Consider the following 144,179-nt stretch of genomic DNA (forward strand, 5'->3'; position numbering starts at 1 on the left):
GAGTTTGAACATTTCCATGTCTATTAATTCTATTCAGTGAAAAATTACTGTGCCTATTATGTTCCAGGCATTATTCTACACCCGGAGAAAAGAGCATTCTTTGTCCTTTTTTATATTGGTTCTAATTTTTTTTCTGGTCATTTTAAGAGATCATTGTAGATCTAGATATTAACCCCTTGTCAATTTAGACAACACAAGAATCTTCCCCCAGTCTGGATCTATCCGGTGACTTTGTCAATGGCATCCTTCATTGACCAGATAGCATTATTTTAATGAAGTCAAAACATTTTTTTGATTTAAGAGCCAATGTCATATTGACAGTTCCCTGGATTTTTGTTCTGTTAGCTTTGTAGTATTATCGTTTACACTGAGGCCTTTATCTCATCAGGAGTCCACATTTTATGTGGTATAAAGTAGTAATCTAGTCCTATTTTTCTCTAGCTAATGAGCTAGTTTTTCCAACATAGATCTCCCTTTCATGAAGTTTTCATCATTTAGCATAACCAATCTCAGTCTCAAGTCTATTCTGGAACTAAGATGAGTCAGGGTTTGCAAACAGCTTCAGTTAGAAAATGTCTCTGTGAAACCCGACACTAGGCAGCTCCAATGTGACTGCTTTGCAGAGACGTTTAACTTGTGGTTAATGTTCTGTGGAGGCCCAGGAGCCAGAGGTTTGACAGCGATAGACAGGTGCTGGTGGCGATAAGTACATGCCCCTAAGGAAGAAGAGGGCTTGTAGAGAGAGGAATTATAAATCAGGAACCCGTCTGAAAGTCACCGTAAATGTTGGAACACTCCCAGAAGGGTTCTCTGGTGTCACACATCCAAATGTGCACACTCACTTCTAAAATTTATGCTTTGAAATTTGAACATGGTGTCAGAGTCGTCAGGATTCAGGGTAGCTAGAGTTTCAGAGCATGGGTCCTGCAGTCAGAATACCAGGTTGAAATCCCAGCTTGGGCACTGATCAGCTGTCCGACCTTGGGCGGACTACTTCTCTCCCGCATTGCACGAGCTAATGCCCAGTGCGAGCATGGATTAGGTATTCAATAAACAAAACAATAACAAGAAGGCCTGTTAGATGATAGTCTTGACATTCCGGGGAATGTCAAGCTCTTGAACAAGCTCTGACCCTCAGTGGATTTATGATCTAAAGTGGGGATGAGAAAAGTTACACAAATAATTATTCCGTAAGAGAAAAATCTGGTGGGATCCAATTGGGGCTTGTTAGGAATAATAAATGACACTCTGATCACTCAGGAAATCCCAGGGGCTCTAGGAGCTCTGTGCCAGGAACAAAGGGACGAAGACCAACGAAGACCAAATATCTTTCTTATTCTACCACCCCTTGAAGAAGTGACAGGACTCAAGGGGGGAGAAGTCTCCCTACAGGCAATGGCTTTGTTCTGCCTTCTCTGCTTTTCTTAAAACGTCAGCTGGATTTCCCTCCTCCCACTCCGCTTATAACCTCACTCCCTGCCTCCTCTGTATGGCAAAATGTTTCCTATTTTCATCCTTTTCTTTTTGCATGCCCATCTCCTCTCCTTCCTCAATCCGAGGCCAACTTTCCCACTGGTGTTCTTCCCCCTCTAGGCCTCTACCCTCACGGAATTCCCAGGAGATCTTTCCTACCTTTCTCACGTCTTCAGGCTCCGTCTCCACTGGCTCTTTCCTGCTTCCAAACGTGCTAAGGTCTCTCTTGGTTTGCAGGAGCTGCCCTTCAGCCTTGGTGTGTTCTTAAGCCACCCTTCAATGTGTCTCCCAGCTTTTGCCCCCACATTTCTCAAGGGAGAGCTGACCCAGCGCTGGACTTCTCAGCCTTCACAACATTTGCACCTCAGCCTTCTGGAATCCAGCTCCTGCCACACAACAGCGTGGAGCCGCCAATGGCCTCCCATATGCTGAATCCAGCCATTTTGTCCTCAGTCCTCTATCCTCTTAAGCTCTGCTAAGTGACACCTCCATTCCCTGCTCCCCTCATCTTCTTGAGCTGCTTTCCTTCCCTGGTCTTGGCTCCCTCTTTCCTGCCCCTTCCTTCCCACCCTCTTTCACCTCCCTCGCCCTGCAAACAAAGCTGCTTTTCATTGTTTTATTCTCATCCCTCTACACCAGAATTAAGCAATTGTTTCTTGATTAAGATTAAAGGGGCCTGTAATCCTAGCACTCTGGGAGGCCAAGGTGGGTGGATTGTTTGAGCTCAGGAGTTTGAGACCAGCCTGAGCAAGAGCAAGACCCCATCTCTACTAAAAAAAAAAAAAAAAAGAAAGAAAGAAAGAAATTATCTGGACAACTAAAAATATATGGAAAAAATTAGCCAGGCATGGTGGCGCATTCCTATAGTCCCAGCTGCTTGGGAGGCTGAGGCAGGAGTATTGTTTGAGCCCAGGAGTTTGAGGTTGCTGTGAGCTAGGCTGACGCCGTGTGGCACTCTAGCCCGGGCAACAGAGTGAGACTCTGTCTCAAAAAAAAAAAAAAAAAAAAGGTTAAAAGCAAAAAAATATGTAAATATAATAAATTTGAAAATATTTATCTCTGTTTATAGTTTATTAACTTGAATAATATCAATTAGAAAATGAGCACTACATTATGGCCCCTAAAATATAACATCGAGACATACTGCAACGTAAGTAGCACCATGGGACAACTTTCTACTCTTTCTTTTTGCAGTCGTGCCAAGGGCTGAAGTTAGGCTCACCCTTCATTCTCCTTGGAAACATTGATCTCTACCACAGATGCAAGTGCCACCTCTTCCTGAGGAATTGCCAACATCTCCAGCGCCGACCTTCACACTATAGAAACCCAGTTCCAACTCCCTGCTTGTGCCTCCAGTTTAACACATACCAGCAATACTCATCATCTTCCCCCGTCCCCACCAAATCTCCTTGCCTTTTGTGTTCCCCGACGTCATTTTCCTAGGCACTCAGAGGTTTTTATATAGAGTGATAAACATGGGTGTCATCAGTGCAGTAAGAATGTTTTTAGAATATGTAGCTATAAACTTTTAATAAAATGGCAGTGAGTGGAGCAATTTAAAACAAATCAGCAAAACAAAAATTGACAAGTTGACATTTAAGTTTGGAAAAGCCAAAAGGAAGGCCAAATATTGTTCTTTAAAACTGTTGCATGATAAATCTGGTACAATGTAAAAAGAATTCTGATGGGTTGGGAAGAATTATGCAATTTTTTGGTGATATTATTAATAAATGAAGCAATTGACAATAACAAGAAACTTTTATTAAGAGCCTTCTAGATATCAGAGATGAATAGTGGGGCTTATATTCCAAGAGTTTACAAATTCTCTTGGATTTCATCCATTAGCACGTTGATAAAAAAAAATAACTATGACCAATGAAGTGGCAACTGCAGTTATCAGTGAGGAGATAAAAAGAAAATGTTCAAGCATTTTTGTGTTATTTATAAAAATCACTCTATTGGCTTTACAGTTTTTCATTCAAGGACACCCTATGACATCAAGTTTTACCTTGACAAAAGGAGACAGAATAATTTTGTATTTTTCTATAAAATTCTGACTATTAGAAAATTAGATCTATAATAGTCTTGCAGTGTAAGAGTCAATTGGTAAGACACAGTCTATAAATAGGATGTTATTTTATACAGTGATATTTATTTTCTTAAAAATATAGTTTTACTACCACTTTTTGTTATTTTCATACCCATCTCCAGATTCATCTTAAGACTGCCTGAATTGGTTGTTGGTAGTTTTAAACTTCAGAAGTCTTTAAAAAGTCCACCATTGACTCTCCAATTAGTTTCAGACATAAAACTTATTTGACAAACAGGTAATATCTAGATTATGCTAAAAAAATGAACATGGAATCTATGTAAGGAAAATGACAATAATGCTTCAGAGTGAGAATAGGTGGGGCTTTAATTCATTCATTCAACTTGTACCTGGGTGCCCACTCTGGGTATGTTAGAGGTGCTGGGAATTCAGCAGAGAACAAAGAACAGTGCTCTTGTGTCATTTACACTCCAAAGGAAGAAAAAAGAAATTAAACAACCGCATGGATTATAGAGTATATTAGAAGTGATGCCCCGAGTGCTACTCAGAACAAGGGAGCAGGGGAAGGGACAGGGAGTAGGGAGTTGTCATTAACATCAGGATTGTCAGGGAAGGGCTCACGAGGCAGATGACATTTGTACGAAGACCTGAAGAAGATGAGGGCGAGAGGATATCTGCAGGAAGGATGACTCTGGACACTAGTGTGGCTGCAGGGGATAGGTGGAGATGAGCTCAGAGAGATCATGGGGATAGAACCTGTAGAGTCTTAAAGGTTTTTGCCATGAGATCTAGAGCAATTGGAAACTCTCAAGCAGAGGACTGACATGATTGGAGTGTTTTAACAGGAGCACTTTGACTGCTGGTTTGAAAGTAGCCTGTAGGAACTTGTTTTATTTTGTTTTGTTTTAGAGCAATGGGAAGGATGTGGTTGCCACTTCCTGAGATGGAGAAGGGGACGCGGGTAGCAGGTTTGGGGAGGCAGATGTGGAGTTCAGATCTGGGTGAGCCGGGTTTGAGATACGTATTAGGCACCCAGGAGGCGACGCCCAGTAGGCAGTCCTTCTCTTCCCCTCCCCCCCCCCTTTGTGGCTGTACCTGGTATGACCTGCACCAGCCGTGAGTCAGCCCTCCAGTCACTCCACTGGTTTAGGGGCTGCTGCCCACTCCGAGCAAGGGGCATATCTGAATCATTTGTCCTACCAGAGGGAGCCGTTTTAGTCATTACTCCAAGGGGAGTAGTTGCCAGCTGTGGCCTTTCGTAGTTGGATGTGGCAGTGCGTGGCCAAGGGACAGGTTCGCGCTTCGGACAGAAACGTAGGGATCATCAGCTTGAAGTTGTGTGTAAAGCCACCAGATCAGCAGAAGTATGAATTTTTTTTAAAAAATGCGTATAATTATTAGATCACAGGGTGGTGGTTTTGTGAGGATCAAATGAAATACATACATAACAAAAGTCTGGAACACAGACAGCCCTTAATAAAGGGTTGCTATTTTTATTAATAAACTCATCTGTAGGAGCTCGTCCCTGGACAACATCCAGTTCAGACATGTGGGCGTGCATTTTGTAGCAACCATACACCCCAAAAAGAGGTCGAGAAAGAAGCAACGACTGCATGTGCTTGAGATTTGGCATCTATAGGTAGATGGGTCCTCAGTCCAATCCTTCCGTTTTACTTTATCTCAAGGGTCTCGCTCTGCCACCCGAGTGCAGTGGCATCATCATAGCTCACAGGAACCTCAAACTCCTCGGCTCAAGCGATCCTCCTGCCTCAGCCTCCCGAGTAGCTGGGACAACAGGCGCGCACCACCAATGCCCGGCTAATTTTTCTATTTTTTGTAGAGACGGAGGTCTCGCTCCTGCTCAGGCTGGTCTCGAACCCCTGACCTCGAGCGATCCTCCCCCCCTCGGCCTCCCAGGGTGCTAGGATTGCAGGCGTGAGCCACCGCGCCCGGCGCAGCGGGGGCTCGGGGAGGTGGATCGCAGCTGCCACGAGGTCTCCGGGTTTCCCGCACCGCGCTCGCGGCCCCCGCGCCCACCCCGCCCCGCCGCAACGCGCCACCTCTCCGGCCGGAGCCCCACGCGCGTCCCCGGCGCACTGCGGCCTCTGCCGCCTCTCGGTTCCTGGAAGCCCTGGGCCCCCGCGGGCCGCGCCGCCGCCGGCGTCAGCGGGGAGGAGGCGCCGAGGTGCCGGCGCGGCCCGGGCGGGCGGGAGAGCGCAGGGCCGGGGGCGGCGCCCGGCTGCACTGGGGCTCTTTCCGCGCGCGGGACCCACGTGGAACGCGGCCCCGCACCCGGGCCGGGGCGACCGGCGGGGGCGGGGACGGACAGCGCGGCGACAGCGGGGCGGGGCTGGGAAAGTTGAGCGCTCGTCGCGGGGGCCGGGCCGCGCCGGGGCCCGCGGCGGGGACCGTAAAAGGACGGGGCGGGCGGGGGTGGGTGTGGCTGTGCCCCTGAGAGCCGAGTCCGGGCCTCGAGCCCAGTCGTCTCCCGCGGCCGCGGCCTCTCTCAGCCATGGGCGCCGTCTGGTCCGCCCTGCTGGTTGGAGGGGGTCTGGCAGGAGCGCTTTTCGTTTGGCTGCTGCGGGGCGAGCCCGGGGACACCGGGCAGGACGGGGACGCGGCGCAGAAGGACGCCCCTCCTGGGGAGGCTGCGGCTCCGGTAGGCGATCAGAGTGGCGGCGGCGGACTGAGCCCGGGACCTTCCAGGCAGGAGCCCGTCACCAAACCAGGTATTCTCCCTCGCCCTGTCTCGAGGGCAGATGTGCCCGGGCTTTGAAGCTCATCGAGGAAGGGAGGACAGAAGCCCAGCTGGAGCTTTCCCAGCGGCCCAGCCCCACGGAGGAGCGTCCCCACTGGGGGCCGGCCCCTCCCCGCGCCCCTGCTTTGCCCAGGCGGGTGGCGACGTTGCCCTCCAAGGAGGTCCGGAGCTGCCCTGGCCGGCCCGGGGCCGCGCCCTGCCGAGCCTCTGCCCTGAGCGCCTGCCGGTGGGACTTGCCCCTGTCCCCTCCGGCGGGGACGGGCTCCTGCGCCTGGCGCAGTGCGGGCGGCTGCAGCGGCAGCGCCCCTTCCCCGGCCTTGGGAAAGGAGGGCTTGTTGGGTTTAGGGGAAGCCCACCACCCTCTTCAGTCTCTGACCGAGCAGGGACATTTTCTCCGTCCCAGTCCCGTAGTCTCACATCCTCCCATTCCACACCCCACGGAAGAGCTGGGTTTGGGAACACCCGGCTCCGCCCGCTATCCAGACGCTTCGATCGGGCAGGCAAAGTTCAGGCTGGACTCTGGCCGTGAAGGCCGCGGCCGAAGCCCTGTGGCCGTGCACTGGCCGCGCCTTTCAGAACCATCGGCCTCCCGCACGCCCCAGAACGGCGCAGGGTGGTCTGCTCCCTGGGAAGGGACTGCTTAATAGGGGTACTTAGCAGTGGACCCCACTCAGATGAGTAAACTTTACATCTAGGTTTAAATCTCTGCATTTTAGAGGCTGTTTGCTAGGCAGAGAGCAAGCACTGCCAGAAGACCTTGCCTTGCACCGCCCTCCCTTGGCAAGCTGCGGGCCTGGACTGCAGCCTCATGGCGAAAGTGACATCTGTGAACTTTATTTTTAGTAGAGTGGTGTTCACGTGTAGCCACATGAAAATCCGCCCTGGTCCTTTTTGGAATTGGTTTGGGATGAATGCAGAACTCATTTATCTTTTTTTTTTTTTTTTTTTCCTGAAGGCCAGTCTCATGTTTTAGGTTGAAAAATTGGGAATACAGAGTAATAGTTTTTCACATTTTACTTCCAACCCCACCATTAAAAAGAGACAAAATGAGACAAGACTGTCCTCCTCCATCCCCCTCATAAAACCTCAATCTGTGCTGATTGTGTGATTTTGATCTTATAGTGAGCTATTTGGACTACTAATGAGGTGGCCAAGAAGGAAACTGAGTCTTTGGGGGACTTGGATTGTGTGTTTTTAAGAACATTAAAACAAAAACAAAAACTGTGTTCAATGAGAGGGGTTGCAAAAAGCCCCATGTTTGGTTGGAGAGGTTCCTGATGCATATGGGATTGGCAAGGAGAAACCAGTCCTCTGCCCCCCAACTCTTGCCAAGTGATGCGCTACTGTCCTTTGTATTCCCCCATAGTGACAGCTTCTGCTCATCTGCCCACAGATCTGCGAGAGCCAATCGCTGCCCTGCTCACATTTCCTGGGAGTACAAGTGTACCCTTCTGGTTTGTAAGGCAGCCATGCTGCCCTTTGCCCCATAGGCTGGAGTGCAGTGGTGTCATCATAGCTGACCACAACCTGGACCTCCTGGGCTCAAGAAATCCTCCTGCCTCAGCCTCCTGAGTAGCTGGGACCACAGACACACACCACCCATGCTCATCTAATTTTTCATAGAGATGGGGTCTCACTTGCCTAGGCTGGTCTCAAAACTCCTGGCCTCAAGCAATCCTCCCACCTGGGCTTCCCAAAGTGGTGGGATTACAGGCGTGAGCCACCGCCCCCAGCCTGGATGACATTTTTTGATGATAGGAAGGAACCAAGCAACTTGACTTGGTTGCATGCCAGTACGGCCTGGACTGTGGGAGACCAGGGACCATGACAGGTTATACTTTTGCCTCTACAACACTGATACTCCTGGATGTGTGTGCCTTTTATTATAAGATATACGTGTATATTCCTAGTGCACAGTGTTGAGAACATACTAGGTAATTAAGTAGTACTTGATTTTAATAGGGACTTTGTGAACTGCCGATGGATTAGTAGTAAAGCCTTCAATACTATTAATAAATCTATTTTCTCAGTGTAACTTACTTTTTCTTACACGAACTGCCTAACACTATTACATTTTTCCTTTCGTTTCTTAGAGCATCTTCGAGAAAGCAACGGACGTTTGATTTCTGAGACCAAAGATCTTGGTAACCCACAGGAAGAAGCATGGAAACTGAAGAATCCTTCTGGAGAAGTCTGTGGCAGGTCAAGAGAGCATGTTCCTTCTGGACAGTTTCCAGACACGAAACGTCTAGCTACCTCTGAGAATGGTAACTCCAGGAGATACTCTGAATCTTCAAGGAATGAAAGCCTTCAGTCTCCTACGGAAGAATGGGGGTTCCGCAAAGGACGAGAGACATCTGCTAACGCAGCTAATTGTCTTGCAGACAAGTTGCCTTCTAGCAACTTGCTCATGGACAGAGATAAAGAAGTGAGCCTTGCCCAACTGGACAGTCAGGACCTGGCTAACCATGAGGACTGGGAAAAGGTGTCTAGGCACTCATCTTGGGGGGATATTGGTTCGGGTGGCAGTCTTGAGGCCTCAGTGTTAAGCCTAAGCCAGGAAATGGACTATGGGAGAGGCACTGTTGTGGAAGCAAGAGGTCGGGAAGCTCATGGGAAAACAGAAAGGGTGGCAGCAATGTCATCAGAGACTCCGCAAGTTAGTGTCAGGTTCCAGGTCCATTATATTACAAGCACTGACAGGCAGTTCATGGCAGTAATTGGAGACCACGAGAGTCTTGGGAGATGGAACACTTATATCCCACTCCATTACAACAAGAATGGGTTCTGGTCTCATTCTGTTTTCCTGCCAGCAGATACAGTGGTGGAGTGGAAATTTGTGTTGGTAGAGAACGGGAAAGTTACCCGCTGGGAAGAATGCAGCAATAGATTCCTGGAGACTGGCCATGAGGATAAAGTGGTTCACAAGTGGTGGGGGGTTCATTGATTTGGTTTGCAAAGTACTGGAGAGGCTGTAGCAGAATGTGGAGGAGGCAAAGGTTGTGGAGCACACGGAATCACTTAAAATAAAGGCAGTGTGGCTCCAAATTTAGCAATCAGCGTTGTTTCAAAGCCAGTGGCTTTTGTCTAATGTGCAGAAATATATATATATATATATATATGCAGATAATGGTTCCAGTGAGCATGGACTTTTTCCCTTGTGGCATTGATTGGTGGGTTTATGCTGATCCATCACTGCTTTAGGGCTTGATCCTCTCGGGCAGTGACTAGGCTTCACACTGGGGTCATGGAGCACAGAAGCTAACCAGCTACACACGGTTCAAGCTTGAGCTTTTAGGTGATCCTTAGACCAAGGTGGCAAAATAAGCCTCATTCAAAATAGCTGATTTCCTATTGGTGCCGTGTAAGAAATGCTCTTTACGACATGTATTATACACTTTATGTTTCAGAATCGTTAACACCATATGAAACTGTGATCAGAAAATACCTGGTCACTAGATGTGATTAGTAAGGATATGAGGTAATGCTCTAAGACTCCCCAGTGGGTTTTTTGTTTGCTTTTACCTGCCAGATATGGTTTTGGAGGTAGCAAGTATGTCTTTTTCTGAATATTCTAAGGCTGGTGTAGAAACAAGGGGCCTAAGCAGAGCCAGTCATCATGGAAATTGGTCCTGGGAGCAGCCCACGAGGAAGGGAACATGAATGGGGTTAGAGTGTGGACTGGGTGAGGTGGCCTGAACGACATCTCCTAGAGGACCAGGAGGCACAGGTACAGCTGACAGCAGGAAGGGGACACTCACCCTTTACCCATGGGAGCCTCTGTAGGGCCACCCCCTCCCACTTGCCCTCCCCGCTCCCAGCAAATCTGGACTGTTCTGTAGCTGTCGTCTCTGTCACCTCTTCCCTCTGCTTTCATACCAGTAGCTGTCCTGGGTAACAAATTTATACAGGACAGTGATATACAAGTATATCTTTGCTCTGAGAAGAAATAAACATTTAAACTTTAAGTTATTATAACTGAACTCATATTAATAAAACCTGTTTTAATACCTTTATTAAATGTCTGAATTATTTGTCTAAATATTAGTATCATAATAGCCTAGAAGTAAAATAAAATACAAATATTTTCCTCCACTAACAATAGACACATAGAGAAAAGCAAACATCAAAAGCCACAGAAGACTTATGAAGAGTCCATTTTTCTCCTCCTTTTGGAGAAAAAGTTTAGAATATTTCTTGTAAAACTATACGCTTTACCTTTGTTTGGAGGGAAGGTCAGCATGCCTGTCCTTGAAAATGAATTCTTATGTTAAAATAACTTACAATAAGTGTAATATCTATTGGTGAAACAATGGTTAATCCCGGTAACGGATGATCTTTGCTGAAAGGAACTAACCCAACTGAAAATGGCATTAGAAAGTGCTTAAAAGAACTGTTTGACAGTTTGGGGCTCACAGCACTTCTATGTTACATTTTATATACTGCTTACCATGATTGCACAGAATGCCCAAGGTAAAGCAATTTAAATAAAAATCTCTTTAGAATTTGATCACTAGCCATTTTATCATTACCTGATGAAATAAAAATTAATCTTTCAGTAAAGCCAATTGACTTAAGATAAAATATTAACTTTATATTTTAAAAAATCATTACTTAAAATTGGATGTGCTTAGAGTGTTAAACATTGTCGTTGAAAGCAGAAACAGGAGGATTTTCTTGTGGGAACACATATGCCCTAGTCGGTTTACTGTCTGCACAGGTGGGGGCTCTTTCTAGCTGTGGTGACAGACACCACCCACGTGCCTGTTTCTTGCTCGCACAATAGCATCGGGTGTTTCTGGCAGGAGGGCAGCTCTCCTTGTGGAGATTCAGTCACCCAGGCTTCCTTCTGCCCCGGGGCTCTGCCATGTGTGCAAAAAGAGCAACTTCTCTAAAAGTTTTGACTTGGGGCCCCAGCATTTGGTTATCTGACTGCTTGCACTGATATTGACACAACCAACAGTGAGTTCAGGGTCACAAAAGGATCCCGTCAGTATGCTGAAGTCCATCCTGTTCTTGGTTATTACACCACACCTTGCACTTCCATATCAAAGTAGTTTTTCCCCCTAGCATTTTTTCAAGCTGGAAAAAAAAAAAAAAGATTCTATTGTCTCAGGGCCAGTAACAATAATAAAAAACACACAATTATTCCAATACACTGGAATTTGCATAAATTATACCTTATAGTTAATTGCCTTATAAAGTTATAATATATGAATACTTTATAGATATTAAGTATTATAATTTATGAATAGTTACAATCTAGCTAGTAGATGTTTGAAGTTTTACTGTGAGAGCACTGAAGAATAGTTTATTTCAAAATAGAATTTACAGGACAGGGTATCATTTATTAAATTTTCACATAAAAAGAAAAAAGTACCCAGGGTACTAATTATAAGTAACACCACAATTAACTGGGTATCATCTCTCTAAAGAATAGGCAAGCAATGAATCATTTTAGTAACATTTTTTCCTGGTCTTTCACTTTCTGTATCCTCTTTTCTTGATTTCTGATCATTGAAGACATTGCTGAAAATGTTGATAAAACAAAGTTAGAACAGCAAAATCAGTCAGATTTTAAATGCTGTTAGGTGCTTCTTAAAAGATTAGTTTGTTAGTAGAAAATAAGATACATTCTGTGCTCAAGAAGTTCTTAAAAATTGTGATGTAGCATATTTTTGAAAAAGGTTGTCATGGAATAGATCTAAGGGTAAATCTTTACTCATTCAGTTGTTTTAAATGAACATAATTATTATAAAAGTAGTACATACTAATTGTAAATAATTCAAACACCTCAGAAGGATACAAAGAACGATTATGTTCAGTCTTTGTCTCTGTTCCCTCCATCTGCTGGAATCTCCCACCTCCTCAGAGGTCATTACTTTGAATATAAGTGGTTTGGTGACACACTGACACACACACACACACACACACACACACACACACACGCACACACGCTTTCTCCACACAGATAGAAATATGTGGTATAAGTTGTTCCGTAGATAGTTTTCATTTAACAAAGTGTCAACATCTTTTCAGTTCAGCTCATATTTTGCTATGACTGCGCAGTATTTCATTATATGAACATACCAAAAATGTTAGTAAATAAATAAAAAAGGTTACTTTCTTATTTTTCTTTATAAACAATGCTATAGTAAATACTTTTGTATACAGACTTTTGTGCATTTGTACAATCATGTCTTGTAGAATAAATTGCCAGAAGTGGAATTTCTTGGTCAAAGGTATGTGCATTTTAAGTTTTGATAATGCTCCCAAACTCCTCTCTACAAATATTTGTTCCCTTCTAGGCGACATCCCATACAGACATTGCACCAATAAAAAGGTCTTTTTAAATTTATTACACAAATACATCTTCCATGTATATTATTACATGGTGACATAAATCAAATAAACTCAGAAATATATTAAAGTGTGAACAAAAATAGGGCCAATAAGATAATGCATTTTTCTTTAAAAAAAAAAACTCACAATAAACTTACACTCAAATGTTTTTACTGATGTTTTATATACAAAGGGATCTGGGGTTATCAAAGGGATTTGGAATTTTCTCTAACAACAATTTACTAACCTTAGTGTATTAAAAAATATGTGGATTTTGGAGGCAGAAACTGCAGGGATCAAATCCCAGCTCTACTTCTCATTGTGTGACTTAGAATTTATTGACTGATTGTGCTCTTGAAAATGAGTTTCCTCATTTTCCAATGACATAATAATACTACCCACTTGTCAGTGCTGTGAGGATCACATGAAAAACATGTAAGTGAAGATCTGAGTATAGGGCCTGGCACATATTAATAAGGTTAAATTTAGTTTATAAATATTTGTCCATAGAAAAATATTTATTTTCCTCCATCCAGCAATTTATATTCTCTAGGAACAGAAAGATGGAATAAGAATAATAGATATACTCCAAAATTAATTTCTCTCTGCCAAAGGCTCCTGGATTCATAAAGTTGTGTCAGGAAAGCATGAAACATGATAGCTCCCCCATATCCACGGTACTTAGAACATACGGCCAAAAAGCTGCCCATCACCTGCAGGTTATCATAGTTTCTTATTCAAAGAGCTTTAGCGTTTTTAGAAGTGGCGTATCTTTTTATTTTGTGACTCATTGGGTGACATAGTCTCATTGGGTGACGTAGTGCTATGCTAATTATTCCTGTGTAAGGCTAAATACCATTCTTTTACTTTCTGGCTACTGACTGCAATCCTGTCTTGTTTGCAGACCTAATAGGGACAAGAAAGACAGTGTGTGAGAAAGTCCCATGGGAACAACCACTCAAAACGTGTCCTCCTGCGGGCTGTCAGCAGGCTTATCATCCCTATTAGATATCGGGATAGAGCAGGGTGGCCCGCCCACAGTCACATTAATCAATCAATCCAGGGCGAGTCCCGGCCTAAGACCTCATATTTGGACTAGGGTTTCTGAACTGCTCATTCAATATCCTTTCAGTGGGTCTACCGACAGGAGGCTTGACCTGAAGGGAAGGCGGGCATTCTTATGAGTGAGAAAGACTTCTCCAAAAATGGACACTATACCTTGGTTCTTCATCTGTAAATCTTCCACCAGAGTTTGCAAGCTTTCCAGTCTGTTCTGAAGCTTCCTGCATGTTTTTCCTGTTGTTTCTATTGGCGGAGACTCTGAATCTATTAGAAAATTGCTTAGATGTGACATTAAAAGTTTATTCAATATTTCTTTTCAGAAACCTTCCAATAACAGGCTATACAACTTTTCCTTTAAAATAAAGGAAACTTTTTTTTCACGTGGGGGGTTTCACGGTAGACAAATTCTAAAAGAGCTGTAACATTCAAACTTTAAAACACTATTTTAAACTGAGAAAAAAATGGTTTATCTCAACATTAAAATACCAGCTTATATGATTTTGTTTCAAACCAATCAGATTTACTATTGCTTAACTGCATGGTATGGGTCAGAAGACTACTTTGAGTTTAATAATACAATCTGAATTATAAATGACAGCTTTTGATGCCAAACCTGAGTAGTTCCATTCACTTAGGGTTTGGAGGAGCACGATCTAACACAGACACGGGCACCATTTTTGAATGTGTGTGAGGCCAGTCCCTGTGCAGGTTGCTGCCACCTGGATGGGGATGGTCTTTCATGATGGGAGAAGGGGCAATATGGACGCTGCTCCAGCCACAGTGGACCTGGAACAGATGTGGCAGTAGCAACTACAGAGGGCCTGGAGGCATGCAAGCATGTAAGCTATTCTCTAGTAAGTATGCTAAGTCTTTTTTTTTTTGAGACATAGTCTCACTCTGTTGCCCGGGCTAGAGTGCTGTGGCGTCAGCCTAGCTCACAGCAACCTCAAACTCCTGGGCTCAAGTGATCCTCCTGCCTCAGCCTCCCGAGTAGCTGGGACTACAGGCATGCGCCACCATGCCCAGCTAATTTTTTGTTTCTATCTTTAGTTGACTGGCTAATTTTTTTTTTTTCTATTTTTGGTAGAGACAGGGTCTTGCTCTTGCTCAGGCTGGTCTCAAACTCCTGACCTCAAGAGATCCTCCTGCCTCGGTCTCCCAGAGTGCTAGGATTACAGGCATGAGCCACTGCGCCAGCCAGTATACTAAGTTTTATCAACCTCTAAAAACACCTGATGGTTAATCTGAAGATTTAAAATTTGATCTTAGCCCTTGACTAGCTGTATAATCTTGAGAATATTTTTGATGGTTCATTTTCCTATCAAAAACATCCTTTTCAATACAGAAATCAGTATTAAAGGCAATTATCTAGAAATTATTTTAGTTTAAGGGGATAACAAAGTTTCTTAGACAGATTTTCAACATAAATAACATAAAATATGTAATGTTTGATGAGAATCTGACAATAAGGAGGCAATAAAGAAAATGCCATGCCATTGTGTAACATAATAATGAGGTGACAAGCGGCACTGTTTTACTCCTGCAATAATCACAGCTCTCATAGGTAAATAATACTTTATAAATTTTTAAAAATACTAAATAAACAGCTTAGAAACATATGAGATGAAAGAGGATACAAGTGCAGAAAGATAGTAAAAAAGAAAATGTACTAACCTGTGTGATCAGGTATTTTTTTTTTCCAGGATCTAGAAATATGTAAGGCATAGTATGCCTTTTTAAAAAGGATTTGTTCTGTAAAATTTGGATTCAATCAAAAGCTGCACTCAAGGATCCAGAAAGCCACATGTGGCCCCAGAGCCGCAGGTTCCCCACCCCTGAAAGGACTAAGAGCTGACTTGACAATGATGCGAGTTGGCCTATTTTATTCCTTACAAAAGAGGATGATGTCATCGAGCGCAGCGGCTGTTTGGTCGTTACCATACGTGCGGAGAAACATTTCAAGTTCAATTCAACATACACATATTTAACACCCACTTATTTACCAGGCCTTCTCTTATTCTAAATCAAACCATTTTCCCCATCTCTTACCAAATAACAAGTGAACTTAAAATTTTAAAAATGAGAAAATTTTGACAAATCTTTATAGTAGACGCTTGCACTTACAAAGACAGAAACTGAATGTCTTATTGACATTTTAAGAATGTCAATAAGAAAGAAAAGTCACTCACATTTAAAACATTCAAAATCTTATAATGAAATAGAGGACAAAGTCTATTATTCATGTCAGAGAAAAACAGAGATAATATTTACATATAATATTTATATACTTTTACTAAGGTTTGCATGTGTATACATACAGCTGTTCTATTTAAATAAGACCCACTTAAGTTACACAGCATCAACTAGAGCTTGCATATAAGAACTGCATGCAAAATCATATTAATTCTGAGTAAAAAGACCTTGCAATTCAGCAGAGTAAGAAATTAATTAATCCCATCCATGATATCAGATTATTCTTACCTTTAACAGACTCAGTTGAATGAATAGGTTTGGCGCATCTATACTGTGATGGGGAACCTACTGACTCTTCAACTGAACTAGTCAGGAGTGAATGCACTGGAGATTTCTTAGGAGAAGAATTGAATGAACGACAAGGTGAGTTTTTCACAGATGGACTTGCTAAAATTTTCCAACAACAAAAGTAAAAGGACAGAATTAATTAAAAATAGTCCACTGCATCTCTCAAAAAAGTTAAACTTCTATAAGAAAATGTTCCCAATTATGGGAGGGAGAGGGGATATTCTGGTAAATATCCAAGATTTTGGCTAGAACTAAAAAGGTTATCCACTGAAAAGGGCTATGCTTTAAGAAGAAGGGCGAACAGGAACCACACCTGCCCTTGTGGATCTGAGGTCTAGCTTCAAATCCACAATGTATGAGGAAAGGTAAAAGCACTCATTTATATTAATTTAATAAGGCAAGGATATATGTTGTATTATCCTGGGTAATCATTAAAACGATAGTACAAAACATATAAATGAAGTAAACTTGAAGGAATTGTTTAACTTCATATAAATATTCTTTTCTTCAAAGGGTTAGTTCCTAAAAGATTTCTCCTAAGCCAAAGATTATTAAAAAACTAAGAATTTGCATTTATTGAAGAATATTGTGAGCTTTTTATTTATTTTAGAGATGGAGTCTCTCTCTGTCACCCAGGCTGGAGTGCAGTGGCAGGATCATAGGTCACTGTAGCCTCAAACTCCTGGGCTCAAGAGATTCTCCTGCCTCAGCCTCTGGGACTACAGGCGTGTGCCATGATGGCCAGCTAATTTTTCTATATATATTTTTAGCTGTCCATATAATTTCTTTCTATTTTTAGTAGAGATGGGGTCCCGCTCTTGTTCAGGTTGGGCTAATTTCTTTTTCATTTTTTTCAGAGATGAGGTCTTGCTATGTTGCTCAGGCTGGATAATTTTGATTATAGGTATACCAATCATACATCATTAAACAATGGGGCTATGTTCTGAGAAATGCATTGTCAGGCAATTTTGTTATTGTATGAACATCATACAGTATACTTACACAAATCTAAATGGTATAGCCTCCCACACACCGAGGCTACAAACCTGTATGGCATGTTACTATACTGAATACTGTAGGTAATTGCAACACAATGGTATTTGTGTATCTAAACATAGAAAAGGTAATGTGTTGCAGTATGACGTTATGATACCTATGACATCACTAGGCAACACGAAATTTTCAGCTCCATTATAATCTTATGGGACCACTGTCATATATGTGGTCCGTCATTGTCCAAAGGGGTATTAAGCAGCACATGACTGTATATTGACACTCTTCTATAAAAGAAGAAAAAATTCGGAAGCATCTTTCTCCTATCTCTTTTCATGTTGCCTCGATTCTTTCTATTTATATTATTTATTGTCCAGATTTATAAACACATTTTTGTTGAATAATCATCATTTTCAGTTTCATTCTTTCTCATTGATTCTGTTCTCTTCCATTATGTGTCTGTTAGTTTGCCTTTGCCTTCCAAATCTAACATATTTTCTATAATTATTTTTTCTTCCTATTTTTAAAAATTCTTTCTGTGTAATTTTCTCTATGGCTATCATTTCAGTCATACCTATTTTATTCTTCATTCTAAAAGGCTTTTTCCTGTGATATTTTTATTTTTCTCTTCTACTGCTAGTCTGAGTTATGCCAGTTTGTTTTTCAACAGATTCTGTTGTCTTTCAATCTCTTCCTTCAAGAGCTTGTTTTTATAGAGAGTATCTTGTCTATAATTCCTTAGAAATTACATGAAGAACCACATGTCTTGACTCCTCTCCTTTTCTTTCATCCATTCAATAAATACTTATTAAACACCTGCTACGTGCCAGGAAAGTTCTAGGTACCTGGAATCTATCAGGGAACCAAACAGTTAAAGACATCTGCCCTTGTGCAACTTTTGTGTCACAGGGGGTGACACACAATGAACAACACAAATTAGTAAGTTACCTAATATGTTGGAAGATGATAAGTGTAATTTGAAAAAAGAAGAGGGTAAGGGGGACTGGAAGTGTGGGAAAGTTGATTTTTAAATAAGGTGGTGAGAGTTAAGTCTCATTGGGAAAGGGACATTTGAGCAAAGGCTTTAGAGGAGGTGGGGGGTTAGCAACTTGGAAGGAGCAGTGGGTATAAAAGCACTGACATGGAAGCTCCCTGGCATTTTCAAGGAATAGTACAAGGATGCATAAAGCAGAATGGGTGAAAAAGAGAAAAGCAGGAAATGAGACCAGAGCGTTAATGGGGACTTAAAGGCAACCGTAATGACTTTGACTTTGGCGCTCATGGAAAGGGGGTGCCACTGCAGGGTTTTAAGCAGACCTCATTTCTGTGCTTTTGTTGAAAACTCACCTGTAGGTGAGAATGCAAAGCAACTAGATGGATCTTCCAGGTCTCCTGCGTGTAGTGTGACTGGGTCTCTGGAAGCAAAGGAATAGTGATGCAAGCATCCATCTCACAAACATAGCCTAAGATTTACGGACAGAAGCAAACTAACACAGGCAAGCCTGATGGCTTAAAATATTAATATAAAGTCAAGATGGCAATGATAACCCTGAACTGCAGAAATCCTACAATAGAATATTTTAGGAGGGAGAGTCAAAGTTGTATTATCTTTTTGCTTTCAGTACCTATGAACATTGGAGAATGAAAATATAATAATAAATAATCTTGGTTAGAAAATTCATTTTTGTGTAATAATCGTTATAAAACCCAAAACACTTTTCTCATGGATTCTAAGAGATGCAATCTTAATGAATCATTGAAAAATGAAGAAACCAAAGAAAAAACAACAACAACAAAATCCTCTTAGCATTACTAGTATCAGTTTATAAAACTATAAGACTTAATGAAATCAGTAAGTTGAAATAAACCACATAGCGCTCTGTGAGTTGGGTACCAGTATGAGAATATTATGTCAGCAGTTCTCAAGTTCCCTTTCAGGGGGCTTATGAAGTCAAAACTATTTTCATTATAATAATAAGATGTTATTTGGTTTTTAACTCAGTCTCTCACAAGTGTACAGTGGAGCTCCCCAGAGGCTACATGACACCTGATATCATATGATTAAATATATAAACAGGTATGAGAATCCAGTTGTCTTCTATTAAGCCAGTCATGAAATTTTAAAACAATGCCTTCTCAATGACTGGGTTCCTTTCCAAGTAGCTCAGTGTGGGTGTGCAGAGGCAGCACACAGTAGTAGTCACAAGCTCAGGAGACAGCTAGACCTGAGTTCAAATCTGGACTCTATTGTTCCCAAGCTGTATGACCCTGGCAAGTTGCTTAAGCAATCTGAGTCTTCATTTCTAGCCTATATACAGGAAAATAATTTCTTCCTCATAGATTACATTATTACTATTTTTTTGAGACAGGGTCTTACTCTGTTGCTCTGGCTAGAGTGTAGTGGCATCATCATAGTTCACTGCAACCTCCAACTCTTGGGCTCAAGCGATTCTCCTACCTCAGCCTCCCAAGTAGCTGAGACTAAGGCACATGCCATCACACCTGACTAATTTTTTTCTATTTTGGTAGAGACAGGGTCTTGCTCTTGCTTACGCTGGTCTCAAACTCCTGACCTCAAGCAATCCTCCCACCTCAGCCTCCCGGAGTGCTAGGATTACAGGCATGAGCCACCGCACCCGGCCCCTACTTCCATATTCTTAAGAAATAAAGAGGGCTCAGATATCTCTATTTTTATAGGTGGTGAAAACAGAAAAGATAAAAATAAATTTTTCCAGGCAGTCAGTCAATAAATAGCCCTTATGAGTATAAGCAACTTGAGGACAGGGCCCAGGTCTATCTTGCTCCTTGCTATATTCTAAGGGCCTAGCACAATGCGTAGCACATTAAGGACAATTAAAGATTGTTTGAATTAACGAATGAATAGTAGTAAAAGGGAAATTTTGAAAATTGGGGGCCGGTATGACAATTTCTTACCTACTAAAAGTTTCGCTTGATTTGCTGCCTTCAGTGGAGTCCCTTAATGAGTTATTGCTTCTGTTGGCAGAGGATGGGAGCAATTAAAGACTACATAATGTTATTTTCTTACCAATGTAACAAAGGTCTGTCAGGGAAACTATTTTTTTTTTGCTTTGTTTATTTTTTAAAAATTTTATTCTCTAGGGTGGAACGGTATCATCTGACGGATGGATAGACCGTAAATATTAACTAAATGATAAAATAAAATTGTTCCTCTGAACATTACTTTCAGACAGATACAAATTCAAAAGTGAGATTAGGGCACTGGCTCTTCCAGGTGAAGGAAATAGTATGGAGAAAAGCTTGAAGACACAAAGAAATGAACTCTTGGGAATCAGGAGTAGCCTGGTTTGATTAGAGCATGATACTGGAGTGAAAGCAGAGTGGTGACAAACCAGGGAGACTCCACAGTGTCAGACTGAGGTACCAGGCACTTAATGCAGCAGGCAGTGAGGGGCTACTGAAGACTTTCAAGTGTCTTATAAGAACAACAAATTAATATTAGCCTGTTTTTCTTTTTTGGCTAAAGTCAATTTTTAGAAGTTTGATTTGATTTGGAAGTTGTCTTATTTGAGGTTATGGATTTCATTTCTTTAATGATTTCATTTAAAAATTCAGCTGTTCAATTATTCATGAAAATAGAATTATTTTTAATAAGGTTCTGATAATTCTAAATTAAGATTGTTATCATTTCCTTCTGGACTACCCTTTTCCCAAAAGTTATACAAGCCATTGTAAATATGTATATATATGTTATAGAAAAAGTCTTCCATTTTTATCATGGCATACCATATAAAAATAGGTTCATATGGGTAAACATCAGAAAAATTTAAAAGTAAAAAAATGTCTATTAAGTTGATTTCTAGAAAGTAAATTACTTTAGTATATTTTATTAAAATCCTTTTTAGAGTCAGTTAAACAATAGAACAGCTTTCCTTCAAGGAACCCAATATGCCCATGAAGTGCCACGTAAACTGTCCAAACAGACTTCCCAAATTACCAGGTCACATATAAAATTCTTAGACAATTAATATGATTCAGAATTTCCGATTCTTTTTACCTCTGGCATATGTCTGATCTCAGGCTTGATTCAGTAATGCAATCTCTTACTCGATCATCTCTGTGTAGATGAAAAACTCTCAGTTAATTATATAAAGAACAACTTCTAGATTCCATGTCTTTTTAGAATAATCAATTGCTTACATGTATTAATATTTAATTTTTTTTAAGCTGTAACTGTATTTTTTAGACTTCTAAGCAAATTTTGCAAAGGGCTGCCTCTGGAGTTCATCAACTCAGAAATGCTTTCCTCCCATGGACTCTTAAAAGCTTTAGGCTGAGTTTAGACTTTAGTGACAAGGTCATTGTAGGATTACAGCAAATTAACATAAACTATCTAAAGGCAGGGACCAAATATATTCATGTTTGATACAGTCCAATAGAGTTCAAGCCCATCATCAGTGGCTGGAAAGACGGAACCTGATCAGGGAAGCCCTGGTCCCTCGGAGTGATTGGTGCTGAGGGCCAGGGCTCTAACTTCCCCTCTGGCTTTGCCTCTCTGCTTCATCAGGGAGGCACATGAACCTATGCCTAAGTTTGCCCATCTGTCAAATGAGGTTACTAATACTGCCTGGCTTACAAGGCATATTACAGTTATGGTAAAAATGAAAGTGCTCTGAAAATGAAAATATTCCTTGATGGAGAGGTCAGTGGAACATTTCTGACATTACGTGATTCAGATGCAATGTTATGCTAGGTAACTGGGCTGTTACTAATATTTTACTACTTTTATCAATATTAATAACAATTAGATAAACCCAGCTAATATTTTGGTACCTCAAGTTAATATATACTAATTGGACATTCTTAAAGAACTAGAGGTCTTTTTTTTGTTTTTGTTTTTGTTTTGAGACAGAGTCTCGCTCTGTCACCCCAGCTGTAGTGCAGTGGCATCATCAATCACAGCTCCCTGCAACCTCAAACTCCTGGGCTCAAGCGATCCTCCTGCCTCAGCCTCCCAAGTAGCTGAGACTACAGCCACATGCCACCACATCTGGCTAATTTTTTTTATTTTTAGTAGAGAGGATCTCGCTCTCGTTCAGGCTGGTCTCAAACTCCTGACCTCAAGCAATCCTCCTGCCTCGGCCTCCCAGAGTGCTAGGATTATAAGCATAAGCCACCATGCCCAGCCTAGAGATTGTTTATATATAGGTATTATTTCAGACAGTATTATTTTTAGATATTTGTCATATAATCAGAAAATGAATATTATAATGGGTTACATTAAAAATATATATACTATACCATACCATATTAAAACGCTTTAAGATAAGCTAATCTGAATGATAACACACAATACAATTAAAAAACACTATTTTAAAATAATATGAGAACCTCACTGATTTTTGCAGCTATGTACAGGGAAGGGCTGGGGATCTGGCTGAATCCTTTCTGCATCTGACCTTTTATTAATCTGATGTAAGTCAGTGGCATGAATACCTAGAGAACCAAGGTCTTTCCTATTAGCTTATACCTGGAGTGTTATGTAATTCTCAGGGTTCTAGTTTTAGCTCCACCATTGAACTGTGTGGCTACAGAAAGTCAATCTTTCAAGATTTGTATTTTTCTCATTTATAAAATGGGATAAACAAATTTTACCCTGCCTTATCTCAAATGGTTGTCGAGACATTTAAGTAAAAGTATGGATGCAAAATTTGTTAGCAATTATAAATGACTATACAAATGTAACTTTGGGTAACACCTTGCACTGACTACTTTCTGAACAGAACGACTATACTATTTTCTCTTGATGTCCACTCCTCCATTTTCATATTGCTTTCCCTGGTAAATTCAGATATTCTTTCAAGTTATTTAAACCTCACCCTCCCAGAGAGTCACTCGTGGACAACTCAGTGGCAAACCACTGATGAGATTAGCTTTCCCACTCTGAGTGCACGCGGTCTTACACAGCCACACACAGGGGTCCCAGCGACGGCGTTCTCCTGTCCTCCTCCGTCTTGCCCAGAGGCACGGCCGGCTCCTCATTGATTACGCTTCTCAACTCTTGCAGAAGCTGTTTCAAGTCCCGTGTTGGGTCTTCCTTCAGTGCGTTAGCTTTCATAGAGTGCTGGATTAAAACAATTTGCAAAACAAAGACGCTTTGTTTTTCAGATTCCTATACTATTTACTATTACAGAATTAATTCAACTTGTAAATAGAGATTATGGAAGAGCAAGAGGAGGGAAAAAATTCACTCATAATCTTATTACACAGAGATAATCAATAATAATGAATCAATAATGAATAGTGTACTACATCTAATTGATATATATACGTGTGTATACATTCTACATGTATATACACATACATATATGAGATCAAACTACACACATTGAATTTTAAACTTTTTTATTTTAAAATTTTAACAATGTAGTATAAACATCCTTACCATGTCATTAAATATTGTCAATTATGTCAGGGCAAAATAATTTCAATGCTTTGTTTATGGCTAAACCAATTTTATAAAGCTACAGAACTTTAGAAGTAAGGAACTCTTTAGAGAAGAGTTAATCTATCCCTCATATTTTACTGATCAGTAAAGAGACATCCAAGATTTTCAAACTGTGTTAGTCGGTATTTGGAGGTAATATAAGATGTGCAGATTTATAGTGTTCTCCAATGCATATTTATATAATAAGAAGGACAGACATTCCCAATGAGCACATCAAGAGGGGAAACCAAAGGACAGTCAGAAGTTGCCCTGGTGGAGCAGGGGGACTCAGTGTATCCTTGAGCTATATTCTAGCCCAAGATGTCCATCCCAGGTAGAGTTACATTTGTCACACAGATTGGCTGCTGAGGGATGAATACTGCAGATTTTTTGTTCCTTGGGTTTTACTTTTCTAGGGTCCATGCTAATGAAGAGCTGATGTTACTGGCATACCTTTTTCCTGTCCCCACTAATAAATCACCTATAGTGTCCAGCTGAAGATATCAAGAGTTCTGACTAACTAAATGTGTGGTAAGTATGGTCTTTTCAGTTTACTGACGGTCATCTTACCTGGAAATTGTCATGATGAGTCAGTCTAATGTTTAATAACTTAGACTTCATTAAATTATTAAATTTGACTCCATTCATTTAGAAAATACAAAGATGAGAACCAGTATCTTAATTATTATTAAGATATTATTATTAAGTTATTATTATTAAAAACATTTGTCTCTAAGAAGATTTTACCAAACACGGGCTTTGTCTCGTCCTAGTCCTGGTACATATAATACCCAATGTGGAATGAAACCTCATAAAATTGATAAAAAAAATCTTATCCTATTATAATCTTCAGTCACCTTAGTCCTAACCTGGACTGCATATCTTCATATCTTCTGCCCACTAGAAAGTTTATTTAATAAGCGTTGGCAATTATTGTTAAAATTTTAAGCCTTTGACATTTATCATAAATGTCCAGGGGAAGATGCCCTTCATTGTAGTCAATACTGGGTAGAAAAACTTGGAACTGTAATGTCCCATATTACCTTTTTAAAATATGATAAATTTTAAAATCCAAGACCCATTTGACCCCCAAGGATTTTGAGTGAGGGATTGTGGACTGGCATTATGTTCCCTTGACTATGTCCATCTCCTCTGCTTAACTGACATCTGTGAGGATGGGTGTCATGTCCTAAACACATCTGTGTCCCCAGATCCCAGTGCAGTATCTGGTGTATGATCATATGCAGCAAAGTCTGTGGGATAAGTTGAATTTATGAATTCTTCATAACTCTATTTTTAAAAAGCAGATTGAATTTTAGAATTTTAAGGTAAAGTTCAGGTTACCATAACAGACTGAACATATGCATGTGATTTTGCTCCCTCCTGAAAACCCATTAGAACTTCTGGAAGAGGAATTAAAAAAAAAAAAAGGACAAACCCACAATGTTGAGAAAAACAGGATGGGAAACCACAGCCACGGAAGAGAAGGACGGTGGTAACAGATTTGGCAGGCCTGGGAAAGCCGAGTGCAAGGCGGTCGTGGGAAGGCTGCACAGTAAAGTGGTTTGCACAGTAGACTCTGCCAAAGACAGAGGCAGCACAGGTCCCTCTGCGAGTGAAGGCGGTGCGGGCGATGCTAAAATAAGGACTGGTCAGGGAGCTATTTAGGAAGCACTTAGGTCCCTAGATCCCCTCTCCCACCTCACACCCCGACTCCTCCACGGAAGAAGTTTGGAAAGTTATTTTCAGGAGAGAGCAAAACAGAGCTTCTGTGGATTGGGGGATGCCAGGCACGGTTGAGGACATAGGTATTGCACAGAAAGTTGGGGATAAAGGAGCCAGATATATTTGAATGCCAAATACGGAAATACCACACCCACACTGCTCCAGGCCTGGCCCCTCAGCTTGTTTTATAAGAACGCTGGCAACCAAACTCTCACCTCCAGGGAGGGGGCTTGAAGACTAGCTTAAAGGAAAGACTTAACAACATTGGCACACTGGATTTTCCAACAAATAGCCACTCAAACCACCCTGATGTGAAACTCCAAGTAGATAGCCCCTCACATGCTCAGAGCTTCCAATTAACTTTAGTGTTGCATTGAGAGTATAGCCACTATGGAGAACAGTACGGAGGCTTCTCAAAAAACTACAAATAGAACTGACATATGGTCCAGCAATCCTATTACTGGGCATTTATCCCAAGAAAAAGAAATCAGTATCTTGAAGAAATATTTGCATCCCTATGTTTATTGCAGCACTATTCACAACAGCCAAGATACGGAATCAACCTAAGTGTCCCACAACAGATGAACAGATAAAGCAAATGTGGTATATACACACCCTGGGATACTATTCAGCCATAAGAAATGAAATCTTGTCATTTGTGGCAACATGAACGGAACTGGAGGACGTTATGTTAAGTGAAATAAGCCAGGAATAGAAAGTCAAATGCATGTTCTCACTCATAGGCAAAAGCTAAAAAGAGTTTATCTCATAGAACTAAAAGGTAGAACAGAGGATACTAGAGACTGGGAAGGGTAGGGGGAAGAAGGGTATAGGCGGAGATTTGTTAAAGGATATGAAATTACAGCCAGATAAGAGGAATAAGATTTAGTGTTCTATGGAACTGTAGGATGACTAGTTAACAATAATATATCACTTAGCTTCAAATAGCTAGAAGGGGGATACTGAATGTTCCAAACACGAAGGAATGATAAATGTTTGAGATGACAGATATAGTAATTACCTGGATCTGATCATTATATATTGTATTATCAAAACATGACTATGTATCCCATAAATTTGTACAATTATTGTCTGTCAATTAAAAAAATAAAATGTTTTATTATGATATAAAATAAAATTCCATCAAATTTGAGGAAAAAGCATGTTAAGTATAAACCAAGATGTCCTTCAATAGGTGAATGGATAAACTAATGATGGTACATCCATGCTATGAAATATCATTCAGCAATAAAAAAAAATCAGTTATTAAACCATGAAAAGACATGGAGGAAACTTAAATGTATATTGCTAATGAAAGAAGCCAACCTGAAGAGACTACAAACTGTGTGATTCTAACTCTAAGACATTATGGAAAAGGCAAAACTATGGCGACAGTAAAAAGATCAGTGGTTGACAGTGGTTCAGGGGAAGAGATGAAATGGTGGGACACGGGATTTTCACAGTGGTGAAGCTAATCTGTATGACACAGTAATGTTGGATATATGTCATTAGGCATTTTTAAAACTCATAAAATGTACAAGACAGAGTGAACCCTAATATAAACTATGGACTTTAGTTAATAATAATGTATCGATATTGGCTCATCAATTACAACAAATGTACCACACTAATGCAAACTGGAGGGGGTGATAGGAAAGGGAGTCTATGGGAGCTCTCTATATTTTCCAATCAAATTTTCTGTAAACCTAAAACTGCTCTTAAAAAATTAAGTCTATTAACTTAAAAAAAAATTGTAGACTTGGAAGCAAAAACAATAAAAAAAGTCATATCAATTTATGTGTTTATTAGCAGGGCATGATATCAAGAACACCCATTATACTGCACCTGTTTCATTATCATTTAATAACTTTATATGTAAAATTGGTAGTTCATTTTCACTTCAATATGTAGTTATTCTTATTTGTTTACAAACAAGTTTGAACATATTTCATGTTTATTGGCTATTTGCATTTTTTATTTGTGAATTTTGTAACCACATCTTTAGTACACTTTTCTTTTAGAGTATATGCCAACTTCATCGGGATATATAAGAACTCTACATAGTATAGATATTAACTCTTTATTGAAAATATATTTCTGGTTGTAGTTTCCTTTTGGTTTTATTTATGGTGGTTTTGTGATTTAAGTAGTTTTATTTAGTCAAAATTACCAATCTTTCTGTTTAATGTTTGTATATCTTAGAATCATTTTGTTAATTCATTTTTAATATTTTATTACTTTAATTCATATGGAATGCATTTTAATGTATAACATGAGCAAAGTACACTTTTTAAAACTAGAAAATAGCTAGGAAATAAACAATTCTAAAATACTGTTTACATATAACTCTTACCAGGCTGGTAAAGAACTAACTAAACACAAGCTCTTCCTGAAGTTACTGGAGCCCAGCAAAAGATCTTGCTCTCCCTCACCCCAATCCTTTGACCCTTAGAATAATCATTAAGGCTATTTCTAAAGGACATATATTTGCAGGGTAAAACTTCTACAAGCTTTTGGTTTTAGGGGAAGAATATAAGCTTATATCTTAAGTTGTTAAACTTAAGGTTTATATTGTGGTTTCTGTAGTTCCTATTACATTTTGACTCAAATAATTTTATGTTAGATTTGTTTCTAAAATTACTCTTAAATTATATCTCTAATGTAACTTCATCTTCTCCAAATGTTTTCTCTAATGGCCTTGAGTCTTATGAGTTATGATGTAAGATAAATAATGCCTAGGGAGGGTGTATACTTCCAAACCCATTCTATCTACATTCTCCAAAGATAGAAGATAAACGAAAAAGCTAAAAATAACAGCTTGATCTCATTCAGTTTGAATTAGACTATTCTATTTTGAGATGTCTGCCCAAATTCAGCTCTTAGACTTGTATTCTTTTTAGAAGATTGTAATAAAATGGAATATAAATATACTATTTGTATAGTATTATGTATTAGAAATAGATACATAGGACATAGGACAAAAGTTATGAAGTGTTGCTAAAAATCTTGCCTACATCATGAATCCTTCATAGGTAAAGATCAAGCAGAGCAAGTACAAGTTATACAACCAAAATAAATTAAATGATCTTGGAAATATTTTGTTTTTATATGCTAAAATGGCCTTAAATATAAATTAAATATACCATCAACTCGCCTGTGGCATTTGAAGTGATACTTACTTGAGTCATCTGAGCATTTGCTTTGTAATCTGGAAATCCTTGTTATGGAAATACCCAAAGAATTGGACATGAGCCTATTAAATCATTTAATTTAACAATTATTGCTAACATTAATCCCATTGAATATTTCATTTTTTGTTTTTCCCAGAGAAAACACCAAATAGGAAAGAAAATATTTTCATTTAGCTGGACTCCATTGGATTTATAGGAAAATGTATAAATCTAAAATCTAGTCATTGAAAATGCCAAAACTATAGATATATTATTTTTTAGTGTAATTCTTTCCAATTTAAAAGTACTTAGATATTATGTCATTTGCACCATGGATGGTAAGACTGGTTACTTACATGAGACAGGAAGCTGGCTGTGGACTGGGAAGATGGCACGTTAGAATGAGAACGGGTGACAGATGCTGGCTGGAGAAGGCGTGGCTTCACTGCCGGATTTGAGGTATATCCAGGGCCCTTAAGTTCCTGAAAGACAATAAAGAGGTGAGCAAAATCATCGCCAACCTACAACCGCAAAGAATTGTGAGATCAAAATGTATTTGGTTTCAAAGGCAAAATCCATTATTGAGACTTTAAAATATATATGTAACTTTAAAATTGGTGTCTGAAAACAGGAAGATATTTCAGTGGGAAATCTATTTTTAAAAAACATGTTTTCGTCACAGAGATTATATCACTTTTGCTATCCCCCAACCAAGCCAAAAATACTCGCACTTTGGGTTTTTGTACTCTCTCGACTGCTGTGCATGGAAAACTCTTCCTTTGGGTATCTCCAAGGCAGGTACTTGTGAAACTTGTTTGTTTCACTTGCTTACTGTACACTAAGAATAAAGCGTGGTGCTTCAGTTTGTTACTTTACATGAAAAGAATAGGTATAGTATGTAACAATGTTTGTATAGATCTTATCATTGCTAGTAATCAGATGATATTGAAATATATTTGAATATATCTGAGGTATATGAAGAAAATATATAAGCCCATCGAAGAAAGGCATTATTTTTGCTTAAACTATTTATGATGACCTTACTTTTACATCCAAAGTGTGCTGAAGTTTCAGGCGCACAGATTCTTGCTCCTGACGCTGTATTATGTCTTGACATTCTGCAAACTGCAAAGATGCCTATAATCAAGCAACCATAAGTGGTTTATCCTCTATTCTTTGTGCACTTTTACTTTATTAACCTATGAAGGCAGAGCTGCCATATCTTCAGCTAAACTTCCCCCCTTTTACTGCACTATATTATAATTATCTATTTATCCGTTTTATTCAGTAAACTGTGATCAACTGGAGGCCATGTCTGCATCCTCCGTACCCCTAGCACATACACAGGATTTAGTATGTGAAGGGCACTCAAAAGAATGAATGAACTAAGTATGGAATGAGCAGTGTTAGCAAAATATAAAACTTTATATAAAAATAATCACAACTGAAATTCATTGAGTCAATAAACCATGTTTTAAGAAACAAAAGTAGCAGGAGTGGGATCACAAATTGCTTATTTAACCGCAAAGGCTCTGATTTCTTAGCACTCAAGGATTGGTTTTGGTACAATTTTAGGCTTCCAGAGTTTCTAGGTGACAAGAAGAGAGATTTATCTCTCTATAAATAAATAGCAATGACAAATAGAGTGTCATTGATCCTTCTCATTCTTTAAATTGTGTTTTCTACCTACATTTTCTGGACCCTACAAACTGTCAGACATTAGCTTTACTTTACCATTTATTGACATTATTAAGAAACTATATTCTACCTAGAGCCCAAGACATTTTTCCTGAGTTAGGTGCTCAGGAAGGCATTTTTACTTATTCAGGCCACTAAGGATGTCAGGAGCATCTTACATCTTGTATCTTCCTGCTCCTGTGACTGTGTTAGTCTGAAAAAGATAATTAAGCAAAACGTATGCATTATGACTATGCACACTTCTTGTGCCTTCTGTATAAGATATAGTTTTTCTTTGTGCTAGGTGATTAGGGTATAATACAAATTGACAAATTCAGTTCATATCAACACAGAGGTTTTTTTCGTAACAATTCTATTTAGTGGATACCTATTTAGTTGATACCTATTTAGTTGATAATGATGTATTTAGTTAATAACTAACCTTATCCAGAGCAACTTCCATGTTAGCAACCTTTTCTTTTAAACGGCATTCCTGAGACCTCAGAACGTCCAGTTCCCCAGACATCTTGTTTTTTTCTGTTACAACAGTACTCAATTCCTGGCTGAGTTTATTCTTCTCTTCTTTCAGAAAATGTTTCTCCTACAATTACAGAAAAGAAAATATCAGAAATAATCTGCTGATGCAGATGCTAAGAGGTACCTGAAATATAACTGAAGGATCCTAAACCAGGTAAGTTTAATTATATGCTATTTAATTGCTTCTGAGTTGGGGCCGGGAGCTGCTAGAAGTATATTATTGTGTACTCTCTCTTACTCTCATCACTACTAGTATTATTACTTCTTTGTAGGCTTAATAAATCTTTGATGAAATCTACAAAATATGAAATAACTAACTATATTGTAATAAAAAGACAGTATTTTGGTGAATTGGGATTGAGTAATAATATACCAAATTTTATTGAAATTTATTCCAGATGACAAAAGAGATTTAAAGAAGATGCATTACTTGAAATTTTTGTGGATTTCAATTTTGCTTCAAGGTTGAATATTCATTTCACGCATACCTACTGTAGACCCTGTGACATAAGAACAAAGGAGACACGTCCTGCCCTCAAGTCACATTATCAGTCCAGTGGTGAGAATGAGCTTACTGACATGTTAGTCTCTTTGGTATTAAACAAAATTTCATTAAAATTAGTTCATTCCTTCAAAAAAAACATCATGGACTAGGTATATAGAAATAATAAATGTATAATTGTAAAGTTAAAATATAGACATTAATTTGTTGAGTTTGTATTTCCTTTTTGTGTTTGTTTTTTTGTTTGTTTGTTTGGTTTAGAGGCAGGGTCTCACTTGTTGCCTAGGTTGGAGTGCAGTGGCATGATCATAACTCATTCCAGCCTTGAACTCCTGGGCTCAAAGGATCCTCCTGCCTCAACCTCACTTTCTGAGTAGCTGGGACTACAGGTGAGCACCACCATGCCTGGCTAATTTAAAAAAAATTTTTTTAGTGACTCGGTCTCACTATGTTGCCCAGGCTGGTCTTAAATTGCTGGCCTCAAGCGATCCTCCTACCTCAACCTCCCAAGTAGCTGGGATTACAGGTGCAAGCCACCATGTCTGGCTATATTTCTTTAAATATATTGTTTTCATAGTGAAAAATGTTTAATGTAAATAAGGTAGACGGTGTTGCCACTGCAACACACATTTTTTAGGCACATAATTTCTCCTTTTCTAATTAGGTTGGGCAGAAAAGGCTTCAGAAAGAAAGAGGCATTAATTTTATAGGGTTCCTCCTTTTCGTTTGGAGGAAATGTCATTCAGCTATGGCGAACACTCTCCTTTGGCCTTTTTGCTGCTAGCAGGCAGTAGACTCTGAAGCCCTAAGTACCATCAGGAAGGATAAGCACTGCTTTAGGTTCCCAAAGGCAAGTCAAGGAAGGAAGAAGGGAAAAAAATGAATTGAGGATAAGAGAAAAGGAGGGAGAAAAAATGAGAAAGAACACAGAAAGAGGAAATAAGTAAGTGTATATGATGAAGGGTGTGCACAAAAGTATATACATACTTGTTAATACTTAGCTGCATTCCAAAGTTTTTCAGTAGCTCATCATGGATAGTAAACTAGCAATTACTTCGTTGCACTTATTTTCTACTTAGGCTATTTACTGTCTCACCTACATCATTATCAGTCCTGTTATAAATCTTCTTCTGAAAACACACATTTGTTCCAAAGTGATATCAGGGAACAGCTGAGCTTAAGGCAAATTTCATGGTTGTGTATGTGCAGTTTCATTCATGACATACTGGTCAATGTAGAACGCTGCACTTGCTAAACAGCTGCATGGGAACACACAAGCACACGTGCATACTCCTCAAGCACCCACCTACCAGCTACCTCAGTTATAAGCCACATGCATCCACATTTGGTGTTACAGAAAAGCCTACTTCCACCCCTTTACCATAATATACAAGCTATAACCCTTAATGCATACTTCTACAAGAAAACTTCAGTTCTTTTTCAAGGTAAATGGCCTTACTTATTGTGGTATTTGTGTATTTCATAACAATTTAACAGTGATAAAACTGTGCTACTGTTTTTATTAGGTTCTTGTTTTTTATGTGTTCTCATAAGCCCTGTGGTTTTTATTACACAATTTTGCACAGCACAGTGATTTTTAGGAACACATACATCACATTATATTGGAACTCACTGTCCTTTGTTTGGAATCATTCTCTGTCTCTATCAGGAATGTTCTTTTGTCTACCTCCCACGTTTAAAATACTAGCTATCTTTCAAGACCCTGCTCAGATGTTTCTTCAAGATCTTTTCCCTCATTCTCTCAATCAGAAATAAGCTTTTCTCTTTCCCCCTTGCACTTTGTATCTCTGCGACGTCTTATTCTGCCTTGGAGCGTATTAGTGAGCGAACATGCTGGCTTCCCCTCTCCGAGAATAGGGACTCACCTTATTTGAGTTCGTCATTGCCTCTTCCAAGAACTGTATCTTGCTCTGGAGGGCGTCTATCTGGCCTCTTTTGGCTGTGATCTGCTTCTGCATCCCCATCGCCACTTTCATAGCTGGGGGAGAAAAGGAGGCAAACTGTGCCTTAGTTTCTAAAGTTTCTAACGTTTGAGAGGCTACTGTAATTTGATGGTTAAACTTCATGGGAAGGTGAGAAGTAAGATCCTCCAAGGTACCTGGGCAGTTGCAAGGGAAAGATCACAGACAAGTCTTCACTTTTCATAATTTGGGGATATAATGATTTTTAGCTACTATTAGAGATTTTGAGCTAGGAAATATACATAGGATGATGTCTTGTGGGGCTTTTTTTTTGCTACTGAAATTAATTTCGTCAGCCATTGTATGTTGCCATATTTCCACTGGCAACTTATAACTCACACATATAGGAAATATATATAAATATATACTCATATAACAAATAATGTATATTATTAAAATGATTTTTCCAGAAACTCATACTTAAAATACCACTATATATACTATTTCTTTTTTGAGATTCTAGTGATATCACAAACCATTCAATTTTCATTCTCATGGTTATTGCCATGTGCCTGGAACTCACTACTGTCTCACTAGTCAAACTGCTAGCATAAGCATATATGTGATTATGTTTGGAAAACTGACGATGACAGGATGAGAATGTTCTAGATGGGTCAAAGGCACCGAATACTTAAGAAATGGCAGGGCATTGAAAAGATATATGAAGCTCATGTTTACTTGGAAATTCAAAGTCAGAAGACTGTATGTTTTTTCTCATAGTCAGCTGAGGAAAGAGGTTTGAAAATGCCACTGCTTTTGAGTCTCAGGTCTGGCTGTAGCTTAGAGTTTAAAAAGAAAAAAGAAAATGTACCATTCATTAAAAACAAACTATCAGAATGAAAGGTCTGACTTGTCACTAACAAGATAGAGTTTTTATACCTAAACTGTCAAAAATAGGGTTAACACAGGCACAGTAAATTGGTTTATGAATAGATCAAAAGTCTAACATCATTTGCTCAACACTTTGAAGAATTCTGGTCTAAGTGGATCATGGCTGGCCTTCAAAGGTAATTTTCTCAAATAAATCTCTTTTATTTTAAACTGATTTTATTCAATAAAAACAAGAATTTGAGAGCTTGTTTGGAGGTTCTAGCAGGGGAGTGCAGCTACTCGTACAGGGGAGTGCAGCTACTCGTATACCCTTGATGGAGGAATGGTCCTCCTCTATCGGGGTAGGTCGTCCTCTTCAACCCAGATCAGCCAAATCAACTCTGGTGATCAATGGCGTGACACATGTCACAGCCAGATCACCCTCACATCCCAAAACAAGAATTTGAATGGGAATACAAGGATTCCCTAGGTAACCTGATAATTGTGACATCCCTGGGGTGGCGGTGGACATGCCCAGAAGGCGTTGAGACCAGGATGCCATCTGGGGGTAGGGGGCAAGCCACAGATCCCAAGGCGGCTTCTTGAGTGACCTCTCCAAACCCCACCGTTTTCTCAGTATCAGCCAGCAAAGGGCCAAACCACCAAGAACCACACAAAACATGGAATGCTTCAAGAATTTGCCTGTCATCTTTGTGCAGGGACTACGGGAACCTTCTTTGTATCATTCCAATTTTAGTATCTGTGCTGCCAAAGTGAGCATAAAAATAAATCTTCTCACGTCAAAAAAATATTGAGAAATGGAAAAATGTATTCTTTAATTAGACAAATATTAACCTGATAGTCAGCTAATATAGTCATGTCAACAATGATATGAAAAACATGAAATGACAGATAAATTTCTTCTCTCTCTGTGTTAGTATGGACAGAAGGTGAAAAGGGAACAGGTCTAGGTGGCGAGAAGGGACCCCTCATTAGTAGTTCAATTTCCAGGGTTCCTTTGCATTTTTGTCACAGAGAAGGAATCAAGTACTGCCAATTAGCCACAGATTGATAGTTTATACAGATAATACACATGTTGAAAGATAAGGAGTGGAATGAAAATTGACAATTTTTATTTATAGCCTTAAAAATAATTACTTGACATTTATAGACATTGAGATCTGTTAAAAATTATTGAAATAGCTAGAGGATAAAGGGAAGATTCAGATACTTTAGGGATTAAATTAAGCACATGGTAACTTCCCTAATGAACTACTGCTACATAACACTCGTCATTACTGTATATTTCTCACATTATCTGGCACTGTGAAGAGGTGGTAGGCAATGTATTAGGGTTTGTGTTTTAATAAATCTAGACCAATGGAAGTAAAAACAAAAGGAAAATTTTAAAATCTAACAGAACATACCATGACCATCAGATCCTTCCATTGACTTTAATGTATTCCTTGTTTGTTCTAGTTCAGACTGTGCAGATTTTAATTGCATTTTCAGCTTATTTGTAGTAGTTTCCATTTCTTCACTTTTGTTTCGAAAATTCCTTTTTAAGACTTCATAGTCCTCTATACAATAATTGATAGCAGATGGTTACTGTTTTCTATCCCAGTATTATAAAGTATATTTTATTTGCAATTAATAATCACAGAATTTTAAAGCTAGGAGAAAACTTATTTAGTTACATCTTCATTTGTTACAAAAATGAGATGTACGCATACAATTCATCTATCTGACTCTTTAATCTATTTGGGTGGATCCTCCTCCTTTACCTACTTATTACACATTGTTTTTCCCCTAACTATTGTAATTAGATCATATCTATTTCATATTAAGCTTTCTTCTTGGATGAACATGTCCATTATAGCAGATTTAACCACCATCTGTAGGTAGATGAATCTCCATGACACTAAGTAACCTGAGGCTGCCATGTGTCTTATCTGACTTTATACCTCTAGTACCTATCAAAATACCTGGTACAAACTCATCACTCACAATATTAGAAAACACATACATACACACAAACACGACCATCTATATAATTATTTATATTTATCTATTGATATATGATTAGATTTACATATAAAAGGAACAAAGATTCAGCTCCATCTATCCAGACATTTCCATGTAGACATGTGTCCTAGAGCCACCTGAAACCAACTGCCTCACACTGACCACACCTTACCCTCCTGTTCTCAAGCTGGCCCCTCCTTCTGGTCCCCTCTCTCAGTTGTTGCTATCATTACCCTCCCAGTCCTACAAGCTAAAAACTTGAAACCTATACTTACCCCCTCCAATCACTAAGTCCTGTTGATTCAACCTCCAGAAACATTCTTAATTCTTTCCTCTCCTCTGATTCTCATTGCCACTGCCTTCATTCAAGTCCTCATCATATTTTCCTGGGACTACTGCAAAATCCTCCATAAATGGTTGGTTTCTGTCTCTTTAGACTTGCCTTCCTCTAATTTACCTGCTAATACAATCCTTCTAAAATCTGATGACAATGACCTGCTGCTTAATATCCTTTGCTGGCTCCACATTGTCCAGCTCTACCTATCTACTATCTCATTCCTTTGTACTTTGGCTCCAGCGAATACTTCTGAGGTCACATTATGTTATTTCATGCCTTCATGCTTTTGCCCATAATGCTCTCTCTGCCTGGAATGTCCTTCTATCTCTTTTTCACCTGCCAAATTCCTTTCTCTCGTTCCAACCCAGTGTAGCTGTCACTTCCTAACAGGGGGTGAATTCTGTGTCCTCTGTGCTATCTTTGAACCCAATGCACTTCCACTGTAGCTCCCTCACTGGCCCGCCACCAAGTCTGTATAGGTCAGTTTTCCCACCAGACTGTGGGCTTCATGTGGGGTTTCTAGGACTATCACAGTGTCTGGCACAGTAAATGCTCAGTAATTACCGACTGTATGTGTGTAAAGTACATGATACTGTCCCACACCAATCACGAACTGGAGTGTTTCAATGTTTAATGTAAGGCCTTGGATTTTTCCTTTCAGTAAATTTGCATAAGTCTGCTTACATGTCACTTCACTATCAGACCTCTAGTCAAGCTATTTGACTCAAAGGACTCAAGGTTTGCACTTCCATGGAAACAAAACTGTGCAAACAGTATGACTGATGCTGAACACCTGCTATCCTCCTGGGAGCCTGGAATCTGGATACCTCATCCTTCTCTTAGAAACTCAGTACAGAATTTTCTCGACTCTGAAGGTTGACTAAAGTTACGGTTAGTGAGTGTAAGACATGGCAGCTCTTCCTGGAGAACTATGAGGATTTCAGGCCATGAATAATTCCACAGGGGCAGCATAACTACCCATATTTATAATGTGAGATGAGACACCTTTCTCTTGCAATCATGCTGGGGTCTACGCTGCACTTCACTGATAAGCACTCCTATTTCAGCAGGATTTGCACTGAAGCAACATACCTGAAAGACTGTTTAACTCATTCCTGCTGGTTTTCACCTCGTTTAATAATTGGTCTCTTTCTTGCTTGATGTCCTTCACGGCACGGAGCCGCTCGGAGCCTGCGTTCACCAGCTTCACCTTTTCCAGCTCCAGGTCACTCACTCTGGCCTCAAGCTCCCGGATCTTTGCATCTTTTTTATCTTTCAAAATCTAAATGTGTGGATAAACACAGAGGATAGAGATAGAAGTAAAAAATACGCACAATTGATATCACATTAGCGTTCTATCTGTATTTAGTATCTTTTCATTATTTATCAGGACATTAAAATTATATTTTATTACAAAGAATCAATAGGAAGTGGGAAACAAAAAGAATAGTTATCTTTCTTTTAACCTTAGATGTCAATTCCCAGTATCATTTGCCACAACTTTTCATTATTTCTATTCAATATTTATTCATTTGAAAAATATGGCAGGTGGTATTTTACATGCCAGGGATACAGAAGCAGGGTCGTGACTAGGGTAAGGCGAGCGAGGTAGCTGGACGAGGACCTCCAAGCTAGGTACCTCACTTACCTTACCCTAGTCCTGGCCCTGGACAGCAGTAAACAAAACAAACCATGTCTTTGTCCTCACGTCCTCCTTTCGTGAGAGTAGATACACAACATCAAGTATTTAACATGTCAGGTAAGAGAAATAACAAGAAGAAGAAAAACACGGTGAAAGGGTAGAGAGTGAATGTGAGGAAGAGGATGCTACTTCAGTTAAGCTGGTGTGCAGAGTTAACCCAGCAGGCCTGACTGCTATCCTTAGAAAGGCCTGCTTACAAGGCTGGCCCTTGGCTGGCGTCTAGGAACTTGGATTTCAGAAGGGCTCCCACCACCCTAACTGGTAAGTGGCTCGCTGTGCCAACCCTGTTCGTGCAAACAATGTGGTGTATGCTGAACACCTGCTTTCCTTCTGCGACCCTGGAATCTGGATACTTGCCAACCTCCAATATAAAACCCTGGGTGAGTCTTTAACGAGCTTCTCTGGTTGGCAACATTTAACAGGTGTTGTTCCAATTTCTTGCTGGGGGAATTAAGCATGTCCTGTTTAATTCTGCTAGGACACGACTCCTGGAAGCTTGTGCCTGGTTTTCTCTGGATTTTGCCCCAATGGCTTTTCCTTTTGCTGATTTTGCCTTATATCCTTTCACGGGGATACATAGCCAGTAATAAATCATGACAAATCTCTAATAAATCATAGCCCTGAGTACGACTATATGCTGGATCCCATGAGTCCTCCTAGAGAATCATCAAACCCTGCCTCAGCTGGTCAGGAAAGGCCTCTCTGATGAGGTAACATTTGAGCAGAGACCTCAAGAAGATTAAGGAGCAAGCCACGTGGATAGCTGGGGAAGAGCTCTAGGAACAGGTGAGGCGTCCGAGGAGCAGCCGGGCTGTCAGTAGGGCTGGAGGGAGGGTGCTTGGGTGAAGTAGGAGACGAAGTCAGAGAGGGAGCCGTGGGAAAGATCACGCCAGCCTTGGAGGCAATGTAAGAACCTGAGACTTCATTCTGAGTGAGATAAGAAGTCACTGGATAGTTCTGTGCACAGGAATGACGTAATGTTTCACATACATAACTCTGGCTCTAACATGAAGAATAGAGTGGGGGTTGGGGGTTGGAGTAGGAGCATGGGGAGCACTGAGATAGCAACCGGGAGAGCAAATGAGACGGGTGGCAGCTTAGAGGGGTTCGCAGTGGTGGGTCTGGTCCTTTGAATAGAGTAGGAATATGAATGTGGCAACTCTAATTTGGTATTTCCAACTAACTGTCAGAAATTCGCAGCTTGGTATGTTTCCACAAACTATTCCTTCTTCACAGAGGGCTCTTCCTCAGGACTTCTTCTTGGCCCTTCTCTGTTAGGGGTGCTACCATGTTGCCAATCGAAGTTTGAACCCTTCACGTGGGCTGTGTCTTTCCCTTCCCCTCGCCCCTTCTCCCTAGCTGTTCACCAATCCCCACCCCGTCTCCAAGGCCGGACTGCCTTCACTTCCCACGTGGATTCCCACAGGTGCCTCACAGCTGGTCTCCATCTGTGCCCGGTGCCTTCCTAGGAGGAATCCCTGTCTTCCCGGGGCGTAGGTCTGCCCTGTCTGACACAGCAGCCACAGGCAAATACTGAGCACTTGAAATGTGACCAATCTAAGTCGATATGCACTGTTAGTGTGAAATACACACCAGATTTCAAAGACTTTGTATAAAAAAAGAATAAAAATATCTCAAGAATTTGTTATATTGATGATAATATAAAAACTGACCCTATTTCAGATATAAAGTTAAAGTATGTTATTAAAATTAATGTTTCTTTTTATGTGTCTCCTAGAAAATTCAAAATTATATATATGGCTCCCATTATATTTCTAGTGGACAGAACTGGCCTAGCTCTTTCCAAGGAAATGCCATTGGAAGACAAAATTAACTTTCTTTTGTCATCAGATTGTCTCCCCACATTGAGGCCTGTTATCCTGGCCAATGCAATCGACTGTTGTTAACAGCAGTTTAAACATAGAGACCAGTGCTATATTTGAGATGCAAACATGTGATAAGCTCTTAGCTGTTCAAAAAGGATGGGTGGGGAGCTCTAGGCTTGTCTCTCTGACCACCTGTGATGGGCTTGGGCAGTAAAGGCCCTAAACGGGGCTATCTGATCCCTGCCTAGCCACTCCTGGCAACTGTCACACTAAATCCAGCCTCATGCGGTGAGGGATGAGGAGGGCTTTCCCTGGGGCAGCCTGAGGCATCACAAGTACTGGGCATGTGCTGCTCCTGGTCCACCTCCTGGAACCAGCTGATGGACACTTAGTCTTTGCTTAGTCTCACAAGAAAGGCTCCAGCTTTCAGGGCCCACAGTTATTGGGAGAAAGCTCACCCCACTTCTCTGCCATCAGTGGGTGCAGTGCTTAGCCTAAAGAGCTGAGAGAAAGCATACCTTCTAGGGCTACGATTGCTCTCCTTTTTTCCTCACCAGATTGTGGAGGGAAGTAGATGTGGCATCAAAAATCAAGTCTTTAACTTATATTCTTTGTGCCTGTGAGAAACTCTCCCCATCTAGGAAGTCTTTCCCTGAAGCTGCTCCAGCTCCATATTTAGGAATTGCAAATTGGTGTTACTCTCTCCAATCCATTTTTGCACACTGATGCCAGATCAAACTTTCCACATTGCCTTTTTCATGTCACCCCTCCTCTCTACCCATAAAACTTGAATGGCTCCCACATCATCTCTAGGCTAAACTATAGACTGAGCTTCTTCCCCTTGCTCGGAATGCCTTCCTTCCTCCTTTCTGCCTAGTTTTTGTCCATTTCAAGTTCCTGTTTCTCTCTGAAGCCTTCACTGGTCACTCGAGTCACGGTGACCCACGGGCCTCTGAGAGACTCTAACACAGACCTTGCATATGCTCTTTGGACCAGCAATGTCACCATCCCTTGGGAACTTGTGCAGAAACACCAAGTTTCAGGCCCCATTCCAGACCAAGTCAATCAGAAACTCTGGGGGAGGGCGGTGATTCTGGCTGTCACTGAGAACCACTGCACAGTAACATCTACCCATACTGCCTAGGATCGAATCCCAAGGTCGTACCGCTCTCTGGCAAGTTATTTAATCTCTCTGTGTCTCGGTTTCCTCATCTGTAAAATGGGATAACAATAGTGCCTCCCTCATAAGGGTTTTGTGAGGATTAAATTGATTTAATTTTTAGTGTATAAGAATGGGATTGTCCCATTTGTATGCTTAACAATGCTAGTAATCCACCTTCCTAAGCAAGGTGGAACAACCATCCTTTCTCTAATACACTCTGCCCTGCATGGAAACCTATTCTAAAGTCTTCATCATAGAGTTGACCATTGAGAATCCCTTATATGATGATCCTTTCATGGTGAGTTTGGCCATTCAAAAAGATATGATCAAGACTGAGGGAAAAAAAACGGCAGCCTAGAAGCACGCGGCCCCCAAGGAAGGAAGGGAAAAATGCAGGCAGGTGCCTACGTAAGGATCGCTCTTCTCTCATCCAACATTGTGAAATCACAGAGAAGCAAGGCAGGCCGCTCAGCGTGGAAAAAAGAAAAGGTGATGGGGCGATATACATACTAAGCTCAGAAAACGTGTGGGGAAGAATAGGAGGATAGAGCGAGGGGCACCCGGCTCGCCCTCCCCTGCCGCGGACCTCTGCCTGGTTGGACCCCGGGACCTGCCAGGAGTCTATGCAGTCACCACACCATACAACGGGCGCGCTGGGGATCGGGCAGCAGCTAAAGCCATCCTGGACTCTCGGGTGCACGGTGCCAGGTCCACACCGGGCTGGGGAGGGCGTGGCAGGCTGATGGCTTCCCTGAGCCATCCCCTGTGACTGGAAACCCAGCACTTCTCCCCTCCAGTGCAGCGGGACCCGAGCACAGGAACTGACTCGGGTGCAGCAGGCTCCGACCTCAGAGGCTCTGGGTGACCAAATGAGCAGGTGCTGGGTGGGGCAGGGAGAACGCCTGGGCCGCTGGAACTGACCTCTGCCCACCCGACTTGGCAACCGCAGGGCCCCAGAGGCTGCGGAAGAGCAAGCCCCTCGCTGGCCCGACTCCGCCCTGCAGGCCCCAACTGCCTCCTGCCCGCTCGGGCCTGATGCCACCCTCCAGCGTCAGCCCCGCCGCCCGCATGGCCCTGCGTCAGGCTCCTCCCCAGCCTTGGCCCTGAGGATCTGTGCCTGCAGAGCTCCTGCCAGGCCGGAAACACCGTCGCCAAGACTCCCACGCTGCACCTGGACCCCAAGCCACCACCACAGAGCCGGAGGAACTGCTCCGAAGTCCAATGCCTCAACAGGGACACCCCAGCCTTGAGTCGCCAGTACACTGCGACCTGGTTTGAGCAAATGCCCACATCCCGGGAAACCACAGCAGCTGCCTAGACAGCCTCACCCAGCTGCTGCTGTCACCTCTGTGGCGAGACCCTGGGTAGAGCAATCTCCACAGCAGCCTCAGTGAAGAGGGTCTTGCCCAGCTCCCAACTCAAACATCCTGCAACTGTTTGCTGAGTAAACCAACAAGCAACCCAAACGGCATTCAGCACAGGCTTGAGCAGAGGCAATCACAGAACAAATCAGAACAGCTGCATTACAGGCTTCTCGTGCACACGCCCCTTCATCCCACGTCAACATTCCAGAGTAGGGGGGGAAAAGCGCCATCTAGTGACCTCACCTTACTCTAATCAAGCAGGGGACTTCCCACCGAGGAACAGGTGCCCTGCAAACCTGTGAGTTGAGAAGAGGTTTCAGATGAGAAGAAACCAGCAAAAGAACCTAGCAACATGAAAAATCCAAACAGATCGACGCCCCCAAGGGATCGCAATGGAGCTATAGCACTGAACTCCAACTACAAAGAAATTGTCAAAATGATAGAAATGGAATTCAGAATATGAATGGCAAATAAGATGAATAGAATTGAAGAGAAACTTGAAAACCAACAAGAGGAAGCCAAAAAAATATTTCAGGAAATTAATGCAAAAGTCACCAAAGAACTAGATAACATAAGGAAGGATATAATCGAACTTAAAGAGTCATTTAGGGAATTTCGAAACACTGCAGAAAGTTTTAGCAACAGATTAAACCAAGGAGAAGAAAGAATCTCAGGGCTTGAAGACAATGCTCTCGAGCTAACCCAATCATTTACAGAGGCAGAGAAGAGAACAAAAAAGGCAGAGCAATCACTTAGAGAGATATGGGACCAGGTGAAGCAAACTAATGTCCAAATTATAGGTATTGCTGAAGGAGAAGAAGAAAGCCCTAAAAGCATGGAAAATTTATTCAAGGGAATTATCGAAGAAAACTTCCCTGGTATCACCAGAGATCTAGAAATCCAGATACAAGATGGTCACCAAACACCAGGAAGATTCATAGCAAAAAGGACATCTCTAAGACACATAGTAATCAACCTGGCCAAAGTCTAAATGGAAGAGAAAATTCTACAAGCAGCTAGACGTAAGCAACAACTGACCTACAAGGGAAACCCCATCAAGCTAACTGCAGACTTCTCAGCGGAAACCTTACAAATCAGAAGGGAGTGAGCCCCTATCTTCAATATTCTTAAACAGAACAATTGCCAGCCTAAAATTTTGTATCCTGCAAAACTAAGTTTTACAATTGATGTAGAAATTAAGTCTTTTCCAGACAATTTGCCATGACCAGACCTGCCCTGCAGGAAATACTCAGAACTGAATTATACACAAATCAGCACAATAGATACCACCAGTGTAAAATCACCCAAAATAGCCAAAGCTCACAACTCCTAAAAACAATGGCACAAGAAGAAAAACAAAGCAACATTATGATAATGCCCATTAGGATAAACATAACAGCTCAATTCTCATATCAATTCTCTCTCAGCGTGAATGGCTTGAATGTCCCAAAAGACACAGGCTGGCTGAATGGATGAATAAAACACAACTCAAGTATCTGTTGCTTCCATGAGACACATTTAAACCACAAGGATGCAAACAGGTTCAAAGTGAAAGGATGAAAAAAAATATTCCACACAAATGGAAACCAAAAGAAAGCAGGTGTAGCCATTCTCATATCAGAGAAAATTGATTTTAATCCTCAATGGTAAAGAAAGACAAAGATGGTCATTATATAATGGTAAAGGGAGCAATTCAACAAGAAGACATAACAATCCTAAATATATATGCACCTAACACAGGAGGTCCCAGATATGTAAGACAAATTCCACTTGAGCTAAGCAAAGAAATAAATAGCACCATCGTAACTGCTGGGGACCTGAACACCCTACTGTAGACAATGGGATTAAATGGGACCCTAGAACAAACCTAATACATATTTACAGAACATTCTACTCAAAAACTACTGAATATACATTCTTCTCATCAGCACATGAGACATTCTCCAAGATTGATCATATCTTAGGCTACAAAACATGTCTTTTTTTTTTTTTTTTTTTTTTGAGACAGAGTCTCGCTTTGTTGCCTGGGCTGGAGTGAGTGTCGTGGCGTCAGCCTAGCTCACAGCAACCTCAAACTCCTGGGCTTAAACGATCCTCCTGCCTCAGCCTCCCGAGTAGCTGGGACTACAGGCATGCGCCACCAGGCCCGGCTAATTTTTATATATATATATATTTTTTAGTTGGCCAGATAATTTTTCTATTTTTTTTAGTAGAGACGGGGTCTCGCTCTTGCTCAGGCTGGTCTCAAACTCCTGAGCTCAAGTGATCCACCCACCTCGGCCTCCCAGAGTGCTAGGATTACAGGCGTGAGCCACCGCGCCCGGCCTACAAAACATGTCTTAACAAACTTTAAAAAACTGAAATCACACCATTTATTTTCTCAGACCATAACAGATTAAAATTAAAAATCAATTCCAAGAATAATACTCAATTCTACACAAAGTCATGGACATTAAACAACTGAATGATTTTGGGGTCAATAATGAAATTAAGGTGGAAATAAAAAGATTCCTTAAATTGAAGGACAAAGGGGACACAAGCTATCAAAATCTATAGGATTGAGCAAAAGGATTCCTAACAGGAAAATTCATAGACTTAAATGCCTACATACAAAAGTCAGAAAGATCACAAATTAACAACGTAATATCACATCTCAAGGAACTAGAAAAGGATGACCAAACCAAACCCTAAGCCAGCAGAAGAAAATAAATAACAAGGGTCAAGGCAGAACTAAATTAAATGGAATATAAAAAAATACAAAAGGTCAAACAAAAAGTTGGTTATTTGAAATAAATAAGATTGATAGACTTTTGGCTAAATTAACCAGGAATAGAAGAGAAAGGACCCAAATAAGCTCAATCAGAAATGAAAACGGAGATATCCCAACCAATAAAACAGAAATAAAAGATATCATCTGTGAATACAACGAAAATCTCTATGCACATAAACTAGAAAATGTAGAGGAAATGCACAAGTTCCTGGAAACCCACAACCTCCCAAGACTCAATCAGGAAGAAACATAACTCCTGAACAGATCGATAATGAGATTGAAGCTACAATAAAAAGTCTTCCAATAAAAAAAAGCTCTGGACCAGATGGATTCACAGCCAAATTCTACCAGACTTATAAAGAAAAACTGGTAGCCATACTGCAGAAATTATTCCACAACATTGAGAAGGAATCCTCCCCAACTCATTTTATGAAGCCAGTATCACCTTGATATGAAAGCCAGGTAAGGATACAACAAAAAAATTTTAAATATGGTCAAATAAAAACTTAAGCAATAGAAAATTCTAATTTTTTATCAAATTAACTTATTTATTTCCATAAGATGGACAATTATCTACTGCTGTTCCTATATTTAGAATGAGGAAACTGAGGTATCTAAAGTTTATGTGATTTGTCTCCTACTACTCACCAAGTCAGGGATACAAGTGATATAAAACTTAGGAAATAAAAATTTTTTAAAAATCCATTTAATCAGTTTAAATTTTGGTAAATATTTACTCAGCATCTTCTGGGTGCAAGGCACAAAGATATGGGGCAGAGGCTACAAAGATTAATAAGATGTGTATCCTAGTTGAGTAAGTCTGCCATCTTATAGGGAAAAAGATGTATGGCTGTGTAAACACACACACAGAGTGCAATATAGAATGTGATCCAGGTTTTAACAGGTACAAATAAAGTATGATAAAGTTCAGAAGGAAAACAGAGTGGGAGAAAGAAACTAATATTTACTAAACATCTTTCATGGGCCAAGAACTAGGCTGGGTCCTTGATACACATTTTCTGATTTAAGCCTCAGAGTAACCCAGTAGGGTTTTGGGGGAGGGAGGTTGTTTTGTTTGCTTTTTGTTTCCTTTTGCTTAACAGACAGAGAAGCCAATATTCAGTAAAAAGTCTGTTTGACAGTTATTGAATGGTAAGAGATGGGGTTTAGACTTAGGTCTGTCTGAAGAGGGAGAAAATACTTCAAACTGTGGGATCAGGAAAGACTTCGCAGAGCAGCTGGATTTTGTGATTTTTTTTCTTTTGTCCCTGTGATTTTGAACCATTTCTGGGTCATCTACTCCTATTGGAATTGGATAAATGTATGTATCCTTTCTCACAAAACCACACATATGACATAGATATAAATATTTTCAATTTCAGAGGGTCCACAGATACCAAGAACCCCTTCTCAGTAAATTAGTTCCTATTTATCCATGGCAAAAAAAAGATACTTCAGAAGCTAAACCACCAAAAAACTCCACAGACCTTAAATTCCTGTAGTTCCAGCCTCCTGTCATTAATCTCTTTCTCAAGCTGAGCCTTTTCTACTTGCATAGCACCAGCAGTTCGTCCGTGCTGGCCCACCAGCTGCGTCATGTTTTCAATCTGCTGTCGCAAAATCTCGATCACCTTGTCCTTTTCTGTCATCTGCAGCTTGAGGGCCTCACACTCCGTCTGCACGTTTCTGAGGTGATCCCCTTCATTTTTCAAGTGCTGCAGCTCCTGCAATTTCAAGTCTACTCGAGAGCGGAGCTTCGTGATCTCTGCGTTGGTGGCCTCAATGGCTCTCTCCTTCTCCTGAAGGGACGCCGTCAGGTCTGACACTGTCCTCTCGGAGCTCTCCAGGGTCATTTTCTTGGCTGTCAGCTCTTCTACTACTTTGCGGAGCATCTCTTTGGTGGATTCAAGCTGAGCAGTCAAGGAGGACACTTTTTCTAGACTTTCATTCTTTCCCTGAATTGCTGCCATCTGTTTGTTAAATAAAAAAGAATTTCATGGATTTGGGAGGATAGGTGTAGGCAACCTCAAGAAATGTGACAACTTAAAAACATAAAATCATGAATTGGATAATGTCTAGTTAGATTAACTCAAATCATTTTGCTGTCAGGACTCCAGCTCTTAAAACATGTGTAAGACTGACATGTGCTAATTAGACCAAGGTGGAGGGGTCTTAATTAAACAATGCTCCTCCATAATGGTTTTCTGGCATCTCCATGCCAGAAAGGAGCTTGGGAAAGAGCTTGGGATGGAGCTCCTTCCCTAAGGAGCTTGGGAAGTTTCCTCTGAGGATCTTTTCTGGACCCGTTTAGACTAAGATAACCCTGGCAACTGGGGAGAAGGCTGGTAGGATTGACAATAACTACCTATACTTTTTATTTCCCTCCAACCTTCCCTGTAATTCTACCTCTGAGGTAGGTGAATAATGGCTTTTATCTCGCACACATTCACACTGTCTGGTTCTCGTTTGGAAGAGATGAAGATTCTAACTTCCAGTTGCTCCTTTCATCTTTCTTTTTGCCCAGGTAGGCCAGAGAACAGGCTAATGGCTTTGCCTGAGTCTAAGCCAAGACCGATCCCTTGCTTTGCTTTCACATTTCGGGAAGCTTACACTTTTGCAGGCTGCTTTTATGTCTGTGACAGTAAACAGCTTCAGAACCACGTCTTCCCAGCACGGAAGTAAGGCTTCTGTTAAGAAAGCAGCCCGTGTTTTGCTACTGGTGCGCTGGAATGGAGCGTGCGCATTAGTCTCAATCAACGTGGGGGGGAAAGGGAGGCAAGCCTCTTTTAGGGAAAAAACAAAAACAAATCCTGCTGCTCCTCATATTTCCTGCTAGTTTGATGCTTTCTGAAGCAGAAATAAGCATTTATTAGCTTACCAATTTCTAGGTGGAAATGAAAGGCAAGTGGATGGGAATTTAGTTTTTCAACAATGTACAGACAAGATAATATGTTGAGTTTGACGAGTGGTCAGAATCTAGCCATAAATACCAGGTTTTTATAAATTGCTCACAGAACCCATAGCCGTATTTTAGAGCTACCCACAGACATAAAAGACACTTCTCCCCCCAGAGGAGGTCATCTGGCAACAGTGGCCACGGCTCTGACCTGCCGCTCCATCTGGCCCTGACACTCGCTCTTCATGGCCTTGAGCAGGGCTTCCAGGCGCTGCACCTCCATGTTGCGGTCGTCCAGCTCCCGCCGCAGGTGGTCGATGGTGATGCTGTTGCCCGTGTCGCGGTCCCACAGGCGCTTATTCTGCTCCTTCTCCAGACTCAGCTCCTTCTCTCGTTTGTGTAGATCAGCCTAAAAGAAGTGAGGGATGCTTTTTTCCTTCCTGCCATTAAATAATTAAGATCAAACTCTTACATCATCTTTGGAGTTTTTTTATGTGATCTGAGAAATTTTTGATTTTGGAATCTGATTCCTTGTCAATGGCTTATTTAAGAGTGATTCTTTCCTAGAAAAATAAGTTGGAACATTTTGCTTACTTAAAAATTTTAGCATTACAAATCAGTCTGAAGGGACTAGACCTCAAACAATATACAATGGAAAGAAAAACACAGTCAATTTTAAAAGTCATCCTGTTTTTAAGTCTTGAATTTTCTAACAAAGACATTATGCTTCATGTCAGGTGTGCTCCTAGAATAAAGAAATGCTTAAAAGCTTAAAGAAATAATGACAGTAATTTGGTATACTGCTTCAGGAATGGGAGAATGGTGGCAGGTACTGGGACTGGAGTAGCACGTGGGCTGGGAATAGAATTACCACCCTACTCAGTCCTTTTACATAGTGTTTACTATGAGCAAAAACTCTATAGTCAGAGTAGGAGAAACAAAGACATATTGACCTTTAAATGATTTGCCACTCAAGCAAAGTTAAGACACAGACATAGATAACTGGAAGTGATTTTTCATTAGTGAGAACAGCTTGAAGACGCAGAGATTAGGGAGAAGGGACGGGAAAGGGGCACATGTGCTTTGCTTGGGGCACTGGGTCCACGCAGAGAGAAGGGATTGGAAAGGTGAGCAGGGCGGCATCATGACAATCTTGAAACGGAGGGAGTCTGACATTATGGAGGAAGGAATTTTTGAGTTGAATGAAGAGGGGCACAATCACAGCTATATTTTAGCAAAGGTGAATATGGCAGAGGAAGCAGAGAAGAGGGGAGAAACTGGAGCTAGGGACACTTGTAAGGAGACTGCCATGCTCCAGGTGAGGGGTAACGAGGGGCTGGAACGAGGGTAGTGGTGAATGGAAAGAATGAAAAGAAAGGATAGGTTTGAGGATCTTTCAGACAGGCGCTAAGCTTTTCAAATTAAATATGAGAACACTGGGAAATACACAAATGGTTAGGGAAAGAAGTGAAGAATTATGCCAAGGTTAAGAGCTTCTCTACACAGCCTTGTCCACCTGCAGAGGGTGGCTTTACCAGTGAAGAGCACCATACTCTACAGTAGGGTTTGGTAGGCAAAGAAATTTGTTCTACTGCACCACTAATATCACACAAAAGGGTACCAAAAGTTTCTTGAATTTCTCAGCCTATAGTACCTCTAACAGAGGACAGAGGCTGATTCACTATTATCACAATGCTACTGTCTTTTTCTTTTTTAAAAATTTCACCTAAACTTCCATTCAGAATTTCTACATGTATAATTTGTTAAGTGTCTTGAAAGTTATTTGGCTGTAAAATAAACACATAACATGACTTCAGTTTAGTAAAACACAGTATCTAATTGAAAGACTATGGCTGTTTGACACTATCCTTCACCTAACACCATAACAGCTCTGCTTAAGAAAAAAAGATACACAGATTATATTTTATTTGCAAAACTTAAATAGTGTCTAGGACACTCTATTGTGTATATGCACAAATACTTTGTGAATTTGTAATTTTCTAAAGGAAATTAGCTTTGTGAAATATTTTGGTGGAAAAACTTCCCAGAATTAGTTTCATTCATAGTTTAGAGCATAATCTTACCAACAGCTTTTGAAGCTGATCATCCAAATTTCCAGATTCCTGACTGAACTGGTCACGTTCCGTCCGTGCTTCAGTTAGCTCTGAGTTGGCAAGGACTAACTGCTTTTCCAGCTCTTCTATCTAAAAGTACAAAGTGGACAGAGTTTGACTAAGTCAGTGGGTGATATAAAATAAATATAGTCTTTGGAAAACAAGTGGTGTTATTTTGGGGACAAAAAATAAAAGTTGGTAGTGTAACGTGTTTTGTAAATCTATGTTGAATTTAGTCAGGGAAATTAGCCAAAATGAAATATTTGGTACTGTTGGATTTGGGCATTGTCTGTAATACATCTCTCTCTTATTTCACTATTCAAGATTTAACTTCTGTGAAGACATGTTGTGTAATTTGGCGTTTAAGGAAGCTTGATGTGGCAAAAATCACATGCTGCAGAGCCTACAGAAATGAACTGTACTGTACTTAGAAGAGCTATTTTGTTTCAGAATATCAAAGTTTTAATAATAAAAGGCATTGAATATAAAAGAATGGAAATAACAAGCTATTAGCTATTGTCATAATTTTGTTGTCACTACTAACAAGAACATGTTGATAGCTATAGAGTGATACTCAATCTTTAACTGTGATGTCTACAATATTATTTTGTCATCCACTTTCTAGTAATATGAAATTTTTCATATCTGTATAAATGCTACATATTCATTCTTACTTCTAAGACTTCCAAATTTACTATGTCAAGAATAAAACTTGGTTTAGATGATATACTGTGATTAAACTTTCTTAATTAGAGAACATATGAACTAAGACTAACTTCTTCTTTGATGACTTTCTAGTTTATTTTTACCTGGACTGGGTTCAATTAAGATCTTCATTTATTAATTCAACACATATCCAGTAATCATATACATATGTATATACAACATATGCATCTCTTTAATAAATAAGCATGAATACATAGAAGTTATATATATCTACACATACATACATGACAAGAAAGCACTAATATAGGACTATCAGTTTCACACGTAGATACTATAATGTAGTATTACAGCCTACAATGATCAGAATATAGATTTATTATTTATATTGGCTATATTTTTTAACTGACTTTGTATTTCATTATATGTTCTATATAAAAGTATTTCATAAGAATTAGGTACAAATAAAATATTAGGTACAGACTGGAATGCGTTCTTAGACTCTAATAATCTTATAAATAAGTACTTTCACTTTTGTGCTCCTTTGGGAGCACATATAGAAAAAAAGCCCCATAAAAATTCAACCTCTGGGCCGGGCGCGGTGGCTCACGCCTGTAATCCTAGCTCTGGGAGGCCGAGGCGGGTGGATCGCTCGAGGTCAGGAGTTCGAGACCAGCCTGACCAAGAGTGAGACCCCGTCTCTACTAAAAATAGAAAGAAATTATCTGGCCAACTAAAAATATATATACAAAAAAATTAGCTGGGCATGGTGGGTCATGCCTGTGGTCCCAGCTACTCGGGAGGCTGAGGCAGTAGGATCGCTTAAGCCCAGGAGTCTGAGGTTGCTGTGAGCTAGGCTGATGCCACGGCACTCACTCTAGCCCGGGCAACAAAGTGAGACTCTGTCTCAAAAAAAAAAAAAAAAAATTCAACCTCTGGACAAGCCTGGGCAACATAGTGAGACCCTGTCTCTATAAAAAAAAATTTTAAAAATTAGCTGGGCATGGTGGCACACACCTGTAGTCCCAGCTACTCAGGAAGCTGGGGTGGGAGGATCACTTGAGCCAGGAGTTCAAGGCTTCAGTGAGCTATGATCGTGCTAACTGCACTCCAGCCTGGATAACAGAGTGAGACCTTGTCTCTTCATTAAAAAAAAAGAAAAAAATCAACCTCTGTAACACAAGTAACTTCCTAAGAAAAATGAATCAAAAATATCAGTTGATATAATCTCTTCAGTTTTACTATTATCGGGAAAGGCTAAGTCAGCACACCCTTGGCAAAGACATTAACAATACTTAGGGGAAGAGCCACAGCCTTTTCCTGTTACACGTTTATCACATTTGCCTGGCAAGGAATGGGAGAAGAACGCGATCAGAGAGGCAGTATGATGCGGCCAAGAGCCAAACGCCTGAGGTTCCCGTCCAGCTTGTCATATAATCTCTTTGAGTTTCAATTATTTTGTTTGAAAAGAATATTCTATATCATCTCTCATGTTCCTTTTCCATTCTGTTTCTAACGCTTTTTTACGTGAGAACAAGCAGCATTAATAAAGCTAGAATCCTATATTGTCCACCTGTCTTTTGAGCTACACATTTAAGAACACTTTCAGTTTGAGTTAATCATAGGATTAAAACAAACCTTTTCTACTCCTAGCTTGGCATAAACCATTTCTATCCTTAAGCAAAGGAAGTATTTACAATTTAAAATCTTAAATTAAGAATTGCTATTTTATGTATATTTTCACTTTTAAAAAAATTCTGAATGATCATTCCACAACATCAAACTAGATGGTAAAATCTATCAGACCAAAATTAAAAAAAAAAAAAGAGCTAAGTCTTAGCTTTCCATCTGTTTATTAAATCTCAGAAGTTCCTCCAGACCCCTGCAGGAACATTTGTTTTGTAGTTGTCAGTACTGACTCAGCTGCTATAGCTTTGCTTTTACCTTTCACTTTTTAGAGTAAAAATATTGATATTAATTATTTAAGCAAAAAGAGGAATGGAGAGTGAAAGGGAAAACCACTGAAGTAGCAGCTGAGCTGATACAAACAGCTGTAAAAAACACTACAAAGAAAAGCCTTTTAAAATGTCCAGAATAAATACTGACATCTGAGATATATTAAAGGTTTTTTTCTTTTTCTTTTCTTTTCAGATAGCAGCACTGGTTTTCCCTTTCACCATCTATGAATCCAGGTTCTGGATCACTGGACAAACGAGTACTGGATCTCATTCTAATCTCACACTGATTTTAGAGATATTACCAATCATATCAAATCATATGCCTTTTTTTTTTTTTTTTTGGTGGCATTGTTTTTGTTTCTTCTGTGCCTAACAAGACACAGACACAGGATAACAAGGGACACTGCAGGTCAGCGTGGAGGCGCATTGACAGAACTATGCAAAGCGGTTTGCACAGAATCTTCTTGCACAGAATATAGCTCCAGCCAGTGCTACTAAATCCTTACTTTTTGAGTACGAAATTCAGCCCTAATTGCTTTCAAAGTAGGAAAAATAAACTTATAATAAGATCATGAGATATTTTGTTGTCAAAAAGCGAAAGTTAAGAGTAAAGCCAAATCTACAGAGCCAATAGTGACAGCTTCTACTGGTCCAAATTCGTAAAGGGGAATTCTGGAGGTTCTCCTAAAATGGAAAAAAAAAGAATAGAAAACATTACAGTAAAACATTTTTGTAAGCCACTAAAGCTACATCTACAATTTTCTTTGAAACGCAATTTTTATTTTCACCAAAATGAAAATACTCTTGTTAATCTAAAGAGAAACATTACCCTCCTAAACGAATTTTCTCTGAATTTATGCATTCTAGTCAGAAAAGTTTTGTGCAGACCTGTCATGTCATCAATATTTTAAAATAATAAACACTTTTCTTATAAGGAATCTGACCTCAGGAGAAAATACTAGTATTGCCGTCATAAAACATATTGATATGTAATATCAAAACATCCTTATGAGTTACTTTTCACGCAAATCTCATTTTTAATCATAGCTTTTATGTATTGTTTTCTTTGATTTTTGTCCATATTTTTATTTGGACAGTATGTACTAAAATATGTACTGAAAAAGAGGAAAAAGAAAAATTTGAAGGTTTTAATAGACTTTAGTAATGTATAGTCAAGATATGTGAAAATGAAAGAAATTAAGCAGAAAAATTTGTGTTTTTTTAGATTCTATATTTAATTTATAACAAGAACATTTCATACCAATACAATTTTTCATGATCCCAAAATGAAATCCTTTTTGTTAACCTGCTTGATCTCCTTTGCTCAGTTATATCACATATTAGTTGTGCCATTTTAGGCCAGACTCTACTTGAATCTATATTAATATGGGAGGACAGTCATCTCTCAGTATTCCCTGACTAAACTAAAAGCAGTTACTATTAAAAGAACCTAGTTAAGCATTGGCTCAGTGTCAACTCTATTTAGATTCACTATGTGTATTATAAATCTCAGTGATCTAGGTTAAAATTAATTAAGCTGATATGTCCTCCTTATTTCTAACAACTTTTTACTATTTAAGGCTGTCAAAATTCCGGGTGATCAACTGTTTATATTACAGCAAAATAAGATAATGATTCTAATCACATATATTAGTAGCTATAATGACCCCAAAACATTCATATAAAAAGTTTACCATCATTCATCTAGATCTTATGCTTCTACAATGCCCAAGACACATTTATAAAAACTCAGAAACTATCTTCATATTCTTTTTAAGGATATTTTGGTATTTGTTAGAATTTCCCACTATGCCCAAATTTAGAGTTGATCTGTATGATACTACATCAGACCAAATACAAATTAGCAAATAATGGGTGAGGCTTATGAAGGGATAATTTTTCCAAACAACACTATAATGGAAAGCTACAGCAATTACTAATGATGTAAGAAAACACAGGTGAGTTGAGATTTATTTAGTACTTTGTGGCTTTTCAAAGGGTTTAATTTGTCGATAAACAATGAATATTTAATCTTTTCAAAATGATTTGAACAATTCTTCGTGAATATCAGTTGTTGCATTGGACTATAATACAACAGCTTTCCAGTTTCCTCTCTCACTGTCCAATTGTCAGCTCTCACTTCTGCCAATGTGCCTACCTCCACCAGACCCAAGTAGTAAAGCATCCGGCCACCCCACGATGTACTGACATCATGACCACCCTGCTGTTGTTTGCAGGGTGAGGTCATGACCTTTTGTGTAGGCTTGGTCTGTCCAGACTGGAGTGGACATTCCTGCTATCATCAGGGGAAAGCTCGTCCTGAGAAAAGACACTAGAACACAAAAAGCAGGCCTCAGAGAGGCAGAAAAGAGCAAATGTTTCTCTCTGTCTTTCTGTTTCCTTTAAGCAGCCTAAGGTCCCTTAGAGTTGCATGGAGGTGGCAGTGGATGAAATGACCTTGCCATAAGGATTTAGGCTAAGGGCTAAGTAAGAAGGTTTACAAAGGAGGCAGTGTTATTCAAACTGCAACCCACCTGTGAATCATGACATCAATTTAGTAAGCTTCAAATCAGCATCTGAAGAGAACAGAAAATAGCCAGCATCACGTGTCATAGAGATAAATATTGTTTTGTGAAACTTGCTTCAGTTGCATGTGTGTATTGGATATAAGGTGAACTATATTTCTTGCTGTGACTGGTGATCCAAAATGTTTGGAAGATACTGTTATAGAGGACCCAAATCTATAACTGAGATTATACAGTTTCATGTTACTCTTTACTGCTTAGACTTTAGTAAAGACGTGTCTAAATTTTCTATCCTTATTTTAGCTGTGCCACAGGGGATAAAGGTCAAGGTCTGATTTCCATGCTTGAACCAAGGAGAAACAGCTCCCTCCCATGGCCAGCACTGGAGTAACAGTGGTAATTATAATGAGGGGTTGCCCAAAGAAGGGCAAGTGTCTGGAAGCACTAGTCCTGCAATATCTAATTCTTCTCATATGGTCTTATTTTGAATTTATTTCTTAGAAATTTACTTGAACTATGCAAAAATATTTTTCTAAGAATGAATTAATTTGAGCATACAATGGAATTTAAAATTGCTTTTCTATAATTTAACATATAAAATAATTTAGCATCCTCCTACTCCAGCTTATAAACTGCTTTTAATTTGAAATTATTTCTTTGATTCCTCACTTTCAAATAAAGTATTAAAAATAGAAAATTGATTCTGTGTATTATAGTCTCTGGAAGCAAAGAAGCAAAACCTAAACTCACCTTGTCTTCATACATCCTTTTGGCTTCCCTTAATTCAGAACGTAGCTGAGAAACAGTAGATTCCAGATCACTGAGCTGGCGCATATACATTGAATTTTGGTTTCTTGCTTGTTCTCTAAAAAGGGTTTAGAAAGGGAATAAAAACAGTAAACTAAGAATAAGCGTGATATAGAAGAGTACTCTAGCTTTTAGACACTACTACTAGTTATTTTATATGGCATTATCTGGCAAATAGTCTTTTATTTTCCAAAATTGATTCTTGAGAGCTTCAGTCCAAAAATGTTATTAACTGTCAAAGCTGGGTGACAAGTATATAGGAGTTCATTATACTATTTTCTCTCTACTTTTGTATGTGATTAAAAATGTCCATATAGAAATTTTTACATACCAGCTCAAATTATAAAATCATTTACATGCATATACATACATTTTGTTTATATATATTCATATAAATATATACACATATATATAGCACATGTGTTTATTTTATCCTATCAGCTGCAATATGAACAATACTCAAAACAGCCAATCCCAGGAGGCCCAACTACTTATAATAATACTTCTTATATGGTCAGATAATATTATCTATATGTCAAGTAATCTTTTCTGTTCATTTGAATATTGGGAAAGTTTTATTTTCTTATCGAAACTTACTAAGTAATTTCTAAAATATCTTAGAACAGAAAATTAATTACAATAATATCTCTAAAATGAAGATAAATGACTATCAGTTTCAAACCACCAGGACACACATACTGAATGATTTCCAGTTGACTTTGGATACTACTGGCTTGGCTTCGAGCACTGCTAGCTTTCTCAGTAAGTTCTGTTATTTCAATTTCATGTTCATTTATCAACTGCTCAATCCTATAAAAAGAATGTGGTGATTGTTATTTGGTACAGATTATTATTTGCCTCACTATGAGTTATTCCAAAAGTTAATGATTTTCAACACTCTGAAATTTAGTATTTTGCTTTGGCTTTGTACATACTACTGTTTTTATGACAAGTGTCTATGACAGGACCAGAATCTTCTATCCCAATCCTTTGGAAGACAGCTAGGTTTTGGAATTCAGAATTTTTTTGATTTTACCATAGCAATACATTGCAAGTACTATATATTATATGATACCCCCAGTGAGATACAGGGAAGTATCCTATAAACCAAACATTATGAATGGAACAATAAGTTTATAAATACACACATTGAATCATAAAGACTATAAAAAGCTTTACTTTAGCTCAGATCAGGTTTTGTCAAAAGGTTAGTAACAAATTTGAATCAGGTTTCTCTGAGACCTCAACCATTGGCCTGCCTAGCCCAGTTTTAGCAAGAATTCTGCCAAGTCAGTTTAGTCTTCCCACCTGTGACATCTGATCAACCCTTGATATCTGACCAAGTTCCTCATCTCCCATCCTTGATATCTGGGTCCTCAGCCTGCTTTTAGCAAGAATTCTCCACCTTTGATGTCTCCTCTTGGTCATTTTCCATCCACTGATCCCCTGACCCTGTTCCTTGGCTATAAATCCGCACTTGTCCTTGTTGTATTGGGAATTGAGCTTAATCCCTCTCCCTTACAGCAACACCCCTGTTACAACAGAGACTTGAATAAAGTCTTCCCCACAGCTTTAAATGTAAGGAAAAAAAATTTAATATGCCACAAACCTACGGAAAAGAAGTTCTATGTTTCAGAGCTTTTTAGATTTTGGAATTGCAGATGAAAGACTGTAAAACTGTGATTTAGTTTCACTGTGATTTTCTGTATCTCAGGGTCAGAAACCTACCTGTCTTGATGCTGTTGAAGAAGTAGTTCTATTTTGTTCTGTGACTCAGATTTCAGTGCTTCAAGCTGATCCTCTACCTGGTTTTTAAAAAAAGACATTGATTTAGGTATTGGTAAATATAAAGCTTAAAAAAAATAGTAATTTTCAACTAAAGAAATGTTTCAGAAAAATGCAAATAGAAGTAATACTAAAATCAGATACATTCTATCACTGTATTTTATTAAATCTTTTACTTGGCTATACTTTCATGAAGCTACAGACGTAAATGAATCCGTTCCTATTATAAGAGATCACTGTGGAAGTAACTTCTATTATTTCAGAGAAGAAATATGAGAACTTGGCTTACTTTTAAGAATTTTTAAAGTCATATGCCTAATACTATTCTCTTAATGCATTTAAAAAAATTATTATGGGTACATAGTAGTTGTATATCTTTATAGGGCACATGTGATATTTTGATATAGGCATACAATGTGAATTAATCAAATCAGGGTAATTGGAGTATCCATTTAATGCATTTTAATATAAAATTGAAATAGTGTTCTCACCACTTACTGGAAATATCCTCCCTTTCAGAAAAGAAATCTCTGTGTCTAATTCTCTTAGGATTTTACTAATAGCCGAGGCCAAGTTGCGGAAGGGCATAGTAGATATGCTGTCGTGTTCACATATTTTTTTGCCTGAGCCTTCTTCAAAGTCAACTAGGATTGATCGGATTTCATGAAGCACTCCCTCGTGACCAAGCATCATTTTTCGTAGCTGCTCTATCTGTGTGTTGCTGTCTTTCAGCATGTCCTCCTTAAGGCATTTGGCAACTTCAAGTTCATGAACTGTATTTTGAAGCTGATTTCTTAGATCCTCCTGGGACTGACTCTCCCTTCGTCTATGAAATAAATGAAAGGTAAGAGATAATATTAATAAAACTCATATTCACACAAGTAGTTTTACCACAAAGAGTAAAACTTGGAAAAATAATCTCACATAACAAATCCCAACCTGATGTCAGCCATGGCATCTCTCTCCATTTGCATCTCTTGAAGTTTTGTTTGCAAATCAATGACTGATTGCCTTAAGTAAAACTTTTGTTTCTCATGCAATTCATTGCTCTGGGGAAAAAAAAAAAGCCATGGAAATGAATCTTCATTAGAGGAACACATTTCCTTATAACTAATAATTTCCATATATTATTAATTTATTTTTATAGGGACTTCCTTCCCTTGCCACTTTATTTCAGAGACCAATTAAATCATTTCTCACCTAGAATACTGGAACACCTTAACTATTCTCCCTGTCTCAAGCTTGGCCCCTTTTAATCCATAGTCTATGACCAAAACACTGCTTCTAAAACAAATCTGATTTCCAGCTCAACATAGAGGTGGGAATAAGTTTTGTTCCCCCAAACAGGAGAATTGGTTGAAATTCTGTATACATAAAAGTCAACCCCTACTTCCCACCCACTTAATATACCTGGCAGCAGACACCACCAACTCAAAAATCAAGGTGTTCTACTATAGAGAAATTCACAAAAATTTCTAACATCAGGCACTGAAAGATACTCCAGCATAATAACTGATACCCTATCTAATCATCCTAAAGCAAAGCCATCAAGCTCTGCCCATGAATAGAGTTGCCATCCGCTTTGTTACTGCCTGATCCTTGAATATGAACAGAAAAGCAAAACCACTGAACACCTGAAGAAAGATTCTAAAATAATAAACAGGCCAACATTAAATAAACAAGGAAACACCCAGAAAAAAAGATCCAGAGGAAACAAGACAGATAATGCAAGGATTGGAAGAACACCTCCAAAAACTTGTATTTGCAGAGAAATTCAAGAGACATTATTACCATACAGCAAGTACAGGGTGCTATGCCAAAGAAATGATCAGGGGAGTAAAAGTCTTATAAATTAAAAATATGGTTGCAAGCTAAAAAGTTCAATTCAATGGAAATGTTCCAAGTCCAGAAATGCCCTCCAAAGTCAGAAAAAAGTAGACAAAAATTTTGAAAGAAAAAGTAAGAGATTTAGAGGTCTAACCCTAGGAGATAATATGTGGCCAATAGGAACTTCAGAAAGAGGGAACTAAAAAAACAGAAAGAAGGAAACTGTTAAAGAAAAAACACAACTGAATTCCTCAGAGCTGAAAGGCATAAATCTACAGACCAAAAGGGAGGTCTACTGAGTCCCTGGCACAGTGGATGAAAAAACAAAAATCCACATCTAAACACATTATTGTAGAATTTTAGAGACAAAGAGAAGACCATAAAGATGAAATTCAATTAAATAGAAACATATAATCTGCAAAGGAACAAGAATCAGATAGACATCTGCTTCTCAGAAGCAATATTAAATGCAAGGACAAAATAATCTTCAAAGGATTGAGAGAAAATGATTTTCAACTTTACCCAGCCAATTATCCATCAAGTATGAGTATAAAATGAAGTCATTCTCAGACTTGCAAAGGTTCACAATGTTTATCTCTCATACTCTCTCTTGTGAAGTTGCAAAAGACATGTTTTTACTAAATGAAGACGTAGATCAAAAAAGTAGAAAGGAAGGAATCCTAGAAACCATGGATAGAACCAGGAAAGCAGTAGCAAGAGTCTCTGGAAAATAATTATGTAAGAGACCTGAGCAGAAACTAATCTAGACTGGGCAAAAGATCAGAAGACACTTAGTCCTGGGTCCAAGGAGGATAGAGAAAACGTAGATAATTGGTTTTTTTTCTAATGAGGATATGATAAAGGCAAACAGTATAAGAAAAAAGAAAGGCAATTCGGAACCACAGGAAAAACAAAAATCTACACAAAAAAGGAAACGTACTAGGATATTACATGACTGTGCAGTTGACAATGTATATGTATGTAGTTACTGTAAGGTAGGTCCCTTTAACTTCTCCCCTTATTGTCCAGGTGCATGACTGTAGTATTCTGAACTTAGGATGGTAACAGTGGAAATGGAAACAGATTTCATAAATATATATGAGGTACTATTCAATGGACTTGGTGATAAAGTGGAAGTAAGGAAGACAGAGGGAGCAGTGTCAAGAATGAATTAGAAGAGTACATGGCCTGGGCAAAGGCATGAAGAAAAGCATGGTACAGCCAGGGAAGAGCAAGTAGCTTGATATTGCTTGAATAAGGATACATATGGAGAATAAGTAGCATATAAGGCTAACATGTACCAGGGAGAGGTGGATCGTGAAGAATTTTGTATATCATGGTAAGAAGTTTGACATTTAGACTATGGACTACCAAGATCCAATACTCAATTAAAAAGGCCAGCCTGATGCTACATAAGGTCCACTTAAAATTTTTAGCAAATAACTTCTCTATGCTACCTAGCTATCACGTATACACATACATCTAAAAACCTACCCTCTACCATTGCTTTGTAAAAAGAAATCAGGTATCATGATAGCAGGACAGCAGGCCTACACCAATTATTAATTATAACTGCATATAAATGTCATTAATTATAATTTGGAGCTATTGAAGTTTGATTATGTATCATGAAACCAAGGCATTCTGAATAATTATTAACAAAAGGAAAATAGATATGTAGATTTTTCATTAGCCCAATTTTTAATACTGGAATAAAAGACACAAGTCAAATAAACAAGTTTAACCAATAAATCTACTGTTAACTTTTTCTTCCAGGAAGTTTAGGTTCTATTAACAAGGCAATGTGCCCTCACTGTTGCCCCCAAAATGGCATCAGGGGCTACAAGAGAAGAATGCAACTCACTTCACTTAGTCTTCTCTGCAAATCTTTGACTTGATGCGAATATTCTTCCAAAACACGTTCAATGTGTTCCTTTCCATGGTAAGGGGTGATTTTTCTATGAGAATCAAGCTCCACTTCATATTTAGGAAAAAAAGGAGTTTGTGTCAAAGTCCCAGCTGAAGATGTGTTTTCAATTATTGTACCACGAACAGATGACACAAAAAATGGACTTGAAGAACCTAAATATTAAAGAATTCATTAATTAACTTTTTCATAAAATAATTTTATGGCAAACATTATGCTAGGTGATTTCCTTATTGAACCTTGAAGAAGTTGAGGTCTCATGGGGGAAACAGACAAGTGAAAGGGTAGTAAGAGCTCTGAGAGAGAGAAACACAAAGTACAAAGGAGGAACAGACTGAGGGGAGAAGGGAGATCAAAAGATACTGGAAGCTAAACAAAGCTTCAAGTATCTATGAGTAAGAGTTAACCAGTCTGGAGGACGGGAAAGAAGGAAGGACATTCCAGGCAGTGGGAGCACCATGATTATAGGCCGGGAGGTCTGAGACAGCACAGATATTCTGGGTCGGAGGAAAGTAGTGGCCAGATACAAGAATGAAAATGCAGGACAAATCAGGAAGGGCCTTGTGGTCATGCCAAGGAGTTTGGATTTCATCTGGAAAGCCCAGGGGAATCATTAAAGGACTTGAAAGTAGAGAAGTAACATAACAGGTTTATATTTTGAAAAGGCTTCTGGCTTCAGTGTGGAGGATGGATTAGATAAGGGTAAGACTGAAGGTAGAGAATCCAAGTAGGAGAGGCTTTCAACGATGCTGGCGAGAAATGGCAAGAATCTGCCTTCCCTAAAGCAAGAGGCAGTGGTGATAGATATAAGGACAGGGACTTGAGAAATATATGTGGTAATTAAGACAGAGGGACACACCAAGAATGGCTCTTGGAGGCCAGGCGCAGTGGCTCATGCCGTAATCCCAGGACTTTGGGAGGCCGAGGTGGGAGGAATGCTTAAGGCCAGGAGTTTGAGGCTGCAGTGAGCTGTGATGATGCCACCGCACTCCAGCCTGGTGAAAAAGCAAGACTTTGTCTTTTAAAAAAACAAAACAAAACAAAACAAAACAAAACAAAACAGAGTGGTTCTTGGGTTGGGTTTTACTTCAGAAACATCCATGTAATAGGTCTGATTTGCAAATACTGTACATGGACTTAAAGCTCAGGAGTGTATTTTGTTTCAGAGATAAGGCCTTCAGATCATCAGCATATAAGTTCTAATGAATGCCTATTTTTCTGCCTCATGAAGGTAGTGGTTCTAAACTATGGCCCCATGTCAAAATCATTTTTTGAGTTCTAATGAATCCTTGGAGTCGATGGCTTCATCAGGGACAGAGTATAGAGTGAAAAGAGAAGAGGAGCAAGAAGAATACTCTGAGGAAATACCAATATCTAAAAAGGAAGAAAAAAAGAAGTGAAACTCAGTAAGATTCATAGGAGATCCACAAAGGTTTTCAAGAATTATATTCAAGAAATACTGCTGGCTTAGATTAAGGGACAGAGATAGTGTGAGATACAAAAAGAGAAAGAAAGAAAGAAAGAAAGGAAAGAAAGAAAAGAAAGAAAGGAAGAAAGAAAGAAAGAAAGAAGACCAAATTTCCACAAGCAGGCTGAGAAAACCACTAAGTTAGAAACATGCTACCACCTTTCATCCAAAAGGAAGGATGACTCAAATTCAAACTCAAGAGTCCTGAGGACAGTAGCCTCCTACTTGGATTCTCTACCTTCAGTCTTACCCACGTCTAATCCATTCTCCACACTGAAGCCAGAGAAGCCTTTTCAAAATACAAACCTGTAATAGTATACAAACAAAATACAAACCTAGTTTCAACCATGGAGAATTATTCCCAAGCTTTGAGTCCCAATCAAGGAATGGTCAACCTGTGCCCAGCTAGATTTCAGAATGATGATGGACCCATGTATTCCTGCTTCCCCCTTTTTAACCAGGAGCGTTCATAGTGGTTATCCTATTCCTGCCCTACCATTTTATGTTGGGTGTCACAGGTCTTCAGATTAAGAGGAACTCCACTCAAGGAGCTGTGCTTAAGACTTACAGCTGAGGAACTTCATCCATAATCTCTGAAATCATTTGGATCAGAGGTGATAGGGTCCTGAACCAGAACAGAGTAATGGGAACAGAGAGGGAAAAATGGACTCAAGAGACATTTCTGAGGACAGAAAGAGCAGGGTTTGGTACCCGACTGCCTGTGGAAATGGGTGAGGAAAAGAAGTAAAAATGATACAGAATTCTGACTTAAGGCAGACCAGGAAACATGGCAGGAAGGGAAGGCATTAGGGAAACATGGTGGAATGTGCTAAGGCTGAAGTGCCTCACTACGGAAACTATTTTTAAAACAAAAAGGTAATATAAACATCTGCTAAAAAACAGATATGCTAGTTTAAAAAAACTAAGCAATTTCTTCCTCAAAAAGTAGAATTATAAACAATATGGTAGACATACATGACCATGGTCTGTAACCCATACAGTTAAAAACAAAACATAGTTAAAAATAGCAGCTTCCATGAATATTATGAAGATTGCTAAATTCTGATTTTTTTCTCATTTTGTTTTATAAAGGGCACATACCTCCATTGGATGTGATGCCACTACTTGATAAAAGATCTTCGGTATTTGATTCACAAGGTTTTGATTCCATATTAAATATTGCTACCTCTTCTTAGAGATCTTGAACTATAAATGCTTCTCTGTTTGTTTCTTTGGGTTCTTGTCTGCAAAAGACAAGGATTCAATCTTTATTAATAAGGTAGTATGTGAAAAAAGTTCATAAAAGAACAGGAGCTGACTTTGTTAATATTTGGAATTTAGCAATAATTTTTCTCTAGAAAAAATATTTATACAGAAATACTTTATTATTACATAAAATTAATAAGTGAATAGAATCTTGAGAAAATTATTGATTTTCAAGACCAAATGAGTCATTAAAGACAATTTGAAAATCAAAAACTAATACTTTAATTATTATGGTAATTAGTGCTCTGATTTGAGGTAGTTCTTCTCAGGTGTCTCCTAAAGTTATACTGTTGTTCTGTGCTGCGGAAGCTGGGCACGCCATGCACCAGCTGTGGCTGAGGCGGAGATGGCTGTCATGTTGCAGGCACTGAGGGCTGTCCAGTCACGTGGTGCACGTGTTGGGCACATCCTATGACCCTGCAGGGCACCAACACCTACATAGTGGGGACCAGCCCCAGACTCTACCCATTGTATTAAAAAACTCCCATGGAATCTTCATAGACAAGAAATTCTAGGAATTGGAGAGCAATAATATATTTATCTGAAAGATGATGATATAATTAAAACTGAGAGAGCCACTCTAAGAGTTATATATACACCTGGCCACACTAATGATCACATAGTTCTCCCCTTAGAAGAGGAAAATGCTCTCTTTTCTGGAGATTGCATCCTGGGGAAAGGAATAACTGTAGTTGAAGACCTCTATGATTATACGAACTTCCTAAAAGAATTACTGAAAATGAGAATTGATATATATCTAGAACATGGCCCAGTAATCCATAATGCTGAAGTTAAAATTCTGCAATACATTTCTCACAGAAATATCATAGAATAGCAAATTCTTGTATTATTCCATGAGAACTTTGAAAAATCAGTTATAGTAATGGAGCTTATAAGAATTATTTACAAGAATACTCTTGAACGTTTACATAAAATAGCTAAACATAATCTCTTGTTTCATTTGAAAAGTGGCCATTGTAAATGTAATAGGTAGTGGTCAAAGGATCCTATTTAAACTGACAAAAAGTAAAAGGTTAAATAAGAAAACAAGCGTTTATAGGTGCATTAGAAAAAGTATTAATATAAAAGGGACCAGTAGAGCAAAAATACAAACCTTCTTAAATGACAAAAGAAGTTTTAAAAGTAAAAACAAAAACAAAAACAAAAACAATAAAAACCCACCAAATAAAGAAACAGCAAATATGGCATAATGCATACAGTAATTATACCCCAAAATAATATGACAGAGTTTAGACCAAACGTAACAGTTGTTGATAAACATAAAGGGACTTAACTTGCCTATTGAAAGAAAAGGATTGGCAGTGGCTCACGCCTATAATCCTAGCACTCTGGGAGGCCGAGACAGGTGGGGGATCACTTGAGCTCAGGAGTTCGAGACCAGCCTGAGCAAGAGTGAGACCCCATCTCTACTAAAAATAGAAAGAAATTATCTGGACAACTAAAAATATATATAGAAAAAATTAGCCAGGCATGGTGGCGCATGCCTGTAGTCCCAGCTACTTGGGAGGCTGAGGCAGAAGGATTGCTTGAGCCCGGGAGTTTGAGGTTGCTGTGAGCTAGGCTGATGCCACGGCACTCTACCCCAGGTGACAGAGTGAGACTCTGTCTCAAAAAAAAAAAAAAAAAAAGAAATAGATGTTGGTGAAAGACCATTGAAGTGATGAAAAGAGAAAGATCGTATATAATACACTGCTTATCGTTTTTACGTTAATTCATGATTGTAAGCACAGTGTTAAAACTTTTTTAAAAACCTGTGAGCTAAACAGAGTTCTTCTATTGAGCAGAATTTCTTAGTTCACTCACATTTTCTTTCTTTTGATTACTGCAGTGCCATCTCTCAAAACTACAATTAAAGATAAATTCTACCTTAATATGTTTCGTGCTATCATTTCTTAGGAAATAAGTAGAAAATAGGGAGACAGTCCATAAAGAATTATAACAAATGGAATGTTAGTCAAGATTGCTAGGCAATTTGAATGTTCTACATAGGAAGAGAGGGGGGAAAAACAGTCTTGTCATTTAAACAAGTTTCATCATGACTGTTGTATAATTTTACTTATACACTAAAATGATGCATGTTGGGATTCTTCAGGATGATAAATGACACTAAGAAAATTTAAATTACTGAGTAATGTTATCAGAAATTACAGATAGATGAAAAGCATAAAGGAATAAGAAGGACAGGTAGAACCACGGCCCAGTATTGGGAAATCATATACTAATCCAATACCCCAAATGGTATTAAGCAGGAAACAGAACATAAGAGTAAGGTAAGCGGAAATCACGCCTGTTTACTTTGACATAAGATGACGAATACAATCAATTCATTAATTCAGTACCACTGAACATAACAGGCCATTGGAAAGTGGCAGTCCTTCAGAGGAAATTTCTTTCTTAGTAAAATAATAGTGTAAAGAAGACAGCACAGGTTTATTTACTTAAACAAGAGTTTTAAAACAACCATTTATTTGTAAAGAAGATGCTTAGTACCTTTCTTTGCCAATGCTGGTAGTTATTTTATGTGCCTTACAATAGTGAAATCCGCATTTTAGAAATATTTGTAATTCAGATTTACATTATTTTAAATTGACCATATCCTCAATTTGGTCAAGTATTTAATGTTTCCCTACTTTCATGACACTACAAGAATTGAAATATTATTCTTATTTTCTGGCATAAAGCTTATGAAGTTATTAAGGATTTCTGGCAAAAAATAAATCATAAAATTGTGAAAACTTTGCACTTGGTTGATTTGGTCATGATCATAACATGAACTTAGATGTATTTGTTTTAAATCTCTAAGTAAAATACAGAGGTGATCTCTTGGCCTCTTCTGGTATGCCTAAGATCTATTAGGAACAATTCTGCCCAATTTAAAATTATGAACAGATTCACATTGAAAAGGAGCCTTAAATTTCTGGCAAGTAATAGCTATTAGTATGTAAATATTCTACCCTAGTTATTTGATTAGAATGTTGTAGGAAAGGCCTCAGAAACCACAGACCACACAGAGGGAACTTGTGGAGAAAAACAGTTTATAGGCTCTGGTTTTTATTATACAGTTGAGCTAAAGGGCTTAAAAGTATCTCCTGGGTTCTTATCCCTTCTCCTCAGATTCCAAAAGGCTATGGTGGATGTACACTCATACTTTCCCTAGTGTGAATAGTCACCTTGATTTCTTATGGCTGCTACTTCAGGTGGACCTCTCCCATGACGATGATAGAATGAGTAACTGTATCCATAGCAAGCTGATTTGGAATCCAAACGCTATTTTGATTGGGTACAGATTACTTACAACGCATGTTCTATTTAGATTCTTGGATTCATCAACTAATGACTCAAGCCCCTAACATGATGCACCACCCCGCCTTCCATAGAAACCTGAGATGGAATTTTATAGAACTGGCCTATACTCCCCTAGAACCAGTCTTCAGGTATGTTTTTCTTGGGGAATTCTGAAGTACCCCCAGGACTGATCCAAATAAACACATCTGGGCTGGTACAGTCTCAGAAACAAAATAAGGAGAACAGTTTATGTTGAACAGCACTTAGCTGCCTGAGTTACTGTTAATTGCTTATTAACTTCACATCACTCTCACTATCTGCTTTCTCAATCACATTCTTTCTCTCTAGATGTGGTCATCGATGCCTAGGGTTCAAATCCTAATTCTGTGATCTACTAGCTATATCACTTTGAGAACAATATTTAACCTCTGTAAGACTATAAGATAAAGAGTATATACCCCAAAAGAATAAGGGTTAACCGAGATAACTCATATGCAGGCCTTCCTATATGGTACCTGCCTCAATATATATGTATATCACATAATAGGATAGTAATAACATGAATAATAATACTATCTTTATAATTTAGGCAATGTATACTAACTTACTTTCTCATAACAAATGGCTACGTCTTTTTATTTATCTAGAAAGAAGATGTAAGTTTCATATAGGTCCACCAACAGAAAAGAAAGTGGATTTAATCTGCAGTGACTAAACACAGGGCCTACTATAATGTAATATAGAATTAAGCTATTTAGGATCACACTTCACCACCCATCCACTAGGACACAATACAGAAGAAGCACTGAACTCAGAACCAGGAAACTTAATTCTGTCATCCATTAACTGTGAGAACATGGGCAAATTCATATCTCTGAGTCTCAGTTTCCACCTTTGCTAAATAAAATTACAATTGTGCTTTTCAATCCATTTTTAAGCAGTGGAAACCTTTCTTTAAATCTTCTGAGCCCCAACTAAACACCCTCCTCTCTGCCCCAGAGATACGTCTGTGGAACACAGAGGGCTCCACTGAAAATAGTCTGAAAACCACAGAGATAAAGCTCTTGTAGCTTTTATATTTTGGATATTCCAGCCTAGATATTCATCAAGTTCAAGGCTCAGGTTTTCTAAAATAAATTAGATATAGATATAATAAATTAGTTTATCAGTTCTATATGTTCACAATTCTTTAATATAACTAGAAGTAAAACATACCTTAATTTCTGGTTATTGTTATTTTCACTTATTCTATTAACACCTAAAAAGACAAAAATATTTAAAATATGCTTATTAATATATATTTCACTAACTAAAATTTATTATTTTCAAAAAGTTCAATTTGCAAGTTCATTTTCATCACTTTAGATCTTGAAAACACCTAAAACACACAAATATAACAATAGCAACAAGAACTATTATTTTTCCTTTCATATGAAAGTACATTTTAATTAATAGCCTGTAGCACTTATCCAGGCTATGTTCTTACAAGAATATGTGTTCAGTTATATGCTCCCTTTTGGCCCAATTCTAATTTTATTGGCACAGATCTTATTAGCATTATCAAGATGATGTAGCAAGTAAACCTATACGCACATATGACCCCCATATCTATATTCTCAGACTTGACCTTTCTCCAGGTACAGTCCAAACTGACTTCAACAGACCAGCCAAATACCTCTAACAATTTAAACTGATGTTCACTGCCTGGAGATGCTTTTAACTAGGCAACAGCTCTTGTGCTTAGAGAAGTTACTGGATAAAGAAACTTCTGTCTGGTGAATCAAAACAGGTCTACAAATTTTAAATAGGTGTACTGAAATGATAAATAACCAGGATTTTTGGATCTCAATGCATCTAAGTAAGGAGTTGCCACATATTAATTCATGAATTAATGAACAAATATACTCTATGTGAATTAGGACTAATGAACAGAAGTAAACAGAAGCAGATTCTAGTTCAAGGTGGAGATGGATTTTCTAAAAACTAGAGCACCCTGAGTATATACATGGTGGGTTTCTTTGTGAGGTATTTAAGCTAAGGGTGGATGAGCATTTGTTGGGATAACAACAGCTACTGGTATCCTTTCTCGAGCAGAGTGTTGAGCTAGAAGATCTCTAAAATCTTCTCCAAGTTGGACATTCTATGATTTCCCATGAAAAACATTCAGCAAAAAGCTAACTAAAAATATGACTTTTCACAGGAGATTTCAGTCCACAGCAAGGCCAGATGGGAACAATTCCACTGTTTTCAGCAAGTTTCATCCTATTTGGTTAAAATTTTTTGGCTGTAGATAAATTTTAATGAATTTCTCTTCCTTTAACATCTCTGCATATATGTTTACAGTTGTATTAAATTCACCTTATCCCAAATCTGGTCTCTCTACCTTCCCACCAAACTTACTTTCTCGAGTGTTCTCAGATGTCATTTATGCAAACCCCATATCCAATTAATCACCACATTCTGTTGAGTCTGTTTCTACAGTATCTTTTAACTCAGTAAAGAAGACTTAAGTTTGGTCTTAAGTAATAACGAAGGAATTCTTAAATATGAAATCTAGTTTATTCTACTCCCGTTGTATTTTCATGCTTTCATCAACCCTTGCCTACTGCAAAATACCTCAAAATGATATTTCTAGCTTCTTAAAATCATTAAGAGTTTCCTTTAAAACCAGAGCCATCTTGCTGTATCTTGCTCAAAGACTGAGGTTTGAAGTAAGACGAGCACTCTAAGCCCTCTACCAGCTGGCCTAACCCCTTCCCAGCTCCATCTCCTGCTACTCCTCTGACATACACTGTGCTCCAGCAGAAGTCTTGCTTGCTGTGCCCTCAGTGGGTCGTGGTCTTTTAGGATGCTGCTTTTATTTGCACCATTCTTTTTGTTCTTCCTTTGCTTCCTAGTGAAAACCTCTCCAGCTCAGTTTTTAGGGATGTGGAGAGAGAGGTTCAATAGCAGTGGCAATGTACACTGATCCAATCTTGAAAATCAACATTCTAATAAGAGAAAGAAAACTGCCCAATGCCTCTGAAAAAATAATATAGGAGACTATATTTGGAGGACATGCTCCCCTTACTCTTCCCACATGAAAAGTGGTAAGCTCCAATTGCATAATTCATGCAGATAAAGCACTTAGCACAGGGCCTGGCATATAGCAAGCATTCAATAACTATTAATATTAATTGCTGTTGTTGATATTTTGGTAGTTTACAATGTGTTTCTATGAATAGTGTTTCCATAAATACTAGAGATGGAGCTGTCTAAAATCAAGACCGATCAAGTTTTTACCTTCATGAATTTGTATTCCAATGGGAAAGGAGAGATACTAAGGGAAAAAACCAAAAATATAGTTTTGAAGAGCAGTTAAGTGCAATGAAGAAAATGACGCAGGGTAATAGTGGTGTACAGAGGGATGAAGTTGAGGCTATTCTAGTTAGGGTATGTTAGGGAAGGCCTTTCTGAAGAGGTGACATTGAACTGAATGACAAAAAGGAGTCAGCCCTGCAGAGGCCTGGGGCAGCTTCTTAAAAGGAAATGCCACATGCAAAGGCCCTGAGAAGAGCTCAGTGCTCACTGACTGCCGAGGAACAAGGCTAGCGAGGCTGCAGGGTAGTCAAGGGAGGATGAGAGGCCTCCTGATGGACAGCCAACTGGGTACCACGCCCAAAGGAACGCTGTGCTCATCACTTCCCTTCCTAAGTTATCCTGAGAAGATGTTGGTGAGGTTGGCAAGGGTAGAGCTCATGTGGCCTTGAAAACACCATATACTAAGGATTTGGGTGCTTATCCAATCGCAGTGGAAATCCATTGGAGGGTTTTAATCAGGGGCATGTGATCCTCCAGTGGCTGGGCAGAGAATATACTGAGTAGAAGCTGAGGCCAGTTATAAAGCCATTGGAGTAGTCCAACGACGGGACTAAAATCCAAGTCTAGCGTGGGCCAGCAATCAAAAGTGGATTGGTGCTGGGGTTGGGAATGGGGATAGACAGCAAATGGGTAGGAGAGATCTTTTTTTAGGTGATGGAAATGTTCTCAAACTGAACTGTGGTATAGATCGCAACTGTAATTTATTGAAAAATCACTAGATTATCCACTTAAAATAGGTGAATTTTATGGTATGTAAATTATACCTCAAAAAGCAGTTTTAAGAAGAAAGGAGATTGGGGGAGTGAGAGTGGGAAGTGTAAATTAGCTGTCTGGGTTCCAGAAGTAAATCAATTAAACCTCAATATTGTTTTTCCTTGCACCCCAAAGACTCTGAAGTGTCCTTATTCCAGATGAATAGAGGTTGCTTTTAGCCACATCTTAACACCCAATCACATGGAAGCGCTTCTGCAATCCCTCTTTTCTCCAGGCCTGGCTCTCATCCCCAGAAATCTGCAACTCTCATTTGGTATAAAGATGGATGGATATCCAATAATGACTTAGCTAAGGATCAAGCTTTCCTCACTTTTTACCTTTACTCTCTTTAGCCAGAGCAAATACAGCAGTATATTAATAGAAATACTTTTAAGTGCATTAAAAAATTATTTTAAGTGCTAGACTACCTCTTTCCTATGCACCATTTAATTTCTTTTATCTGCTTACCAAATTCCCCATTCAAATTCTTTCAGGAAAATATACAGTGGTCTGCACTACTGTACCCACTATTGCCCCAGCTGGAGAGTTGAAAAATGCTCATCAAAAGAGGAGGCTATGTGATATATGAGCACGGCCATATGTATTAGTTTCCTGTAGTTGCCACAACAAATTACCACAAACTTGGTGGCTTAAAACAATAGCAATTTATTCTCTCATGGTTCTGGAGGCATGAGAAGTCCAAAATCAATCTCACAGGCCTTAAGTCAAGGTGTTGGCAGGCTGCACGCCCTCTGGAGGCTCCAGGAGAGAATCAGCTCCTTGCCTCTTCTAGCTCTATTGGCTGCTGGCATTCCTTGACTTGTGGCCACATCATTCCAAACTCTGCTTCCTGTTCATATTGCCTTTGCGTCTTCTCTCTATACCAAATCTCCCTCTGCCTTTCTTATAACCTTTATGTTTGCCTTTAGGGCCCACCTAGATAATTCAAGATAATCTTCCCATTTCAAGATACTTGACTTAATCATGTATCCAAAGACCCTTTTCCCTTATAAGATAACATTGGCAGGTTCCAGGGATAATGACTTGATATTTCTGGGTGGCCATTATTGAGCCTATTATACCATACCATTTGGGATCATCTACTTTGGGGACAGGTGGATCACAAGAGGCTCTATTTAATCAATGGCAGAGTTTTAAAGTGGGCCACTCTAACATACAAGACAACACTGAATCCTCATTGCAAATGCACATTAGTAAAGGCCTTGCATATCTACCAAATTGCTGTTCTTAATTTATTTTGGGAGTATAATATCTCCACGGCATGAAAACCATTTCTCCCACAACAAAATAAACAGATATCAGTATCAAGATTACAAACTGTAAGCATGGTACAGAGATGGGAGGACCGGACCTCTCCCCCACTCCGCCCCACCGGGTGACCTCACACCCGGAGAAACAGTCCTGCCTAAGCTGTTCCGTGGGATGCGTGGAAGCCCTGGCTCTTTGCCCCTCGGCTCAGCTGCTGAGAGAAGTAGCAAGAAGTGGTCATTAGTCAAAAACCCTGAGAAACAGACGACCTCACTTCTCTTCTAATTCCCCCTGATCTTGCAGCATACAGCGAGATCCACCAACAAAAGATGGAACAGCCTGTGCGAGGGACGGAGACTTTGGAGAACTCACTGTGTTTCTGATCGATGCTCATAATGGGAGAAAGCTCAGAGGCCTAATGTCGACTACAGAGAGGGCTCAAACTGACAGGGCCCTCCCTCCCTTGCACGGCCAATCCCATTTTGGACGGGAGGCTGGTGACCGCCCAAGGCTAGACATCCCCTTTGTCTCTCCCAGAAGCGGGGCAGGAACAGGAGCGGGCGGCCACATACTGCCGGGTCCGCAGTTGCTCCCCACAAATCACTTTGCACAAGTCCCTCTGGTCTTCCAGGCCCCAGTTTTACCGCCACCGTCCCCGGAGGTCTTGCGATCCCCGCAAACAACAGCAGCGCATTCCGCCAAACAATTTATTGGGCATCTCCCATGTGCCAAACACCAGGCGCTGGAAGGTTCCGGAAATTAACGCGAGTCGCTCCCAGTCCTCAGGAGAAGGACCCAGCCTGCCCCGGTCCCCCAGGCCGCGTCCGCCCCTGTACCTGAGACCGCCACCTAATCCTAAGGGCCCGGCCGCATCTCCGCGGGGCGCCGGCGGGCTGGGGGCCGCACCTGCGTCGGCCGGGAGGGCGGCGGGGACCCCGCGGCTCCCCACTCTCCGCCCCTGGGCCCCGCGGCGGCGGCTCCGGACGCTGCCCCACCCCCACCCCGCGCCCGCCGGTCCCCGCGGCGCTCGGCCCGATCCGGGTGGGGAACCGTTGGGGGCGCTCGGCGAGTCGTCGTGGGAAGGGGCCCGGGGGGAAGGGCAGGGGAGGGGTGCTCGGCCGCCGCCCCGCGGGGCCACTCCTGCGCCCCGGACTCGCCCGCCGGACGCTGTCGCCCGGGACAACCGCGCGCCCCAGTCCCCACCGCCCCGGAGCTCTAGGGGGCGATCGTGCCCAGCCAGGCATCCCCGGTGCCCGCCCGATCCCGAGACGAGACTCCTCGGGCCTCCGCCTGTCGCACTCTCGGCCACTTTCCTTCCCTACAGCCTCCTGCGCTGGTCTCCGCGCTCGCTCTTTCCGCCACCCGAACGCCCCAGCCCATTCTCGCAGTTGTCCCCAAGTGGTCTTGCCGGACGCTGACCCGCACAAATCCTCTCTCTCGCCTGGGCCCTACGAGCCAAGCCCCATCTTGGCGTTGCCCGTCAGGCCCTCGCCCGGCCTCAGCCTCTGACACCGCCACCGCGTCCCCGTGCGGTCCCCTCTGACCACTTCAGGTTGACAGGGCGCACGTTGTGCAGCTCTGCCTTCGCTTCTGCTGTGTCCCTTGGTCCGGAATGTTTTCAGGGTTCAAACGTGTTCTTAGGATAGATGACGCTTCTGCCTCCGGAGTTCCCTCCGCTGAGCTTCAGTTACGCTCTGTCGTTATCTCTAATGTGGAATTTATCAGATTTTATGTTACACACTCAAACCTTTCGGCGCTGCCCAAATAGTCGAGGGAATGGAAAGAATCCAGAAAGGCTGGGGTCTGACGAATACAACCTGTGGCGTTTAGTTCTATGAGCAAACACATTACACAGACACCTGCAGCAAACAACTTTTTATGTACAAATCGATTAGAAAAAATATTATTAAATCCTGCATTATTTAATATAGTTACAAATTTTAATAGAAATAATATTAAATGTCATTAAAGATTGCTTTTTATCATACGTATAATTTAATCCATTTGTGGGCTAGGATTACCTATAGAATCAAGCATTTAACAGGAAATGAAACCTTAAGTATTAAATAGAAAGGCAAATGGTTTAGATTCAGACAAAAAGCGATTTTTAATTATTTTGCTTTTATCTTTTTTCCTATCAAAGCGTATGTTCATATGGCATAAAAATATTTTTGTTACCTCATAAATGATTCCCATTGGTGTCTCATTTTGTGTTTGTAACCTGCACAAAAAAAGTTTTTTTCTTTTTGAAGTCTTTAATGAAAAGATGTGTGTTAATTAGAATAGCATACAACTATTTAAATCCACATATATATGAAAAGTACACCTGATTTTATTATAAAATTCTTCACATTTTAAAGTGTCTTGCAGTATTACTTTATGATATTTTGAAATACTGAATTAAAACCAGCTTCTTAGCTTTTAAAATAAAGAATTTAAAGATAGAGAAAGGGGTCCAGAGTTCCTTTACCATTCATTCATTCCACAAATATTTACAGAGCACCTGCCAGATGCCATGTATAGGTTTTAAAAATAAAGCAAGGAACAAAATTAAGTTTCCACGCTTGTGGAGCTTACATTCTCGTGGAGGAAGATGAGCAATGCACAGACAAGTTCAAATATGTCAGTGGGGGTAAGTGTAATGGGGACAGAGTCAGAAGGTCAGGGAGTGGGGTGCCATTTCATAGTGTGGTCTGAGAAGGTCTCATGGATAAAGTGACATTCAGCAGAGAACTATAGGACTGAAGGGAGGGATCTATGTGAATATTTGGGGCAGAGCTTTCCAGGTATGTGTTTGGTATGTCTGAGAATCAACCAAGAGCCCAGTGAGGACTGAGCTGAGTGGATGAACAAGTGGAGGTTGGGGGGTTCTGGTCATATAGGGCCCAAGTCACCAAAAGCTCTTTAGGTCTGAGGTTGTTATATATCTACCTCCATTGGTTCCTACTCTGCACCAGATTTTGTGCTGGGCACTTAGGGAGATACAAAGAAGCTCTTGTTTCTGCCTTCAAGGAACCAGGGTGTCCTTCCTAATGCTGTCAATCTGAATGGCAGCTGGCCTTTGTGAGGATTCGATTAAGACTCAGTCAATTTAAGCATGGAACCCAGGCCTGGTCTGAGTTTTGGCACTAGCTTGGGCAAATCATTTGAACTTTTGAAGCATTAGTATTTTCACCTGCAAAATGTTAGCTGTAGTCATTACTTAAAGGGGCCTTTCTAACTGGGGGGTTGGGGGGGAATATGATTCTATAAAATCAAAGCATAGAACTTCATCTTAGTACAAAAACATCTATTAAAATTGTACCAGAAAAGCACTTCAGATATCATATACATGGTGTATATGTAGGGTCACTTAAAATTTAATTCACAATTTCCTTACTTCAAAAAAAAAATCTTTCTTCACCCAATACAGTTTTGTAAACCAATGGCATTTAGGAAAAAACACATTTTTATTTAGCATATAGTATAGATTTTATAAAATTACTTTAACCATTCTGTTTCCTTTATGACTTAAAACCTTAAAAACCACCAAAGAGCTTCAAAACAAAATGCAATGTTAAACCAGAATTACAGTAGCCTGGATTTTTTGTATGCATATTTTCCCTTCCTGACTATGGTTTAAAAACTTCTATTTTACGTCTTATTTGGTAGCCATATTTCCCCAGTGCCTGGTACAGAGCTGGACACATCAAAGTGACTCAGTATATATTGTGGAGGGATAAATGGCAAATCATCTCCAGGAATTTTTGCAACTAGATAAGGCATAAAATATTAAAGACCATTTAGTTAATGTTCTGACATTCTTCTCTGAATATATTTAATTAGAAAGCTTGAATTCATTCAACAAATATTTACTGACCACCAACTGTGTACCAGGAATACCAGTGAACAAAACAGACCAAAACCCTGCCCTCACGGAACTTACATTCTAGCGGGGGAAGACAGATTATAAATAATCACCACAGCAGAATTAATGTATTAAACTGTAGTAAGTGCAGTAGAGACAAATGAGGTAAGAAGGGAGAAGCAGTGTAAGGATGTGTGGAAATGTAAATAGAGCAAGGAAGGACCAATGACGTCTGAGCAAAACCTCCAAGGATACAGGGAGCAACCACGTGGCTCTCTGAGAAAAGAGCATTCCAAGAAGAAATTGTGAATAGATTCCTGGGAACACTTCCTGCAGAATGGATTAAGAAGATGAGTAAATTCTAATTTGGAGCTACTTTTGAAACTAGTTTTAAAAGAAGACTCTCATATACCATCGTAAGCATAGAAATGTTCTATGCTTTAGAGCTGATTGAGGTTTCAAAAATCAATTTTACTGAGATATACTCACTTCCAGTAAAATTCATTCATTTTAAGTGTACTTTTAAAGTGATGACTTCTGACAATTGTATGCACCTAGTAGCCAACACTCCAGTCACGATTTCTGTCTCCCCAGGAAGTTCCCTTGTGTCCCTTTACAGTTAATCTCTCTTTGCAGTTAAAAACTGATATGGATTTTTAAAATACAAATCTTTTTTTAATTGATGATAAAAACTTTCTTTTACAGATGGATGAAAAAAAGGGGTAGAAGTAGGAGATAGAAGTGAAACAGCTAATAAAATAAAGGCAGACTGCCTTTTCTCCTCTAGGCCTTGATTCTGCCATTGACGACATTCACTGTTGTCACTAGTGTCTTTGAAGCCAACTATGTTTTTTCCAAAGGAAAGAAAACTTACCCTTTATCATAATCATCTTTTGTTTAAGATCTTAATACTGTTCCTTTTGCCGAGCCATATTCTTATTAAGATCCTTTACTTCCCATCTAGGAAGTAAACAGTATAAGATTGTGCATATATTTCGACCAGCTTTTTAAAATAATAACCTACTACAATATTTCCTGTGACAGCTATGACTGTTATGAACTGATTAATTATAGTGTCTTATTTTATATTCCTTTTTAAGGCTGAATAATATTTCATTGTGCGTATATACTGCATTTTAGTCATTTATTCATCTGTCCATGGAGTCCTTAAGTTTTTTAAAAACTAACTTTATTAGAGTATAATTTCCATTCAATAAACTGCACTCATTTAAAGTGTATATCATTTCATGACTTTTGACAGATTTATACATCTGTGAAACTACTGCCTCATTCAGGATACAGAAAGAACATCATGATAATTTCCAAAAGATTTGAATTGATTGTGCTTTGATAGTTTTGTGACAACCCTTTGGGCAGCTAGCGATGTACATGCTGTAAATTGCATATCCAACATCGTTTTTCCCTTCCTCCTTTCTCACAGAGCCCAGTTCGTTGGAGTATTCAACACCACATTCTACAGAGCCTTGTGCTTCAGGGGAAGTTGTACCAGGTAGATCCTGATTACTTAAACTAATTTTTGTGCTTTCAATCCTCTTCCAAGTGACTTTTTCCAGAGGAGGTATGTAATCCACTTCTTGGCACGTAGAAGCGAGGGAAGGTCCGCAGGGAAAGTTTTCCTCAATCTTAAAGAGATTCATAAAGACATGATTCTTTTTGCCTCTGAAAGGCTGTCTAGACAGATTGTGAAAACCTTAAAATAAGGTTGATTCTGTCTATTTGGAGTTGTTCTTAGTCATTATTTCTAAGAAAGACTTAATAACCTTACAAACCTGTAATTTAACTATTTTCTACAGTTATTTTACTGATTATTTAGGTGAGCCAGAAAAGCCACTAGGGGTCGCTCTGATTTTATTTTCATAGACAATCTAGTGACATTTTCAATCTTTTAAATATTCAATTCAGAAGCATTCAAAAAAATGCAGTAAGTTGAAATTCATACTTAAAACTTTAGCCAAAATAAAGAAAAACATTAGGGAATACTATGAAAGATTAAAACCAAGAAATGAAAATTTTGAAGAGCACAAAAGAGTGATGTGGGATTTTTAAAAAGCCAAAACAGGCAAATGACATTTAAAAGAATGTTTGGTGTAGGAATGCTAGACAAGTGGCAGAGTCAATATGATTGAAATGTTTTTCTGTTCTGGGGCCATATTCTTAGCAGAGCAATATGAACTCAATTACTCACGGTGGGAATTTTTTATATAGAGACAGAAAGTAAAGTTGCGAGTTTTGTTGTATCTATTTGTCACGAAGGGAAGAATTTGATTAAGAAAGTAGGAGTAATTCTAGGTTCTCACAAAGGGAAGAATTTGATTAAGAAAGTAGGAGTAATTCTAGGTTTGAGGCAGAAGGAAGGAGGGAAGTAGTGGAATGAGAGAAGACAAGATGTGAAGCTTCATTTGTGAGACTGTGCTAAGCTTCCCTAAACTTTCTCCCAAATCAGGAGGAACCTCCAAGGGTTTCATTGTGCATTGCTCAAAACTCTTGCAGCTGCAAGTAGCAGAAACCCAGCTCTGGCTGGTTTAAGGAAAAAATAAACAGCTATTTATGGGCTCATAAAACTGGTAATTGTAGGACTGGGATGGCTTTAGGCATGGTTATGTCTGCTTAAGGCAGCGGTTCTCAAAGTATGGTCCGAAGACTTGGAGGTGGGATCCTCAAGGTCAAAACCATTTTCATAATAATACTAAGACATTGTCTGCCCTTTCCACGTGTCCTCTCACAAATGTATACTGGAGCTTTCCAGTGACCGTATGACATGTGATATTAAACAGACTGAAAACAGACACAGATAGTAAAATCTGACTGTTTTCTACTAAACCAGCCGTTAAAGAGATTTGCAAATATGTAAAACAATGCCTTCTCAGTAACATTTTTAAAAAGAATAATTATTTTTCTTAATAATGTTAGTTATTTTCACATGTAAGGGATTTATTATTATTTTTAAATGAATTAATAAATACTTTCAAATGTTTTCTGTTTTAATTTTCCGATATAGTAAATATTGATAGAGATAATACACAAAGGCCAGGCACTGTGGCTCACACCTGTAATCCTAGCACTGTGGGAGGCTGAGGCGGGAGGATCATTTGAGGTCAGGAGTTCGAGACCAGGCTGAGCAAGAGTGAGACCAGCCCCCCCCATCCCCCCCACCCCGCCGTCTCTACTAAAAACAGAAAAATTAGACGAGTGTGGTGGCACATGCCTGTAGTCCCAGCTACTCAGGAGGCTGAGGCAGGAGGATCACTTGAGCCCAGGAGTTTGAGGTTGCTGTGAGCTAGGCTGATGTCACAGCACTCTAGCCGGGGCAACAGAGTAAGGCTGTCTCAGCCTTCCAAGTAGCTGGGACTACAGGCATGTGCCACCATGCCAGGCTAATTTTTTTCTATATATTTTTAGTTGTCCGGTTAATTTCTTTCTATTTTTTAGTAGAGACGGGGTCTCGCTCTTGCTCAGGCTGGTCTCGAAGTCCGGAGCTCAAACGACCCACCTGCCTCGGCCTCCCAGAGTGCTAGGATCACAGGTGTGAGCCACTGCTCCCGGCCTACCTGCATATCTTAAAGATTGTCTTTCTCAGGTTGGCATCTTTCTCAGGCATGTGATGGCAAAGATGACTTCCAGCAACTTCAGGATTTTATCTATGAACTTAGTAACCCTGTGGAGAGAATGCCCCTTTTTGACAGCACTAGTAAAATTTCTAGTTATAACATTGGCCACCTGTGAGTCAAATGCCCATCCACAGACCAATCATTTGAACCTGGGAGCATTTGACATCTGACTCTTTATGTGCACTCTGGAGCCAGGGCAGGATCAGCCCACAAGCACCACAGGATAGGGGAAGAAGGAAGGAGTGGTTCCCCAGAGATGCTGAACAGGCAAAACCAAGTCCTTCACCAAAATGCCTGGATCCTATGCTGAGGATTTAGAAAAACAACTACGCTGTTCCCAATGAGATTTCTGACCTTTCCACTGTCAGCATCTTGAGACAATAGAGTTGTCTTTCTCTCCTTGGGGAGGAGAGAGTCTGATTTCAATTCTCTAATGAAAAGTTTGGGTCTAAATCACATGCCCTAACAGAAGTTCTCCTTATGAATTAGCAATGCTGTCCCTCAAAAAAGTTGTCTTTTTACCATAAGCTATGCAAAAGACCTGGCTTGAGTTGAGTTCCATCCCTAGATGTCTGAAGATTTTAATTTCATGCCTGTTTATGCTGCTCGTAGGATGACTCTGGTGAGATTGTTTAACCTTCTGGTGACCTCTGTGTCCTTACCTCCAAAAATAAGGGGTGGGCAGATTGTCTCTTACAGCTTTAACATTCTTTGAGTCTGAGCAATGGAAGATGGAGAAAAAGATTATCCCCACCCTGGTCTATAAGATGCTATACTGAGTAGTCACAAAATGATGTTTTGCACATTTTTTTTCAGATTATGTATCAATTTTCATTGAATATGTTTCTTAAATGTTTTTGGTGATAACTTAAAATAGAGGTTTCATCAGTCTACAAGCACTGAGTTCATATTCTGCTTATCTTTTTCTTATTTCCTTTGCCTTTTGTTTTCAGCTTTATTACTTTGATATATTTTTATTAGTTTTTAAATTGACAAATAAAAGTTGTATATATTTATGGTGTACAACATGAACATCCCACATGTATACATTGTGGAATGGCTAAATCAAGTTCATTAACATACCCATAACCTCACATACTTATTTTTTGTGTGGTGGGAGCACTAAAAATCTACTCAGCAATTTTCGAGTATACATTACTATTAACTCATCACCATGTTGTACAATAGATCTCTTGGAGTTATTCCTCCTGACTGAAATTCTGTTTAGCTTCATTACTTAAATGTTGATTCGGTAAAAATCCCATTTTTTAAAAAAAAAGTGTATTAGGAGCAAGTTCATAAGAGCCTCAAAAATAATTTTTCAGAAAAAAGCTGTTTATTTACTTAGGAATTTTATTTAAATATATATGTACTTTGAATGATGGAGTGAAACAAAAGCCAATGTTTCTCCTTTTATTCTTACTTTATAAATTAAGCTGTAATAGGAAACTGCAATAAAAATTGCATAAATTACCCTTAAGAATCAGCCAATCTTTACTACTTACTTTCATTTGGTACACCTTACGTTTTCACTAAATTACTACGATTACATAAAAATGAGATTTTATTTATTTATTCTGTCTTTGAGTCCTTCAGGTGAAGCTAATAGGAAAAATTAAATAACACATGTCCTGTGTTGTAAGTTAAATATCACAGTCTTAATTGCACGTAGGGGCTTCTCTATACCAATTTTTCATTAATTATAAGTATAAACACCAAAATCAAATTGTTACCAAACCCTACAGTAGTTTTTAACTTCAGTGTTCAACATAATTCCCATAATCTCTACTTTCAAACAGAAAAAAGTTTTAGTAAACATATTCCTTGGAAATAATCCTAATTTGTTCCAATAACTTAATAGCTGAGGCTTCTGGGTAAAAGAGACAGCAGTTATCTTCCACTATTCAAATTTCAAATAAAAAGGAGTAATGTTAAATTTTGTATAACATTATCACAAAATTACATTGATAACCTGAAATCAGAACAACATTCCACCCTGAGTGCCTAGGACTTAAAGCACTACGGATTTCTTTTCATTTGAAGAGTGGAGATAACAAATAATCAGAGTCGGTAACAATTAAAATAAAGAAGGAAGCCTGCCTCCTGTGTTTGTATTGAGTCAAACAAGCAGAAATTTGATTGGAGAGTCTATCTCAAGATGAGAAGCTGGTCATGTCTGATATTAATACTTGATGGTATTTTCTTCTAATAAAAAACGAGAGCCCTTGTGCCACTACCTTGACATTTAAATGTTTACCCAAATGGCTTAGGCACTGCCTCTCAAACTTGGCTGCACAGCAGAATTGCCTGCGGGGGTTTTTAAAAACACCAATGCCTGTGTCTCACTCTCTGAAATTCTGCTTTAATTGGTTCGAGGCGGGGCTATTCTAGCAACTATTTTCTACCCCTTGGTAATTAGCCATCTGTATGGTATTTTTAACTTTCTCCATTTTATCAACTGTAAGACTGTTTTGATTGTCAGGTCTTTGTGGTGAACTGAATTCTGCATAGCAGTGCTTACTGTGCAGAAAGGTTGCAATGCCTCTCTTTGCCTTAATCCATTCCCCTCTCACTTCCTTGCTGTTTCTCGCAGAGGAGGCAAGTGGCTCGGGCGGCAGCAGCGGTGGCGGATCATCACTGAGAACACCAAAGAAAAGAACTGAGCTGCCTCCTTGATATTTTTTTCCAATGAGGATTAATTTACCATGCTTTTTTTGCATTTTCTCTACATCCTGCAAAAAAACCTTTTTTTTTCCCAAGAACCAAACTCTGAACTTACTGCTGAAAAAACAGAAGTAAAAAGTTTTAGTCCAGCTTTTCTGTCTCTTGGGGACAAATTAGAAAATTCTGAAGCGAGCAGAAGCATAGTAAGTGCTTGCTTTCTTTTGAAGCTACTTCTGGGGAGGGAGGAGGCTATTGTAATGGTAAATTTCGCTGGGAGAGGAAGAAAGGGTTGATAATCAATCAAAAATGAGGTATTCCTTTGAGTTTTTGCAATTTTCTTCCCATATTGTGAGATGCTTTTAAATATCTCTGTAAAATAGCAGAGAAGGTTTTGGTGGGTGTATGTGTGAAATAAAAGCCATCTTCAGAGTGACATTGGAAGTTTATACTGACGGAGCGGAGCGGTAGATATACCACTGGGGGCCTCAGTGAGAACCCAGAATTCCAGGAGGAGGATTTGCATTCCGAAATGTTGGAGTGAAAACTCCTTCTGGTTCAGCATCTTGGAGTTCAGCTTGGAAAGAACATTTTACAGATGCAAGAGCTCGTTTCTCCAAACCTCTCTGTTGGCGCGGGTGTAGCACGAAGAAGGGGACCGCTCGTGCTGTAGAAGCATCGCTCGCCTGAATTTGTTTCAGGCATTTTTAATTTAGCTCGAGAGATCATGTGTTCGGCATGATGAGGACTCCTGAAAACTCCGAGGAGCCTAGTGTCTCGCTAAACCCTAACAGGACCCCTGAGGGAAGATTCGTTTATCTGGAAGCGTTCCTGGAGGGAGGCGCTCCCTGGGGTTTTACTTTGAAAGGTGGCCTGGAGCGGGGAGAACCATTAATCATCTCTAAGGTATGTTTTGTTTTCCAATATGGTCTTTTTTCAAATTGTTTTTTATTTTTGCAACTTTTAAACTTTTGTCAGATTTATCAAAAATGCAATATAATGCTTAGGACTGCCTGAACATTACTTAATTTGCTGTTTCATACCTTTCTGATTATCCGGAAATATTTTGGATAGCTTGGTGTTCAATAGAAAAAAATGTGTCCAGCTCATTTATTCTGTGAAATCCCAGAAAAAATGTGCTCATTCGATAATCTTCTCTTTTTGTGAATGAATTAGTGTACGGTGACCACGTGAGCTTCTCAGTTATAAATCAGATTAAAGATTAATAACATGGTTAAGATGGTGGCCTAATCTGTTTTTGTATAGGAAAATATCTGCTCTTTCTCCCTTTAACTGAATATCTAGTACTTAAAATTATTTTGTTTATAATTCTGGGTAATTGGGTAAATGTCATTTATTGCTTTTTTACACACTTGGAGAGGAGAATTAAACCAGCTTTCAGTATAATTCAAGAGCAAAACACCATTTCTGCCTCTCCTATTTATCTGTGTATTTAAATCCCTTTTTAAATCTTAGTTATCCTGCAACATGCCTTAATTCTTCATTTATCTTTTGGTGTGGGTAGTTACACCCATGGAATGAACCCTCTTTGTGCATTAGGGTTAGCATTTCTGCTTTTTCTCTTAACCTACAGAGATTAACATTACTCATTATAATATTTCTTTTAAAATTTTGGAATATTAACAGCCTGATACAACAAAATATAAGGAATATAAATATTCTTCAAGAAAAATTTGCAATTGAAAGGGGGAAATTTTTTAGTTTAAGGGTGGGAAAAAGATAATATGCCTCACATTTGAGCTTGGTTATCTGTTAAGGTTATTTTTCATATCCCTCAAGATAACCCCAAAAAGTTATTTTTCAAATCACTGAAGTGATTCTTACTGTGGATGAGTCAGTGGGAACTGGGTTTCATAGCAGTCAGCCAAGAATATGCAGGGTATCACCGTATACTGTGTGACTTTTCCTTAACTTTCTTAAGGAAAACAAAGACATATGTATATGTATGTGTATCAGGAAGACTTCCAGCTGTAAAAAACTGAAAATCTGATTTATAGTGGCCCTAACTAAATTGGGTTTTGTTTGTTTGTTTGTGCAGTGACATCATCACAGCTCACTGCAACCTCAAACTCCCATGCTTAAGCGATCCTCCTGCCTCAGCCTCCCAAGTAGCTGAGACTATAGGCACATGCCACCACACCCAGCTAATTTTTTTTGTTTTTTTGTAGAGGCAGGGTCTCACTATTGCCCAGCCTGGTCACAAACTCCTTGGCCTCCCAAAGTGCTGGGATTACAGGTGTGAGTCACTACACCTGACCTGGGGTTTGTTTGTCTCATATTACAAGAAGTCTAGAGGTAGGTTGTTCAGGCAAGGAGCAAATGTTGTCAAGGACCCCACTTCTCTCTCCACTCTGCCATTCTAATGATGTTGGCTTTTGTCCTCATGGTTGCATGATGGATGCCTTACCTCCAGCATTGCATCTTTATTCTAGCAAGTTTTTGGCTTTTTGTTTAGGCTTTTTGTTGCCCCATCTCATTGATGCTTTTGCTTACATCTCATTGATGAGAATTGTATCCCATGCCTACCTTTAGGCCAATCACTGGCAAAGGGAATGAGATGACCTTGACTAGTTTAGACTGATTAAGATTACTCTCATGAGTTCTGCAGTAAGGACCTACTCTTCCTGAAGTCAAGGAATCTTTGGTCACTGTTTGAACAAATTGGGATTCTTTTTGTAGGAAGAAAGGGAACAGTTGCTTTGTAAACAACTGAGAATGTCTGCGACAAACATAAATACTAAATCTGCATTTTAAAACTCTGGTTGTTCTATAGCTTTGCCGGGCCTTTGAATGGTAAAATATTATGTATCCATACAGTAGAATATTGTTTGCTGTCAGAAAGGTCTAATCCTACCACTAATAAGCCAGGCTCTCCAAGCCTCCATGTATCTGTGGATGGGGGTATTCTACTATCTACTTCTGTGGGGTGCATAGGGATTAAAGGCACGCATGCATTTAATATAGTGCCTGCTAAGGCAGAAACCATCTTGGCAAATAAATTAACGTTTTTGTGTCTCAGTTTTCTCTCTGTGTAAGAAGAAAGTTGTATTACGTCTTTGTTGAGATTCCTTACAGCGCTAAGATCCTATAAATCATTTAACATTTATTGAGCATCTCCTATGTATGAAATGAGAAGGATTTTCGTGGGAGAAGCAGGACATACAGCGTGAGTACAACCCATCTGGCCTTGCCGAGATTACAATTCATTGGCAGGATGCCAAATGCAGACAATATTAGAAGACACCATGAATACAGATGCTGGGGAGATAAAAGGAGGGACGAATTAATGCAAATGCAGAACAAAGGTGGCTTGAAAAATCAGGGAAGAAACTAATTACTTGAAGGGCAGCAAGAAATGAGGCTACCCTGGCATGATGGGCAGCAGATGTTAAAGGAAAAAGCAGAAAGGTGAGGAGAGAAACTCAGAAAGCATTGGCTATTATAAAAGGTCAGGAACACAAGCTGATCTATGTTGGTACTTGGAAGGAGACAAAAAAGATGACTTTGGAGTGAATCAAATCAACCAGACCAGGGTCTTGGGGAACTGCCTAAAAGTCAACTTCAAGTTGAACTTGGGAACTGTGGCTGGTTGAAGAGCTGGTAAAATCAGCCTTGTCTCGTAGCAGAAGAAATGGGCCGAGAGAAATTGTGTGGCTGAGGGTGTTGTGTCCAACTGAGGAGCACTAAGGAAGCTAGAAGCTTGGAAAGTACTGAATCTGGACAGATAACTATAGAACATCCAGAAAGGAAGGGATCTCAGCATGCTTGTCTGGATAATTCTGTCCAAAATGAGTAATTTCCTAACCCATGGATTGTTTATATTTCCAAAGTCTCTTCACTTTAAAATGGCAGGCTGATTGGAATATTTTGGATGATTTTCTCCAGAGGAGGAATTATAAAGAGAACTCAGGGATTAGATCAGACTAATAAAGCTAGGAGAACCCAGTGGAAGAATCCATTTTAAAATCTGAGTAGTGTCAGCAAACAAGAAGTCTAGGGACATAAGTTTGAGGGTACCTCCAACTTCACATAGCTAACCACCCCCCCAATAGATAAGGAAAGCTGTGAGTAGGATAGGGCTAGGGAGTTGAGCTTTGGTGGACAAGGCCTAGAGGAGGCTGGGATTTGAATGGCTGGAATAGGGTGGTGCTCCAGGTGGAGAAGGAATTTCAAGGGAGGGAGGGTGATGTTATGGAAGATGGAACCAGCAGCATTTATGAGATGGTACAAAGAGAGGCCGGCTGGAGCAAAGATACCTCCCAGGGGAGTAGATAGCAGGAATATGAGCCATGATGGAGGGAATGGTTTGACCAGCACATTGCTGAGTGTTGATGATGCAAAAGAAAAGAGACCAGGGCAGTAGCTTACCTTTAAATTCTAAAGCCCACGTTTGAAAACACAAAAAGATACCTCTACGGGTGAAGACAGCACGAAGATACTTTCCAAGAACAGAAAGTGGCCTTTCATCTTACGTGTCTTGAACTACTTAAAGGGATTTTTTGAGCAGTAGTCATACCTATTTTGTGGGACTGTATAGGATTAAGTTTTTTTTTTTAAAAAGGTTTTCTTCTAATAGATTTAAAACCCTATAACAAAAGGTCAATCCCATATTTCACCTACATGATAGCTCTGGAATCTAGATAGAGCCAAATGTTCAGTAGGCAATGGTGATTGAATGGCATGGACCATGGAACCAGAATGCCTAGGTTCAAATCCTGACTGTATCACTTACTAGCTGTGAGAGCTTCAGCAAGTCACTCAAATTCTGTGTCCCAGTTTCCCATGTTTAACATTGGGGTAACAGCTTCCCATGTGTAACTTCCTCATGAAATTGTGGAAATTAAATGAGTTAAAACATGTAGAAAGAGCTCTTGTACATAGAGCCTGGAACATAGTAAGCACTAAGTTAAGTGCCAGGAGTTGTTGTTTATTGTTGGGATTGTTACTTGATTTATGAACCCTGGGAGCAGGTGCATTCCCACTGCAAGTGGAAGTGCTTTTCCTAGCCACAATACAGCGTGAGTCATAATAAAATCCTGCTGCCAACTTCCTGGACTATTGAATTACCTGAACATCTGCTTACAATCAGTTTTTTCAGAAAGTTACCCTTTCTTTTTGAAGTTCACAGATTACAGAGGCTCTTTCCTCAACCCCACCTTTCCTTTTCAAGGACATTAAATCCCAAAGAAAGCAATCCCAAAATGATTTCTTCTATTGCCACTCCTTTGTAGATCCTTTTTCCCCATTCATTCTCCTGCCTCATTTGTACCTAAAGAAAAATGATACTTCATTCATTATATTGTCATCCATAACCTGGCAGTTCCTAACAGCTTTGTATATTGTGCACATGCCTTTCATATGTGTGACTCAATGCGTACTATCCCTTCCCTTCCCCTACAAAGGGGGTGGGGGTACCCTTCCTTGGCAGAATAGTAGACATTTGGTTAGCAGTGTATGAGCTAATGTGCACTTTTTTTATTGTCCTAGAAAGATCTCGTATCTGCATGATCAGCTACTAAATTTCACTTTAGTCTCATCCGTGGTGCTACCTTAAGTATATGGACTTTCACCAATGCTCAAACACCCTGTGGTAGGCAAAATAATGTCTTGTCTCCCCAAGACATTCATATTCTAATCCCTGGAAACCATGAATATGTTAGGTTATATGGCAAAGGAGAATTAAGATCACAAATGGAATTAAGGTTATTAATCAGCTGAATTAAAATAGAGAGATTACCCTGGATTATCCCAATAGGACCAATGTAATCACTGGGGCCTTAAAAATGAAAGAGAGAGGCAGAGTTAGAGGTCAGAGTGATGCAATGTGAGAAGGACTCAATCCACTGCTGCTGGCTTTGAAGATAGAGGATTTGAAGATAGGGACCATGCACCAGGGAATGTGGGCAGCCTCTCTAGAAGCTGGAAATGGGAAGGAAATAGATTCTCCCCTAAAGACTCCAGGAGGGAACACAGTCCTGCTAACACCTTGATTTTAGCTCAGTGAAACCTATGTCAGACTTCTGACCTATAGAACTTTAAATTAATAAACCTGTGTTGTTTTAAAGCATAAGTTGTGGTAATTTGTCACAGCAGCTATAGGAAACTAATACATGCCCCAACTCTGGAGATATCTGTCTAGCATCTTCATCTCATGGGACTCTACCTCCTTGCTTAAACTTCCCACCACTTTGTTTTGTCTTTTGCTTATTAATTCAATAAAAGTTATTGGGCACCTACTCTGTGCCAGGCACTGTGCTAGATCCTGGAAATGCAAGATAAATAAGACACAGTCATGCCCTTTCATTTACTCAACAAATATTTGTATACCCAGGATGAGTTAGATGGAGTAGAGATGAAAAGAAAATTTTCCCTGCCCTAAAAAGGCTCACAGACTTCTGAGAAGACAACCAACGTAAATAAAATATTATGATTCGATGTAATAAGTACATGATATGGGAGTATTGAAGAGAGGGCACCTAACTCAACTTGGGTGAAATTAGAAAAACTTCAGAGAGAAGAAACAGAGCTTGAATGAATAGGAGTTTGCTAGACAGACAAGATGGGGGAAGATATTCAGGAGCTTTGGAGCCATGTGGCACTTGAAATGTGGCTAGTGCAAATGAGGAATAGAATTTTAAACTTTATTTCATTTTAGTTACCTTTAATTGGCATGGAAAGAGCCACATATGGCTCTTGGCTGCCATATTGGACAGACCAGATTGGACCAGATTGGACCCTTGAAAGAAAGGAGATTGCCTTTTTTTCTCCTCCTTCCTGCTGCTTACTGACTGGAAAGCAGATATAGGGGCAAGTCACCTTTGACCGTGCAGACAGGGCCTCACTCCAGAATGGAAGTGCGAAAATTGAAGGAACTCGGGTCCTTGACACCATTGAGCCATCACTCCGTCTGGCTTATTTATGCTCAGACTGTGTTGTGAGAGAGAGAGAGAGAAATTCCCATATTGTTTAAGCTATTGATATCTTGCATCTTTGTAAAGCAGCCAAACCTGGCTCCTAATAACAAATGTCTTCTAGAAGAATGAAAAGCAGTAACCATAATCTTTGCTAAGATTTCTTTTTTTCAACTGCTTTTAGGAAGCAAATGACCCTTCTTCTCTTCCTTCCTTCTGTTTCTGTTCTCCATAGTGCTTAAACTATGCATAACAATTATGAACATAAAAATGTGTTAATGAATAAAGAGAAAAATATTTAAAAGGATTTTCTTAAAAACCTTGGTGAGAAAGCAGTGTATAAACAAGGTACTAGGAAAGCCTGTTTAAGAGAATGAGGCAAGCAGGTTAAGTTTGACTCTCAACTTAACGGTGTCTTACACAGATGTAATGTCTCATAAATGTCTGTTGAATGGAATTAGATTCGAGAAAAAAAGGGAAACCCATGTTTTTATTTAACCTTTCAAAAATTACCTAAATTTTAGTTAAAGTGGTATGTGTTTTTAGACACAAACTAAGTTCGTAGTCCCATCAATGTTGGAAACAACTTTTATTCAAGTAGCAGGCTGATGTGGTGTGCCAAATGGGTCTTAACATCAGTAAGACCTCTGTTTTCTTTTAAAGCCAATAGGCTTTGCCAAGGCTTTGCCTCCTATGCAGGGAAGACAATTTAATTTAAGAAATATTCGTCTCATTTTAGTGAGCCCACAGTGCGATTGGAGACGCCTAATGAGAGACTTTCTATCAATTTCTGAAGAAACAAAACCTCAAGGGACATTCTGGACCTTACCAAACCCACAGAGAGATTCCTCTACATCTCCCCCTTTGATGTAGTTCCAAACAGCGAGCATCTTGTCCAAAGAGCTACAGAGCTCTTGCTTTCCCGCTTGGTCCATTCCAGGAGTCCATCCATCTCCTGCGCTCTGACATCCCAGGCATTTCTCAGCAAACCAAAATGAGGCAAAGATTCTCTACTAAATCTAAGCACTGTCTTTTGCCCCTCTTCTAATGACTTTTCCCACAAATCTACACTGGCATGCTGTTTATGCATCTTAATCTGTAGAATGGAAGTGACAATGCTTTCCTGCCTTCAGAGGATGCTTCCTAACTTGGCAGACTAATGTCAAAACACGCTGTCCTGGGCATCTGAGCCCGAATCTGCTCCACGTCAACTGCGTTTTTTCATTTCTCAGCATCTATTTGTTTTACCCTTCTCCATTTTGAACTGCATTTTTTCTTGGAGATTTATGAGATTTTTATCTAAATCTTTATTTTAAAATGCTCTTTGGTATGTTTGTATTAATTTATGTTTGTAATTTTATGTTATATGTATATTTTTTCATTTTAGGCAAGGTTGTCAAGCATAGCAAAATGCACATCCCAGACACTAGAGCACTTGGCATGGAAATAAACAAGTTTCATTGCTACCATAGTCTTTGTTGGCTGTGTGACCATGGCAAGGGACTTGGCTCTCCTGTACCTCAGTGTCCCCATCTTTACAAATAGAACATTCTTACCTAATGGAGTTGTTATAAGTATCCATTGGTGCTTTGAAATGACAAAATACGACCCAGATGTTAGCTATGACACGATGCATGGATTTATATTCCAAAAGAAAGAGACTGGCTGTAAATATGTTTGTATATGATAATTTCAGGGTGTGGTAAGTGTTACTAAGAAAAAAACCCCAATATGATGGGTTCAGAGTGGTAGTGTCTGTGTGGTAGAGGTATGAGAGCAAGGTTCACATTAAATAGGGTGATTAGAGAAAGGTTTTCTGTGAAAATGACATTTGAGGCAAGACCTGAGAAATAAGAAATAAGAAGCCAGTCTGGGTGTAGTGGCTCACGCCTGTAATCCTATCACTTTGGGAGGCTGAGGCAGGAGGATTGCTTGAGGCCAGAGTTCAAGACCAGCTTGAGCAATATAGTGAGACCCCATCTCTACGAAAGATAGAAAAATTAGCCGGATGTGGTGGTGCATGCCTGTAACCCCATCTACTTGGGAGTCTGAGGCAGGAGGATCACTTGAGCCCGGGAGTTTGAGTTTGCAGTGAGCTACGATGATGCCACTGCACTCTAGCCTGGGCAGCAGAGTGAGACCCTGTCTCAAAAAAAAAAAAAAAAAAAGAAAGAAAGGAAGAAGCCAGACTGCAAAGAGGTTTATAAGTTGGGCTGAGGCAGGAAAGTCTTGGAATGTTCCAGAACCAAAAGAAAGTGTTATTGGAACTTAGTAAGCAAGGGGGAGAGTGGTGTGAGATGAAAATGGGAAGGCAGGTAGAGGTCAGATCATATAGGGCCTTGTGGGTTGTAGAAAGGAGTGTGGACTGGGTTTAAATGCAGGTACGCGGGAACATTGTACCGTGAGTCTTTTTCTACACGTGAGAAGGACCCACTGCAGGTACTTAAACTCTGGAGATTTTTAGTGCTGGCTCTCAAAGGTATCTTCTTTCTCTCTCTCAAATACATCTCTAGAGCACTTCCTGGGTCTACAACAGGACAGGACCTTCCAAAGGACAACTGTCAAAATCATTGTAACTTATGGAATGGTGCACAAATAAACAGTAAATATTCTTTTTTTTTTTCTTTTTGATGAGTTGAGAGAAAGTTTTCCCCCTCTGCCTTGTAACTGGTGATCTCTTAGGTTATTTTCACTCCAAGCTGGCAAGATTTGCTGGGGTTGCTTTTGTCACGGTGCTGTGACTACCTTTACCGAGGTTCTGCTCTGTAACAGGCGTGCTAGCTCGTGCAGGCTACACACGACTCTGTGAGGTCCTACAGCTGTTTCCATTCCATAGATGAAGAAACTGGAAGCTTGCTGAAAGTCATAAAACTAGTTAGGGGCAGATCTAAGACCTTTTAAACCTGAGACCTTTCAAACCTTTAAGCCGGAACAATTCCTTTTAAAGTAAAAACTGCATTGTCATTTTGTAGTTCCAAAGATCCCTTCTGTCTACGTTGCCATATGTCACAATAAAAAAACTGGTGGAACAATTGGAATGTGAACTGTGTGAAGCAGCCAGGCGGCCCAGTGATGTCTTTAAAGTGGCCTCCGTGGTGAAATGGGGGGACATCTGGTTCTACCAGGGAGATATCAACAGTGAGGGTTGGACTCTCGCATCTTCCCGACCCTGCTTCCTGCTACTTGAAACATCTACCAGATTCTAACCTCAGCCTCAGTTGACCACTCTGAGTGTTTGGGCGGGATATATCCCATCACACGGACAGGCCGTGATAAAACCTCAACCCCCAAATCAGGCCCGGTGCCCAAGGAGAGAAACACTGAATAAACATTAAACAGTTTAAAGCTAACAGGGGCTGAATCCAGTTAATACCGGGAATCAGACTTGAGCTGTAAACTGACAGAGCACTGATCTGCCAGGGTAGTTCAAGTTCATGCCTCCTGACTTGGCGCAGAGACCTGGTTATGAGACGGGCACAACAACAGATGGCCTTGCATGAAAGAGTGCTTGTTGTCCTAAACCAGAACCTCATTTTGTTTGTCCCTTTCTAGCTCTTGTTTAGTCCATCATATAGTGCGTCTGCTCTGCTTGTCCGGCCTTATCTACTGCTTAGTTGACTGCACACTCAGTCTGTCTGTTCTGGATCTGTGACCCTCATTAGCATTCACCTTTCTTGCAGGGTGTGCTTTCCGGCTCTCCTAACAGTACAGTCACTTGGCATGAACCTGGGAACCCCACATACAATTGTTACCCTCAAAGCCATTGTTGTCTGCTAGGGTCCTAGCTCAGCTGGCCTCATCTCTCACCCATTCTTGGTTCCTGGAAACCTGGTCCAGACAGATCCTAGCATTTTAAAGATCACAAAATTTAAAAATAGCCATGACACAAATTCAGAGTCAAAACACAAGCAATTTAAGTGGAAATAAGCTAGTCGGAGTGCCCAGCTCTTTGGGTATTAAATTATACCCTGAGCCACACGTTTACGAGAAGGTAGGAAGAAAGATTGGACTTCTAGAACTCATTGTCTTTCTCTTTTCCTTTGAAAAACTAAAAATTTTTAATGGAGGAAGTTGTATGGGTATAATTTAAGCTTTTATCATCTTGTGTGTGTCCTCCGAGAAGTTCTCATCTTTTAGGCCTTGTCTCATGGAAACTGGGAGGTGAGCTGTTGGAATTCAGACCCAGGATTTGGCCGGGTTCCAGAAATAAATACACATGTTGAGTGTTGAGATAGATAATTAAAAGAATAGGAGAGTAAGTAAACTTGTGGGAATGGGAAGGCTGAAAACAGCTAACACTTTAATGCCTTGTTTTTTGTTTTCATTTGTTTTTCATACTTTTGAGTATTTGCTAATGAGTAACAGGTCAAAAACAAGGCAGCCATTGACCTAAGTATTAATATAATGCAGGAGGAAGGTTAAAAGAATTAACCTTCATCTTATTCTTTAAGATTACATTCATAGTTACACAGAGGTACTTTTGGCTCAAAGTCTACAATTAAATAAGTTGTTGACACTCTCTTGAAAGAATTACTATCAGTTTCCCTGCATATGTAAGTCAGTGAATTTGACAGTGGGGATAGATTCCTTTTAGTGGGCCAACACATTTTGCAAATTTCTGAACTTGGGGACTGTAAAGTACTACTGCCACCTTGCTTCTTTGACAGAAAGGGCAAAATTAGGAGGGGAGGACTCCATGGTAGAAAGAAAGAAATAGTCTATGGCCATACCACCCTCAACATGCCCGATCTCGTCTGATCTCGGAAGCTAAGCAGGGTCAGGCCTGGTTAGTGGGAGAAAGAAGGAAATAAATATGAAATAACATTATTTATATTTACTCAGTCTCTGCTGTAGGTCAGTTATGCTATGTTAGGTTCTTTTGTTTATTATTTCATGGAATGAGATTTGTTTTTATATATAAGGAAAGAGGTTTATGATCAAAGACGGAGCCAGGATTCAAAGCTAAGTCATTTCATTCATTCACTACCATATGCAGTCAACACATCACGCATTGAAAGCACAAAATACGACAGTACTAGGAAACCACAGTGGGACAAGTTCAGTGCACCCCAAGAGGGTGTTGTCTCTTTTTCTTTTTATGCAACTATAGCCCATCCCATCGCTGTTACTGAATTCCTTCGCCCCTCCCTTGTGGGCATTGGCTAGACTTCCAGCTGTCAGCATCTGTAATTTTTTGCTTGAGGTACTTTGCCACCAGAATTACTGAGGCCAGGAGCTCCCCTCCACCTCTGACTGGCCGGAGTTGGTATATAAAAAGCCTAGTTCTCTCAGCCCTTGGATGGGCTGACTCTGAGGTATGTATTTTCCACTAGCTCCTAGAGTTTCTACAGCAGAATTCAGCTCCAGTTGTCCACAGCTGCAGCTGGCTTGATGAAACATCTGCATCAGCGTTCCCTTTTCTACCCCATTTGCCCACTTCCCTGTCATTTTCTTTACTTCCCAGATAAACTACTTGCATTTGAAGTCTTGTCTCAGGGTCTGCTTCTGAGGAAACCCAAACCAAGACAACCACCATTTAGAGAATACTTACTGTGTAAAAGCCGGAACCTTTTAAACTCTAACGTAGATCTGTTTCCAAAGTCTATGATCTTTCCATTCTACTATGGAATTCAAGCAGAAGGAATCCCTTAGTATCTTAGACCGAATCTTCTCCCGAGTGCGAAGAAAAGTAGAAATCCATCCCCAGATATGATTTTGCAATTCTCTTTTTCACCCCTTACCCCTCTCACAGGATTGGCCTACTTTCTCTTTTTCTCCACTGAATTGATTGATAAGCCTCATCCAAGCACCAGGAGATTTTCTTCCTCCCCTCTGAGAGAAGGATCTAGTCTCTCTTGTTCTATAGGTTCTCTTTTGTTCTATACGTTAATGGTTAAGGAAAATGTGATGCCCTGAACAGAAAAGACAGAGAAAATTATTCATTTGGGGCTCTCTGAAGATAGTTTATTTTCTAGAATTTTATTTATATTGTTCTTTTTCTTACCCAATTCATACTATAAACGTAGCACAAAAAGAAAAGTAGACATATACTGTTTTTTTAGTCCAGAATATTTGACAATATAACATGGCAATTGTATGAAGCTTTTGCACCTAAGCAGGCAATAGAATGTAACATAAATTCCAACCCACCCTAACCCTGAAATAACAGAATAACTTTTTAACACTAAAATGTGGTTTCGTTGCATAACTTGTATCACTGCCAAATTCAATACAAGAAGCTTCTTTTCTTTGGGGGTTATTTCCCCACAATGTGAATATTCTTTGACTCACTATGTTGTCCATTCCCAATTTCCGTATTTTTTGCTTGAGTTCACTGAAGACTCACAAACAGTAGCTTCATGTGACAGCCATTAGTCTGCTTTGAACCTCAACTTGATCTTGAATGGTTAGAATAATGAATAGACTTGGTGTCATAGAATTCACGTTGTGAGTTATAGGAAATTGGCAGTTCAAGAGAAACTAAATATGCTTCCAGTGCTCTCTTTTCTACATTCGTATTTGAATATAATGCAAAAGGCATTTGTTCCTTCTTTCAGTCAAAGCACTTTTGTAGCAGTCTAAACTCTGAATAATAGAGCAATAAACATATGCTTTAAAATAGAAGGTGAAGAGGATAAGTGTTGGATTCTTTATGTTAATGGAAATTAACAAGGGTTTTTAAAAATTGGGTTTGTGTGTGTGAGCACAGGGAGGGGTGATTCATCATAATGAGGGAGGCCTTGGCAAGTTAGTGTTCATCTTAACTCCATTGATTACTGAACACATTCATGCCTGCTCTAGCTCCAGGGAGGCTTTGGAATAGGAAGTAAGAAATTCAGAAAATAGTGCAGAAGAAAACATCTCCCATCTTCCCATCTTTCAAGCAGGGAAAAAGATGCATTCTTCTTAGTCGAGATTCCTTGGTTTGTGCTATTTATACTGCATTTCGTGGGGATTAAAAGTACACCTTTTCATACATTTCAGGTGGGAATGTAAAATGGTGCAGCCACTTGGGAAAAACAGATGGCAGTTTCTTAAAATATTAAACACAGAGTTACCATATCACCCAACAGTTCTACTCCTAAGTATTTATACACAGGAGAAATAAAAACATATATCTATACAAAGATTTATATTCAAATATTCATAGCCTTATTATTCACAATAGCCACAAAGTAGAAAAAAATCCAAATGCCCATCAATTGGATAAACAAAATACGGTATAGACATATGATGGAATACTATTTGGCAATAAAAAGCAACTGAGTGCTGATACCTGTTACAATGTGGATGAACTTCAAAAATATTATGCTCAGTGAAAGAAACCAGACACCATACATAGAATACTTACTATGTAACTCCGTATGTACAAGATGGCCAGAAAAGGCAAATCTGAAGAGACAGAAAGTAGATTAATGATAGCTAAGGCTGGGGACAGGGCTAGAGAGTGACTATAAATGGATACAAAGTTTCTTTCTGAAGGGATGGAAATGTTCCGAGAGTAGATGGTTGCACAACTCTGTAACTATATTAAAAATCAATGAATTATAAAGAAAAAATTCCTTTTATTCTTGTAATAAAAATTAGAAAAAAAACAAAAGAAGAAAGACAGGAAATACACTAAATAAGAACCACAAAGTAAATTATCACCTACCATATTAAGCATTCAGTATTGATTTAATGAACTGAAATTTATAATGTAGTAGAGGAAGATGACCAAAGTGAAGCTCTAAAAAAAACATTGAGGAGTCTAATTATTCAAAGAATCATAAAAATATGATTTATACCATTCAACAGATGAACTGCAAAAACCTGTGCTTAACGAAAGAAAGTAGGCACAACAGAGTACATACTGAATTATTCCATTTATGCGAATTTTTAGAAGAGGCAAAATTAATCATTGGTGGAAGAAATCAGAATAATGGTTGCCTCGTGGGTGGGGACCGACTGGGACACAGGCAACTTTCTGAGGTGTTGGAAATGTCCCGTACCTTAATAGTGGCATGTGCTGTCTGAATGTATGCGTTTGTCAAAACTCGTTGTTTCTTTAAGATCTGTGCATTTTACTGCATGTAAATCATATTTTAAAGTATGAGGCAGGAAGAGACTGGCCAATGGAAGATGGAAGCATGGAACAAAATACAAAGTTCAGAAATGGATCCACTGTACAGATAAGAATTTAGTATATTGATGAAAGAATTATTTTCTATGGTGGTTTTTTTTCTTTTGTTTTGTTTTTTTTAGAAACAGTGTGTGCCCAGGCTGGATTGCAGTGGCTATTCACAGGCACTGTCATAGTGCCCTGTGTGGCCTTGAGCTCCTGAGCTCAAGTGATCCTCCCGCCTCAGTCTCCCAAGTAGCTGGGACGACAGGCACATGTCACTGAGCCTGGCAAAAATTGTAAAAGGGATTTTTAATAATAATACTAGGACTAGGAAAGATAAAAGCTTAATCCAGTTCATTCCTCACACCCAAATAAGGCCAGATGAATAAAAAGATTTAAATATAAAAAGTGAAATAGGTTCACTTCACATATTTCTATATTGTTTGAATACTTTTATTATAGCAAGCACACTTTAAAATTTTTTCTGTGGTAAAGTATACACAACATACAATTTACCGTTTTAGCCATTTTGAAGTGCACATACAGTTCAGTGGCTTTAAGCACATTCACATTGTTGTGCAAGTGACACCACCATCCATGTGCAGAACTTTTTCGCCTTCCCAAACTGAAACTCTTCACCTGTTAACACCAGCACCCCGGTCCCTCTAATACCCAGTCCCCTGCCCCTGACTACACCATTCTGCTTTCTTTCTGGCTTCATAAATGTGACTACTCTAGGTGCCTCACATAAGTGGAATCGTACAGCATTTGTACTTTTGTGACTGTCTTATTTCACTGAGCATTATATTTTCAAGGTTCACCCATGTTGTAGCACATGTCAGAATTTCATTCCTTTTTAAGGATGAATGATATGTTGTTTTATGTATATACCACATGTTTATTCATTTATCCATAGAGGGATATGTAGGTCTGCAGTCCCCAAACCCGGGTACCGGTTTGTGGCCTGTTAAGGACTGGACCACAGAGCTCCGCCCATTTACCTGGCCCATGGAAAAATTGTCTTCCATAAGACTTGGGGGGGAGGCGCACAGCGGAAGGTGAGCAGATGAGTGGGCAAAGCTTCATCTGTATTTACACCCGCTCCCCATCACTCACATCACTGCCTGAGCTCCGCCTCCCCAAACCCCCACCCGTGGAAATATTATCTTCCATGAAACCTGTCCCTGGTGCCAAAAAGGTTGGGAACCACTAATGTAGGTTATTTCTAACTTTTGGCTATTGTGAAAAAGGCTGCCATGAACATGGCTGTACAGATATCTCTGCCTGTCCCCTCTTTCAATACTTTTGGGTATATAACTAGAAGTGGTATTGGTGGATCATATGATAGATAATTATATGTTTACTTTTTTTAAGAACAGCTATACAGTTTTCCACAGTGGCTGCACTGTTTTACATCCCTACCAACAATGCACAAGGTTTCCAATTTATCCACATCTTTGCCAAGACTTGTTATTTTCTGTTTTAATTTTTTAAATATAATAGCATTCTTAATGGGTATGAAGTGGTATCTCATTGTGGTTTTGATTTGCATTTCCTGAGTGATTAGTGGTATTGAGCATCACTTGTGTTTATTAGCCATCTGTATGTCTTCTTTGGAGAAATGTCTGTTCCAGCCCTTTGCCCATTTTTTTAAATTCGAGAGTTTTGTTGTTGTTGTTGTTGTTGAGTTGTAGTTCTTTATGCATCCTGGATTTTAAACCAGTATCAGATATGTGATTTGCAAATATATTCTCCCATTCTGTGGGTTGCCTTTTTACTTTGTTGATATAGTGTTCTTTTGATGCATAAAATTTTTAAATTTTGATGAAGCATACTGTTCTTTCTTTTATTGTCTGTGTTTTTCGTGTCAGATTATCTGTAGATTTAAACCAAATGTCATGAAACTTTCCCCTATTGTTTTCTAAGAGTTTTATAGTTTTAGCTCTTACATTTAGGCATTTGGTCTAGTTTGAGTTAATTTTTGTATATGGTGTAAGGTAAAGGTCCATCTTCATTATTTTGCATGTGGATATCCAGTTTTCCCAGCACCATATGTTGAAAAGACTGCCCTTTCCCTATCTGCTCTTGACACCCTTGTAAAAAATCATTTGACCGCATATAGCAAGGGTTGCTTTCTGGACTCTCTCTATTCTATTCCATTGGTCTATATGTCTGTCTGGGTATTTTTGTTTGTTTTTTTCAAGACAGGGTCTTGCTTTGTTACCTGGGCTGGAGTGCAGTGGCTTCATCATAGCTCACTACAGCCTCAAACTCCTGGGCTCAAGTGATCCTCCTGAGTAGCTGGAGCTACAAGTAAGTGTGCACCACTACACCCAGCTAATTTTTCTAATTTTTTTGTAGAGAAAAGGCTTGTCTTGAACTCTGGGGCCTCAAGTGGTCCTCTCAAAGTGCTGGGATTACAGATGTGAGCCACTATGTCTGGCCTATATCTGTCTTTATGCCAACGTGACACTGTTTTTATTACTATAGCTTTATAGTAAGTTTTGAAATCAGGAAGTGTGATACCTACAATTTTGTCTTTTTAACGATTTTGGGGGGCTATTTGGGGTCACTTGAGATTTCATATGAATTTTAGGATGGATTTTTCTATTTCTGCAATAAATGTCATTGAGATTTTGATAGAGATTGCTTTGACTCTACAGATTATTTTGGTTAGTATTGACATCTTAACAATATTAAGTCTTCCAATCCATGAACATGTGCTATCTTTCCATTTATTTGCATCTTCTTCCCTCCAGCAATGTTTTGTAGTTTTCATGTGTAAGTCTTTTGCCTTTGGTTAAGTTTATTTCTAAGTATTTTTTTTTTTTGATGCTATTGTAAATGAAATTGTTTTCTTAATTTCCTTTTTGGATTATTCCTTATTAGTGTATAGAAATGCAACTAATTTTTGTGTGTTGATTTTGTATCCTGCAACTTTGCTGAATTTGTTAGTTCTCACAGCTTTTATTTTTGTTGGAATCTTTGGGGTTTTTTACATATAAGATCATGTCATCTGTAAACAAGAGATAATTTTACATATTCTTTTCCAGTTTGGATGCCTTTTATTTCTTGCCAATTGCTTCCAGTTCTATAGAAGTGGTGAGAATGGGCATCCTTATCTTGATCTTAGAGGAAAAACTTTCAGTCTTTAGCCATTGAGTATGATGTTAAATCTGGATTTTCATATATGACCTTTATTATGTCACACTTTAAAAGAATTTATAAAAGTATCAAAAGAAAACCTAGATAAATATTTATATCATTTGGGGAAGGAACACATAATAACTGAAGCCAAAAATTATAAGGGAAAGAAAAGGGTGATAGGTTTGACTATTAAAAAATTGAAAACATATATTAATACATGGCAAAAGCTCCATAAACTAAAATGATATAATAAATAGGGATAAGATTTTTAACACTGTCTAAAAAGAGCTCTTACATATAAATAAGGAAAAACCCACACGTAAAAGCTAAATTAGCAAAGGACATGAACATGCAGTTCATAAAAAACAATAACAAGGGGTCAAGGAATGTCTAGGAAAAGAGTTTATCCTCCTAGTAATTAAATAAATAAAAATTGAAATTAGAATTTTTTTAACCTGTAAGACTGAAAAAGATGAAGACGAGTGATAACATGTACTTGATGGTAGTAATTTTATACATTTTCAGTGGGAATACAAATTGGTTCAGCCTTTCCTAGAGGGTACCAAGTATTAATATTAATATTAACTCTTTAAAATGTGCATATCCAGCAATTATAATCATCTCTCAGTATCTATGGGGGTTTGGTTCCAGGATTCCCTACCCCTGCAGATCCCAAATTCCGTGGATGCTCAAGTCCCTTATATAAAATGATGTAGTATTTGCATGTAACCTACACACATCCTCCTATATACTTTAAATTGCCTCTAGATTACTTATAATACCTAATACAATGCCTACAAATCACTTTATTCATGTGGATTCAAGGTAGTACTCAGTACACAGCAAATTCAAGTTTTCCTTTCTTAGAACTTAGTGGAATATTTTTTTTCCTGAATATTTTTGATTTGAGGTTGGTTGAATCCATGGATGCAGAATCCACGGAGGACTGACTTTATATACCTCTGTGTTTGTCCTAAAGAAGTAATCATGCAACATGTACTTATAAGGACATTTACTGATATATCTAAAAGAACGAAAAGTTGGAAAAATCTATCATTAACTATGTCCATCAACTACGGAGGCCACTGAAAATGATGATGCTGATAATTAATGTGTTTGTGATGTATATATACACATACACATGTATACATACACGGAAAGATATTACATATTTATATTCATATACTTTTGAGTGAGAAGCAGATTGAACTTAGTACAATCCCAGTTTTGTTTACTTACATGTTTAAATACATATTTTTGACAAAATTTGGGGGGATGAATATACAAAAGTATTAAAAGTATGTGTGTGTATTGGGATTTAAAATGACTTATATTTCCCTCTTTTTTATATATTTTTGTGAAGTCTCTACAGTGAACATGTAATCTTGTTGGAGTGATGCTTTTTGTTAATTAAAAAGTAATGATTACTTTTTTATTGTGGTAAAATTTACAACATATAATGTATTTTAGCCATTTTCTGGTGTACAATTCAGCATCATGAAGTGCATTGTTGTGCAACCATCACTATTTTCAGAACTTCATGTTTCTAAACTGAAACTCTGTACTCATTAAGCAGTAACGTCCCATTACCCCCTCTTCTAGTGATAACTTTTTAAAATAAGAAAATTTTACATTCAGTGTTTATCCATTTTCCCCTTCCTAACTACACACACATATATTTAAAAAAAAAAAAGCAGTTTTATTGAGGTACAATTCAAATGCCATACAATTCTCCCATCACACACTTTGGAAGTACTGCAACCCTCTTTGTCTTGTTTTTGTCTTTTTACTGGAAGCATTGTTACCAGGCATGAGGTACAATGTTGGAGGTGAAATGCTCTTGAATTTATCGGTGACAAATTATAGAGAAATTATGAGTGAATTTTACCTGCTGGAGCCCCATGTCTGTGTTTGGAAAGGAGCTCTCTGTTCCTTCCAAAACAGCTCAAAACTGGTTTTATTTAGGTCCAGCTCCCTGTGAAAGTTGAGTTAAGCTCAAGAACAGGAATCTATTAATAGGTCAACAGCCGGGGGTGGGTGGGGGGATTGGAGAGGCCCGGAGCAGCTGCGGTTCATTGGGTAGTTTAAAACTGGCTTTTCTTTTATTCTCTTATTCCTGCCACCGCCATAGAATCCATGAAGAATAAGGGACGTGTTCTCCTACACATTTGATTATAATAACAGGCCAAGGTCTCTTTGAACATAAGCAGTAAAGAAAAAGCAGCCTCCGTGGCCGTCAAACTGGGTGAACTAGTAACAGCATCTCCGATGTGCTGTTGGAATCTTGTCAATTATAATCGTGTGGAATGGTACAGTCAGAATGCTTGGGGAGTTTTTAACGCTAGGTTTTTCAAAGGCGACATTCCTCATTAGACCTTCCCATTAGGGCATGCTTGAATGATGCTCCACAGCCGAATAGTTGGGATTTTTTCCCCCGCTGGTCACAGTCTGAAGACAAAGGATTCTTCCGCTTGCCAAAGTCGCGGGGAACCCGGGTTGAGCCGCTGTGACAGCGCTTCGGCGGGAGCTTTGTATTCAGTCTCGAGTGGCCGTCAGTCCCCATTCACTGAACGGGGTCGCGTCGGGGCGGCGCCCGGAGGGGGCAAATCCGCGGGGGAGAAGCCCACGGGCCCCCCCTGTCCCTCCCCCGGTGCTGAGTCACGACGCGGTGTAGGTCGCGGCACCGAAAACGGTCCAATCCTGGTCCCCACTGCATCGTGTGTGTCCCTCGGGATTCTCGGTGCTTCTGCTAAAGTAATGTTAGAACAGCCAGCAAATGCTGGCGTTAGTGCTGCGGCTTCCCTGACCCCTCCGACAAGCGGCAGGGGACACAGGCGGCTGGGAGCCCTGCAGTCGGTCCCCAAAGCCCCTCCTGTGGCCTTGCAATCTTGGGAGTCCTCAGTCTTTCCTCGCCTCAGTTTCCTCATCTGCAAAGCGTGGATAATGTGTCCGCTGCCTCTCGTTCACAAGGCTCTGGATCACAGAGTGAGGAGCAAATAGGGTTAACTCATATGTAAATAAATGTTTGTTACGTTATCAAGGCATGATTCTTATTCGTGATCAGTAGAATTTTTATTTTTTGAATTTAGAAGTTGTATATATGCCATGGCTTCTAGATTATGTGTGTATGGACTTCAGCCTATTACCAAAAGAAACTACCTTTTAATATTATTTACCCAAGGAAAAGTGTTGAGGGTTATACAAGTTTAAAAGTGACTTTAACTTAGGTCGGAGATACAAAGCAACACTCTCTATTTGCCTTCAATTCAGTAAAAGTAGCATATTTGTGGATGGGTACGTGCACAGGCATCCTTCCCTCTCACGTGTAGTCTGGTAGAGCACAGGGATTGAGGGCACAACCTCTGGAGCCACATGCACGAACACACCTAAACAGACCCAAGGACAAAGACACTTGCACCCTGGTCTTGGGACCTTCATGTATATTACTACTGAAGGTTTTTAAAGCTGTGCTACATTTTACATCATAGGCTGTGGATTAGTTTACTAAGGCTGGCATGACAAAATGCCACAGACCGGGTGGCCTAAGCGACAGAAATTTTTCTCACAGTTTTGCAGGCTGGATGTCCAAGATCAAGATGTCAGCAAGTTGGGTTTCCACTGAGGCCTTTCTTCTTGGTTTGTAGATGGCCACCTTCTTCCTGTGTCCTCACGTGGTCTTTTCTCTGTGCTCAGACATCCCTGGTGTCTCCCTGTATAGCCAAACTTCCTCTTCTTGTAAGGGGAGAAGAGATAGCAGTCAGATTGGATTGGGGCCCATCGGAATGGCCTAGTTTTGATTTAATCACCTCTTTAAGGCCCTGTTTCCAAATACAGCCACTTCTGAGGTACTAGGGGTTAGGGCTTCCACACATGAATTTTGCGGAAATAAAATTCAGCCCATAATAGGGTATAAATGCTCTCTGTTCCATAGACAATGCAAAATTAGCCAAAGGACTAGAATTCACTCCAGTATCTCATTAAAGAGTCAAAAGCAATTGTGATTCCCCATGAGGTATATGTCAGTCATACAAAAGATGTCTGACTCTTATGGAGAAACTCAGACTTTCATGGAAAAATCATAGACCTTTGGCAATAATTTTTGGTCTTGTGCATAAAGAGTTTAAAAATTGGGATTTAGGGTTGTGTCAGCTAGGAAAACAGAATCCACACTAGTTGTTTTACCAAAGGATGTTTAATACAGGGAATAAGCATAAAGATATTCACTACCTACTCATCAGGTGCAATGTAGCATGATTCATGAATGAGGTGGACATGTGCTGTTCTGTGGGATGTGAAGATGATCAAGATCTCTGAGGACTAGAACTGGCGGAGCAGGAGAGTTCACATGGCTCTGAGATAAGGAAGTGAAGGTGTACTGTTGTCCCTGTTAGGTGAAAGCAGGAGGCTTGTGGTAGTCCTTGAGACTTGTTCGAAGGGGAAAAGAACTGTAAAATCAATAGCTATGTACCAGATACCACATACTTGTGTGGATTTGCTTGAGTTATCACATCTGGAACAGTAGTTGTAATTGGCATTGCCTGATTAAGTTTATAATAATCTATATTAAGTTTATAATAATCTATACTACCATTATCCACATTTTCTGCACAGGCCAAATAGGCAAATTATATGGAAATGTTAGGAATCACCACACCTGCATCTTTCTTTTTTCTACAGATATGATCTTACTTTGTCACCCAGGCTGGAGTGCGGTGGCTTGATCTCAGCTCACTGCAACCTCAAACTCCTGGGTTCAGGTGATCCTCTTCTCTCAGCCTCTTGAGTAGCTAGGACTACACATGCACACTACAGTGCCTGACTAATTTTTCTTATTTTTTTTTTTTAGACATAGGGTCTTGCTATGTTGCCCAGGCTAGTCTTGAACTCCTGACCTCAAGTGATCCTCCCACTTTGGCCTCCAAAAGTGCTGAGATTACAGGCTTGAGCCACTGTATCTGGCCCACACCTACATCTTTTAAGTCTTTAGTGGTGCCATTAATCTTGATAACTCTTCCAGGGATGTGATACTGGTTTTATTTTATTATCAGGGTGGGGCAGGGAAAGTTCTAAGGGCTTCTGCTTAGCCCTCCTACAGTATTAGCTCTTCCTCTACATTCCCTTGAGGAGGTTAGACCAGTGTCAAAGCATGTCTACATCGATGATACATTAAAGAACTAGGAAAATAACCACAGGGTGGGTCCTATAAGACAGACTTGAGCCCAGATTTCCTTTATCATCTGAGCACCATAAGTCCTTTCTTTGACTATGGAGAGTGGTGTTTTGGGTCCAGGAATTACCATCCATTCAGAACCAATTTCTAGAATTGTTCAAGGATCTATAGAATCTTTAATTTCCCTCAATAAAAAGGTCAAGACTTCACTTGAATCTTATTAGCAAAGTTGACTCACATCACTTGTTTATCCAAAGAGCTAGTGTATATGTATGAATGTACACATACCCGTCTTATTCCAAAAATGACTTAAAGTGTCCACTTGTCTAAGCAGTTGTAGCAGCCAAGGAGGTCCACCGCTCCGATCTTCCTTCAAGAGAAACTGCTGCAATGAAGATAATCGTCAGACAGCTTCCAGCTGTTGCACCTTTGGACCTGCCACAGTGTTCATGCCAAAGCCATGCTCACCCCAGGCTGCTACTAGCCGTTAGCTGTGCACGGTGGGACATGAGAGCCATGCTGCCTAGTGCCTCTGATGATAGGCAGCCTTTGCTGCAGGGCTCCCGTCAGCCTGGCCAGGATTTCCCAGAATTGCACTTCAGGCTGATGCTCCTTCTCCTTGGTCTTCCTTTCTTCCTGTTCCCCTTTCACAGGTGCCGGATCTGCATTGCAGTCAGAAGCCTCTCTATTCCTATTCCTTATTCCTTGGCCCTTTATCCCCCACAGCCGTTTCCTCCAATAAACTCTTTTGTTTTTTTAAATTTTTTAATTTTGTAGACTCACTCTGTTGCCTGGGCTAGAGCTCAGTGGCGTCAGCCTAGCTCCCTGCAGCCTCCAACTCCTGGGCTCAAGCGATCCTCCTGCCTCAGCCTCCTGAGTAGCTGGGACTATAAGGCGCCTGCCACCACATCCAGCTAATTTTTTCTATTTTCAGTAGAGAGGAGATCTCACTCTTGTTCAGACTGGTCTAGAACTCCTGAGCTTAAGTGATCCTCCCGCCTCGGCTTCACAGAGTGTTGAGATTACAGGCATGAGCCACCATGCCCGGCCCCCCAATACACTCTTGCACATATAAGTTTCACCTTGGCATGTGTTTCTCTAAGGACTCAAACTGACACAGAAATCAACAAATCATGAAAAAAAAGCCTGACGTCTATTGAATATTAGATTGTTGACAAATGTAATATTGCCAGGCTTTGGGGAGCATAATTTCACTTTTTCCTAGTAACTGAAAATATTTCTTGAAAGGCTAATTAAATACATTCTGTGTAAAAGGCCTGACTAGAGTTGGGGCTTTTCCCTAGAAAAACATCTACGCTCTAAGTGGAAAAGTATCACTTTGGAATAAAAAATTTTAAAGTGGATCCAGGGAGGAGGTTAAATTCCTGGGATTAGGAGCAGAAACTGAGAACCTGGACAGCATGTGCATGTTTATCAGTGTTTATTTATCTCACCATCTTTGCTTCCTACTTTATATTATATAAAGTGTTAATGTGTCAAAAATGAAAAATGTAGGGTTGCTGTGTCACTCTCAACCAGCTTCTTCAAAAATATTTTTTTTCTTCTTTCGAGGGTCAGCTAAAATTGAATTTGGCATCGTTTACCCTTTGTTGCCTAGGCGTTGGGGTCAGACTCTTGTCTGACCTACGTCAGGCTGTGATGGACAGTTCTGTAGAGGGCATTATCACAGCCTAATCAGATAAATTGAATGCAAAATTGTTTTTCTCACTCCTGCAGAATCTGCTGCTTCATTTTCTTCCTCTTTGATATTCTCTTCTAACTTGCCCTGTGAAGTTTCAAAATATGGTACAATTTATTGTTATTAGAGAGATAGAGATTTTTATTACGGAAACCAAAATCCAATGTCTTCTGCCTTGTAAACAGACTTCCTCAGGGACTAAGAGCAGTGTCTGTGAGCCGTGGGTACTAAGTCACTGCCAACTCTGTAATGCTTTTTACCTAATACAGAAGTAGGGGCCCTGCTGTTTCCTGGATGCTTTAGCCTTTCATTCAATCATAATAATGCATTTAATCATGAAAGAATCTAAAACATTCACCTTGTGAAAGTAATAAGTCTAAGCTCCAAATCAGCAGAAATCTTGCAAAAAATACTCCATCAACAATGACAAAAACCAAATCCTAAGGACCCAAAAGGAATCCTTTCTTAGTGTGTTTAATCTTACATTTTAGGAATAGTAAGACGTAAGGAAGGAATAAGCCTAAGTTTGGAGCTGAAGATGCAATGACAATATAGGCTTGTGAAAAAGTGAAATACTGGTAAAAATGATATTTTGCTTCTCTGCCAAGGGAATAAGAGAAGGGAACTAATATTTCTTGCATTTGTGCTATGTGCCAACTCTTGTGCTGGATGGTTTTGTCGTATGTTATCTTGGCCCTCCCCAGAACCCAGAAAGGTAAGCATGTCATCTCCATTTTATCATTAAGTAAACCGAGGCTTAAATACATTAAATAAGCTGCCCCAGATCACATGGCGTGTTCGTGGGCCCTCTGGAATTCAACCCCAGGCCTATCAGACTTTAAATTATGGGTAAAGAATGATCATGGAACTAAAAAGGGTAAAACAAATACTGGAAAGAGGGACTGACACCTGAGCTAAGTGATGAGTTCTAGTCTGGAGCAAGCAGAGACCAAGGCTTGTGGTGACCACTCCCATCCCAGCCAGGGTCCGAGAGCCCTTACAAATGAAGTCCCTGGATCTGCCATTAGTGATCTTCAAGGGAGTAAGTGTGGATAGAGGGAAAACAAAAAGACCTGAGACGAAGATAAATAGTCCCAACTTCCATAAACCTAGTCACAACTTGAACTATTCTGATTGGCTTTCAGACATGCTGACCCCTCAGTTGCATGGGTTTGAGGAAGTTAGTACTAGAACTCGGAGAAATGACTTGGTTATGAGGATGATTGCCAAAGACTTCCAACTTTCCAATATCTGATATTTGAAGTGGGAATGAGGAGTTTAGGCTTGATTTGGGCTGACTCCATTATTTTAGGAGGTGGGACATAAGGAAATACAGACAGCAGATGCTATTTGAATTAGCATAAGGGGCACAAAATGCTGAGCAGTCTGTTGGGAGTGTGTGCTGTTGACTACAAGGCAGAGTGGCAGGGCTTCCTTTAAAGGGCTAGGATTGGTTTTACCTATCCTATTGGCCAAGATTTGGCAAGAATTGGGGAGGGGGGAGACATCCTACATATAGGGACATCTCTACACATTGCTAGTGGAAATGTCAATTGATACAACATCTCCAGGGAGAGTATTTCGTCAGCATCTGTTAGAATTAGAAATTCACATTCTCTTTCACCCAGCAATACTACCTTTAGGTTTTGAACTTGTAGAAACACTCACTCATGTACACGGTGGTGTACGTACAAAGGCATTCACTGCAGCATTCTTGAAAAGAGCAAACAAATTGCAGACTTTCTTGCCTCTTGACCAGGAATTTTTTGTATAGTTTTTATGATTCCCTCTTATGGCTTTCAGTAGCTACCACTTAGCTATTATTTTTATAATAAACTTGGGTTCATTTTTAAATTACTAGTTTAATTTATAATAGGATAATTAAGGCCAAAACAAATTTTATTATATGTAAATATATATAATATATATAAATATTCACACATTGGTTTAAGCAATGTTGTTAAAGGTGTTTTTAATTTAGTGTTTGTTGTGGTGACTCAATGTAGAGATATAGCTATAAGCATTTCAATATTTAATAAAGGAAATTTTGGTTGTGACTATAGTTCCTGGTCAACTCCTTCCAGAACTGATGAGTCCAACCTCTGTGGAGTAAGGTGGATGCTGGAAGACAGGGAGCCAGTGACAGCCTGCTGATTGTATGTCGTTAGGGACAGGGTCACCTAGGTCCCCCAACTTAAATTACCAATCGTCTCCTTTCTCTCTTTTCTTTTTGCCCCTAATGTCTTAACATAGTACTCTAAATAGGTGAAAGGATTGGGGTCAAAAAATTCCAGCAGGTCAAAGAATAAAGCTGAGTTTAATTTGAAGAGATAAGATAATGGACAGTTCAAGAGATGGAGCTTTATGGGAAGAAAGATTGAGATTTAAGATGAAATATGTCAAGAATGGGTCAGTTACATTCTACCTGGTAAAATTCGGACAAGATCGCCTTATTTAAAGTTTTACCCTTCACTGATACAGATAGATTTAAAAAACTGTTTTAAACAAAAACGATAGCTAACTCTTAATCAGTAGTTCACGTGTGCCCAAACTTAATGCTTCATATGTGTTAGTTCTTGTATTTCTTACAATGCCTCTAGGAAGCAGGGCCTGTTATAATCTCCCTTCCGTAGTTGAGGAAAGAGACTTACAGACTGGGTGGTTTGACCCCAGACTCCTAGCTACTCACTTTGCTGTGTCTCTCAGTCCGCGTCATTGGTTCTCTGTGACAATCAAGTGAGTTTTTGTGCGGGAAAGCACTTTGAAAACCACAAACCATTCGATACTTGAAAGCCAGTTCTCAAGAGATAGAAAATGGTGTTCACTCTACTTTGTGGAACAATTCTTTAAATACAGGACTTGGAAAGCAAGGCACTGTCGAAGCTAAAATAAAATTAACCTCAAATTAGAGGAACCCTTTTGGGTGGCAAAGTAAGTACTAAGGAAAATACAATGATAAAAAGAAAAAAATGACATACAGTCAAAATATAAAACTAATTGTAATTGTTAAAGTGGTCTTTTTTGATGGGGTGAGAGTTTTTCACAGAGCTGAAAGCTGAGATTGCATTGCCAGCCTCTGGAACAGGATTGACCTTGCTATAAAGGGATAATTACATGGCCTAATAGATTGTTCCCACCTTCAACTGCTAATGAAGCCCTTGGAAAATGTGTCCCCACTTAACGAATGGGGCTGAAAATGCCAAGAAGCCTTTTTGGAAGGATGTGTTCTCTAGGCTCAGGCTGAATTCATTATTTTGTTACAGTACTGCCACCAAGCCAACCATGGGCGATTTAGCATGCCACATTTCAAGCAGAATTTAATTCATCTCGTTGTGCCATAAATGAGACCGTTACTCTATGATCAGGTGGCAACAGTCAGTAATGCCATAAACAAGAAGTGTTAGTGTTAATGGTGAGTTCCTCTTGATCATACTCCCGCTAAAACTTGGTTCAAAAATTTCCCAAGGATATCAAGTTCCTGTCTTGTGCTGTTTCTGTGCCTTATTAAAGGGAAGAGGTGAGAGGAGTGTGAATGTGTCTGCGTGCGTATGATGTGAGGGAGGCACGTATAAAATAGTCTAATTGCTTTATAATGCTCAACTCCACTTTTTGTTAGGATACCTCACTTATTTTCATACCAAAAAGAAGAGGTAAATTTCTTGACCAAAGAAAGCAACTCTGAATTACTCTTAACCTGCTATGTACATCATTTTTGTGGAATCACACGGCTCTGAAGGGAGCTATCTCTTATAGGGACTAGTTCTTTCTTTCTTTAAGGTCCTAGGCTTTCCCTAATATAGCAAATCTAAAAGCAGGGACAGTTGGAATGTTACCCAAAGCGGGAGGGACTTTGCCCAGCCCTAACACCCATGGAACCCACTAGCCCAGCCAGAAAGTGACACATGAATGTATCAAGAGTGGGTTCAGGGCCGGGCGCGGTGGCTCACGCCTGTAATCCTAGCACTCTGGGAGGCCGAGGCGGGTAGATCGTTTGAGCTCAGGAGTTTGAAACCAGCCAGACCCAGTCTCTACTAAAAATAGAAATTAGCTGGACAACTAAAAATGTACAGAAAAGATTAGCTGGGCATGGTGGTGCATGCCTGTAGTCCCAGCTGCTCAGGAGGCTGAGGCAGGAGGATCGCTTGAGCCCAGGAGTTTGAGGTTGCTGTGAGCAAAGCTGATGCCACGGCACTCTAGCCTGGGCAACAGAGTGAGACTCTGTCTCAAAAAAAAAAAAAAAAAAAAAAAGTGGGTCCAACATCTAACAATAAGGAAAATGTGTTATCATAAACACCATGTATTAAACATTTATTGTTCTGTACATCTGAAGGGACAACTAAGAGCGACACCAGGGATCCAGTGAGCATCTTTCTTCTAGCCAGATGTAAGGGCAGTGCTCAGTTACTTTGGGCATCAGAGTTACCTGGGAAGAGTTGGGGGCGTATCATGCAGGATCTATAGTCAGACTGCCTGCTTTTGCATGCTGTTTCTGCTGTTTGTTAGTTCTAGGACCAAGGGCATTACTTAGTAAGTCTCAGTAGTTCTCTTTATAAAAATAAAGGGAGGATGGATTATTGGTTACCAGGGACTGTGGAGAGGGGGACCAGGGGAGTGACTATCAGAGAGTACAGGATTTATTTTGGGTGTAGCAAAAAATATTATGGAATTAAGTAGTGGTAATGCTTGTAAAACTGCGAGTATATTAAAAACCATTGACTTGCACACTCCCAAAAGGTGAATATCCTGGTGAATATTATTAATGTGAATTACCCCAATAAAATACAAGATATGGGATAGTTTGATGCTTTGTAATAGTTATATTTGACTAAGTTATAGAGTGTATGAAGAGAGTAATAGGAAATAAATCTGAAAACATAAATTGGAATCAAATTATAAAAGGGCTTCATTAGAGGGAAGCTGGCAGCAGAGAACCATTAAAGGTTTTTGAGAAAGTAAGTAACATAATTAAAATGTGATTCAGGAAATTCAGTCCAGCGTCATTTCCATCCATTTCTGCCTCTTTCCTAGGCCTTGTACTAGAGAGTACAGTGATTTTGTACTTGGTGGTTTAGATTTGTTTTAGGGAATATATACGATTTTAGATGTTTTCCCCCAAAGGACTTGGTCATATTAGCCTGGTAAATTGATTTATATACACCTTCATAGTAATACCACGCATATGGATATATACAGGCATGACCTCATTTCATAGGAAAGAGGTGAGAGGTAAAATGAGAAAACAAAAGTGAGAATTTGATCATGTTCATTAATACACATCCCTGATTTGGAGAACAGGAAAGGGAAAACATACTACTATCCCAGTCCAAACCTCAACAGGACACTATGTGAGGATGATTCAATGAGGCTTGTCAGGAACTGTGAAGGACCTGAGAGTTGACCTTACTAGCAAGCTAACGAGTTAACCTGCAAGTTTCCCAGATGCTGATAGAAGACACAAGACTCCTGGGTGAGGCACCAAAGACTTTTATACTCTGTATTTCACCATAATTTCTACCTTAGTTGGTGGAAAAGTTAACTAGTTACAGCATTTTTAGAAATGTGACCAAATTAGTACTTAAGAGCTCTAATAAATATAGAATAAAATATTCAATGTGGAAGTTCTATATAATCTGGTTCCCACGTTGCCCTTTGAATATATGCTTATGGGACATTTGAAAGCTTATAAAGTGTATGTTGGCTTTTTGGATTGAAAACTACAAGTTGAAATAGAATATTAAGGAATCCAAAGCAAATCAGTTGAACTTATACAAAGAACTTAATTTTCTCAAAACAGTTCTTCAGGAGGATAGGTTCAGTAAAATGTGCTAATTGCAAATTCATTATTTTCAGTAGCTTTCATTAATCTAACATTCTGTGAAGGAGGAATAATTTACAGTGAGTGAGACAACATTCAGCAGTAAATTCTCCTAGAGTTTTCTACAATATTCCAAGGGATCCGTGTGGTTAATCAACAGAAAACAATACTGTTTTTTAAAAAAAATCTTGTTCTAGAAATCACAGAAACAATCCTGCTCATAATTACAATTGTACTTTATTTTATTTAAACCTGATGAACTGCATGGGCATACAACATGATCTCAGGGCAACTGTGTTGGCAGAATTTTTATTTCTACAAGTCAGGCAGGATGCTGAGTGCTAGCAGATGGGGGAAAAGAGACTTTGGTGGGGGCAATGGAAAAATGAATCTGGAGGCAGCATTTTTTTAGAGTAATTTGAAAACTCTTTGTTTTGAAGGAATTAGTTATCTAATTAGGTTAGAGAAGCTTGTGTGTTTCACACACAAGGAGAGATCACCTCTTTATGCTGTTCCTAGACTCCCAAAGCCATTTGCTTCAATTATGTGACCTCCACTAAAGGCTCAAAGTCTGGCCTATGATATGTTTTCTATAGTCTTCTAAATGCGGATCCATCCATTATTAAGAGACTTGGGCTCAGAGCATCAGATTACCACACTTCTTGTAAACCAGATTAGTGGCAACAAAATCCAGTTTATCTCTAGACGTTGGGTTTTTTAGCTGAGCCCTTCTATTTTCTGTTCTATTTTCTGTTTCTTGGTTAAAAAGAAAGGCAGATAAGTCTGTGGATCTATTTGGTTATCAGTTTTACTTACTGTCAAAAGATCTGACCATACAACCTTTTTGTCCTTTCTTAGATATTTGCTGTATGTAATTTTATTTTATTCTATTTTTTGTCCACTAAAACGTCTTCCTTTTTCCTAAGCAGAAATAGCAGATGACTAAGAATTAGCACATATAGTCCTTCCTTTTATCTCTTAATCCCCACATATAACCTATTAGATTAAGATAATGCTTTGGGGAATGTGCTGTGGGTTTCTCTGACGTACGTGGCTGCTAGTGAGCTGGATGGGCTTGGCATGACTTCTGTATGTCTGGGGCTCTGAGAGTTTAGAGAAATAAGTATTAAAGGATTAAAGATATAGGAGAATGTTCACGAAATGTATCTTAACTAATTTTTATGGCTGAAATAAGACAGACAGACTGGGAACAACATTTCCTAAACTAAATAGGGTTTGCTTTAACTTCACATGTGGTAAGAGGAAAGGGTAGCCCCACTTAGGGAAACTCAGGCCATTGTCCCTTTTTTCAAGACTACATATAACATAATCCTCTTTCTGTTTTTGCCTGAATTGCCCGGATGCTCAAAGCCATTCTTAATGGTCAGTTATAGTGACCGTATTAATTTTTAAATTCTTAAATCATTGTCATGATTTTTTTCTTTCTACTTTATCATATATACGTATACATGGTTTGTATGGTTAATATGTGTATGCATTTATATCACATACATGAGTGTGTGCACATGTATGTGTATAATATCTATTTCTTATTATCTATAATTGCCTTTGGAAAAAGTGAGATAAATAACATGGTAAAGAACAGATATGTGCAGGATGCTGTTTTTCTTTTCCTATCCATAACCTTCATTAGCATTTTCTTTTATATCAAGGGAACATTGGAACTCACTATAAACAGGGAATATAGAAAGATGATACAGAACAAAAAGCAAATTAAAAAAGAGGTCTTGAGAGAGCTGATTACAATTCAGCAGAAGCAGCCTTTTGACTTTCTCTTCTTCCTAATACCAGGGATTTTACTCAGATTGCAAAACTATGGTTGAGATGTAATAACTTGGAGACTCAACATCTGTTAGCAGAAAGTAAGAGGACTGTGATTACAATCTAAGCTTTGGAGCTGGGTGGGCCTGACATTTGAGAAAACAGACAGGGCCAGCCCTTTTGTCTCCCTCTGTCTACCGCCCCACCCCCACCCCACTCCCGCCATCTTCGTTCCCTCTCTAGGACCCAAGTTCTCAGGCTGCCCAGCCAGGCCTGTTGTCTAGAAAAGGCACTGACACTGTGGATCTTTTCTGTTTGGTCATTTGGAACATTTTGTTTCAGAAATGACTATTTGGAGGTGTAACCATTCATGGTGTTTTCATGAACCTTTCCCCTATGAATGTGTAAGGTGTATTCATTCACCGCTTTATAGAGACTTTGATGCTTTGACATAAAACAGGAACTAGTAGTGATTATTTGAGACACACTGGCAGTATGGATGTGGGGGGTGGAGTTAGGTTTGGCCAGGTGATCCCTTCGTATCAGACTATAATGGGCAATATCTGTACAGAATGTTGGCTTGGCTGTGACTCATGCTTCACTCTGCAGTCCCTGAAAAGGCTATGAAAATAAAGAGAAGAGAGAATAAGGCGATCAGGGCCTCTGATTGTGCTTATTGCTTGTGTAGGGTGGTAGTAGACACAGGATTTTTTTTTATTCTTTATGCGTTGTACATCTGCAGTGTGTCATAACGCATATGGTTTTGGGGAATTAGTCCTGCATAGTCTTATGATTCATTTGCATAGATCCTAATATGGTCACAGTTTGATCATTTCCATTTTTTCTGCTTTCCTACTTCTTAAACACAACTGGAATTTTATCTTTTTTTTTTTTGGCCTTTTTCAATCTTGGATAGGACTAGCTTCCCACCCTCTTTGAGCTACAGGAGAAAACATGCGTGTACTGCCATTTGCTTAAAGACCAGCAGCTTCTATCTCTGCAGGTTGGGAGGGAAGTGAACACAAGTGCGTTTGATCAGTAAGCAGAGGCATTTGCATTGCTAACTATGCTTATTTCCAAAGCACAGAAAGTTGTATATTTGGTTGGCAGTTTAAAAAGGCCAGAGCAGATAGTGGATGGCAGTTAATATAGTTTGAAAAGAATGTTTAAAATATGTACAAAAAAGATTATTTGCCTATAAACAATTGACAATTTGTAACCACACGATGGATTGAACCTCTGTCATAAATATTTGAATAAGATGGGGTCAAGGCAGTGGGGTTGATCATGGAGTTTTACCTTGTAGATCTTCATGAGTGCTGGCAATACCTGTTGGGGATAAGCCATATAGCTGGGCTGACCCACCACTGTCTATATCCCAATCCATTGGCATCTGTTCAATAATTTTTGTAGACTGAGAGACTGAAAGAAAAAAAAACTGTTTCGTGGGAGAGAGGAGTGGGGAGGGAGTTCCAGGAAAGAAAGCTGCATGCTGGTGTCTCAGTGGTAGCCAAGACTACCCTATACGGCCATGTAGTTTGTGCTCTGCATGACTGCTGGGGACACTATTCACATAGATCCCAAAAGGAATGACACTGCCTGTAGTTGTGCAATGTCTCAGCTCCAGTGGTAATCATTTATTTGGCAATTTGAAAATGTTTCCAGAATTATCCCTTGTGAAGGACAAAGGTCTACTGTGTATCTTATATACTTCACTATTAACCCTGTAACTTGTGCTGAATAACTACTTAATAAATATCTATCAATGACGAAATGAGAGAAAAGCAACTTTAGAAAAACAGCTTTATGGATATATTAATATAATTTACATATAAAATTCACCTGTTTAAAATGTATAATTTAATGATTTTTTTAGTGTATTCATAGAGTAGCAGAACCATCACCACAATCAATTTAAAGATATTTCATCAACCCCCTTGCCAAAAACTCATACACATTTATAGTCAATCCCTTTTCCTCCCTTCCCCCAGCTCCTGGCAACCACTAATTTACTTTCTGTCCCTGTAGATTTGCTTATTCTGGACATTTCATATAAATGGGACCATATTATGTGTGGCTTTTTATGACTGGCTTCTTTCACTTAGCATAGATTGTTCAAGGTTTATCTATGTTGAAGTTGCATGTATCGGTACTTCATTTTCTTTTATTGCCAAATTATATTCCATTGTATGGCTATACCACATTGTATTTATCTATTCATCAGCTGATGGACAGCTGAGTTGTTTCCACTTTTTGGCCATTATGAATAGTGCTACTGTGAACATCATGTACATTTCGTTTGTACAGATACAATGTTTTCAGTTCTCTTGGGTATATACCTAGGAGTGGAATTGCTGGGGAGAAAGGCAACTTTTAATTTAGAAATCTCTATATTATTAGCTATTATTAATATATTTAAAGTCATCTTACTAATGGTATATGTCTGGCTTGGCTGGTACTGCTGGGTCCTGTACAACCTTCCACCCCCATCCTCACCCATGTTGTGAGCCAGTAGTTGAACCACAGAAAATCGAATTGTACTAAATGTTTAGTCTCTTTGAACAGGGTCGTACTTACATTGAATTCGCTCTGATTTATTATTTTGCTACTGCACTTGGAACACAGACAGTATTCACTAAGAATTGGAACTATAGACTGGAAACAGAGGTTCCCTGTTTTCATTAGTCAACTCTCAATGGATGGATGGAGCCAATTTCAGACTATTCTAGGGCCCTTGCTCTCTTAGTTCCTTGCCATCCTTCTTTCTTTTGGCCTTTTTGCATTTCATTAGTGCCACTTACTGAGCTAAGAGAACACAGATAATTCAACCAAAGTATTTTTATAGTCTTTAGGAGAAAAGAACTTTTAATATGTGTGTCATCTTGGTTTTAATGTCCCTTGTAAATTGTGTTGTTTATCCTGAACCTACGAAGAAGTTGTGGTCTGCTCCTTTCAACTTAATCTTAGCTTCTAGTATTGTGCTATTAAAGCTATTATTAAGGACGATAAGAAGAACTTAAGTATTAGATCAAAATTGTTTCAGTGTATAAATTGTAACATTTATTTTTTTTAAAAAAAGGTCATTAAGTGAGGATAAGGACTATCAGAAAGATTTATTAAAATAGACCATATTTTCATGATAGTAACTTTATGCATAGGTGCTGTGGTTATGACTTTGCAAAGTGAATACTACCTTAAAATTGAGATCCTAGGATTAATGGACATGTCAAGTCTGATTTTTAATGAGTCAAAGCTATTTAAACTGTGCAGACATTAACAATTTTCTTAGTGGCTTGTATACTTGAGTAGGCGGTTATAAAGTGTAGACAGGGAGAGGATGCTGTTTGACTCTTAAGCGGAACATTGTTTCATTGTAGAGGAATAAAATATGGACTCCCCTTTAAGCAAAGCAGTTTGCATTTCTGTTGGCCAGATTTCTTAAGAACGTGATAAAGCATTAGTCTCACTGTATCCAGCATTCCCCATTTAATTCTTCTTGGACTCTTTTCCACAGAATGAAATTGGTTGATTCATAGGCTGGCCTGAGGTTTTGAATAGAGAGCTTTGGGAGAATGTTTAAGAAGTGTTCCAGCAAGCCATCAAGACTGTTGACAGGTGGCCAAGCCCAGGAAAAGTGTATTAGCAATAACAGAGTATTAGTAATAACAGCAGCTCACACTTACAGAGCTCTTAATCATATGTCAAGCATTGCACTAAGCACGTTACATGTATTAACTCGCGTGATTTTTACAGCAATTCTATGAGGTCAGTATGATTTTGTCCCTTAGTTAGATGAGGGAACTGAGGCACAAATAGCTTAAGGAACTTGCTCAAGGTCACAGCTACAATGTCAATGCAGGTGATCTAGTTCCAGAGTCAGTACCCCTAACCACTAAGTGTGCAAACTACTAGAAACTCGGAGATACTCTGATGCTTTTGTGGTGCCCAGCCAGGGCTCTGGAGGAAGCAGGCAGGACATGTCCCTGCCAGCACTTTGCCAAAATGAACTAGTAAACTGAGGCATTGTCCTGGCCTTTCACTGCTTGGATAATTTCAGAAGGCAAAAGAAGCCTTAGTTGTGTGGAACTCTTTTTTCTTAACAGAGAATGAATGCTCTTGTATGCAATACAGTCCTTTACTCTGCCTAGTTCGTGGAAACTGGCAAAGAAGTCAAATTACAAGCAGTCAAGTCGTGAAGGTGAAAAAGTTAAGTCACAAGACCACAGCAAAGTGAGAAGGTAATTTGTGTGTCCATTTAATCCCTGGTGTGACCTTTAGTCTCTGCTACTTAAAATTTACAGAAACAATCTAACTGTGGCATAATGAAACAAAGACCCACCAGGTCTTCTCATTTCTGCTTTTTGAAGTTATGCAGATGTCAGATGAATATAAATAAATGCTGTTAACAGCTTCTGGAAGCATTGCCTGCTTTGAAAGAGTGAGTCAAGGCCTCAGAGCAAATGAAGGTTTTCCTGATGACAAAATGAAGCCTTGGGGTTTTGGAGGAAGCTTTCTTGAAGAATGAGCACAGTCAAAATGGTGCTACACCTGGGGCTCTCCTTAGTTTAGTAGGGAAAGACAAAGGATCAGTTTCTAAATTGGACATCAGGTGGTGGATTAGAGGTGCATTTGGCCAATGGAACAGTTAAATTTTATTTCAGCAATTAAAATCAGCTCATTGTGGGCATGCACCTCGTATATATAATATTATCCGCCTATACATCCTAATATACACCCTATACACCTATACATCCTAATACGTAGTAGAGTGCCTGGCACTTAATAACAAGAACAACAGCAAAAACAATAATGACCGTTTATTGACACTTACCATATGTGCTCTGTGTTCTTACCACCTCCATTTTATGGATGGAAAAACTGAGTCTTGGGGAATTTTTAAGTCACAGCCAAATATTACATAAGTCCTTTAACTACGAAGTCCTCTTCCTTAACCACTGCAGCCCATCGTGGCTGACCTTAAGGACTGGCATGAGGTTTTGAAATATCTTCTGGGGTTAATAGAGGAATTCCTGGAAGTTTTCTGAGCAGGAAACTTACAGAACAATGGTGTCTGGCCTGGAAGGCAGAATGGTTTGGCAGCTTTTGCACTTTAATCCGACTGTGAAGTGGTAGGAGTCTGAATGAAAATGCTTGGTTAGAACTAACAGCAAAGGAGAGCTGGAAGACTCCCTGAGAAGTCTTGAGGGATGGGCGCTGACTGGGTGTGGGAATTGGGAAAGGAGGGAGTCTAAGATGACCTGAGCTCTCCAGAGTGGTGATAGAAATACTGCTGGTGCCATGATTGGAAATGGGGAAGTCAGGAGATAAAGCCAGTTTGGAAAGACTTCTAGGCTTGGGATGGTGTGTTGGGCCTTGTGGTGGTGGCCCGGCACTGACCCGCGGTGTGTGTACCAGTCAGTGGGAAATGTGGCAGCTCTTTCCTTGGTGTCAGAGCCTTTGTCTCACTACACTAAAACTCTGGATACCTATTTTCCTAGAGTCCCTTTCATGTGACCCAGTTGTGGTCGTTAGACACAAGTGATGACCTGTTGAAAAGATTTTTCTCTCATAAAGAGTCTAGGCAGGAAAACCTTTCTGCTTTGAGTTTTTGAATTGCAGGGATATGATACCATGCAGGGAGCTGCTGCAGCCCTCTTGCGGTCTTGAGGGGCAGACCAAGAAAGCAGGTGGGAAACTGACTCAGAGCCCTGAGATTGGGGAGCGCCTGAAACAACACTGGGACCATCTGTCTCTACACTTACGTGGAAAAACAACGCCCATTGTTCTAGAAAATGAGGACTTTTTGACAAAAGTCTCTAAAGGCCAAACAGCCTGGCCCAGGTCTTAGGCCCAGTTTGCTGCTAGGTGAGAGCCCTGTTAGGTTTCAGTATTACAATGTGCTTCTCAAATGACGGCAGGGCTCATTAGCAAATTGAAGCATTCCCTTAGCCCCTAGATACAAACTAGGCAAAAGAAGCATTTTCCTCTTTCAAAACTGCTGCTCTTTTCATTTGCTTCCTCCCACCTTCCTTGCATTTGCTGGTGTCTGCTGGCAGGAAGGCATGTTTAGCCCAGTGATGGATGTGCACTAATGAGAATTAGCCTGCTTTGTGGAACTTTTGAATCAGAGCAAGTATGCTACTCTGAAGGTCTCAATGACTGGTTGATTGAAAAGTAATTGATTGCAGAATTTCAAAAGAGATTCAAAAGGTACATCACAGGTTAGATTTCACAAAAGCCAACTTCATTCTGCTCTTCTTTTTACTAATTTTATTCCTTTTAAGTTTACAAAATTATTTTAGAATTTAGTTCCAGCTTTGCCATCTGGTTCCAGGAGCTTTATGTAACATATATAAAGTTTATGATCAAAAAATTCTTGTGAGAAAGGAAGGGAAGGAAAAACCTACCCAAAAATGCTACATAGATTCTAGTCCTGACTCTGTATTAATAGCTGCCACCCAGGGAAAATCTTTTAATCTCTGAGCTTCATAGTTGTTGATGAAAATGTTGGACTAAATCATGTGTAAGATCCTGTCCATATGAAGTTAGGAGTCTCGACACTAAGACACGGATTCTCGTATTCTACGTGGGGTTGGGATGCAGTGGGGTCTTCTCTGTGCTTCTCTCCGAGAGGACGTGCCTGCAGACAGCAGGGCAGGCAAATAAGCCTCTTGCTAGAAGTGTAATCCCAGCAAAATTTGGTTTTGGTGGTGGGGTTCTGGGTGGAGATGCCAGATAAAATACAGGCTGCCTAGTTAATTTCAGATAAACAAGAATTCTATTTTATTTTTAGTATAAGCATGTGCCAAATATTGAATGGGGTATACTTACATTAAAAACAATTACTCATTATTTATTTGAAATTCAGATTTAACTGGGAGTCCCAGTTTGCTAAATACCAATTTAGCAAATTGGTAATTTGCTAAACCTGGCGACCCTAATGCTGAGTGGACTAATTGATGGTAATGGGAGTCACCTAAGTTGCTCAAGAGAGGACAAAAACGGAGCTGCAGAGGGTCCTGCAGGTTTGGGGGCTCTGACGTCCCGGAAAGGGGCTGAGTAGGTGCTGCTGGCGGCGAGGGGACTGAGAGACCGAGCAATAATCGGGAACCTGGATGGGAAGAGAACCCTCCCTCCTTTCTTGTCCTTCATTAATCCTTAAATATCTTCTCTACCCTCTTTTCCTATACAACCCTAAACTGGCTTTAAAATAAAGTGGAAATATTAATTTTTTATTATAGGCTGTAGTTTTAGCCTCCTTTTTATGGTCCTTGTTTTCAATTTTGAAAAGAGTGGGTTGGCCTTACTTATTTGTCTCATTCTCCGGGCTCCCTGCCCCGTCCCTGATTAAATCGATTCGTGCTGGGGTGTGCCCTAGATTGATTTTCCCCCCTCTCTGAGGACTAGCTATTCCTCAGTACAGAAAAGATTACCAAATTGCTCAAATTCTTCTCTAAATTTCGGGGCCTTTTCAGGTTTTATTTACGCTCATCATTGAGTTGTTTGTACACCCTTCGCCCACATGGCACATTTTAAGGAAGTAAAGAGCATGAGCCTTCACAAAGAATATAGGGACAAAGTTGCACAGGGGTTTTCAGTCTGATATGTAGCTGCCCGCAGCATTTCAGAGGCAGAATCAACGCCGTGCCCTGCTAGGTTTGTTCCTGTTTGTCAAACAAGATCACTTAACACCTCTGCGTTAGGTAACTGCGCTTTCCGGTGGAGTGAGAGGACTGCTGAGCTGGAGAAGTGGAGCAGACCTCCCCAAGATGGAAATGGTTTTAGGGCACAGGGCCATTATATAAAAAGTAGCAAGAGAATGAACGGGGGGAAAAAGACAGCACATACTGATACTGACACCCACGTGGCATGAGAAATTGCCCAGGTAGGTGCCTAATGATAAGGGGATGCTCCCTCCAAATACTGGCGACTCGGAGCATCCCTGGCGGGATGAGCAGCGGGAGGGCTCTTTGCGGAGCCCTCTGTGTGGTGTCTGCAGTGGCGCTTGTGTTGGAGCCTTTGATGCCTAACACGGGAGACACGGAATTTGCAACAAGAGGCCATTGGTCAAGGCCATTTCTAAAAGGGCTGATTGATTAAGTTTGTCATGTCCACAATCTGATTCGAGGGTGACAGATGCTTCTGTAAAAAAAACTCTTACTTACCTAACTTGAAATCCCTCTACTAGAACCACTGATGAATACATAACATTCATTCACAACGGCTTTCTTCTATGTTAGCACCAGGGATGCTGGGAGGAAAATGATGGCCCCACAGTCTGGGCGCTTACGAGGTCAAGGGAGTAGATGGCTCGAAGGCGGTGTGACCAGTGGAGCAGCGGGAGCCCACGCTGGGCTAGGAGTGTGTTGCATGGGTGGGATACTGAGGAGCTCAGCACAGAGAGGAAGACCACAGATGTAGGTAGGGTTGTGGGTTCGGATGCCCTAAGAGCTGCCGGTGGTGCTGTGCCCAGGTCCCCTTGACTGGGCTGGTGTCCCCAGCTCTGAGCTGCTGTGAGTACTGGCTGCTGAGGCTCACAACTGCACTCTCTCATGGTAAATTGCCTTCTGCTGACAGCAGTGGAAAATGCCTAGAGGTTACATACCTGCCCCCAAGGAAGGCCTGTTGCCAATGACTGGTTGATAAAAGAGTACAAAAATCTGGCCTTCTTGCCTCAATGTGTGTGTTATTCTTGCTCTGTGTGTTGTTCACACTCCAGAGATCCTATGGGCAAGGCTGAGAGTAGACTTCAGCTGGAACCACATCTGAACTTGGGTGCCAGCCTGCCTCCTTCATTTCCTTCTGGGTTTCTCCTGAGAACATCCCTCAATAAGTCATCCACATGAATCCTTGCCTCTGGCTCTGTTTCTAGAAAGTTCCATCTCATAGTAGCGGAGCAGGAATGGCATTGTGGGCTCATTTTTTCTGATGTGAGGAGAGAGAGCACGCCAGGTGGTTGAGAAGACTGGCGAACGTCTGATGTGGGGCGTGGGGGTAGTGTGGGGAACCGGAGCAGTGTTTGCTGTCAATATAGGTGAGACCACGATACTTGTGTGGCACCATCTGTATCATGCACTCAGCAGCCTGGGCTATAGATGGCACGAGGTCATAGTTCTGACGGAGGGATGCCATAGGAAGTCAAGGTACCAGGAATGATAAGAAAGGCAGTGAAGGTAGGAAGGATGACAAGTGCGGGAGAAAAGGGAGGTGTCAACAGGCCAAAGATATGGATAAGACTGAAGGACAGGCCGGGCGTGGTGGCTCACTCCTGTAATCCTAGCACTCTGGGAGGCTGAGTTGGGCAGATTGTTTGAGCTCTGGAGTTCGAGACCAGCCTGAGCAAGAGTGAGACGCCCGTCTCTACTAAAAATAGAAAGAAATTAGCTGGACAACCAAAAATATATAGAAAAAAATTAGCCGGGCATGGTGGTGCATGCCTGTAGTCCCAGCTACTCAGGAGGCTGAGGCAAGAGGATCGCTTGAGCCCAGGAGTTTGAGGTTGCTGTGAGCTAGGCTGACGCCATGGCACTCTAGCCCGGGTGACAGAGCGAGACTCTGTCTCAAAAAACAAAACAAAACAAAACAAACAAACAAACAAAAAAAACACAACTGCTAATTCCCTCACTTAGTGGCTTAAAATAATAATTTATTCTCTCAAGTAAGCAGACAAAAGGTAGTAAGATCAGAGTGAAAAATCAATGAAATAGAAAAATAAAAACAGAAAAATAAAGAGTATAGGCAGTGGACCATGCATGTTTAAGGAAAGAATATTCAAGGCAGAGGGTACTGCTAATCCAGTGGTCCTGCCACATTAAAGAAATCAGGGAAGTGGCCATGAGTGGCTGGAGCAGAGCGAGCTAGGACAGAAGTGGACGGCCAAAGCGTGCTGAGCCCTTGGCCAATGCTAGGACTGTGGCTTTTCCTCTGAGGACAATGGGAAACCACTGGATGGTTTTGAGCAGGCAAAGTGGCGTGATTTGAAGTCTTTAGTCCTATCCTTCTGTGTGAATTCTAGTTTGTTCTCTTGCCTCTAGTCATGCAGGGTTATATTTTCCTGGGTTGTGAGATAGAAAAATCTAATTTTATGTGATCAGAGCTGCTTCTTGGGCAGGTTTTTATTTCATGTTTATAGATTAAGAGTTTGCACTTTCAGTTCCCAAGGAGTTCGCACTGATAGGGGTGACCGCTTTGTCCCGATTGCAATTTTCATGCTGTATGCACACTTTCCTAGAAAGGGATGGAGACTCAGATGGATAGACAGCTCAAGGAAGATAGATGAGGGGAGAGAGAGACATGGCAAATAAAGATAGATTAGATGGATGGATGGATGGATGGACAGATTGATAGACAAATGGATGGATGATGAAGAGGAAGAGAGAGAGAGATCTTCCTCTTTCAGGCAGTGCACAGGAGGACTGGTTGGCTTTGTTTTCCTTTATTAATCACAAACATAGAGTTCAGAAGGTGCCTTGTTGAATTAATGCTACCTCAATTCTACCCCCTTAACCACAGAACATATTCTAGTTTAACAAAATGGAAACTGGGTTTCTGCGTACCTCCCAAAGGCAGTGAGGAAGCTAGAGAGAGCCGGCACCGTGATATTACCAGTAGATGAGAGGCATGTTTGCTCAATAACAAAACCAGCTCAGAGACTGAACTTTGCCCTTTTGGTGTGGGACACTTTCTTTCCTGAAGGCTCAATAATGCCTGGATCTTTTCTTTTGTGTTCTGGTTTTATGTGAACACAAATTACATTCTTGTTGACTTCGTTGTAACCCATGAGACTAAAGAAGGGGAAATTTGAGTCCTATAGAAGGCAGTTTCACCAGACCTGCGTCTTGGATTTGTGTGGTGGAAACTGAGAACACCTGTATTTTCTAACTGATTTTTCATGAAGGGAGACATGTCCCCAGCAGTAATCAGCACAGGCACGTGATGGGAACAGACAAAGCTAATTCTTTAAAATCATGCATTGAGAACTGGGAGCAATTTAAGAGGTGATCCAGTTCTCCTCATTGTACAAATGAAGAAAGTAATTTTGCACCTGACTTCGGTATATACTAATTGTCTTTTCTTTTGCATCCTGGAACCTCCAGGCACACAGACAGGTTCCTCTTGACGAGGGGCTCAGGGAAGTCTTCATGGAGAAAGTGACATTTGAAAGGCTTTTAGAGGGTCTAGAAAAGGAGATTGGGGGACATTCTTGTTCAGAGGGGCCCCTTAAGCACAAATACGGGGTATATTTAGATTTAATCAACTCCTCTTTTAAATGAGCCTAGACTATGTGAAGGAGAAAGCTTAAAATAATAACAGTAGCTACCATTTATGGAACTCTTGTCTCGTGTGTTCATTCCTTGTCATACAACTCCACGAAGTTGAGATTATTATATTATTATCTCCATTTTACAGAGGAGGAAACTGAGGCATAGGGCAGTTATGTGTATTGCCTAAAGGCCTCACAGCTTGTGTGTGTCAGAGCCAAACTTGGATTCAGGTCATCTGACTCCAGATCCACACTCCAGCTTTGTTTTGTTTTTTCTTTCACAGCATTACTGACCAATAGCACCACCCTCCAATTTTGACCTTAGACAGTGAGCTTCACCTTCCCTGTTTGCTCTCCAGATCTAGGCTCTGCCCTTCTCCCCACTGCCCTGGGCCCCCAGGAAGCTGAGCTGTGTGGGCTCTATCAATGGGCTCACTTGCCCTCTGGCTTCCAGTTAGAATCATGAAGGAATTTTTCAGGGCTGCGTCCCCTGTTAAAGGCCACAGCGCCTGTTGCCCAGCCTCTCCTACAGCCACAGGTCTCCCTGTGTTTCGAAGCCACTGTCTCTCCTTGTCCTGGGCAGCTAATGCGAGCCTCAGTGTGCCTCACCATCCCTTGTTGCTTCCTTTAATCCTGTTCCTATCTCGGTGAAGAGTGAAACTTTTGGGTCATAGGATAATCTTATGTTCAGCTTTAGTAGATACTACCAAATAATTTTCCAAAGTGGTTATACCAATTTATACTCCAACTAGCAGTATATGAGGCTTCCGGTTACTTCACACCTTTGCCAACTCTTGGTATTTTCTGTCTTTTTCATTTTTGCAGTCCTACTGGGTATATAGTGATATCTCCTTTGTACTTTGAATTTGCATTTCTTTGATAACTAAGGAAGTGGACACCTTTTCATGTGTTCATTGGCCATTTGGATATCTTCTTAGGTAAAGTGTCCAAGTCTTTTGGATGTTTTTAAAGTGCATTATCTGTCTTGGTTTGTGGAAGTTATTTATATATTCTTGGTAAAGTCTTTTGTCAGAGATATGTATTGCAAATATCATCTCTCACTCTGAAGCTTGCCTTTTGATTCTCTTGATCATATATCTTTTGATGAACAGATGTTCTTAATTTTAATGTACTCTAGTTTATAAATTTTCTTTATGTAACTGTTTGTAAAATAATAAGAAATATACATATTAGTCTCTGCCTCCAGTCCCTGGTTCAGAGCTCCTAAAACCCTTGTAATAGGATAAAGATGCTGGGAGAAACTTTTGTTCTAATATTCGGTCTTTGACGCAGTTCCTGACACAGAGCTCCTAAGTCCCTAGGCATTTCCTGGGTGACAGAAATGTCTTTTGTTCTAATGAGACGACTCTTGGTGGATTCCCAGATGGAGGCTGGTCACCAGAAAGACCAAGCCATAATTATAAGCCCCACCTCCAACCCCTCCCATTCTCCAGAGAGGAGAGAGGGGCTAGGAATGGAGTTAATAATCTGTCATGCCTACATGATGAATCCTCCACAGAAATTCCGGAACTGTGGGGTTCAGAGTGCTTCTGGGTTTGCAAACACATCTGTATGACAGGAAGGTGTCACACTCCAACTCTTTGGGGACAGAAGCTCCTACGCTTAGGACTCTTCCAGACCTTGCCCTATGTATCTTTCACCTCGCTGTTCATCTGTCTGCTTTATTATTAAACTGCTAATTCAAATAAAGTGTTCCCTGATGGATATGGTTTGAATGTTTGTCCCCTCCAAAACTCATGTTAAAACTTAATCCCCAATGTGGCAGTACTGAGAGGTGGGGCCTTTGAGAGGTGATTGGGTCATGAGGTCTATACCCTCATGAATGGATTAATCCACTAATGGATTAATAAATTAGTGGATTGTGGGTTATCATGGAGAGGAACTAGTGGTTTTATACTAAGAGGAAGAAAGGCCTGAGCTAGCACACTCATCCCCCTTGCCACGTGATCCCCTGTGCCACCTTGGGACTCTGCAGACAGTCCCCACCAGCAAGTCCCCACCAGCATCTCCAGGTAGATAGCATCAGAATTGAATTGAGTAAGAGGACTCTCAGCTGGTGTCTGCTGCAGAATCTGCCAGAGCATTGCCTGGTGTGTGGGGCAAAACCCCTGTTGTCAGAGGTGGAGTGAGTGACTATGTGAGAGTTGAGAATAGGAAAAGCAGTTTGGTTTTTCCTATATCCTTATACTACTTTTTATGGGTTGTTTTTTTTTTTGAAAAATGTTTGCTACTTCAGTGTCACGAGGATGTTTTTCCTATGCTTTTTTTCTAAAAGCTTATGATATTATCTTTCACATTTGGATCTGAAATTCATCTGAAATTAATTTTTGTGTGTGGTGTGAGATCAGAGTCCTGGTACTTTTTTTTCTCTCATATGACTATCCAGGGCACCTAGAACCTTCTACTAAAAAGACCATCCTTTCCATCAGTTCATTGCAATGTCACCCTTTTCACGAATCAAGTGACTGTATATGTGTGGTTCTTTTTTTGGATTCTATATTCTGTGCCATGGGGTCCGCTTCTCTGTCTTTGTGCCAACATTGTGCAATCTTGATAATTGCAACTTTATATATAACAAGTCTTTTTATCTGGCAGTGAATGTCTTCCAGCCTTGCCCTTCTTTAAGATTCCCTCAGCTATTCTCTGTCCTTTGCATTTTCACATGTATTTTAGAAACAATTTTGTCAATTTTCACAAAAAATGTGCTTGGAGTTTAAGATTGTGATGAATCTATAGGTAAATTCGTGGAAAATTAACATCTTAACAATATTGAGTCTTTCACTCTGAACGTTACATATACCTCTCTATTTATTTAGGTCTTCTTTAATTTTGCTCAGTGATATTTTGTAGTTTTATCAGTGAGGAGGTCTTATATACATTTCATTAGATTTATTCCTAGGTGTTTGATTTGCTATGGTAAATAGAATTATTCTTAAAATTTTGTTTTCTATTTGTTGCTATTATGTAGACATATAATTGATTTTGGTTTATTGACCCTTTGGCTAGTGATCTTGTAAATTTGCTAAAGTGTCGTATTTGTGGATGGATTTTGTAGATATCCTGTATTAGTTTAAGATTCAGTTTCCTTTCCATTCCTAGTTTCCTAAGATCTTGTTTGAAACCATGAATAGGTGTTGAATTTTATCAGATGCTTTTTCTGCACCTTTTAAGATGTCAACTTCTGCTTTGAGTCAGCTCTAGGATCCAGCACTCCAGCCCTTTCCCTGGGCGTGGCTCTACGCCCACGTTAAAAAAAACTCCACAAATAAAAACTGGACAAACAAGGACCTGAACCAGGGGAGTGTCAGTAAACATGGACAGGAGGAGACAAAGGTAAGAGACCTTGATGCTCTGTCATGTAAATATTCTGTGCAGGCCCTGCACGGTGGCTCACGCCTGTAATCCTAGCACTCTGGGAGGCCGAGGTGAGTGGATCATTTGCGCTCAGGAGTTCGAGACCAGCCTGAGCAAGAGCGAGACCCCGTCTCTACTAAAAGTAGAAAGAAATTATATGGACAGCTAAAAACATATATAGAAAAAATTAGCCGGGCATGGTGGCGCATGCCTGTAGTCCCAGCTACTCGGGAGGCTGAGGCAGGAGGATCGCTTGAGCCCAGGAGTTTGAGGTTGCTGTGAGCTAAGCTGACGCCACGGCACTCTAGCTTGGGAAACAGAGTGAGACTCTGTCTCAAAAAAATAAATAATTAATTAAGTAAATAATTAAAAAAAAAAAAAGAAATATTCTGTGCAGTCCCAGATGTGTTGAAATGAGAGAGAGACTTCCTGCCTCCTCTCGATAAAGATAAAAAACCCTACCTCACACCTTTAATATTTGTATTATAGAAACCATAAGCTATTTTCTGTTATAGGTATAAAATTTAATATAGATTAAGCACAATACTCCCCCATCCCCAGAGTCTGATACATCCTTCCTAGAAGGACACCCTTCCCCAGCACTCTCTCCTAACTGGAAATGGTTGAAATAGCGTCTCCATACAGCACGGCTGCTTGGTGGAGGGCAGATGAGCTGGCTCTGCAGCCCATCTTGAATGCGGTCTGTGTGTCCCTGCACGGTGAGGACAGGGAGAAGCATGTGGAGACTCTAACTGCACATGGGATTTTACTGTTGAAAGGTGCAGAGCTGGTCAGTTCTGATCCCAGTTGCAGGTGGACCCTTTGATACAACACAATTACTCCGTCCTTTCAACACTGGGCTTGAATTCAGGGAGCCCTGGTGCCCTCTTGTGGACGCCAGGAGGTATTACTACAAAGAGTGCAGCTTCGAGTTCTTATTCAAAGGGCTGCTTTGTGCTCTGCGCCCCCTTCCCCTAAAGCCACCCAGTAGGTAGAAAGACCTCAAGTCGCGGAGCCAGGGATAGTGTTGCCACTTAGAAGCACTGTGGACTTGAGATTCCTTATCTGCTAAATGGCAATAAGAGTACCCTCCTTACTGAGGTTCTTGAGAAGATTAAAGGTTTAAGGAAGTCCCCTTCCTTCCATTCCTGGTTTCCTAAGATTTTGTTTGAAACCATGAATTAGGTATTGAATTTTATCAGATGCTTTTTCTACATCTTTTTAAGATGTGCCTGTCTGTTTTGACTGAGCTCTAGGGCCACTTCTACAGCCACTTTGCAGGCTTGTCTGTCCCCACCCCACCCCCATTATACATCCGTATATACAGTCGGCGCTCCATATCCACGGGGTCCACACCTGCAGATTCAACAAATTGCAGATCAAAAATATTTGGCAAAATAATAATAATAATAAAAGACCAGACATGGTGGTTCACACCTGTAATCCCAGCACTTTGGGAGACCAAGGCAGGAGGATCATGTGAGGCCAGGAGTTCAAGACCAGGCTGGGCAACATAGTGAGACCCTGTCTCTAAAAAAAAATTTTTTTTAAATTAGCTGGGCATGGTGGTGGGTACCTGTAGTCCTAGCTACTTATGAGACTGAGGCAGGAGAATCACTTGAGTCCAGGAGTTCAAGGCTGCTGTGACCTAAGAACAAGCCACAGTACCCCAACCTGGGTAACAGAGCAAGACGCCATCTCTAAAAGTAATAATAATTTTAAAAAATAATAAAAATACAATAAAAAATAATACAGGTTAAAAACCAATACAGTACAACAACTATTTACGTAGCCTTTACATTGTATTAGGTGTCATAAGTAATCTACGGATGATTTAAAGTATATAGAGTGATGTGCATAGGTTATATGCACATATATATAATTATATATATTAAATATAAAGGACTTGAGTATCTGTGGATTTTGGTATCTGCAGGAGGGTGGGTGGAACCAATTCACCATGAATACTGAGAGATGACTCTCTCTATACACACACACACACACACACACACACACACACACACACGCCCCTATCTTAGCCTGGCACATAGTGGACTTTCAATAAATGGTATCTGTGATTATTATCAATCCTCTTAACCATGAAACCAAAGAGTAGGGAAGGGTGGGTACAATATAGTATTACAAAACAGCCTGGCCACAGGCAATAAATAGTACCCTCTCCTCCCAATCCCATTCTATCTCATTCCTAATTCCCTGACTATTTTTATATTTACTATTATATTTTGAATTACTTGTCTTATGGATTTTTCTTGATTTTTTTCAGTTGTAGGTATTATCTATTGACTTTCTATTAAGGAAGATGGGAATTTAGCTCTCTTACGCTCTTCACCCCCCCCCATGTTTCCCTCCCTCCATTCATGTATTCATAAAAATAATTTAATCATATATTTATATATTTGACCCTCTGCATAATAACCAAAAGTATGGCCCGAGGCATAAAAGGTGAACACTAACAAAAGAAACTAGTTTCACATTATTAATGTCAGACAAGCCTGAACTTAAGCTTTAAATGAGGCAAAGAGATAAATTTATAATGCCAAAGATTGTAATTTACAATGACAGTGGAGTTTTCACGTAACTTTATACAACAATGGTCAGAAGGAATAAAAGACAATTTTAGTCACCTCGACTGGTCCACGACTGATCAAACAGAGGAAGACTAAGAAGGATGTAGAGGATCTGAATAATATCATGGTGATAAACCCAAATGTGTCCATTAAGTTACAACGAAAACTATTTTCCAAGGCAGCTGCACCATTTTACATTCTGACCAGCAAGCTATGGGGGTATCAACCTCTCCACATCCTCACCAACGTTGTCTTTTTGATCATAGCTACCTTAGTGGGTGTGAAGTGGTATCTTATTGTGGTTTTGACTTACATTTCCCTAATGTTGAGCACTTTTCATGTGCTTATTGTTCATTTGTATATCTTCTTCAGAGAAATGTCTATATAAATCCTTTGCTCAGTTAAAAAACTGAGCTGTCTTTTTATTATTGAATTCTAAGAGTTCTTTACATATTCTAGATACAAGTCCCAATCAGATATATGATTTACAACAATTTTTTCCCATTTTCAAGGTTGTCTTTGCATTCTTGATGTTGTCATTTGAAACACAATTGAAAATTTTGATGATGTCTAAATTTTTGTTGTTGTTGTTACTTGTGCTTTTGCAATCATATCCAAGAACCCATTGTCTAATTTAAGGTTATGGAGATTTATACCTATGTTTTCTTCTAAAAGTTTTATAGTTTTATCTCATACATTTAGGTCTTTGAAATTTTGAGTTAATTTTCTGTATATGGTACAAAGTAAGGGTCCAATTTCTTTTGCCTGTGGAGATCCAGTTGTCCCAGTATCATTTGTTGAAAAGATTATTTTTTTCCCATTTAATTGTCTTGATTTCCTTGTTGAAAACTAAATGACCATAAATGTGAGGGTTTATTTCTGGACATTCTATTCTATTGTATTCTATTCATGTCTGTCCTTCTGCCAGTACCACACTATCTTTGCAGTAAGTTTTGAATTGGAAAATGTGAGTCTCCCAACTTTGTTCTTCTTTTTCAAGATTGTTTGAGATATTCTGGGTCCCTTGAGTTTCCATATGAATTTTAGAATCAGCTTGTCAGTTTCTGCAAAGAAGCCAAGTGGGATTGAGATAAGGATTGCACTGAATCTGTAGATCAGTTTGGGAAATATTGCCATTTTAACAATATAAATCTTCCAATCCGTGAACATGGGATGTCTTTCCATTTATTTAGGTATTTTTAAATTTCTTTCAGCCATGTTTTGTAGTGTTGTATATGTATCTTAATTCATTCCTGCTACTGTAACAAAATACTTTAGACTGGGTAATTTGTAATATAAACAGCATAAACTTATTGCTCACAGTTATGGAGACTGGGAAGTCTAAGATCAAAACACTAGCAGATTTGGTCTCTGGTAAAGGCCTGGTCTCTTCTTCCAAAATGGCACCTTGTTGCTGTGTTCTCCCATGGTGCATGGTGAAAGGGCAAAAGGTACTAGGGCACTTCCTTCAACCTTTTTTCTAAGAGCACTAATCCCCTTCATGAGGATGGAGTGCTCATGACTCAGTCACACCCCAAAGACCTCACCTCTTAATGTTATCACCATGAGTATTAGGTTCTAACAGAAGAATTTTAGAGGCACACATATGTTCAAACCAAAGCAATGTGTTTTGTACTTCTTTTTTTTTTTTAATTTTTTTTCTTAATTTATGTCTTTTTTTTTTTTTTTTTTTTTTGAGACAGAGTCTCACTCTGTTGCCCAGGCTAGAGTGCCGTGGCGTCAGCCTAGCTCACAGCAACCTCAAACTCCTGGGCTCAGGCGATCCTCCTGCCTCAGTCTCCCGAGTAGCTGGGACTACAGGCACATGCCACCATGCCCGGCTAATTTTTTCTCTATATATTTTTAGTTGTCCATATAATTTCTTTCTACCTTTAGTAGAGACGGGGTCTCGCTCTTGCTCAGGCTGGTCTCGAACTGCTGAGCTCAAACAATCCACCTGCCTCAGCCTCCCAGAGTGCTAGGATTACAGGCATGAGCCAGTGCACCCGGCCTGTTTTGTACTTCTTTTGTTAAATTTATTCCTAAATATTTTCTTCTTTGGGATGCTGTTGTCAATGGAATTTTTAAAAATTTCATTTTCAGATTGTTTATTAGAAATGTATCAAGATTTTTCCCCCCAGAATCCAAAATCTTTTTAATAACAGAAGGATCTGGGGTTAGTGTTTGTAGTGCGGCTGACCTCTTGGCCTCTGGCGTAGGATTTGGTGTAGCTGCGCAGCTTCCCAAGGCCCTGCTGAAAGGACTACATGCCTCTTGGTCCTTGTGAAAACCAGAGAGCAGGAAGGTGCCGCAGCCCATTGGGGAGTCCGGGTCAGGACCTTGTCCACTGGTTGTGATTCCCACCAGCACTAGCCTGGGCAACAGAGTGAGACTCTGTCTCAAAAAAAAAAAAAAAAAAACAGTAAAAAAAAAAAAAAAAGAAAAAAAAGTATATATATTTATCTCTGCATAGAAAAAGGCTGAAAGGAAATACACCAAATGATAATAAAGTTATCTGTGAAGAATGGGACAGGATGAAGTCAGTGTTAGAGTAAAGAAAAGGGGTGAGAGCCCAGATTGTGCTAGTACAGACCTGAGTTCGAATTCTCCCTCTGCCAGATGTAGCTGCGTGGCTTTGGGCACGTTACCAAACTTCTCTAAGCCTCAATTTCCTTAAATGCAAGGTGGGGATAATAATCATTAGGGCCTTCTAGGATGACTGAAAGAATTAAGTGAGATACACAAAGTGCCTGGCACGGTACCTGTCGGCAGCGAGTGCTCTGTAAGCGTCAGATGTCATTGTCATTGGTTACCTGGCCCTGGCACACATGACACGACTGCACAATCCCCTGGAAATGTTTTCACCAAATGAGACATGTGTGGAGCTGGACATGCCATTTTTCCTGCCGTGTACATCAGCGGCCTCGGTTGTTGAGGACGTGACCCGCGTGCATGTGAAATGAGTGTCATTGTCTAGAGAGTTGGTGAGGAGCAGTGGAAAGAACGTCTGGGTCTTGGTTTCCTGATCTGTGATGTGACAGGAGTTGGACTAGAGAATTTCTACGATCTCTTCTGGCTCTAAAATACTATAATAATTTCTCAATGGCACAGCAACTCTGTGAATTTAGACTTTCTTCTTCTAAACACAAGGTGGCAGCAGAAGACAAAGCTTTGGGGTGCTGTTTGCCAAAGCCGGTAGGATAAGCCAGCGTTCCCAAATTCACACCGTGTGACAAGGTAAAGTATCCAAATGGCTTAAGATCACTGCCTGCCCTCAGTGGTTTCTATGAGGCCAAGGTTTAACGTCCCTAAAATTATGGTTATATCACTATAATCAGAATTTTCCTACTCTTCCAATATATCTGCTGAAGGTATGAGTTACCACTCAACAACACCCCCTCCTAAACTCTCTCTCTCTCTTTCTCTTCTCTCTTCCATCACTGCTACCACTTCTTGGAAAAATACCCGCCAAGCTCTCACCTGGGTAGCAGGGTGGCACGTATTTGCTTCATAAGGTGAAAACAACAACTTTTATCTTCTAGGATCTGGGAGGATTGGGGATTGTAGTGCTCACCTGGGGAAAACATTTTCAAATAAAACCCTCATGTGTTGCCAGTCTATTCAAATGTGTTCCAGTTACAAACAATGGTAGGAGATCTTGAAGATCTATGGGTAGGACGCTGTGATCCTTGGTTGGGGCTGGTGACTCCTGGCCAGGTGGGCTGGAAAGGGGTGGGGAGAAAGTGGGAGACAGACCACACAGATGGGAAACTGGTTGCAGAAACAGGAAGGGGCCAGTCTTCAGAATCTAAAGAAGGTGCTTCTGAAGATCCTGGGGGAAGAGCCCAGGGGCCTCGTTGAGGTGCAGCTCAGGGGACCCTCGGGAGAATTTCAAGCTGAGTCCAAAGGGAGTGGGCATGAGGCCTAAATAGGAAGATAGATCCTCTTTCTCCAGGGACTTCGGGGACTTCCAGACAGAAGTCAACCTAAGTGGGGCAGTGGAAGTAGCAAGGAAGAGCTAAAAAGATAGGGTCAAGGGTCACATTAAAGGATTGGCATGTAGACTGGAAAGAAATTGATGCAAATACCAGGAAGAAGTTGTTTAATGGCTTAAATGTATGCCACGTGACTTGAGTAACTTGAAACTGCCCTTGTAATCCCACGCAATGGCACTAGCTCATTTCCTGAGATTTGAAAGCAGGGGAGAAGTCCAGAGGAGAGAAGGGAGGACGGGCCAAGAACGGGGTGTTTTGCTTTTCAGAGACCATCTTTCTTCTTTCCTTTTCTTCCTGCTCTGTGGTAAAAGCAGAAAATAATCAAGGAAAGCAGCAGCAGGAAACTGGTGGATCCAGAATGTGGACCACTTTCTCACTGGAATGTGGGTTTCTTCACTTTCCTGGGATTCCACCTTCAAGTGCCTGCTTTAGAGGTAGTATCTTCCCTAGGGTGTTTGGGGACTGAGAGACAAAGAGGGAAAAGGCTTAACTGTTGAATTTAGTGGCCTTTTTGATAGTAATCACTACCTAAATCGCCTCCAAAATGAGTACAAATGGAGAGGGGAAAGAAACCCTAACCTGGCCCTAAGGGACGTGGGGTAGGGTGGGTACAGCAGTGATTGTGGAATCCCGTATTCCCCGTATGACTTGGTGAGGCGCTCCCATGCAGGGAGAGTTAGTGGGAAATTTGGTCAACGCCTTATCACAGGCCAGAGTTATTACTAACTGGGGAGCACTTTGTGGAGGAGCTAGGGTGGAAAATGGCTAGTTAATATTTTGCTGAAATACGGGGAAGAAAGAAGGTGGATTGGATCATAACTGACTTCCCTGGCAATGTCATAAAAGTACCCAAACCGTGGAGCACACCTACCCCTGCATGGACAAGTCCTATAAAATGCTTTGATGCTTGCGGCAGGCCACCCACCTTGGGCTTGCTGAGGTGCCAGGTTATCTAAGCTGATGCAGGGCTTCCAGCTGCCACTTGGGGCTGGAGCAAGAAGATGACTTCGTGTCAAAGACGCAGCCTGGTTTTCCCTTGACTTCAAAGGGCCCTCCGTGGAACTGTTCTGTGAGGTCTTCGTTGACTTCCTCACGGAGGTTTTACGTGTGTGCTTTCAACTCTGAAAGGGAGAGAATGCCAGCCAAGCACAAGGACAAACTGTTCAGGCTGCTTGCGGGAGAAGGGGAGGTCGGTTCCTGATTCTAATTCTAATGTTTGGGGGAAAATAATATTACTTCTGTCTCCTTGGTCACATTTTCAGATAGTGTGCTTCAAGGGGGAAGTGTAAACTGGGTGATTGTTGAAGTAAAGCCTTTAAAAGAAAAATGACTTCATTGTCATTAGCAGATACGCACAGAGATAGAACCTCTGTCCTTCCCTGGTAGGCACTGAGAACATTCCGAGCATATACAGGGGAAATTTGGAGGACTTGGGACTTGGATTTTTCTTATCTAGGTCAGACGTTGATCTTTAAGAACTGACTCATACTCTATAGTCATTAACTTTTCATGTATGTTCTGCCACTGCAGTTCCTGGAGTAGGCGTAGAACCCCTGAACTTATTAAGAAACACTGGCCCAGATTAAAAATCAGTCAAAGGCTAAAGGGAAGCAAGAAGCCACTAAGTTGACTTTAAAAAATTTTTTTCCAAAAGGCATTCACACTGGCCGAATAATTAAGTGAAAAATATGAAGTACAGTAGCATTTTTCTGCCACTTTAGGAAACAGTTTGGAAGTGCCTCAAAAAGTCAAACATGGTGTTACCACATGACCAGGAATTCCACTCCTAGATACATATACCCGAGAGAAGTGAAAGCATCCATCCAGATGAATGTCCATAGTAGCATTCTTCATGAGAGCCAAAAAGTGGAGAAAACTCAATTTCCCTTAACTGATGATGGATAAAGTGAATATGACATACCTACAGAATGGAATGTCATTCAGCCATAGAAAAGAATGAAGTACTGAACATGCCACAACACAGAGGAGCCCGGAAAACGCTGTACTAACTGAAAGCAGCCAGCTGCGAAAGGCCACGTGTTGCTTGGTTCCATTTATATGAAACGCCCAGAATGGGCCGATCCATACAGGTAGAAAGTAGATTAGTGGTCGCCAGGGCCTTGGTATAGGGGAGAGTGACTGCTAGTGGGCATAGGGTCTCTTTTGGGGTGATGAAAATGTTCTGCAAGGAGATAGTGGTGAGAGTTGTACAGCTCTGTAATTATACTAAAAGCCACTGAATCCTACAATTAAAAAGGGTGAAGTTCATGATATGAATTTAATTTTATGATATGTAAAATACCTCTCAATAAAATACGAGGCATGAAACTTTACTCAAGAAATATAGTAAACATTTAAAACATAATATAATTAAAATTAAAAGTGAAGTCTGGGGAAGGAGAAAAAGTCCAATGGGGAAGATAGAAGAGAAAACACTTGACTCGGGGAAAGGAAATGAGAACAAAAGAAGAGAAAGGGAGGCTGATTCCATGATTTTTGACATGAGAGAAAATTCCTTTCATTGTTTTCTGAGGTTTCCTTGGACTGTGGTCTTCCAGATGTTATTACCTATTATTATTGCCTTCTAAACTTCTAAGTAACAAATTGGCTATTGTTTCCAGGTTTTCTAATTGCCCTTTGCCCTTAAACTCTTCAGTGGCTTGGTTTTTATTCTAGTTAAAACCATTTTTTAACATTCTAGAATGTTATTCTAATGGGATGGGCTGGGGATATGAAATGTTTCTTGGTTTTCAGTATCAGTCAGTGACCAGAGTTGAATTTACATCTAAAAACCATGTAAACTTAAGCTGAGACTTGTCTGGGTAGGTATCGATTCTCCAATGCCAAATTTAATTTTATTATTTACAGTCACATTGAGAAGCCCAATAGGTGATCTTTCTCCTGACCTAGGATAGACTCATCACTCTCACCCAACTGCTGCGATTTTATGAGTTAAATGATTAACTTGGAGTGTTGGCCGTGAGCTGGTCTTAATCTATTCTCAAACTCCAGATGGGCAGAAAGCTCAGCTTGTTGACACAGGGCCTGGCCTGGAGTATGATTACATAGTAACCCACTTCTAATAATTAGAAATGACACTTCATAATCGAACAAAGATAAGGAGAGGAGAGGCTGGGAAAGAACTTAGTGTGAAACTATGGAAACTAGAAGTAGACTAAGAGGGACTATGGCTTCTGGTCTTTCTTAGAAGTCACTGGGGTCTTTTCTTTCCTTCACGCTTTATGGTCAGGCAGCCACCAAGCATACTGATTACTCCTACTCTTACTTAAACCAATATTCCTTTCTCCATCTTTTCTCCTCCTCAGTTCCTCTTCCTCTCTAGCCTGGGCAATTGCATTATTTTTGTAACACCTTTTCTAGACTCTAATGTTGCCTCCCTGCAATCTATCCTTCGCACTGTGAAAGTAATGTTTCTAAAGTCCAAATCATACCATGTCCTTCCCCGTTAGTCCTCTGTGTTGAGAGGAGATGAAGCTACAGGCAGAGCTGCTTACGGCACGAAGAACCGGGGTTCCCTGGCAAGGCCATCGGACTCTACCTTGCCTGAGCCCCTACCTGGGAACCTGGAGAAATCTTGCACTGAATGGCCCGAGTCAGCTGATACTCGCAGGTAACAGCACTTTGGTCACAATATATGAAAGTGGGAGTATGATTTAAAAAAAAAAAAAAGGGATCCCAAACAACCAGCTCATAGACACTAAGCGATAAATGCATCACAGAAACACAAAGTCCCAGTGTCCGTTGCCAGCGCCAGTCCCTAGGGCAAGTCCAGCCAGTGGGTGCACTTGAGCTGAGTCTTGGATCTGGTTTTGTAACTTTCTGGTCCTTTTGTACATCACAGCTGCTACCTCCAATTCCAGCCCCAGCCCCAGTCCCATGAACAGGAAACCTGCGAAAAAAATGTATAAGGAGGCTTGGGAACTCCTGAGCTAGCAGAGTCTTATTTTCAGCTAAACTTTCATCAGCTTTTAATTATGAGTCCTTTATGTTCTCGCTTGAGGAAATCCTTCCCTCCCCTTTGGAACTGCTGTTCATTTCATTATCACGAAAACTGTCTTTAAATAGGTTTCCTGCTCCTACACAACAAACTTGGCGACTTTCTCACCCCCAGTCTTGCAATGGGATTAGATACTTAGTGCCGAAGCTCCGTTCCAAGGACAGCAATCAGGTTTCTTCTAAGCGGCAACTGCCTGGTCTTCTCTGTTGTGATACAAGTCTGAGCTTTGAAAAACGGAAGATGCCTGCCACGGGCACTGGTAGGAGAAAGTCCATGCGTTGCCCATCTTGGACCACACCTCATTGCCCAGGAACTAACGAGTCACCACAGCGTACTGGAAGTGGGCACTGAATGGGTGTAGCAAATTAGCCGGACTATTAAGGACAGAGTGTGCAGAAAGGCCCACGTCCGCCCGCATCCCAGGCAGTAAAGCTGCATCCCAGGCACAGAACATTCCCTGCCCTGCACGCCCAACACACTTTTCTCAGCTCTGCTGACCTAAGCTCCGACTGAGTGGCTTCTCAGAATTCCTGCCTGGCAGACTAGTAATTTTTCATCTGATACATAGTTATGATTTAGGATTCTTATGCATGTAAATGAAATTTAAAGACTTTCTCCTGGTTGAATTGCCGACTTACTAGGGAATTCTTAGGGTTGTTTTGGACATTAAGGTTTCAGTCCGTGGCTGCTTACTTGAAAATGTCTTAAACATTGTGGGTTCTGTTCTGCTGATTTGCAGATCAGTGAGGGCCTCTATGCTAGCAGAGAGAGGAAAAGACCAGATGTTTTCTGATTGGGACTCTGATTCAGAGCTTGTCACCATGGGACCTTGAGCCACTCATTTCACCAAGGCTTCCCAGCCACGTGCCGTGCAAAAGGCGGAGGACTGAGTAACCTACCAGCAGCCTCACCGGGACATTGTGGCTGCAGCGGGCCAAGGGGTGCACGTAGCAATGGGACACAGAGCTTTTTCTGTCCAAAGCAAATGCTATGGATTGATTGTGATAAATTATCTTAATTCAGATTTTTTTTTTAGTCCAAAGTGACAGCTTTTAAAATGACAGATTTATTTAAGGCATAAGGAAAAGTCTGCTCAATTCTCAGAAATTTCAAGATCATTATTTCGGTATTGTGTGTGTGTGTGTGTCTGTGTGTACACAGTTCTACTGAAGAGTGGGAGCCGGACTCTTAAGAATCATATCAAATATCAAATTATCTCAACTTCTGATAAATAGGGGGAAAAAAGAGGTCCTTTTGGGAGGTTCAAAGCTCCTTTAGGCGGTGAGTCCCCTGAGGGCAGGGACTACACTTATTTGTAGCATCCTCCACCCCATAGCAGAGTCTGGCGCCTGATATGCACTCAGCAAATGTTTGCTGTGGTTGGATGAAAGGCTTTTTTTGATGTCTTTGAAAGACAGAGACAGAAAGCAGAAGTTCTCTTTAAGGCACAGAGTTTTCTTTCATTTTCTTACCTTCTCTCGCCCCTTCCTCCCTCCCTCCCTCCCTTCCTTCCTTCCTCCCTTCCTCCCTTCCTTCCTTCTTTCCTTCTGAATGATTATTGAACACGTGAAACAATGATTTGAAAGACTCAAAAATGGCTCTTCCCGTTTGGTAGGGCTCTAGGAGCTTGCCTGAAAGCGAGCATCTCTCTAAACGTGTGTTGCAGCACGTATGGGACCAGGCCACAGGCCCATTTCTGCTCACTCTCTTGTTTGCCTAGAGAACGTTGGAACTGGCACAGGTCAGGAAAGCAAACTTTTGAGGGCTGTATTAAAATTCCTTTCATCGCAAGTAACGTAAACCCAATTAAGCAAAAAGAAGCTATTTCTTGGGTCCCTACAGGAAGGGCAGGGCCATAGAGATTATGGACCTTAGAGATGGCTGGAACCAGGGCAAGAAGGGAAGCAGCCGAGAGCCCCCATCTGCCAACACTGCCTCTCTCTGCATGCTGTCTCCCCTCCACCCACAGGCTGGGCACGGGGCTGGCGAAGGCTCAGGAGGCAGCACAGCCTCGCCCTCTGAGGAGAACCAGAGCTGCTCTCTGGCTGCTGATGCAGGGACCCCAGGGCAGGTTTCTGGTTGGCCCTGCTTAGGGTACGTGCCCACCTGGGCGGCCAGTGAAACGCTCTGCTTGGTGGCACCCTGGAATCACTGACTGCAGGAGGGGAAGACAGAATGCCCTTCCCAGAAGAAAGGAGAGTGCTGGGTCAACAAAATGCATCGCCAAGGGCCAGGGAGTAGTCATAGGAGGCAGGGACTGAAAGACAGCAGTTGCTGGCCAAGAAACCCTGGTTTGCTCCTAAATGTTCAGAGGGTACGTTCAGCTTCAGCAACTTTAATCAATTCTATGCATCTGGATTAACAGAAAAAAAGGGAAGAAATAGACAAGATAGAAAAATAGCAATACTAATGGTGCAATCAGTTCAGCCTGTTTTACTCAACTGAGTATACATCCTCAAGGGATATTCAGGGGACAACACAAATCTCAATTGGTCTCATCTCCCCATAAAATAGATATCTCTCCCTGCTTAGTGAGTCTGCTGCTTAATTACGTATATTTTTCCCAGAACTTGGCACCTAAATTCAAGACAACGCCTTTTTCTAGGCTGAGCCAGAGAAGCAGAGGAACCGATGGTGCTGGGCTTACAAGGGGGCAGGTGCCAACGTGTGGTACCTCTGAGATTGTCAGGGAAATTTTGACTATATGTGATTTATACCATAGACACTAACTAATTTTAGAATGTAAATTCCCGAAAGTTGAAGGGCCTTTTATGCATTTTGTGTTTGCATTTGGGTTTGTTATTCGGAATGAGATCTCTCTACTGAATCTTTTTCTTATTTGTGGGTATAGGGTGGAGATGGAGGGCGGTGTGACAGTGTTGCAGCAGTAGAAGTTTTTATTTGTGTTGAGCTTCTTATATGTTAATCATTTCTTAAAATTCTGCTTGATGCTGTA

The 144,179-nt window shown here is 40.1% G+C and overlaps 2 protein-coding genes, 1 long non-coding RNA gene and 1 other non-coding gene across 6 annotated transcripts in view; 2 read left to right on the plus strand and 2 right to left on the minus strand.

Annotated features, from left to right (window-relative positions):
* The first annotated feature begins 5,981 nt into the window (after nucleotides 1-5,981).
* STBD1 (starch binding domain 1) lies at nucleotides 5,982-10,297 on the plus strand. The gene is made up of 2 exons (XM_045532860.1): nucleotides 5,982-6,252; nucleotides 8,375-10,297. Exons 1-2 carry the CDS (start codon nucleotides 6,036-6,038, stop codon nucleotides 9,226-9,228), a joined length of 1,071 nt encoding a protein of 356 aa, XP_045388816.1. The 5' UTR covers nucleotides 5,982-6,035; the 3' UTR covers nucleotides 9,229-10,297.
* A 1,317-nt stretch (nucleotides 10,298-11,614) lies between these two features.
* On the minus strand, nucleotides 11,615-74,112 carry CCDC158 (coiled-coil domain containing 158). The gene is made up of 25 exons (XM_045532862.1): nucleotides 74,035-74,112; nucleotides 69,032-69,074; nucleotides 64,346-64,488; nucleotides 61,714-61,931; nucleotides 58,962-59,071; nucleotides 58,521-58,848; nucleotides 57,966-58,042; nucleotides 56,937-57,047; nucleotides 56,181-56,295; nucleotides 50,255-50,374; nucleotides 48,382-48,579; nucleotides 46,762-47,244; nucleotides 37,543-37,732; nucleotides 35,516-35,668; nucleotides 33,183-33,295; nucleotides 30,700-30,858; nucleotides 29,625-29,717; nucleotides 28,937-29,062; nucleotides 23,162-23,322; nucleotides 21,256-21,315; nucleotides 20,154-20,213; nucleotides 18,567-18,634; nucleotides 16,167-16,325; nucleotides 13,842-13,949; nucleotides 11,615-11,810 (listed from the first exon to the last, which is right to left on the minus strand). The coding sequence occupies exons 3-25, from the start codon at nucleotides 64,413-64,415 to the stop codon at nucleotides 11,734-11,736; spliced, it is 3,357 nt and encodes a 1,118-aa protein (XP_045388818.1). The 5' UTR covers nucleotides 64,416-64,488; nucleotides 69,032-69,074; nucleotides 74,035-74,112; the 3' UTR covers nucleotides 11,615-11,733.
* Nucleotides 34,763-34,869, minus strand: LOC123624880. The gene has a single exon (XR_006730245.1). It is a non-coding gene; the product is annotated as a U6 spliceosomal RNA (small nuclear RNA).
* Nucleotides 74,113-137,429: 63,317 nt separating the features above from the next.
* Nucleotides 137,430-144,179, plus strand: part of LOC123624749 — a 22,344-nt gene continuing 15,594 nt past the window's right edge. For 2 of the 3 annotated variants that reach the window (XR_006730195.1, XR_006730198.1), the window contains exon 1: nucleotides 140,382-140,836. This is a non-coding gene — a long non-coding RNA (uncharacterized LOC123624749). Of the gene's footprint in view, nucleotides 137,640-140,381; nucleotides 140,837-144,179 lie in introns of those variants that run through there. The other variant, XR_006730197.1, reaches the window with a different exon arrangement.

The sequence above is a fragment of the Lemur catta genome, chromosome 19 (assembly GCF_020740605.2).
Source record: "Lemur catta isolate mLemCat1 chromosome 19, mLemCat1.pri, whole genome shotgun sequence".
Classification (NCBI taxonomy): domain Eukaryota; kingdom Metazoa; phylum Chordata; class Mammalia; order Primates; family Lemuridae; genus Lemur; species Lemur catta.

What these genes read in the sequence shown, in the direction of transcription:
- CCDC158 (XM_045532862.1), bottom strand. Translation starts at nt 64,415, where the DNA reads ATGGAATCAAAACCTTGTGAATCAAATACCGAAGATCTTTTATCAAGT. An exon ending in TGGCATCACATCCAATGGAG is followed by an intron (nt 61,932 to 64,345) that starts GTATGTGCCCTT and finishes TTTAATATTTAG; the next exon opens with GTTCTTCAAGTCCATTTTTT. An exon ending in GATGCCATGGCTGACATCAG is followed by an intron (nt 58,849 to 58,961) that starts GTTGGGATTTGT and finishes TTTATTTCATAG; the next exon opens with ACGAAGGGAGAGTCAGTCCC.
- STBD1 (XM_045532860.1), top strand. Translation starts at nt 6,036, where the DNA reads ATGGGCGCCGTCTGGTCCGCCCTGCTGGTTGGAGGGGGTCTGGCAGGA. An exon ending in GGAGCCCGTCACCAAACCAG is followed by an intron (nt 6,253 to 8,374) that starts GTATTCTCCCTC and finishes TTCGTTTCTTAG; the next exon opens with AGCATCTTCGAGAAAGCAAC.